The 144179-nt window shown below is 40.7% G+C and overlaps 7 protein-coding genes and 1 long non-coding RNA gene across 9 annotated transcripts in view; 4 read left to right on the top strand and 4 right to left on the bottom strand.

Moving 5' to 3' along the window:
* The window catches only part of gc2 (guanylyl cyclase 2), a 19583-nt gene extending 3530 nt beyond the window's left edge, over positions 1 to 16053 (top strand). Inside the window, exons 3-25 of one of the 2 annotated variants that reach the window (XM_040030994.1) lie at positions 681 to 809; positions 894 to 1073; positions 1237 to 1354; positions 1908 to 2209; positions 2313 to 2444; positions 2700 to 2803; positions 2945 to 3063; positions 3684 to 3768; positions 3937 to 4033; positions 4154 to 4276; positions 4480 to 4560; positions 4977 to 5153; positions 5268 to 5424; positions 5511 to 5660; positions 6663 to 6811; positions 6929 to 7092; positions 7221 to 7413; positions 7504 to 7678; positions 8213 to 8311; positions 8439 to 8533; positions 8628 to 8713; positions 10478 to 10578; positions 15063 to 15175. In XM_040030994.1, the coding sequence (XP_039886928.1) occupies positions 681 to 809; positions 894 to 1073; positions 1237 to 1354; positions 1908 to 2209; positions 2313 to 2444; positions 2700 to 2803; positions 2945 to 3063; positions 3684 to 3768; positions 3937 to 4033; positions 4154 to 4276; positions 4480 to 4560; positions 4977 to 5153; positions 5268 to 5424; positions 5511 to 5660; positions 6663 to 6811; positions 6929 to 7092; positions 7221 to 7413; positions 7504 to 7678; positions 8213 to 8311; positions 8439 to 8533; positions 8628 to 8713; positions 10478 to 10577 (3015 nt within the window). In that variant the 3' untranslated portion in view covers position 10578; positions 15063 to 15175. Of the gene's footprint in view, positions 1 to 680; positions 810 to 893; positions 1074 to 1236; positions 1355 to 1907; positions 2210 to 2312; positions 2445 to 2699; positions 2804 to 2944; positions 3064 to 3683; positions 3769 to 3936; positions 4034 to 4153; positions 4277 to 4479; positions 4561 to 4976; positions 5154 to 5267; positions 5425 to 5510; positions 5661 to 6662; positions 6812 to 6928; positions 7093 to 7220; positions 7414 to 7503; positions 7679 to 8212; positions 8312 to 8438; positions 8534 to 8627; positions 8714 to 10477; positions 10579 to 15062 lie in introns of both variants that reach the window. The other variant, XM_040030911.1, reaches the window with a different exon arrangement.
* Positions 16054 to 26337: 10284 nt separating this feature from the next.
* LOC120732832 (insulin receptor substrate 2-B) lies at positions 26338 to 54217 on the top strand. Its single transcript, XM_040030716.1, has 2 exons — positions 26338 to 31133; positions 48459 to 54217. Exons 1-2 carry the CDS (start codon positions 26915 to 26917, stop codon positions 48461 to 48463), a joined length of 4224 nt encoding a protein of 1407 aa, XP_039886650.1. The 5' UTR covers positions 26338 to 26914; the 3' UTR covers positions 48464 to 54217.
* Positions 33878 to 40296, top strand: LOC120732894. Its single transcript, XR_005695707.1, has 2 exons — positions 33878 to 35826; positions 37143 to 40296. It is a non-coding gene; the product is annotated as an uncharacterized LOC120732894 (long non-coding RNA).
* A 19850-nt stretch (positions 54218 to 74067) lies between the features above and the next one.
* Positions 74068 to 78716, bottom strand: LOC120732691 (tripartite motif-containing protein 16-like). The gene is made up of 2 exons (XM_040030493.1): positions 78584 to 78716; positions 74068 to 76880 (listed from the first exon to the last, which is right to left on the bottom strand). Exon 2 carries the CDS (start codon positions 76845 to 76847, stop codon positions 75171 to 75173), a length of 1677 nt encoding a protein of 558 aa, XP_039886427.1. The 5' UTR covers positions 76848 to 76880; positions 78584 to 78716; the 3' UTR covers positions 74068 to 75170.
* A 9186-nt stretch (positions 78717 to 87902) lies between these two features.
* On the bottom strand, positions 87903 to 92020 carry LOC120732760 (tripartite motif-containing protein 16-like). Its single transcript, XM_040030602.1, has 2 exons — positions 91955 to 92020; positions 87903 to 89984 (listed from the first exon to the last, which is right to left on the bottom strand). Exon 2 carries the CDS (start codon positions 89850 to 89852, stop codon positions 88509 to 88511), a length of 1344 nt encoding a protein of 447 aa, XP_039886536.1. The 5' UTR covers positions 89853 to 89984; positions 91955 to 92020; the 3' UTR covers positions 87903 to 88508.
* A 2216-nt stretch (positions 92021 to 94236) lies between these two features.
* Positions 94237 to 96711, bottom strand: LOC120732614 (tripartite motif-containing protein 16-like). Its single transcript, XM_040030386.1, has one exon. The coding sequence runs from the start codon at positions 96529 to 96531 to the stop codon at positions 94870 to 94872; it is 1662 nt and encodes a 553-aa protein (XP_039886320.1). The 5' UTR covers positions 96532 to 96711; the 3' UTR covers positions 94237 to 94869.
* Positions 96712 to 102669: 5958 nt separating this feature from the next.
* On the top strand, positions 102670 to 134052 carry phka1a (phosphorylase kinase, alpha 1a (muscle)). Its single transcript, XM_040030269.1, is given in 36 exon segments — positions 102670 to 102990; positions 108301 to 108459; positions 108603 to 108650; positions 109131 to 109299; positions 110665 to 110747; positions 110834 to 110914; positions 113464 to 113562; positions 113643 to 113726; positions 113728 to 113790; positions 114308 to 114361; positions 115997 to 116119; positions 116218 to 116313; positions 117262 to 117369; positions 117524 to 117602; positions 117805 to 117939; positions 118684 to 118793; positions 119729 to 119873; positions 120055 to 120133; positions 120390 to 120553; positions 122858 to 123019; positions 123107 to 123201; positions 123291 to 123436; positions 124306 to 124459; positions 124936 to 125094; positions 125175 to 125304; positions 125985 to 126086; positions 126711 to 126826; positions 127051 to 127086; positions 127307 to 127342; positions 128659 to 128694; positions 129200 to 129229; positions 129857 to 129895; positions 130121 to 130282; positions 130535 to 130588; positions 131819 to 132019; positions 132101 to 134052. Coding segments are annotated over 36 exon segments (3789 nt in total). The 5' UTR covers positions 102670 to 102912; the 3' UTR covers positions 132275 to 134052.
* A 4110-nt stretch (positions 134053 to 138162) lies between these two features.
* leap2 (liver-expressed antimicrobial peptide 2) lies at positions 138163 to 141306 on the bottom strand. Its single transcript, XM_040030157.1, has 3 exons — positions 140940 to 141306; positions 140045 to 140232; positions 138163 to 139730 (listed from the first exon to the last, which is right to left on the bottom strand). Exons 1-3 carry the CDS (start codon positions 141015 to 141017, stop codon positions 139676 to 139678), a joined length of 321 nt encoding a protein of 106 aa, XP_039886091.1. The 5' UTR covers positions 141018 to 141306; the 3' UTR covers positions 138163 to 139675.
* Positions 141307 to 144179: the final 2873 nt, after the last annotated feature.

The raw sequence follows: 144179 nt of genomic DNA, 5'->3' as shown, positions 1-144179 counted from the left end.
TTTTCTATACAAGATCGCTGCAAAAAGTGCAGCCTAATGTCCACCCAACTGTTACTCATTTATATTAATATTTAAAAATGTAGTTGGTATTGGTATGGTGAGTAACCTTCAGTAATCGTAATAAATCACACAGCAATAGTACATTCATGTAGTTGTAAAAAAGCATGATAATATATTAAGTAATCCAAAGTATTCAGAATACATTACTGTCATTGAGTAACGTAACGGAATATGTTACAAAATACATTTTGGGGCATTTACTCTGTAATCTGTGGTGGAATATATTTTAAAAGTAACCTTCCCAACACTGTTTGTTAGACAACCAAAGTTAGCTTATTTAGCTAGCAACATTAATCTATAAATTAAGCCAAATAAACAAAAAAAACAAAACAGGAACAAGCATTCAGAAAGTATGCAGAGGCAAAGAACACCTTATATTAAAGAAATTGCTCATCATTTAAACAGTATGCCACTATAATTTAACTTTGCATGTGCTATGCTGTTGAGTAGCTTTAACACTGGAAATCTTGAACAAACCTATGTCCTTGCAAATATAATTTAGCTGCACTACACTGCATGAAAGAAAATTGATGCATGGCTGTTTCAAGTTAATTTACCTAGTTTTTTTCTGGCTGGTTTGTTTCAGTATTAATTTTTGGATTATTGGACATTTTTTTCAGGAGCCATGTGAGACATCCAGGGCACTGGAGGCATTTGTGGGTTTCCACACCAAAGCTTCAGGCTACATTGGCCCAGCCAACCCAGGCTACTGTGATGCTGCTTCAATGCTGAGCAAAGGCTGGAATAAAGTAAGCTGGAATGTGTCTACTACGCATCTTTAACACATCAGGAAGAAAAACTAATCATATTTTGCTGTGACTTTAATCTTCCAGGCACTGTTTCCTTGGGGATGTGTTGGCTATGAGTTGGATGATGTTCGCAGCCATCCGACTTTTGCTCGCTCGATGGCAAGACCTACCTGGGTCCTACTTAGTGTCATGAGCTACTTCAGGTGGGCTCACATTGGCATCATCTCTTCCTCTGAGGACATCTGGATGGAAACAGCAACCAAGGTTTGAAAACCTTTGTTTTCACATTTGGACTCCAAAAACAGCCACAGGTTTCTGAATGCTGCCTAGATACCTAGAAGAGTTACAACATCAAATACCTGATCATAAAGCCAAGACTATCAGTCTTTGAAGTTTTGTCTAGGCCATGTTTCTCTATCATGTCCAGGTGGCTGACGCCTTGAGGAGCCACGGCATGCCAGTCAGACTGGTCACTTTTATGGAGAACACACCTCATGGCATCAGACGAGCTCTCACCAAGGTCCGCAAGATGAGTGAAATACGAGGTCAGTATTCATTTATATTCATTTAAGTCTCAACTCACTTGCGCTCAACTGGATATTCGATGGTCAAGTAGTCATTTCTGTTATCATCTTCATTGACCCTGACCATCTGATGATGAAATTTATGTCACTTGCACCTGAGTAAACATTTGCAAACTAGTGGATTAGCAAAATCTAAATGAGGGTTTACGCAGTCGAGTTAGTAGGAAGTACCTTAAACCTAAATTTCTTATGCAACCCTTGTGGTTGCATAAAAACTTCCAGTTTTTTATGGTCTACAGGAAAACAGTTTTCAACTTGCTTGTGCTACAACCTTAGTAAACATTTTCCTGATTATTTAAGGACTCAGTTGCTAGTGTCATATCAGACTGAGTACAATATGAAATTTTGATAATTGAGCTCATTTTGATTATAAAGATGGACTATGAAGGAAATGCATATTGGCTAACAATTTGTCAATCAGTAGAAAAACATTTACTTTTTTTCACATAAAGACAATGTCAGTCAATGATGAAACATGTCAGATCTTGATGTTCAGTCTCATTTCTCGTCCCAGTTGTGATCCTCTGCATGCACTCGGTTCTGATTGGTGGCACAGCCCAGAAGCTTCTACTGGAGACGGCCTACGATATGCAGATGATTGATGGCTCTCTAGTGTTTCTTCCTTATGACACACTGCTCTACAGTCTGCCCTACCATAATGTGACCTACCCAGCTCTGAAGAGAAACAACAAACTGCTGCGGGCCTATGATGCCGTGCTGACCGTCACCATCGACTCACCCCGGGTGTCGTTCTACGAGGCTTATAGAGAGGCCATGGAAAGAGGAGAGGTGGCGAGTACGTTGAAACCCCAGCAGGTGATGCACGGAAAGAGATTTTAATACATTAAGCATTGTCTTTCTATTGAAGACATTGCCATAAGCAAAGCAGCTGAAGTTGACATCTCTGTGTGTGCTGTAGGTATCGCCTCTGTTTGGTACCATCTACAACTCTGTCATCTTCATGGCTCATGCAGTGCATCGGGTTCGGGAGTCCAGGGAGTGGATGTCTGGAGGAAATTTGGCACGACAAAGCCAAAACTTGGCCTTCCAGGTAATGAGACACAGCACTGGGTCTACTTTTTTTTATGCCTAATTCCTTGCTGCTGTTGTAGGCTTTCCATCTATTTCGGTTTCTGAAGCTGGTTTAGTGTACAATATAACTCTAAAAAGTTACTTTTCTCACTAGGTAATATAGTGCATTTCTGTATTAAATTATTTAATAAAATAGAATAGCCTATATGATAAGATGAGAAAGATCTATACAAAGGATAAACGGATGTACCCTTTTTTTTTTTTTTTTTTGCAGGGCTTCAGTCACCCAATTATAACTAATGGGTCTGGAGCAGCTCTGCTGGAATACCTCATACTGGACACAGATGGAATATCTTGGGAGCTGAAGCCAACACACAGGTATTTAAGAGCTGAGATTACATGTTTAGTGTTTTATTGTGTCTGACTAGGAAATGAAGGAATGAAGGCAAGTCAAGAGAAATGCTGTACAAGTGCAGATACCATTCAAAATTAACAACTGATCTAACTGACTAATGACAGGATCGACATGGAGATCGGTATGGTCCGCTTCTTAGGTAAAGACATCCATTTCCCTCGAGGTTATGGACCCAAGAAAGACGCCTCATGCTGGTTTACTCCAGGAGTCATCTGCTCAGGAGGTGAGGATGTAGCAACTTTGACTTCGTCCATTGGGTTACTGCTGTGAAGCTAGAAAAGGCACCAACAACACAAATACAATACATTCAAGAGTGTGTTTCAATGACTTAAATGACTAGCCTATTAAAACACAACACTTTCCTGTAAAGGCATAATTTTAAGCCATTATAAAATAATGAAATAACAATAAAACGTTTGAGTTACACAAAAAAATCCCAACCCTTAAAATAGTTATTGAGGAAATTAGCTAAAAGAAGTAAAAAACCTGCATTTTTCTGCAGTCAGGTTGGACATTTTAACAGAGGAGTCTATGGGGCTTGACTCATGAAGGCAGCCCTTTTTGGCCATTTAAGGAACTGTAAGTTGCTGCTTGGCAAGGACCAAGCACACATCTGTACACAGTATGTCACGTTGATCTCTGTGCTCTGGATGTTTCGGTGTACATTTGATATATTTAAGAATGATACATGACACTTCAAACAAATATATAAATATATGTGCAGTTCCAAGAAAGTGTTTGTCTTTTGTTTCAAAAATTTCATTACAAGCATTTGTACCGTTGGAAGAGTCATACCAGTCATACCTACTAATTTGTTTTTCGACTTCTTCTTCTCTGTTCCAGGAGTGGATTTGTTCTCAACCATAAGCGTGCTCCTTGGGGTGATTGCTGCGTTTATTGTTGCTGTGCCACTAATTTACTGCATCAGGTACAAAGATGTCTTAAAACATGATGTTGGGCCTAAGAGGTCTGGAATATTAGTATAAATTAAAATCTTTCCAGGTAAAAACTTTAGAACTTATCATCATGTAGCTGTTTTTCTGATATCTTCATGCCTCAAGCGTTAACTTTCATCAACCTCCCTTATTTCCATCAGGCGACGGATAAATCAGATCCGGCTGGTCAGAGGTCCCAACAAGATTTTACTTACACTGGCCGATGTCACATTCATAAACCCATCACTTAGCAACAAGGTCAGCCTCCGTCTACTTAGAATTCTGAATTCTTAATTTAACATTTTCCTGTATTTATCCAAACTGATAATATTGCGTGATGTAAAGTTGAAACCGACTGACAAATTTTCTTCTCTGTAGAAGCTGAATCTGGATGACAGTAGGACTAGCGGCATGAAGAGCACGTCTGAACGCAGTCTTGCCTCAACGATTTCCACCCAATCGCCAGCCACCTACGAAAACTCCAACGTTGTAATTTTTGAGGCAAGGCCATCCATTTATGAGCTGCAGTGCAACAGTTTCGAAACTGTACAGAAATAAAACAGTTATAGATTGCTCCATGTAACTCGTGCAGCATTGGTCCAGGATGGATGTGCAAAAAATACTAAAATTAAATTGATTTACATGGCTTAAAAGCCTAAAAAGATGTCTAAGTATTTGCGCTGTTTGGTGTTTTTCTCCACTAGGGGGACTGGGCGTGGCTGAAGAGACTTCCTTATGGGACATTTAGCAGCATCAATCCCAAAACAAGTGATGTGTTTGAACTGGTACGTGATATTGTTACATGACAAAGTAGATATTTTTTTAGTTTAAGTACTTTCTTCATAAAGACAACATCTGACAACCTCCCATGTATCCTTAATTACATGTTTTGAAAAAACCTTAGTTTACATGATTAAAGTCGTGGTTTGGCGTCCATTAGAGTAGTTTCTGGGTTTCCAGCTTCAGGGATTTCTCTTAGTAGGCTTTCATGGAGTAAAGACTTAAATAATGCCATACATTTTTACCGAGAACCAGAAAAAACTGTCAGTGCACTCACTGCCACCATGAACATGAGTACGAGGTTCTCAGCTGATGACATGGTGTTTTGTTGCAGAGACAGATTCAGTTATACCTTCTTCTTGTTGTAATCCTTGGTCGTATAAGCCCAAAAACGTGAAAATCAAGATGTTTCTGTCTGCAGATGAAGGACATGCGTCATGAGAACGTCAACCCTTTCCTTGGCTTTTTTCATGACTGTGGCATATTCGCCATTGTGACTGAGTTCTGCTCCAGAGGCAGCCTCGAGGACCTGCTCCTAAACGAAGACGTCAAGCTCGACTGGATGTTCAAGTCATCTCTGTTGCTGGATCTAATTAAGGTGAAAGGCAGATAGCAGGAACACGAGTATTTTTTGGTATTTTTTTAGACAAGGAACATATCCTTGTCTGCAGTCAGGATTAATCAAAGATTTTTAAAATGTTATACTTTTAAGGGTATGAAGTATCTCCATCACCGTGGAGTGTCTCACACTCGTCTAAAGTCTCGCAACTGTGTGGTGGATGGACGGTTTGTCCTGAAGGTTACAGATTATGGCTACAATGAAGTCCTAGAGGCTCAGAGGTTCCCCTATATTGAGCCACATGCAGATGGTGAGACAAACTATGCAACAGGAACAGTTACTTGAAAAAAGCACTACCAACCTGTTTTAAAAATAATGCCCTCATCTTTGTGCAAGAGTTACTTTGGACTGCTCCAGAGATCCTGAGGAGTGGCCAGGCAGGACTACACGGGACTCTACCCGGTGATGTGTACAGCTTCGCTATCATCATGCAGGAGGTGGTGGTGAGAGGGCCTCCATTCTGCATGCTGGACCTGTCTGATAAAGGCAAGAGAATAGCTTCACAATAATAAACCTCCCAAATCTAGTAGAAACGCACAAGTCCAGACTCAGAGAGCATAATTTAGACAGCTTCAATTCTTGACAAGATTAGATTATTCTATGAAAAGATTCCTCCAATTTAAAGGTTCCAGCAGGCAGAAATCTAGAGTGAACCTGTGCCTACACATAACATGCAACTTAGCAAAGAACCAATTTTAAATTGTATCTTTGGGTGCTTGGGTACTAGCAGCTTAGTTTGTTCCCATTTCTTTGGTTGAATATACAAAAAATTCAAAAGACATGAGGTCAGGAGAGAGGAGCACATTGTGTTTACAGTCATCTATAAGACACAGTAGGGGATCTTTGTTGCTGCACTTCAGCCAGTGGATTTGGAGATCTTGTCAAAATTGATGGAATTATGAATGCAGAAAAGTACATTCAGATTTTGACCACAATGCAATACTATCTGGAAAACATTAAAATGGCAACATTTTCATTTTCCGGCATGATAATGATCCCAAACACACTGCCAGTGCAGTAAAAATGATACCTGGATAGAAAAACGCACAGTGGAGCACCCTTAGTCATGGATTTAGTCATTAGTCATTAGGGCCTGGACCTTAACATTGTTGAAGCATTTTGGGATCATCTAAAGGCAGCCAACATCCAAAAGAAGAGCTTAATATGTCCTTCAAGAGATCTGGAAAACTATTCCTGAAGACTACTTAAAGAAATGACAAGAAGGCTGCCTGAGAAAGTTGAGGCTATGTTGAAGAATAAAGGTGTTCATACCAAATACTGACCTTTAGGCTGGTTAGAACTGTACAAGCTCTGTTTCTTTCTTATATACTGTATTTCTATATATGTTTGCAGATGTTTCAATAAATCACTGCACATATGTTCTTAGCCAAATGGGGGAGGTGTAAAGTTGATCAAAGTTGTTTCCTTCTGGATCAGTTTACTTACCAGTACTGGCATCCTCATTTAACTGGTGTTTCTGTGTTTTAGAAATAATAGAGAAGCTGTGTAAGCCTCCTCCTCTGTGCCGTCCAGTGGTCAGTCCGGACTATGCTCCAATGGAGTGTATCCAGCTGATGAAACAGTGCTGGAATGAACAGCCAGACAAGCGGCCGGCCTTTGATGAAATCTTTGACCAGGTAGGGCTATTACAAAATATAGATTTTTATTTTGAGAAAATATGTTTGAAATAATATTAGAAATAATTTCTTGGAGAACTCTGGTGGGTTTTGAGGATGTCGATGTTCTCATTTCAGTTCAAAAACATCAACAAGGGGAAGAAAACCAACATCATTGACTCTATGCTGAGGATGCTGGAGCAGTACTCGTCTAACCTGGAGGAGCTAATCAGAGAGCGGACAGAGGAGCTGGAGATAGAAAAACAGAAGACAGAGAAGCTTTTGACACAGATGCTGCCTCCGTAAGTAATTATTTTCAATGGTATAAAGATGAGGATAATGCTGTTACCTTTACACATTATTTGTTACCTGGCTCTTTCCTCCTGTTTACCTGGCCACAATCACACTTATTTTCACTTTTTTTTTCCAGGTCTGTGGCAGAGGCTTTGAAGGTGGGCGGGACAGTTGAACCAGAATATTTTGACCAGGTGTCACTGTATTTCAGTGACATTGTTGGCTTCACCACCATCTCAGCTAACAGCGAACCCATTGAAGTGGTCGATCTCCTCAACGACCTCTACACCCTCTTTGACGCCATCATAGGAAACCATGATGTCTACAAGGTGATAATCTTTTATGTAGTCGTACTGTGGCTTCTGGTATTAAATCTCATCACATGACACTGATGATTATTCATTTCTGATCTCCTCCAGGTGGAGACAATAGGTGATGCTTACATGGTAGCGTCAGGTGTTCCAGTTCCTAACGGCATCCGACATGCCACAGAAATAGCCAACATGGCTCTTGACATTCTGAGTGCTGTGGGGACCTTTAAAATGAGACACATGCCTGATGTTCCAGTGAGGATACGAATAGGACTTCACACAGGTATTAAAGCATTAGTGCAATATGTGAAGGAGGGGTTTTTAGTTGTACAGTTGTCAGTGTAGAGTAATTTGAAGTAATGTACACTTCATGGTTATTTAAAATGTAAGCATATATGATGTGTCAATGATTTTTAGCATTTTTATTGGCACAAAATTCGATAAACTACCAGAAACCCAAAGCCATTGACTTTTAACCATTTAGAATATGGATACAGCTACTTTGCTGTCACACAAGTTTCCCTCTGAAGCCTCAATTTGAACCTCTTGGCTGTTGCCAACTTGTCATCAAGGTAGACATATGTAAAAGAGGACCCTCCTTTATTATTATTTTAGTCCAAACTGAGGCATAAATTATATGATTTTCAGTGAGACTTCAAATTGAAGTCATAAACTCATCACAAAAAAATTTACTAACCGACTCACTGGCAAGTTTATTAGGTTAAATATCTAATCAGCCAATCATGTGGCAGCAACTCAACACATTTAGACAAGGAGAAATTGTCAAGTTGACCTGCTGTGTACGTATGTGTTGTAGGTTCGTGCGTAGCAGGTGTTGTGGGTCTCACCATGCCTCGCTACTGTCTGTTTGGAGACACAGTGACCACTGCCTCTCGTATGGAGTCCAGCGGGATGCGTAAGTTGCTAATCTATAAACGGAAAAATCAGTAGATGGATGAAATAGCCAGACATGAATGTGGACTTGTTGTGAAGTCACCTTTCTTCACCTGGAAATGTATCTGTTAAACATTTATCTGTTACAGCTTACAGGATCCATGTTCATCAGAGTACAGTGAAGGTCCTCCATGAACTAAATCTTGGCTACAAGTTGGAGTTGAGAGGAAGGACAGAAGTCCGGGTACAGCCCTTAAACACAAAATATGGGTTTCACCATTATGATCAGATGAAGCGAAAATACAGCCTCTTATAGTTTCTTTCTATATCTTTCTCAGGGGAAAGGAATAGAGGAGACCTACTGGCTGGTAGGGAGAGATGGGTTTACCAAACCCCTGCCTGTTCCTCCAGACCTCAAGTCTGGGTAGGGATAAGTGACTTTTCTCCTTCTCCTGTGTTACTCTGCCTCTTCCTTTTTACCCTCAAGAGTACTGCACTGGTCCATCCACTAAAAACAATTCCCATGCTTGTTTTAGCGTAAAAACAGCAACACATCATGCCAAATTCTCTCACAGATAGAAATTTTAGTGACCATTAAATTATGTACAGATGGTTATTGTTGAATGTGACAAATTAAACAAACACAAATAGGGAATGTAACATTGCATTTTGGATGATGAAATAAACACAACATATAGAAAAATCCAAATAATTCAGGTTTATAATAAAACTTAAAAAAAAAAAAACCCTTGCAGTTGTTAATCGCTGTATGTGTGATGATGTTTGTGTAAAGCTTTTTTAAGATTGGTCCAATTGTTGGGGAGCAAATAGTTTACATAAAGACATATACAGACATGCGCCATGACCATAATAGTAAGAAGTGCAGGTCACACCCTACCTGACCTTTTGAGCTACTGTTATTTTAATTTTAAAGACTACAACAGGAACCAGTTAATTTGGAGAAAATTTTTCAAAATAACAGCTCCTAGTTTGTTCTGAAAAGTTTACAGAAATATATCAGATTTTCAAAATAAATGACATCAAGTAGTTATTAATGACAGCTAAAGCAAAACAAAAACAAAAAATACCCAAAACAAACAAACAAAAAAACCCTTGCCCATCTACATTATAAATAATTTCCACAGACTTATCAAAAGTATGAAGCTGAAATTTATTTTTAAAGCTGCTTTCTTTAAAAATGGACAGCAAAGAATAAAATGTGTTGGCTTCCCTATCCTGCATGTGTTTGCAGATGTCTTCAACCTTACACAAATTATGACAAAGGTTGCACCCACTCCACCAAGATTGTTTTCTCTAACCATTTCCGAGTATCATCATGGGATAATTCATAATTTCGACAGCAAAACGGCACCAATTTAATGTCTCTGATGCGGAAGAACAGAAATTACTTCTGGTACCCTGGGATGCTTTATCGGATTTCTGATAATTCACTGGAGAAAACTTCAAAACGTATATTTTAAAGGGTCCTATCATCATGTGAGATCAGTCAAAATGTGTTTAGGCTCATTGTTAGCAGCTCCTAGTTTGATTCCAGGCCCATCTTCTATTTGTGATTCCTTCCTCAACTTTCTTAAAACTCCAGTTTGAATGTGAGAACCCGAACCATCCGAACAAAGCAAAATAAGCTCTTTAAAAAGGAAAAACTGAGAACAGTGTTTAGATTCTGGCTGGAAAAGCAGGTAGGGGAACTGAGTTGCTCCAAACATACTCTTAAATGTCATTTCATCAAATCTGAAAAGTCAAACATAATTACTAATGTTTTCTGTCCATGGTGGTTAAGTTTAGATGCAAAAACTGGATGAAAGGTTGAGTTAAAAGGAGAAAACACTGACTGCAGGTATCCATCAGAATTAATATTGCAACTGTGTTACTGCCACTAACAAAACCACAACTTATAACTTACAACACATTTAGGTCATTTCAGACATTTGGAAAAAAAAAAAAAAATGTAATGGCTTGGTGTGCCTTGTTCACTTAAACTGTACACTGAGCACAAGATTTCAGCCTTACAGCATTACAGGATAAAGCTGTGGACCTAAGCAGTGGCTATTACTATAAATCCACCTGTCAGCTAATCTATTCTTTGGAGAGAAAGCCGAGCCATTGCAGGACTACACTGTGTGCGTATGTGTGTGCTGTCATCACGCTGTTCACTTCATCTCAACAGGCAAATGGCCCATGGGCTGCAGATGGCCGAGATAGCCCAGTACAAGAAACAGAAAGCCGAGAAACAACAACAAGAACAACTTGCAAAGAAGAAAAACTGAGGTAATGTTATGCATTGTAAAAAAAATGTATAACATTACTGGCTTGGTTGGCAACGTTACTCATCATTGGGCAAACATATGTTGGGGAATGAACTGTCTCAGTGTAGTTTGTTTGCATTTGATTGGGTCTTAAATGTGACACCTTCAAAGTTACACAAGAAATCTTAGCCACAGCATGAAGCAGCTTGTCATATAAATGGGAATCTGGTACAATAGCTCTTTGAGCTTTTTCAAAATAAAGGCCTGAGCCAACATGTATGTTCCCCAACCAGCTGTTGAGCGGTTGCTGGAGCTTGCTTGCTGGTCCTAAAGATGATGTTCTGCCAAAAACCTCCTTGTAATTGCTTTGGTCACTACCAGATTGCCATGGTTACCCATAGTTGGGTTGGCAACCCATAGTTACATGGAACTCATCAACTTGTAACTGCAAACACTTTTTAACAAACCACCAAACAGTAATGAAACTTTCAAAAATAAGTTATGCCTTAGCACTGAAACCAGCATGTTTCAAAAGGAGAAACTTATGGTCCCAATTTCTAATTTGTCAAGTCCTGACTGGGGCCTATTTATTATGCCAATCATTATTACTTGAGAATTATTGATCATACAAAAAGCCTGCAGACATGAAAAAGCGGTTAGGAAATCTAATGTTTGAATCAATTTCTTCTGTTCATTCATTTTACCGTTACACTGTTACTCATATCTGATGTGAAGTTTCTTGCAGCTTAAACTAAACAAAAGATTTCCTGTGGGATTTTGAAGTTGGTCAAGAGACAAGTAAATGCAAACAAAAACGGCAATATCTAAAGACAGTTCAAGGGAGAGATGTGGGGATTTTGTCCATTAAATACAGGGAGTGCAGAATTATTAGGCAAATGAGTATTTTGTCCACATCATCCTCTTCATGCATGTTGTCTTACTCCAAGCTGTATAGGCTCGAAAGCCTACTACCAATTAAGCATATTAGGTGATGTGCATCTCTGTAATGAGAAGGGGTGTGGTCTAATGACATCAACACCCTATATCAGGTGTGCATAATTATTAGGCAACGTCCTTTCCTTTGGCAAAATGGGTCAAAAGAAGGACTTGACAGGCTCAGAAAAGTCAAAAATAGTGAGATATCTTGCAGAGGGATGCAGCAGTCTCAAAATTGCAAAGCTTCTGAAGCGTGATCATCGAACAATCAAGCGTTTCATTCAAAATAGTCAACAGGGTCGCAAGAAGCGTGTGGAAAAACCAAGGCGCAAAATAACTGCCCATGAACTGAGAAAAGTCAAGCGTGCAGCTGCCAAGATGCCACTTGCCAGCAGTTTGGCCATATTTCAGAGCTGCAACATCACTGGAGTGCCCAAAAGCACAAGGTGTGCAATAATCAGAGACATGGCCAAGGTAAGAAAGGCTGAAAGACGACCACCACTGAACAAGACACACAAGCTGAAACGTCAAGACTGGGCCAAGAAATAGCTCAAGACTGATTTTTAAGGTTTTTAAGGTTTTATGGACTGATGAAATGAGAGTGAGTCTTGATGGGCCAGATGGATGGGCCCGTGGCTGGATTGGTAAAGGGCAGAGAGCTCCAGTCCGACTCAGCAAGGTGGAGGTGGAGTACTGGTTTGGGCTGGTATCATCAAAGATGAGCTTGTGGGGCCTTTTCGTGTTACGGATGGAGTCAAGATCAACTCCCAGTCCTACTGCCAGTTTCTGGAAGACACCTTCTTCAAGCAGTGGTACAGGAAGAAGTCTGCATCCTTCAAGAAAAACATGATTTTCATGCAGGACAATGCTCCATCACACGCGTCCAAGTACTCCACAGCGTGGCTGGCAAGAAAGGGTATAAAAGAAGACAAACTAATGACATGGCCTCCTTGTTCACCTGATCTGAACCCCATTGAGAACCTGTGGTCCATCATCAAATGTGAGATTTACAAGGAGGGAAAACAGTACACCTCTCTGAACAGTGTCTGGGAGGCTGTGGTTGCTGCTGCACGCAATGTTGATGGTGAACAGATCAAAACACTGACAGAATCCATGGATGGCAGGCTTTTGAGTGTCCTTGCAAAGAAAGGTGGCTATATTGGTCGCTGATTTGTTTTTGTTTTGTTTTTGAATGTCAGAAATGTATATTTGTGAATGTGGAGATGTTATATTGGTGTCACTGGTAAAAATAAATAATTGAAATGGGTATATATTTGTTTTTTGTTAAGTTGCCTAATAATTATGCACAGTAATAGTCACCTGCACACACAGATATCCCCCTAAAATAGCTAAAACTAAAACAACTAAAACTACTTCCAAAAACATTCAGCTTTGATATTAATGAGTTTTTTGGGTTCATTGAGAACATGGTTGTTGTTCAATAATAAAATTATTCCTCAAAAATACTTTTGGAAATATAGTGTATGTACTAATAATTCTGCACTCCCTGTAGAAAGTCCTCTTTTTTTTTTTTTTATCACTGACAAAACTCAGTTCTTCTACTTTACAAGTTTTTTAAATGAAAATGTCACATGTGGACCATTCACCACATCACTGTTGTCACTCGAAAAGTTTGAGCTAATCATAAACTTAATTTTTTAAAATTTCATCTGTTTAAGGTTCTTACCCCATCAGAGGGAAATATTCCCAAAGCAAGCTTTTCGTTTAATGTGGTGATGTACCGACACCAACTGACCTGGGCTGAAATGTGAAATCTGATATGTCATGGTGCTTCTTCATACATGTCTGCAGTACAGATGTTTTATTTTCATTAGTGCACCTCTAAATTGACTATGTACTGAGGAAACACCACGAATGTCTATATAATTGTTTGTATTTATGACCTTGTCTGTATAGATGTTATTTCCAATGTTTACTTCCTTTTTTTCTTTTCTTAAATGTACAGTCATGTGAAAAAGAAAGCTTTCACAGGAGTCTATGCAGTTGTGTGAAATCTATGTTTTGCTTGTGGTCACTGTCCTGTTACATTATCCATATAGGGCCAAACTTTTTTTGTCAGACAGATTTCCTGACACCTCTGAAATACTTTGGTATACAGAGGAGTTCATGGTCAACTCAATGACTGCAAGCTGTCCAGGTCCTGTGGCTGCAAAACAAGCCCAAATCATCACCCCTCCACCACCGTGCTTGACAGTTGGTATAAGCTTGTTTGTGCTGATGTGCTGAGTTTGGTTTTCTCCAAACATGGCACTGTACATTATGGCCAAATATTTCCTCATTTGGTCTCATCTGTTCAAAGGACATTGTTCCAGAAGTCTTGTGGTTTACTCGACTTGGAAACTTAAGCTATTCTTTTTAGAGAAAAGGTATCTTCTGGCAACCCTTCCAAACAAGCCATACATGTTGAGTCTTTTGCTAATTGTGCTGTCATGAATTTTAAGTTTGAACTAACCGAGCCCTGTAGAGTCTGAGATGTAGCTCTTGGATTTTTCGCAGTTTCTTTGAACATTGAACATGATCTGACCTTGAGGTGAATTAGCTGGGGTGTCGACTCCTGGGAAGACTATGACATTGTGTTAACAAGCACCTGAATACTCCAGACCACCAAACTACTGAAACTTCCGCTCTCTTATACTTCCTATTGGAAGCAGTGTACTTAGTTTTTCACAGGATTTCAGAGAGTCCTGTAAAAACTTTCTGTTTCGCATGATTGTACTTGTTGTTAATTCCTGTGTTTCAAACCTTCCAAAATGAACTAAAGCCATCAAGAGACTGTGAAGAAACAGTTACTATAACTTCATGCTCAAAGTTTCTACTGTGTTGAAGATATATAGATACAGGTTGAACTGGGGTTGGCCTATGCTTTCATGTATTACCAGTTTGTAATTCTAGAATTCAAACTAAGCCATTAGGAGCGCATTGCTTTTTAAAATGGCAGCATAACAAAGCCTCAATAAGGAAACAGATGTAGCTAGTTAAAGTAAAAAAAAAAAAAAAAAAGCAGCAGTACACACCCAAAAACATCTAAACACATAACAGTAATTAGATTTTGCAGATGGTAATTGCATAAAGTACCTTTAAAGGTATCGTTCAACATCCTGTTAAAAAGTCAGATTAATGCTACTTTAGCAATTTAGCTAACTAATATCTGGTTAGTTAAAGTGAGCTAAACAACTTGCTAGGCTATGCAGATATTAAAAGATATGAAAATTTAGCCTAACTTTTGAAAAGTCATCTATTTGGCTGTTTTAATTAATAAAACAGTTTTTGTTCTGGTTCCAGACCTAAAGCTAAGCTATGCTAATCAGTACCTGACTATAGGTCTTATATGGATACGAGTGTTAGTGATTTCGTCGTCATAGCGAGAAACTAAAGAAGCGTATTCCCCAAAATGTTTCATTTTTTCTTTTATATCTTTTTTGTAATAATTTACTCATAGCTGAAGCTAATTCCAACATTAAAAGAAGTAATCTTTTCCCATCTTGCGTTAATGTTCTGTTCATCTTTCCTTTTTCTTCCCCCTTTGATTGCTTCTCCTCTTCCTCTCAGCACCAGCATTTGCATTCCGAGGAAGCAGTCAAAGGACATGAAGCTAATGTTTCACAAGGCAGTGAAAAAAATCTCGCACGTCCGTGTCGTGACGCAGCTCTACATGCAAGAAGACGACGACAACGTCATGATGACGCATCACTGAATGACCTGTAACTCATGACTTTGCCTCAACTGGACACCGGACAGTATCTCCAGCCTCCACACTATTCCAGTGGGGAAGAGCAGTAGAGAAAATGGATACGAGTACCATCTTGAACCTCCAAGGACATAAAACATGAAACTCTTTATGTCCTCACTAAAATTTGATGGTGATTTTCCACAGAGGGCAGTTGACAGGAGGAGGATGTGGCTAGTGAAAGTATAATTTCAGATTGTGTTTAAGTCTGTGTGCATTAGCGGCTTGAGCCAGGAGATGTAGTCCAATATGGAGCTATGAATAGAGGCCAGCAAGTCTAGACTCAGCAAAGCAGGGATCTGCAGAAGCTGTCTGTCAGCAGCTGAGGGGCAGAGCTAATCCAAACATCCCATTCCTTGGTTTCTGTCTGAAGGAGGAAGAGATGAGGAGAACCCTGCATTTATATTTGAATAGCACAAAATCACCCAGAAATAAATACTTATGTTTAGGTACTTGCAGTCCCTACTTGGAATTAGAAAAGTGAAAGGAAGTGAGTCATTGTCAGCAATGGCAGATTATTAGATTTTTTTCCATTTTTTTTTTTTTTTTTTTGCCAAAATCATATAAAGGTAGTTAAAGGTTAAATCTTAAAAACACTTTGTTTTGTTTTACTGCTAATATAAAACCCAAAGATATTAAAGTTACAATAAAAAAAAAAACTAGGAAACACTTGGATTTGGATTATTTTAAATTACTAATTTAATCTTATGTTACAAAGGAAACACTCCTAAAATTAAAAGTCTGGATAAGGAGCAATGGTGATTCTATAGTGTGTTGGTGCCCCTCCAACCAATGTTTATCACTATTAGCTTATAAAAAGAATAACCTACAAAAGAGTTCAGAGGCAGCTTTTATTACTTAATAACTACAAAAAGATATTGCCCATGTTAGCTGATTTTACCCTTCAAATCACCAATTACTGGTGTCTTAAATAATGCCAGGTAAAACTTTACTAATGCTTATTGCAGTACCAATGCCCACCTCCAACATCTGGTTTACCTTCGGTTACTAGAGCACACACAGAAAAAAGATTATTGGCCTTCATAAACAGTAATTTCTAATATGGACAATATGCTTGGTAGAAACTGAATGTAAACCACTGAACCAACATCATTTGACCAGATTATTTTAAATTGAATGTTTTACATTATACATTTCTAATAAAAAATTACATATACTCAAATTGCTTAAAGTCAACATTTTGGGCATAAATATTGTTTTGAGTGTGGTGATTGCAATGATGCTGCATGTAGTTTTTAAAGGTAAATGTCTACGTTAGTTAAGTCGAGCACTGCCTTAGTTTTTACGATCAGTTTTAATCTATGCAGGGCTCACTATGTTGGCATGCACTACTTCTTCTTCTGAGATTTTCCATCTTGAAGCGGTTTCCCTTTGTTTACCAGAGTTTTCCTGAAATAAATGTTACATATGTTTGTTCAAGTTCAGTTTACAGTTTAATTTGTGGTCATATCTAAAACCAGTGTTAACTGGACTTTTATCTATCACATTTGTATAACCCAGTGACTCCAATAACGTTTTTATGGCTTCTAAATAGGTACATACACTATATTTCCAAAAGTATTCATTCGTCTGCCTTCACAGGAATATGAATTCGAGGGACACCTCATCCTGAATACAGGGTTTATTATGATCATAGCCTTTGTACCTGTAACAGCTTCAGCTCTTCTAGGAAGACTTTAAACAAGGTTTTGGAGTGTTTATGGGAAGTTTTCCTGGCTCACAGTCTCCACTTTAATTCATCCTAAAGGTGTTGAGGTCAGGACTCTGTGCAGGCCAGTCAAGTTCTTCCACACAAACTCGCTCATCTATGTCTTTATGGACCTTGCTTTGAGCACTGGAACACAGTCATGTCGGAACAGAAAGGGCCCACCCCAAACTATTCCCACAAAGTTGGGAGTATGAAAAATGTCTCAGTGTGCTTATGTGTTAAGAGTTTCTTTTACTGGAACTAAGGGGGCCAAGCCCAACTCCCAAAAAACAACCCCACACCATAATACCCCTTCGGCCAAACTTTGCACTTGACACAATGCAGTCAGACGAGTACATCTCCACTGCTCTAGAGTCCAGTGTATGCATGCCATACACCCCTGCATCCAACTTTGCTTTGCGCTTAGTGGTGTAAGCCTTGTATGAAGCCCCTTGGCCATGGAAACCTATTCTATGAAGCTCTCTACACACTGTTCTTGAGCTAATCCAAAGGCCACATGAAGTTTGGAGGTCTGTAGCGTTTAACTCTATAGTGAGTTGCCAACCTCTACACACTATGCACCTCAGCATCTGCTCACACTGCTCTGTGAGTTTCGGTATATCCTGCCCACACAGGAAATCGCTCTGTCAATCAGTGGCATATGTGTTTTTAAACAAGCCTACAGTGCCCTCTAGTGGCCCACTGTAGCATAAACTCAAAGGGTTTTTAAGCGATAGTACAGATGGTGTCCTGGAGGCTTTGGAGGATTATCCTTGCTCATCCTCACTGTGCATGTGTGGTCTAAAGTCCATAAATTGTTAGACAGCTTACCACTCTCACTTCTTTACACACACACACACACGCACACACACACACGTCACTATAATTACTCTACAGCAGGAGTTCCTGACATTCATGGTTTGAATACAGTCATATGATGTATGACTGTATGTTATGGTTTGGGGCTGCATCTCAGCCAGTGGTGTTGAGGATCTTGTTGAATTTGATTTAATTATAAATGGATCTGGAAAGTGCCTAGTTGGCTGTGGCTTCATTTTTCGACATGACAATGATCCCAAATACACTGGCAGAGCAGTGACAGCATACCTGGATAGAAAAACACACAGTGAAACAGTATCAGTCATGGATTGAAGCCTAGACCTCAATATTATTGAAGCAGTGTGGGATCTAAGGCATCCAACATCCAGAGAAGAGCTTTGAATGTCCTTTAAGAAACCTGGAGAACTATTCCTCAAGGCTGCTTAAAAACAATAGAAGAAATCTTCACCAAGAGAGTTCAGGCTGTGTTGAAAAATAAAGGTGGTCATACCAAATACTGACTTTCAATCTGGTTACAATTGTAAACTCTGCTTTTACCCTATATACTACACTTTCCATGTGATTTTTCCAGTAAATGAAAAGTCGGTGTATCACCACAGTTCTTACAACGGATCCAAAATGAGAAAAAAAATGCACAAAATGTAATAATTTTATCTCAATTTATCTCGAGTACTTTTACCGACCTACACTTCCAGCTGGTCTCTTGTACTCATCAGGCTTTTTGAGTATCAGTGGCTCAAAAACTTTGGACTGAGCTGCTGTCACCCCTTCATTTTATTGATTTAGATTAGAGGAGGGAACCACCAGACACCCCACAGTATATTATCACAATACTTCACTGTGATTAGATAGTGATTCTTAACATTTTGCAACATGCTGAGCATTGAAATAACATGTATTGTGATTTATCACCTTTTTTTTTAAAACTGTGAACTTTGTCTGTTTTATCCAATAAGATTACGTTATCTGACTTCATTTCACTTCAGTAACGGTGACAAATCTTCAAAAATCCCAATCTGTAGCGGTCTTCATAGCTCATACATTCTGTAGGAATAAAACCAGCTGGCAGCCAGTTGAGTCGAGTCGCTTCAAGTTGTTCTCATCAAAATAAGGCTCTTTCAGGCTGATGAAATCATGTTGGAATCTGTGACTGCAGTCAGCCTGAGTCAGACTGCAACTGTTTGCAGAAAGCTTGCCTCCTGTCAGGCGACCTTTGCAATCACCTTGCAGTCAAAAGTGGTTGTGAGTGCGCAACACCCTCAAGCTCTGGGTAACCTGAATTCGAAAGTAGCTTCGTCAACCTAAGTGTGTCCAGTGCAGTTTTTTGTTTGAGTCGGTTTAATGTACGTTTTTCTTGGTGTCTGATGTTGTATTGTTCATGTATGCATGTGTGTTTTCGATTCCTCCATCAGACAGCGAAGACTACCCGGCATGCTGCTGTTATATGCCAGACTATAGAGCTGCTGATTACAGCCGTATCAGAGGATTTACACGGTTTGTGTAAATCCTCAGTTTGTTTGTGGGGGACGGAGGCGTTTTTATAGATTATGGTATAGTGATATAGAATGAGGAGGGATGTGGATTGGAAAGATTAGAGGACACTGAGGAATGGGAGATGGTCAGATTACCAGGACCAGACCAGGATTAGTCATGTAATGGGATGGGATCTGCCCCATCAAATGAAAAGCGGTATTTTCTATCATGCAGTAGATGGTTGCTGAAAGCTATGATTGTTGAAAACTATGATTTGGTAGAAGCCACGTCATGTTAAGTTTAAATATATATATAGAATACAATGAAATGCTTGAATCCAGAGGGATATTTTCAGAAACCTTAAATATAAATAAAAACTAGAGTTCAAATAATATGTCAGAAAATAATTAGTGTAATAATAATTCAGGGATCCACATAATCTCCTGTTTGTGTTCACAGTACTGAGGATTGAATTTAATCCGTTAGCTGCGCTCAAAGGTGCCACAACTCTTTTGCGGAAACGGTGTGATCTCACTTTGATAGTAACACGCATTAATCATCTGCAGCTCAACGTGGCAAAGACCAAGGAACTGATCGTGGACTTCAGGAAGACCAGGAAACACTTGACCCCTGTTTCAATCCAGGGGGTCAGTGTTGACATTGTGGAGGACTATAAATACCTTGGAGTACACATTGACAATAAACTGGACTGGGCTAAAAACACCACAGCACTTTACAGGAAGGGCCAGAGTCGTCTCTATTTTTTGAGGCGACTGAGGTCCTTCAACATATGCCAGAAAATGCTGAGGATTTTCTATGAGTCTGTTGTGGCCAGTGCGATCCTCTATGCTGTTGCATGCTGGGGGAGCAGGCTGAGGGTAGCAGATGCCAACAGACTCAATAAACTAATCCGTAAGGCCAGTAATGTTGTGGGGATGGAGCTGGAGTCCCTCAAGGTGGTGTCGGAGAGGCGGATGCTGTCCAAGATAAAGACAATGTTGGATAACACCTCCCACCCACTCCATGACATGCTGGTCAGTCACAGGAGCACGTTCAGTGAGAGACTGAGATTACCGAAAAGCACCACTGAACGACAAAGGAAATCTTTCCTGCCTGTGGCCATCTCCCTGTACAACGCATCCACTTAACACACTGGTTACTGCTACAACTACACGTTTCTTTTCCAGCTATTTATTTATGAGTGACTTATGTATGTATATATATGTATATATTGTACTATTCTTAGTTAGCGTATTGTCTGTCTTGTTAATGTTGGTTTATGTTGGTTTATAATGGAGCACTGTAACAAAAAATAATTTCCCCCAGGGATCAATAAAGTATTCTGATTCTGATTCTGATTCTGATTAACACCAAGAAGCTTCACTTCCCCCAGGGAAATTTATCTCACAGGGTAACTGACATCAGGTCAGTGAAAATCCTGCAAAACATTGAGCAAAAGCATGGAAATGTGGAACAGAGGGATGTTTGGGGAAAAAGACAACAGTTTGGACAACAGTGTGATTCCAAAGAAGCAACAATTTGTCTGTTGAGAATGGTCAAAGTCATAGACACACACTGGTTTGTAAAGTGTCTGTTAGCACTAGATTGCAGGAGCCTTTTGTGAATAATATGTGATGTAGCACAGGAAAGGCTGCTGAAGATCAAGTGCAACCAGACTCAGTAATATTTCCAGTGTCTGTTATCTGAAGTTCCCCATCTGCAAAAATCTCTTAGAATGTCTGAAAAATGTTTTTTTGTTTTTTTTTTGAGCAGTTTTTGATGTACGAACTCCAAATAAATGGCGTGCTAGTTTAGCCCAGGTCCTTTTTTTTAAATCAGATATTGAATCTTTTCTTATTCCAGCATTCAAATGGACAAATAATATTAAAAAAAACACTTAGTGTAGAGCACAAACCAGGCTGTAAATGTAATGTTCCTTTCCGCTGTAAAGTTGGGCATTTTAGAATGAGAGTCGGTGGAGATGATGCACTTTTGGAACCAGCCTCTAGTGGATAGTAGAGGAACCGCAGTTTTGTTACGCATTGTCTTTATTTTCCGACACTTTACTGACAATTTGCTGTGATGTACGGTTTGGAGACCAAATTAAGGAGACAAGGCTGAGATGTTTTGCACATGTGCAGAGGAGGGGTTGTGGACAAAGGATGTTGAAAGTGTAGCTGTCAAACAGGAGGAAAAGAGGAACAAAGGAGGTTTGTGGATGTGGTGAAGGATGACGTGCAGGAAGTTGGAGTGATAAAGAAGAAAGAAGGAAAAGTGTTGAAATGCCAGTACAATAAAAATAAAAGCACATTTAATCAGCAAACTTGGCTGATGTTTTTTTTTCTTATTCGATTGTTTAAAAGGCACCAGAGCAAGAACGTTTATGTCTCCATTGAACAGGACCCCACAGAGATGAAAGGTCCAATGTGTTATACTTTCAGCATTATCTTCACACTAAGTTGCCACCACTTTGACACAACTGTTTATATCACAAAACAGCATTAAAGCAAGCAGAACTGAATATCAGCAATTTGCTCCCAGTTCAGTTAATACACCGACTCTGTGTCTGTTTAAATTGCAGCAGCAGCAGCAGCAATGTCGCAACCGTGCTTGTTCTGAAATAACAGGCTGAGATGATAACAAAGGGAAGCATGCTTTCCTTTGTGTTTCCTCTGTGTGTGTTTCAGCTTTGTTGGCTCTGCTCCTTTGTTACAACCACAATAGCAGCAGAGGATTTACTGCAGGGTGCAGTCCTGTCCAGCAGAGGGAGCTCCGTCACGGTAACTGTCAATCAAGACAAAGCACTTCAGCCTGTCATCAAGAGGGTAGAAACAGGAGAAACAAAGCAGGCACCGATATTTCAGCTACAGATTTATGATGAAGGACATTTTCAACACAGTTCTGTTATTCTGAATGCTTCGATGTTTTCTACATTTAATAACAAGCCAAATAGTTGTTTGTGCTCGTCCTATTCTTTCCTTTGTTTGTTCACCTGTCAGCGGGAACACATGGAGTTCAGCGTCTTGCCACACAGCACTTTGTACTTGGCAGGGATGAATAAACTGCTCTACCAGATGTGCATGACACATTTATTGATCATTTCAGCCCCAAAAAGACCCAAGAAAGGATCGTTTGAACAGGAAGCAACTGTCGCGTTTGTTATTACACTTAATAAACCTAATCAATCATTTAAAAAACAATCAAAAACAAAAAAATACCCTTAAATACAAAAAGAAAGCTACTTTCTGCTCCTCCTTTAATCACAAGGAGTCACCACAGCAGGCAGCTCTGGATGTTCGATTTGGCAGATTTTTTATGCTTGATGCCCTCTATGGGTTTTGTGTCTCTTCATGTAAAAATTGAGTGCAAATAACCTTTCGGTTTCGAGTATAACTATTTAGTATAGATAGAGATTAAATTTTAAAAAACAAAACAAAACAAAACCCACAAATCGCGGCTAATTTTGGCCCTCGTGCCCCAGTTTCGGCATGCTTTTTAAGATCTTTTAGCCTACTTCACTTTATCAGAGACTGATAACTATTTTTTCCATGCAGGGCCAGGTAGGTTTTAATAGCATTTTTCCACTAATGAATGAAATCCACATCTAAAAACTATTTTGTATATACTTGGGTTATCTCTGTGTAATGCTAAAACTTATGTCATGATCTGAAACACAAGCTGTGCAACGATTCAAAGGAGTATAAATAAAGCTTTAGTCACAGCACATCTGACATCTGGTCCACATAAGGTGGACCTGTGGCTGAGTCTACACAGCCAGACTCACCTCGCATATTTTTATGTAGCCCATAAAAAACAACAGATGATAGCCACATTTGAGCCAAATATTTATTACTATTACTATTATTTATTTCTATTAAAACACTTAGATTGGTGCCTCTTATCCCTATTAAACTTGTTCAGGGGAAGGTTGCTTGTGTGTGAAATAATCAACTCCTGCCGCAGTTTCTAATCTCCTTTTTTGCGTGTATTTGCAAACCCAGACAACTGACGTCAGCGCAGGAACTAAATAAACGCCCTGATGCAAGCACATGGGCAATATTTGCATCTTTAACGTGACACAATGGCTTCTGGTTTGACTGACACTTGTGCGCATGCAAAAGCATACCTGTAAAAGTCTCTTTGTTGTCCCACACAACATCTGCCTTCTGCAGATAGATGCATGCAAATTGACTTTTAAAAAAATCGCGAAACAGCTTGTTTTACTTAAAACTCATGGGCCACACCTTTCATCTGGAACATTACTCAGCCACAGTGCATGAATGTTCATGTTCTTACCCTTAACTGAAAGAGAACTTTGTGTGTTTGAGAGGCAAATAAACAACGCTTGAGATTCTGGAGAATTTCAGAGGTAGCAGGATCTACATTTTTCCTCCCTCTGTGTTGTATATGAGTCAGAAAAAGGACAAAAAGTGTAAAGCTACATAAGTTCATGTGTTCTCACAGCTGCAGAGTTAACAGGTTGATAGGGTTCAGAGGCTTTCACATGTTTGACTGGTCTCATGCCAGACAGAGGTTAGCAGAACCGGCCTTCCTTTGAAAAGCAGCTGATATTTCCCCAGGGAAGAGTTAGGTTGCCTGTAGGCTCGAGTGGTAGCCAGCCCCCATTGTGCGAGAGACTGCAGGTTGATATTTTGGCTGTCATAATGCCGTCCAGCTTCTTTCCTGTAACAAAAGGTTAAAGAGGTGAAAGAATGAAAGACCAAAGCCTCCACATATAGATTGTATAAGAGGGTGAAAGCACAGTGCTTTAGCAACACAGCTTAAAGAATAATTTATTGCTCAGGTACCCAAGCTGTACTCAAGTTTTCTTTCATTTGGGAGAATTAAGATTTGGCAGGTTTAATTCCAGCTCGGTGACCGCTAACCATGTAATGTTACCTTGTCTGAAATTGCAGACATGCAGGAATCACACCGGATAGCAGAAAAACATTTTAATTTGATGATCCTGATTAAAAATGAAACATAAAAATTACATTAAACAAGAAGAAGAGTTCTCTTTGTTTACATGCTCCAGCTGAGCAGTAATTGATAACATTTAATCAGGATTGCAAGCTTTAAATTACAACTTATGAGTAATTGTGATCATTTTAAAGTTTAGAATACTTTTAAAAAGAAGCTTAATAGTTACATTGTCAAGGATTACTTCATTACATCAAACTTTTTTAATGACAGAAGGTACTTCCAGTTGTTCCCTTGTGTCTCAAGGTCTACAGCAGATGGATCTGCATGTTCAATTTATTTACAATTTATATACATCAATGGGAGAATATACAATTTTCATTGTGTGTTCTCCCATAAACTCTGATCGGCTCTTGCTGTTTTTCCATTTATTAAATGACCACGTTCAGCCGTGTTACTAAACTGTATGCCTTTGTCTTGAAAAGTAAACTGGAAATGCGTGTCGATGCCTTCATCTCCTCTCGCTTGGATTAATCACCTCCAATCTATCCAACATGCTGCTTTAAGGCTTTCATGGAACTCTCACAAGTTTTCACTTATAACCCAACTTTTAAAGCTTTTGCACTGTCTCCCTGTCAGGTTTAGAGCATGTTATCTTCTGTTCAAGCCGGCTCTTTAGAGCTTCTTGTGACTGCTATGAAGACTTTTCTTAGCCCCGAAAAGTGCTATAAAAACAGACTTTACTTAATTAATACTATGGCACCTGGCATACAGTGGGGATAGATTACACCAGTGCGTTTGTAAGGGTTTGATTTGACCAAATGCAACAGGTGAATATTCAAAATGTGTTTGCATTGTTTTGAGATGTTTAAAGAGATATGTGTGACAGTAAACATGTTGTAGATATACACAGGTCCAATATTTTCTCTGTTTTTTTTTTATTGTAAAATCAAAAGCAGAGTTGCAGCATGAGTTTTCTTTAGGTCTTTGCCATTTAAAGGGATGCATTCAGAGGCCGACAGGTGGTCCCCGCATAGAGTTAAGGGTATGATTCCCACCAGGGCCAGCTGCACTAAACATGATCCCGCTCATGACACTGAAAGGTGTTTGGGATAAAAGGTTCCAGCAAATTGTCACATGCAAAGTGTAGTAGAGGCTAAGAAAGCCGAGCGTGGCATTCTCCGCAGTGTGTAAGAACACAGATACCGCCCCTGGGACGTAGGGGGAAAGTCCTCCTTGATTACTCTATCTAAGTTTGTTGCAGGAGCTTAAAGTTCTGCTGTCACACATGCATGCTCTCTTAATAAGCGTTTAGTGACAAGTTGCTGCCTTTAGGCAAAAATCTTAGGATCAATCTCGGGTCAGAGGGAATTTCAAGTGTGGTGCCAGCAGGTGTAGTATGTTCAGTGAATTTTGTTCTTTGCATTCACTTTACTCACACTAAATGTCTAATTTCTTGTTTCTCACATTGCTTTGAAATGTCTCCTCCACTTTTCTAGCATCTGTCTTTTTAAAACAACTGTAAAGCAAAAATAATTTGCACGTCTGCGTGAAATTTGCTATATGATAACATTTCCTAAGATTATAAACAGGCGAACACAGTGACATTAGAAATGCATTTTCACTATTAAGAATGCATTATTGTAAAAGTAGCTGGCCAGTGTTGCCACCAATTAAGGTGGAGATCATTCCACATGCTGTATTCTCTTTAAAAACATACGTTTTTTCTGTCAAATACATATGAACCAGATATGCTATTCACTATAAATAAATACAGTTGTGTGCAAAATATAGTATTTCCAGTTACAATACAGTGAATCACAACCACAGATTTGCACAAGTGTTTTCGAATTATACTTTAATACCACTGATAAAAACCTCGGTTTCTTAGTTTATTTTATTTCAAGATTACTTTATTTAAGATTATTGCAAGAATTACTCAGCTCGTTTGTTTTTTGAGTTTGTATAATATTTGATAATAAGATCTAACATAAATAGCCAAAAAAATGGAACTTGACCCAAGATTTTGTCTGATCACAGCGCGCGGGGGGGGGGGGGACTCCGAGTCTGCTGGTCTGGGAACAGTTTCCTACACCTAAACAGTTGCTGGAAAGCTCAACAGCAGGTTCTAGATAAGCCCGAGAAAGTCACCGCCTATTTTGAAAACTTCAGTAAACTCCACGCTACGCGATTTGCCAAAGTTATTGACGCAAAGCTCCAATATCACGCACTGATTGGTTTCGACTTCTGTCAACGGCTGACAGTCAAAGTGACAGACCAATCAGAGCCCGTCTCTGCCCCTTTGTTCCTCCCGTTCGCTCGGTGACGCAGGGGGTCATGTGTTGTTTGTGCTGTGGCCCGTAGAGATGTGTACAAGAGGAGAAGGGAAAGCAGTGCTAACCGAGCTAGCTGGATCCTCCCGATTATAGAAACACGGCTGAACGTGGTCATGTTGCACGCGGTGGGCTTTATTTCGTGAAAAAAAAAATAAAAAGCAAAGCTCACGCTGGAGTACCTGCCTCGCTGCTGAGAGGGCAAAAGGGACTATTTTCTTCAGACGGAACAGCAAAGCCGGTTTGTGAGTGCTGCAAATCTGAGCCGTGTGTGTGTGTGTGTTTGTGAGTCAGTTAGCTGGCCTAGCCGGACTCAGGAGCTCGTCTCCCAAAACAAGAATGGGGTCTAGGTCCGCTCGGATTAGCTTGCTAGTAAAGTGACCTTTGATTGTGTTCTCTGATGGCAAATTTCACGAACTATCAGGAAGGCAAGGCAGCGATGTTGATGGTGGAGACACAGCAGAGGGACGTGGGGACGAAACCTGCGGCCGCCACCGCTGCAGCCGCAAACGGAGACGGCTCGGTCGGGGAACCCCCTTCCCCGTTAATTAATGTCGGCGGAGGAGCCGGAGGTGGTGGTGGTGGTGGAGGAGGAGGCTCTCGTTTCCACCATTTACCTCCGTCAAACCACTTCAACCTTAGCCACCACCAGCCGCCAAAGGATCAACAGCAGCACCATCACTGTCAGCAGCAGCAGCAGCATCTTTCTGGGGAAAACATCGCAGAGTCTCCGGGCAGGAAAGCCACCGCCGCCTCCTCCTCCTCGCCTTTCAGCCAGGTACACACCGCCGAGGACCCCGCCGCTGGCAACAGCCATGTATACGCAGCTGTGAACGTCGTAAACACCTCAGACGTGGTGGATGATATACGAAAGTGTGGCTATTTAAGAAAGCAAAAGCATGGACACAAGAGGTTTTTCGTGCTGAGGGCTGCCAGCCACCTCGGCCCCAGCCGCCTGGAGTACTACGACAGCGAGAAGAAATTCAGGAACAGCCTGCGCTCTGCTGCTGCCGCCGCGGCAGCGTCCTCCGCCTCCGCCTCCAGCAGTGGTGGAGCCGTCCTCCCTTCTCCTCCCAAAAGAGTGATTTACCTCTACCAGTGCTTCACCGTGAACAAAAGGGCGGATTCCAAAAACAAACACCTCATTGCCCTTTACACCAAGGATGAGTACTTTGCCATTGTGGCTGAGAATGAGCAGGAGCAGGAGGACTGGTATGTGGCTATCAGTGAGCTGATGAGCGAGGGCAAAAAAGGACACTTAGACTCTGATGATTTAGATGATGGATATGGTACGGTCACCCCTGGTACTGTGTTTAAAGAGGTGTGGCAGGTGAATGTAAAACCCAAAGGACTGGGTCAAACCAAAAACCTCACAGGTGTTTACCGGCTATGCCTCTCTACCAAAACCATTCACCTCGTTAAGTTGAACTCTGAGACGCCCTGTGTCAACTTGCAGCTGATGAACATCAGGCGCTGCGGACATTCGGAAAGCTTCTTTTTCATCGAGGTGGGCCGCTCCTCCTCCATCGGGCCTGGGGAGATATGGATGCAGGTGGACGACTCTGTTGTGGCCCAGAACATGCATGAGACCATCCTGGAAACGATGAAAGCGCTGAAAGCGTTTGCGGAGTTTCGGCCGAGGAGTAAGAGTCAGTCGTCGGGCTCCAATCACATGCCTTTTATCACGACGCGGCGCCACCTGGGCAACCTTCCGCCGAGTCAGACTGGGCTGCAGCGACGGTCGAGGACAGAGTCCGTGGTTGGGACGCCGCCGTCGACTAAAAGCAACATGGCTAGTGGCTATCGCTTTCGGACATCCAGTGAGGGCGAGGGCACAATGAACCGGCCGTTCCGCTCTGCCACTGGAAGTTTGGTTCACCTAAACACTGCGAGGGCCCATCACGGTCGTCAGGATATGGGCAGCGGTGGCGGCGGCAGCAGTGGGAGCGGCGTCGCCACAGGAAACGCTGGTACAAGCACTGGCAGCGGACGCTATGTCAGAGCTATCCCAGGGGCAACATCCACCTATCATGCCCGCTCTGCCTCGTTGCCAGTCTCCCATTTTCCCTCCACCACTAGCCCCGTGAGCGTCTCCTCCAGCAGCGGCCACGGCTCCGTCTCCGACACGCTCACCCGCCCATCGAGCGCCTCAATATGCGGCTCCCCGTCAGACGGTGGCTTCAACTCGTCAGATGAGTACGGCTCCAGCCCAGGTGACTTCCGTTACTTCCGGGTGCGGAGCAACACACCAGACTCTCTTGGCAACACCCCACCAATCAGAGAAGAGAACTGTTTAAATGATTACATGGCCATGGGCTGGAACCGGGAGGTCTTTGGCACCAATGCGGGCTCCGGAAACAACAGCGGAGCTGACACGCCGCGGGATGAGAGCACGTCAACGACAGAGGATGAGCGCTTTTCTTCATCATCACTGAGGAGGAGGACGCACTCTTTTACCAGACCGACTGGTGGCGCGACCGGAGTGGCAGTCTATCAGAAAATGACACAGACTAACTTCTCACTGGATGAGGGATCGGATGTGGTGTTGCCATTTGGCAGCGGCCTGCTCCGTGGGGGGCCGTCGTCCTCCTCTTCCTCACTGCGCTCTGACTACAGCTCCTGCTCCGAACACAGCCAGCAGAGCCGTCCCTCCACACTCTCCCGAACAGAGGCCGGTTCCGAGCGCCCTCCCCTCTCCTCCTCCGCCAAGGAAGACAGCGGCTATATGCCTATGATGTGTGGCGTGGCGGTGTCGCCGAGGGACACTCCCCCTGACTACATGCCTATGCAACCCAGCTCTTACTCCCACCACATCTCCCATTCTCCTCAGTTTCACAGTCCAGCTTTAGCTACACGCTCAGCCCACCATCATCACCCCCAGCTCCAATCCCAATCCTCCACCGATTCCCACGGCTACATGATGATGCTCCCGGGGGGCAGTTGCAGCTCCCCTTCCCCAGTGCAGGCCTCTCCCAGCCCTCACAGCAGCTCCAGCCTCATTGGGGCGTGTGCAAGCGACAGCATTGCAGAAAGACCCGAGAATGGGGAATATATGGACATGTCGTACAGTAGTGGTGGGGGGCGCAAGGTCACAAATGAAGGGAGCAGCAGATATTATACAACTGGCACACCTGAGAACACCCCAAAGCCTTACAGCCCTTATTTCTCTCTCCCTCGCTCCTATAAGGCCCCCAGCAGAGAAAGGGAAGAGAAAGATAAAGAGTATGGGGAGTACGTTCCTATGAGCTCTCCTGCTAAACCAGTCTACTCATCAGTCGCCACATCTTCAGTGTCAACACCAGAAAAGAGGGGTGGGGGAGGTAGTAGCACCTCCACTCCCTCTCACCCACCTCCGCCTTATGGCGCTCACCATACGACTGCAGCAATGGCTGACAGGCGTATTGTGAGGCCCAACCGCCTCCCTTTAGGCCGAAGAAGTTTCCACGGACCGCTGCGAATTAGTGAGCCTTCAACAGCATCTGCAGGCACCTTGACTTCAGTCCCTGCCACTGGCAGCTCCTCTGAAGGGCCTTCCAGTCCTGGAGAGTATATTAATATAGAGTTCGGTGATCACTACCCTCTCCAGCAAGAGCCACCCGCCTACCCTCACTCTGCCCAAGACGAAGCGCCTTCCCTGGGATCCGGTGACCACTGTCGCTCCCCTCCTCAGGATTACATGAGTGTGGAGGTAGGGGCGGACCAGCAGGATAGTTCTGGTTGCCTGGGCAAAAACCAGTCACCCAGACCGAGCCTAGTTGCCCCATGGAACCCACCCAGCTATATCCGACCACTGGCTAGCAATCCCGGGGCGGTGGCCTCCCCTGGAGTGCAGGTCGGAGGTCACTGGAGGCCAGTTGGGGACGACTACACAGACATGACGTTTAACCTCAGCAGAGGTGACGGGACGCAAACGAGCCCTACAGCCATGCTGCAGCATCTCTGTGTGATAGAGGGGCGTTACGGCCACCCTCCCCACACCACCTCCTCATCCATTTCTCCCCCCCTGCCCCCGACGAGCCCAGATAGGACGCCAACGCAGCCGATGGAGCCCAAGGTGGTTCGAGCTGATCCCCAGGGCAGAAGAAGACACAGCTCAGAGACATTCTCCTCCACCTCTTCCTCTAATTCAACGCCTCCTAGTGGAGGTCTTGGCTCCTTGGCCACACACCCCACCCTTGCTAACCCCTTGGCCCCCAACGGATCTTATGTAACGGAGGGACAGGCGTCTAGATGGGCCAGCTCGGCGTCTTTTGACAGTGTGTGGATGTCTGTGGAGGGTCTGGGTGACTCTCCAGCTCACCACGCCCCGGCAAGAACCACAGAAACGGGCACGGCCTCCAGGACTTCAGCAGCATCCTCCTCCTCTTCCACGGGGCCCGGAGCCGGCAGAATGTGCAGGAACATGTCAGTTGGCTATCAAAACGGCCTCAACTACATCGCCTTGGAGCTGAGGGAGGATGGGAGTAATACGGGAGCTGTGACGTCGGGAGCAGGTAGCAGCAGTGGGAGCACGGCATCGGTGGTGGCGGCTGCAGGGGGGACGGTGCCTCTGCCAGAGAACGGAGCCTACGCCAGTATAGACTTCACCAAATCAGACGGCGTCACTGCAACAACCAAGGGTGAGTCAGCATAAGTGATGATTTTGTGTTAGTGTTATAGATACTAATTTTTGTTCTGCACATGCTCACTTTCTTTCCTGGAGTTTATGTAGCAGCCAGCCCTGTGTGTGTGGAAAAACACAGTGTCTGGCTTTGTGTGTGTGTCTGTGAGTGATCTTTCATGTGTGAGTAAAAGTGTATTTTTTTTCATCTTCTTTTTTCCCCCCTCTCACTGAAATCCAAAATAACCGTTGAGTGCTGGATGCTATTATTAGCTGCATTGTATCAATTTGCAGCTCCTCCAGTGAATCTATTTTGAATCAAGTCTCTGTGATCTTGACAAGGCAGCGTTCACACGCTCTGAGTCTTTTGAAGGCATCTGCCCAGGGAGCTGAAGCCTAGGCTATAACAGTGCTCGTACAGGAAGTGGCACCAATAGGCAGTTCATCTTGAGGTCTGCGCACGCTGTGTGCAAACACACTGGTAGACGATTAGCTTGCTGAATGAACGGAGGGTTTATCTGAGGTCAAGTGTGGTTTGAATCACCCCAAAAATGCCTCAGACTTCCTGTCTTTGTAGCTTGGTGGTGGTGGGTGTGTGTGTGTGTGTGTGTGTGTGTGTGTGTCTCTGCCTGTCTGTGCACGTGCCGCTGTTTTCTTTGTGTCAGCATGTATGCAGAGTGTACTAATGTGTGGGTGTATAAACTCTTTTGTCTGCTGGAAGGCTGTCACATGAGAAGCTTTTCAACATCTATGAAAAATTATTTTTATTTATACTAAACACGAAGGAATCCAGTGCCAACAGGAACACTCAGTGTGGCAGCACAATGCACTTAATACCTTTTTTTTATAGTCTAGTAAGCTGGCAGTCACTCGGTGAAACATGTTTTTACTAGGGATGTTCCTGGCAAATGATTGTTTAAAATTACAGGAAAAATAATCACTAGATTACTTGATGTGAGAAAGCACTAAAAATTGAGTAGAATTTAATAGTTGAGGTTAAACATTGTCTGTAAAAACATTCTGTTTATATTCTATTTAAACAGGCTGTTCCTGCACGGTCGTCTTAAAGCCAGCTGCACAGAGACCTGTGGTGTTGGCTCAGGTCAAAGCTTGTTTAAGTGAAAATCAGCTTGCAGTTTGTCTGCCTCAGTGATGGGTTTGTTATAAGAACACCCACAGCACCTTTTAGCATTTCATTTAAGTGATTGACCCTAGGAGTAACTGACTTTCTTTCCAAAGTAACTTAAAGTGTCTGCAAAATCACACAATGGGTTTTTTTTTTTTTTTTTTTTTTTTTTTTTTTTTTTTTTTTTGGTAGTAGCTTTGATTTATTTATTATTTTATTAACCTTGGATAAAGTTTTGTCTCATAAAATTGCCCTTTTTTGGTATAAGGTTTCCAGTGTTATCCTCTAAAATTTGCCTATTTTTGGTAATAAATGTCAAGGTTTTATTCTTGTCAGTTTAACTGTAAGTTTATCTTCTTTTTTTCCTCATATTTCTTTTTAGAAATGTCTTTTTCTTGTTCATTTTCAAGTTTTGTTTTTTTTTCCTCATCAAATCAATCAGTTGTTTCCTCATCAATTTTTTTTCTTACCTTTTGCAAGTTTTTTTTTCCCAGATATTCAGATATTTTTTTTTATGTATTTTCTAATTTTATTTATTTATTTATTTATTTTTAGTAAATTTGGCTTCTTTTTCCTTATAGTTACAAGTTGTTGTTGTTGTTGTTGTTTTTTTTTTTTTTTTTGTTGGTTTTTTTTTGTCTTTAATTTCCCATTCTTTTTGTAAATATATTTGCCTCTGTTTGTAATCAGTTTGCATCTTATTATGTACATTTTGGAAATTGTGCAAGTTTCATTACATAAAATTTCATTTTTTTTAAACATAAATTTGACAGTTTTATTCTTGTCAATTTAAAAAAATTACCTCCTGTAAATATTAATAATAAATAGTAATAATAATGGTATAATATTAAAGTTAATTTCTTTTTTTCTTCATTTTTTGCTCAATTAGTCGTTTTTGAGTATTTTTTTCCTTTTTTTTCCTTTTTTTTTTTTTTTTTTTTGGCTCATTTCATCTAATAATATTGCCTTTTTTGACATAAATTTCCCAGTTTTTATTCTCTTACATTTGCCTGTTTTGGTTAAAACAAATCTGACAGTTTTATTCCTGTCAGTTTGACAATAAATATTAGAGCAGGGTGATATGACCAAAAATATTTATCACGATGTAATTTGAAAATTTGCAATAACGATATAACTGACGATATAATTGACACTAGACAAAATACTTTTCAACTCCTCAACTTTATTAGTGAAAAAAACCCCATCAATGTATTTTCACTTAAACAAGCAGCTTTTTTTATGTGCGTTAAAGTTATATAAAAACGTAACAGTGCAAATTCCTTGCTGACAGTTTAACCAAAAGGCATTTCCAGTGGAAACTGGCCGACATATCCTCAGCATAACCATGTATAATATCCACAAAACTTAAAGAGGTTATACACACACACAATACGGTAATATTATGTTGAAGCACAGTACGTATCACTCCGCGAGGCTCCTGCCTACGATAGCCGTAATGCTCCGACAATCCATCAAGCGGTGCGGCTTCGTAGCTTAGCAAAGTCGTACTAAAACATTTGACAGATTTTTGAGCGCCGTGTACATAAAATCGTTTCGAGGTCAGTAAACACAACCAGAATTCATACATAAGGCACACGGGATTTTAAGGGGCTCTGTCGATTTTCAGAAAAATCAAAGGATTGATTTAAGTGTGCCGTATTTTCCAAACAACACGGTAATAACGACGGCCCGCTAGCATGCGCTACCAAAAATAGTGCTTTGTTGTGTATTTATGTTTCATAAAGTCTGTAACTAACCATAAGTGAAAGTAGTAAACAGAAAAGGGAGAAGCCAAAGCTTGGTCACTGATTTACAGGTTTAAAAAGCTGCTTGGGGTATATTACTGCTGACCCTCTGCTGTTACCTACTTTAGCTCTGCTGCTGTTGACTGGTGTGCTGTGTGGTGAAGTAAACGTGGAACATCAAACTGCATTATCATTGATACCTGATCCAGCTTTTCAGCCAAGATCAGATCAGTTGTGAATATCTTTGTTTCCTGCTGTGGTTCCTGTTAAAAGTCTGTGAAGGTTCTCAGTTATCCAGGTCATCGTAGACCAAGGAAGTCCTCAGACATCCTGTTTAAAAGTTGATTAGCAGTAATATTAAGTAATGATTCAGCTCATATTCGTTAAGTCTTTATGTTTTCCATATTTACAGCTCTTTGTGAAGTAGCTCCAGTAGGTGTAGGTGAACATCCGCAGAAGAAAGGTTTTAGATGAGAATGCTTAGCAGGGGATTTCAGGATGATGGGTTGAGTTTGTGTGAGAAAACATTTGACACTTAGAGCACAAAGTTAGGCTATGTCTGTAAATGAGGATCTCCCTTTTCTCCCTTTTTCTTTCCTCTTCTCTTTTAATTCAGTTTTTTGCACCCACTTCCTCCCACAATCACCTCCTTTTTTTTCTTCTTTTTTTTTTTTTTTTTTTTCCTAAGAGCGTGAGTCAGGACTCTATGAGAGCGCCGCCTGATTCATTTGTTTATCGTCGTTGTGTGTGTGTGGTTATTCACTGCTGAATCTGTGTTCGCCGACACGGGAGATCAACTGACACTCAAACCCGTCCTATTTGAGTTTGTCCGTCTGTCTGTGTGTGCCGTGTTTTCAGCTGCTGCCAGCAGGTTCATTAATCAATAGTGTGTGTGTGTGTGTGTGTGTGTGTGTTAGTTCATGCAGTTCAAGGTAACAATCGGAAATGTTAATCCCTGACACACAGTCTTGTGTATTGGCTTGTTTACAGTCTGTGCTGGGCATCTAGGTAGGTGCGCGTGTGCTTGTAAGCGCTGAGTCATTGCAGGCAGCTTTTGATGTGGTGGTGTAATTGCAGCAGCGGCATGTCAAGACACACAGCAGGGCTGAGGGGAAGCGCATCATCATCACTCAGGAATGCGCTTCCCCTCAGTTGTGGTGTTGCGCGGATAGAGGCACACCTGGATCCTTGACCCAGAGGAGGAGCAGGAGGTGGAGAATCAGGCTGGGTTCTTATCCAGCTGGTGAGGAAGTCTTGCATGCGTCTGTGAAATGTTGCTATAAATATTTCAAATTAGGCGTGTTTAGATCAGCTGGGGTAAAGGAAAATCTGCAGGAAATAACGCTTAAGTTGGGAAATCTGTTAATAATTTTCTCTAATTGTTTTGTCCACAAATTCACATTTAGCAGCACCAAAGTCATCGCATTTTCGATGCTGGAACTCAAATATGCTGCTTTTTTTCTTTTTTTTTTTTTTGTTTAAATCAAAAGTGGTTCACCAGAGGCTCTGCAGCATCTCAACTTCATATAGGTTTCATTGTCTGTCACAGGCCTGTGGTGAGGCAAGATCTGAAGCACAGAGCCTTCTCGGTAATGAAGGTAGTTAACCTTATACTCACGTCAGCATAGCAACAAATGATGCACACCTAATCTGCTCATCACCTACAGTCACCAATCAATCAGATCTTTGAAAAAAAAATTATTCCATTGATAGGAAAAGGTAGTGGGATGGTCTTTAGAGACCAGTAGGAAGTTTCTCTTTCCTTGGTGAGCATCAATAAAGAAAAGTAGTGATTTAATCTTTAGTTGCTCTCACTAAAACTGTCTAATGCACATCTGAATGTTAACCACTTTTTTTTTGTCCCCGGTACTGGGGGTAAAAAGGAGGAGATCACATTTAATCGGTTATAACACGGGGTGAGAAATATAAGTCCAGACATGTGTGGTATCCACAGAAACCTCTGAATCTCAGCTAAAATGTCATATAAACCATTTCTACAACCACCAAAAGCATTGAAAACAAGCCATGACTAAACGAGCAGTTATGTAAATGCGCAGAAGAACGCTAAACAAACGAAACCGAACCAGACTCCAGACTTCATGTAACCGGCTAAAGATGGGCTGGTTAGCTTCCAGGGCTATCACTGACTCCAAACACCAAGTTTCACCACGATCAGACCAAAATTCACTGAATGAGCCGCAAAAGAAGACCACAAAAACACACAGCGGCACAAATGCGCCAAGACAGAAATTGGCTTACCGTCCCGATTTCCTCCGTTATTTTCGCTGATAGCCACGTGATTATCAGTAGTTACCACGCCTCCCTAGCCGCATCAGAGCCGTTTTCAGTCAACAACCTCCATTTTAGACCCACCTACAGACACGTGAGTGGACAGACTCCACATGCAGCAAATTTGGGCCCACGTGGGTTTTGGCATTGCAACGTCTGATTGGTTGAAGTGACGTGAACGTGGCATCGTTACTTTGATTCTGTTGGCTAAAATGATTAAAAAGAGGTGTCGATCATGCAAATTGACCAAAAGAAACCAAAGTTACAGCCCCTCAGAGTTTAAAGGGCCAGAGGCCAATTAAACGCTCCATGCGCACTGCAGAAAAGGGCCATTACCATGTAAATGTGTGGTTAATTCTTCAAAAATATATTTAAAAAAAAAAAAAAAAAAAGCATTTTTAGGCCTGTTAATAAAATTAATTTCTGCTCTTTAATACCTAAAAAATTCAACTGGCATGGTGTCCAGTTGTGTGCCAAAATTGGACATTTTTGTACAACACAGATGCACAGATGATGTTTATGTTGGTTACTGAATTTCTGGAATCAAATGTGAACTAAGGCATATTTTTAAAAGGGTTATATGCTAAAAATTAGAAAAAAAATTAGGCAAGGATAAAATCTACTTACTTTTTCTGTGTTCCAGTCTCAGTAACTTTGACACAGTAATATCTGCTTCAATATTTACACCTCTGATGAAACCTCACAAGTGTTAGCTTTATTTTGATACCAAGATTGTAAGGACAGAGTTTGTAATTGCAGAGAAATAATCAATTAAATTTGGGCATTACATTTTTGAGCAGAAAGCTCAGAAACCCCGTTGGGGACACAAAAAAAAAAAGAAAAAAGAAACCCCGTTGGGGCTTAAGAGGTTAATGTAATCAAATAACAGCTGTAATCCATCAGATTCTCCTATGTCTTATTGATAGAGGTGCATTTTGACTGGCTTTCCTTCCTTCCTTCAAATTGGCAACACTTTATTATAACTTCCAGCCTAAAGCCCACTCACATAGGCCAACTGATTGGTCAACGACCTCATCAATTCAAGCCCCAAACCCTTGCAACCTCAAACAACTGCTGAACATCTAAAACTCAAATGTTCATTTACTTGGTGTTGGTGTTAGGGAGTCCACATCTGTACCTAGCAACTGGTGGTCGCCTGGGGATTGCTGACTGGTTCTAGGCCTTGGTGATTGGGGCTTTACTGACCAAAGCTATTGGAGTGCATACACTATAAGAGTCCTCTTACTTTAGCCACTATTCACATTTTTCGAACATAGTTTTCTTTTCTTGCTTTGTAAAATCAGCTGCCCAATGCTCAATGTTTCCGATCGGTCATATATCACCAGCACCTCCCCGCTTCATGTAGACGAACTGCTAGCCTAGATTGAAGCCTTGATTGATTTATTGACGCTGACTGCTGATGTTGGGGTAAAGCTGCGTGTCGCTTTCTTCCAGGCTCCAGTTGCTTGGGCAACCCTCTAATGTATTTACTATGAAGTCATATGTCAGTCAACAGTGTTCTTCACCCTCATCAGTACTCTCATTCTTCAATTGCTCACCTGGGCTCGCCTGTCTACTTCCTGTCACCAGCAGTTGTTTCTCCTGTACTTGCTCGAAGTCGCATTCACTTTTCTGAATTTGAATGCAGCTTTATTTTAGCCCGATCAGGAAAAAGATGGTATGAAAAAGGATATGTTCAGTTTTCTTCGTAGTACAGCCCCAGGTCCTCCCTATGGTGGGAAACAGTAGCTGGTTGGTGGCTTCATTGCTCTGTTTTCAAAGGGAAAAGGTAAAAAAACAACAACAGGCACCTGCGTTCAGTAACAGCAAGGCTTTTGTTACTGAAAAAAGGGTTAAATAATCAAGATTTTGTGGTTATGATTTTTCCGCCAAAACTGAGCAGCAGTATTACTGGGGATTTATGCGTCTGTGTTAACTCTAAGCTGTAGGTATGTCATAACCGCTGACCCCTCTAAAACCTTACGCGTAAACTCACGTACACCTGCCTGCACTTTAGTTCCACCTCGGGCAGTTTAGACATGCCAGCCTACATTAAAAGCCAACATCGATTTATTATTGTGCAACGAGAACCTCAGACAGACCATAGAAACTAAACCAAGCTGTCTCTAACCCTGAGGAAGTTTTAGTTGTTTGATTGATTGATAATACTTTATTCATCCCCGAGGGAAATTGGGTTTTAATCGGTCTTAAATTTCTTTAAATTTTTATATATATCATTTTTTTTCTGATATGCATCATATTCAAATCTTTAAATGCTGTGAAAGTTGGGTCAGGAGAGAGAGATGTGCCCTTAAACCTGTCAGAAGTGACTTTTAGATGTCTGTGACAGCAGTGGGAAGCTGCCCTTTTCTCCTTCTCCTTGCTCTCGCCTCCCAGCCAAGTGCCGATGAGGTGGTAAAGGGCTGGACAGAGTGCGAGGCAGAGTTATCGGACGGAAAGGGAGAGTAAGATGCCCTTTTCCTCTCTCGTTCCCACCTCCACGACTGTGCCCTTCTATATTTACAGGTCTATTTCCAGACTGACATGAATTTATGGGCCGGTATGAGGCTCTGCTCGTAACAGGACCCCCCCAACTTCTCTTTTACTGTGTGTTGCAGGCAGAGGTCTCTCTGCATCCTAAATGGCCAGACATGTATTCCCACAGATGTTAGAATTATTAGCCATCAGGCGTGCACACAAGGCAATTTTGATTTTAAGCTGCCATTGTGACTGTCATAGGAAAGTATTTGTGGCTCTCTGAGAGCCCCCTGAGGCTGGACTCTTTGCTCTTTATGCCTGTTTTAGTATACATTCGGCAAATAAATAACCTTAAAATAACGTGTGCCGTTTGATGAGCTCCGTAATTCACAGGACTGACATGATAGATGTGCTTTGAGCATGGGTGGCCTGCATTAAGAGGCTTGGGAACATAAAGCTGGCAGTGTTGTTGAGAAACAGGGAAGTGGACCTCAAACTTTGGGCAAATGACTGCTTGGAGAGCTCCCATTGATCAATAAAGTCTTTAAATATGGGGTTTTAGCAAATGTTATGAGAGTTTAGGTAAAAATGAAATTCAATAGTAAATCACCTGAAAGTTAACAAGAAAGAGAGAGATATGTGAACTGAGCTAGAGAACCTGGTGTGTGATGAATTTAGGCTCTTAATGGAGGTGGGGATGAAAGACAGAACAAGGTCATCATTTTTGCAAACCAAAATCTTATCTCAGCTGGCCTGTTTTAATAGTTGTTGAAAGCCAAGTTGTAATTTAAATAAAATTTCAAGTAATCACACAGGCCCTACTTATAATTTTCTATCAGTACAAGTTCAGCTATGAGTCAAAATCTTGGCTCTTTATGATGTCAGTGAGAGCAAGGGTGTCATCTCAGGACTGAGCAATACAGGTGAAGAGACTGGTCTCTGAATAGTTGGGGAGTGGTTGCTGGGTGAAACTGACCTGCACCAGAAAGCTCCCTGCAGATGTCTGGATGCATCCTCAATCATCCAGGTCAGAAAATCCCAGAAAGTTTGTTCTGTTCCAAGTATTGACGAAATGATTTTTCCCCAAAGAAAAGACTTTGAGATTTTCTTGTGAACACTTTGGTCACTAGCAGGTTACCATGGAAGATGCTAACTTGTCTGCAAACACTTACCAGCTCGAGCTTGTCGAGCGGCAGTGAAGCATGACAACGTGTCATGCAGAACGGGGAACGTTCATCTCCACAGTAAAAGTTGTGCGCTACTGCTGAAGCCAACAACTTTCAAAAGCCGCAGCTTTTACTTTGAAGGCAAAAGGCCTCAGTTTCTGGTTTGTGTCACATTCTTCAGATTACCTACCACTTAGCAAGTAGTTGCAGAGTGTTTGCAGACAAGTTGGCTTTTTCCATGCAACTACAGGTGACTGTGGCATCTAGAGACAAAGACACATTATGAGAGCACCTGTCTGCTGGTCAGACCTCTGAACACCAATCAGGGGAAAGCGAGCTAAAATTACTCATTTCAAACAGTGGATAAACCCAAAGCCTGCAATAAAAGAGAAAAAAGGATTATTTTGAACTTGTAAACACAAAAAGCTACTCCAGTAGAGTTCAGGAATAAATATAGGGAGTGGAAATTAATAAATTAACTTCACAACATTGAAGATTTGAAAGACGTGGTTCTCGGAGCTTTAAATATCAGTTTAGAACAGCTCTTTGTTTGGTCCCTACAGAGAAAAATGGTTACTAGCCATTTTCTAAGCAAAACACAATCCAAATGTGCTCTTGAATTAGCATCTGAAATATGCTTCTATCTTATGTGACATGAAGGAGAATATCTTTTCGACATTTGGCTTCAAGAAAATATTTTTGCACATCTGAGAAACAGTTAATTGAGAACATTTTCAAATCTGTCTTTAATGAAAGCTGCAGCACAGCTTGACAGAAGCCTAATCAAATGTTATTTCCATCTTGTCTACTTCGGTTTTGTTCCTATGTTTTGCATGCTGCAAGCAGCTGTTGCAACTCGTCAAAGCTGGAAACTGGGTTTTTTTGGGGGGTTTTTTTGTTTTTTTTTTGGTGGGGGGGGGGTAGGTTAAAATTATTTATAAAGTGGCGATTATTAATGAAGTTGTGAATCATGCAGTATAAATAAAGTCGCAGGCAGTAATTAAGCTTCACAAGACCAACGAGCTGCAGTGCTTACTCAAGTGGAAATGTGTCTCGTCAGTAATAAATGGACCTAAACATCGTGAGTCTTTAACTGGGCCTGCACATAGATTTCGTAGGTGGTCTCAGACTTTAATCATCGGGGTTCCTGAGGCTCTCGCACTTAGAGAAAAGCTGCAGTTTTCTCTTCTGTCTTTGCAGTGTTTTTGTCTACTTCACCGCCTCCTGCAGACACACGGTAGTGATAAAGCATGATTTTACTGGAATACCCTTGGACTGGCTGGAATGTGAGGTTAGATAGCTTTATTAGTCAAAGTCTGAATGTGTGCGCAAACGTGCATTTAAGAGGAACCCCGAGTGCGTCAAAGTTTGTTTTACATTCATTCTGTTTAGTTCAAAGTTTACTGAAAGCTTAAAAGCGACTTTAAGAGTTTTAGATAATGCGAAGGACATTTTAGTTTTATTATTGAGTTAGACGGACAACAATTTTCGGTCTAGTTTGTCTTTGAATGGGTTTGTCTGTCTGATGTGATCATCCATCTGTTTAGTAATGTCCTGTTATGAAGCCTCTAGTTTTCAACATTGCCATCTTGGTGTTTGGAAACTGGATGTGTTGAATGAGGGGCGGGGTCTGACTGCAAAACCACACACTCATTCGGTAATGACTTGTGATTGGCATGTGCTGATGAGCATGTCCCGGTTTGTTCTTCTTTCTGATTCTTTTTGAATTTTGACGGTAATTTAAAAAAATGAGCTTCAGGTTTTGTTAAATATGACCTTAAACTAGCAAATAAGCCCATAAACTCATCACTGAAATATTTACTGAGGTCGCAGAGTGAGGGCCATTGAGAGCTATTATCCCATAGGCTTACAGATCTCAATAGTGAGAGGTGAACCACTGAGGCGGGCAGGCAAAGTACTGCAAACCCCAAATACCACAGCTAACGACTTCCAGCCATCTTCGCATTTATATGGTTAATGATAGCGCTGTATAATAATAAATTTGTATACATTTTGTAGTGTAGAAATGCTACAGTGCTTTTTTTCTGACTGCAGATGCCACTCTTGTGGTTTCTGAAGTTTTGCATTCACGAAATGACCTGATAAGCACAGGTTTAAACATTTCCACAGAAACGGCGACCTTAACCAGAGGCGTTACGCTCTCAAGTTAGGATTGTGGGTAGAGTCTTTCTTCTTTCAGATGCTCCCTTTAGGGGTCATCACAGTGTCACGTCCTCCTTCACTACCTCATCTGAGCTCTTCCTCTTTCTTCAACATCCTTTGGCCAATATGTCTACCATCCGTCCTCTGTACAAGCCCAAACTGTCTCAACCTCACCTCTCCAGCTGTCCCACTCATGTACTCATTTCTAATCCCGTCCATCCTGGTGACTCCCAAGGAAAATCTGAGCACCTTCAGCTCTGCATCCTTTCTCCAAACTAAAACATCGGAGCAGGTCTCACTAGTAGTTCTAGTAGGAACAAGTTAAGTTCATAAAGTCTGTCGTAGCTCACAGCCAGTCTGCTTTAGATGGTTTCAGCATTATGGCTTATAATCCACATCTCTATGGAAAATATGAAGGTGGTTTCTACTCCTGGAATCTAGCTGTTGACCTCTATAGTCTTTTTAGTCTAGTGGCCAAAATAAAATACAGTTTTAAGTCGCTTTTGCGTTGGCTTGACTTTTCAAACTAAGAAGATATATCCTTTCATACTTCCTATTGTTGGCCCTGTGTCACAGTTGCACTTTTATGTGAAAATGTCCTTTATCGCAGTTGGACCAAGTTGCGGACATCGAGGGTTAGTAAAGTCTGATCGATGGGCACACTGTAGAACAGGATGACCCCTTACAGTTTGACCGTTTGCATTGTTGATGCTGATATTTGCCTCAAGTACAGCTCTTCTTTGTCTTCCGTGCAGCTGCTGTGGTAAGGGTGGGGGTAGAGACGGGGGAAAAGAACAGAACAAGAACCAAACTGGACACACAAAAGTGAAGTGAAGTGCGTCTTTTCGTTCCTCGATCTGCACTTGAAAGGCCGCCGGTCCAGCTGTCGCGCAAGCCCATGTCAGGTCAACACGTTACGCTGGCTGTTCACTCCCATGATGCCTTTCATCTCTTGTCCCAGCTGGGTGAATGGGGTTTGGGGACAGAGAGAGACACGAGCTGAGGGTCAGCGAGGGCAGAGGGAACGAGACAGAGGGCGGCGGATCTGAGCACCTGCGTGTGTTGCAACAACACAACAATCTGTTAGCTAATGCAGGTGTTTTTATGACCTGATTTTGCCCCGAAAGTGTGGGTACGTGTGTGTATGTGTGTGTTTAAGCAAGGTCAGCTCGGGTCAGTTGGGCTCGTGTCCTAAGAGTGTTGTTTTGATCAAAGTCCACGCCTGGACTGCAGAGAAACCCAGAGACCTCAGACTTTCTCTCTCTGTCTGTCTCTTGCTCTCACACACACCCACATTCAGATTCAGCCTTGCGTTGACCATAATTAAGTACAGTATTGCCAAAGCTTGTTGTATGTAGTGTTAAGTATAATGATTCAGAAAGTTAAAAGAAAAGATACAAATCCACATAACTGTGCTGTTCACCAATGGTGGCTGAAGCTTGTTTTCCTCATCTCTCCATGCATGCTATTTTTTTTTCTTTGTTTAAAAAAAAAAAAAAAAAAAAAAAAATCATCTCTGATTATACTCCTCTAATTCCTGGACAATTTGAACGCACATTTGCTACAAACACAAATGAGAAGCAGTCAGAACTCACAGGTTTCAAAATGTTAAGAATTTCAGGAAGGAATGAAACAATCAGCAGTTCAATAAAGGAAATATTTGTGAGTATTAGTCATTCAATGGAGAGAATAGAATAGAATTCAACTTTATTGTCATTGCACATGCACAGGTACAGGGCAACGAAATGCAGTTTGCATCCATCCAGAAGTGCTTTAGCCATGATATAGATATATTACAATATACATTAGCAATAATATAGATATGTGAGTATATTACAGAAATGGGTCTATTATGGTATGTTATAATGTACACGGTATGAAGTATGTTGTGAATATTCTATAACTATAAGTATATACAGGCTGTAGTGAGTACAAGCTATGTACAGGCTATAAATATGAAAAACTATACAGAATATGAAATAAATAACTTTACAGAATCTGAGATATACAGCTATACAGAAATGGGAACTATGCAAGTTGTAAACAGTTGTAGGGTTAAAGATTATCGAATGTACAGAATGATTATTTACACAGAGCTATACAGTAGTGCAGTTAAGATAAGTGAGGGTGTAGATAGTTTCTACAGAGGCTATATAAAGTGCTAGTGGTTGTGAGTGGTGTTCAGTCCATGTTATTATTGTGTGTTTGAGGGTACGGTTGTCCATTGTGGGTGTGTGTATGTTCAGTCCATGAGTTTAACGTGGGTCAGATGTCAGGAGGCAGAGTTCAGGAGTCTGACAGCTGTGGGGAAGAAGCTGTTCCGGTGAGTGCTGGCAGGATACTATTAATTACCGTAGGACTCTTGAACACGGTTTGTACCTATGCAAACACTGGAAACGGCATCTCACCTGTACAACTTCTAACACCAAATAACCAAACTTATTTTAAATATTCAGTTTTATCTTTATTCTAAACTATCCACTACGTGTTGTTCGTTGCCTTGGTGTTAGCTATTCATTCGGACAAAGGATTTTGAAAGACCCACAGTGCTTATATGATTACTAAAAATGTGACACATATTTTTGGAGGCTGCTGTCACTAGGCGAAATCAGTCACACAGACGGGTGCTATACAAAAAAACTCTTTCTGACTGCTTTGATCGCTAGCAGATTGCCACAGTCGCCTGTGGTTTACACTAAAGACACTAGCTTGTCTACAAAAATATTAACTCTCTGAGCTGTAGTTTATCACTGCTTGGAGAGTAGTTTGCAAATGTTGCACAAAAGTCTTCCATATAAACTACAGGCAGGTTTTCAGGCAGCACCTCTTTGTGACGAGTTTAATGTTGGCAACCTCCAGCAACCACACACCAACTGGTTGCATAATATACACACAACCAGTGGCTGCCAGGCAGCTGTCAGCTGTTCTTTAGGCTTTTGTGACTAAGGTGTTATTTGGCAAAGATGTTTAAAACCCTCCGATATTGGAGCGATAACCCCAACAATCAGGTGACACCCTTATGAGCAAATACATGACAACCCCATGCACAACCAGGCTCAGAGAGGGGCAGCTATACGCTTAATCAAAAGGCAAGTTTTTAATTTAGTCTTAAAAATAGACGGTCTCCCAGTCTAATGTAGGAGCTGGTTCCATAGGAGAGAGGCAGGAATCACCAGACACCTCACCATACGATGTTATTACAATGCTTGACTCACGATACAATTTTTTTGCGGCCTTGAATGTTTTGCAACATGTTGAGTATTGTAATAACATATTGTATATTTTGATTTATCACCTTTTTTCAAAGTTAGAGTCGCAAAGTGAGATTGTGGAGGATACCTACACCATCACTAAAACCTGCCATAAATGTCACCATCAGACAGTTTCAACAACTTCAGTCTCAACAGGGTCGAGCTGGCAGTTGCATGCAGTCTGTTTGAATTAGTGTGATTTTTGATGATTTGTCACAGTTGTTGCAGTAAATTCACATTTGACTATTACATGTGTTCTCAGCAAACCTTCCTGTTCTCCAGGAATACAGCCAGTTAAGTGGAGTCCTCTCGACTTGTGCATGAGATAAGCCCTCTTGTTCGTAGTATTCCCAGAATATTTACATTTTTTTTTTAATAGAATATGAAAATTTAGTGTCCCTGTATTGCTACAATAGAGCAAAATATCACAATACTATGCTGTATCGAACCTGCCCACCTCTCAACCCGACCCACTCCTGTTGAAAGCTGGCTCTGCCTGCCATTGTATGTTTAGAAATGTGAGAGTAAGTAAGCCTGCAGTCTGAGAGCAAAGTGCTCTGTTAGGGTAATTTGATACTAAAATATATATCAGATATGAAGGGGCCTGATCATTGAGGACTTGGTGTGTAAGGAGGAGGATTTTAAATTTGATTCTGGATCTAACAGGCGCCAGTTAAGAAAAAGTCCTGTCAGTTCTCTCACTGCAGTGTTTTAGATCAGCCGAAGGCTTTTCAGGGAGCTTAAAGACGGCCTTGTTCATAGCAGAATTCCAGGGTGTGCTACACCTTTTGTTTTTTTGGTTGTAATTTGGTTGCATCAGGTTGTTGTTTCTTCTCTTCTTATCCGTGTATCCCTGCCTTTCCATCAGTCCATCCCTCCCTCCCTCCCCATGGCTAGCAAACAGAGGGGCAGCATTCCAGCAGTGCCCCCTGTCAAAGCATCTGTATTGTGGCATGCTGCTCACATTGTTGTGTCAGACAAAGGCTCGCTCTCAGTGGAATAACCCAGCTGGACGGCGGCCATCGCCACGGGTCATTCGGGGCCGCTGGGCCGCACCACAACAACCGACCTGACAGCCCGACCCAGCAATGATAGCAGGGCAGGAAACAAACATTTTTATTTGTGAGCGAGTGTGTGTGTGTGAGCGTGTGTGTGTGTGTGTTTGCTGGCAGCGAGCAGAATCCAAAGTTCACCGGCCACGCACACTTATTACCAGACAAACAGATTTTATTATACAACGAGGAGTTCAAGCCAAGCCCCCCCCCCTCCTCCGACAGAGATGTCTCACATCTGTGCTGCTTCTCTCAGGCGGTGATCTGTGACTGTGCAACTGCTGTAGTTCTACTTTCTTCTTCTGTGATTGTAAACCTGCGGCTTGTGTCATTAATCGTGCCCTTTTTAAGATTACCAAACTGTTGGGCAACCTCTAAGCATGGTGATAACCATTCCTGAGCTGGCAGAAGAGGGTCGAGTGTTTTTGCAACCCCTGCAGTGTCTTCCAGCGCACGACCCCTCAGAAGCCACCAGAACCCCCACCTTTTCAGGATTTGGAGAAATGTTTGGGGGGGCTGAGCCCAAAGCCAGACAGGGTCTGGTTCCAGTCAAAATTGGCACCACAAGCCTTCAAAATGTCCAAAAAGATCATATCGACAGCCCCCCCTTCCAATCAGTGAACCACACACATTCCTGTTTCTGTGTGTGTGCTGTGATAATGTGTAATAGTTTTTCTATTAGCCAGTGGTCTCATTATAATTGTTCTCATTTTCCAGCTTGCTTTTTTTGTTTGTACAAACAGCAGTGAAAATGCTTGTGACGCGTTAAAGTTTTTTTTTTTTTTTTTTTTTTAAGTGCTTCCTGTCTTTTGCTTAACCGTCTGGAGTCAAGTGTGCAACTGGCTGATTTTACCACAAACATTTTTAACGAATCACTTTTATCATTTAAAATGCAAATACAAGATGTACATTTCTAAACTTTGTGTACACACAGGACACATCACAGGGCTTACAGCTGGCATTTTAAAATTGTTTATCATAACTCTGGTTTTACTTGTCTTTACTCAGCCTGTCAACACAATTTAAAAAACGGAATTTATTCGCGAGCCAGCGGTCATGTGATTTGGTCGCGGCAGCACGTGTGTCAACACTACAAGGTTAAACAAAAGTTCCACATCCAGAGATACTCACTTCAATATATGACAGCATTTCCTCACACAATAAACTTTTACTCGGGAAGTATAGCCAGGGAATTTAACAGTTGCCAAAGTATGGCAGGGAAAACCACCCTGGCTCTTGTTTTGAAAGTCTAGTGTTTTCTTATGGGCTGATTTGCCGGGCAGGCTGCTGTTGTGGCGGTCCACGGGACGTACCTCTTCTGCACAGCAGCTTCTCATTCTGCTCTGGATCCTCTGCGAGCTGCAGGTCTAGAACTTGTTTATGTGGAGCTATCCCAAACTCGCTGAGGGCTCCAACCTGCAATTCAGTCCTCCATGGAGAGGCAGCTGAAAAGTCACAAAGTATTTTGCATATTAGATACTTAGAGAGGAGAAAGTTACAATTAATAATTACAGCAAACGTCCTTTTGCCTCTTCTAGGTGGAGCTTACTTTCAGTTGTGTAGAGACAGAAAGGAAAGTCGTTCCTCTTGTTGTTCAGCTGCTCCCGCACACAAGAAAACCTTTACTATAAGAAGAAGGAACAAGTCAGTCAAATAATAAGTAAAAAATATATGAATTAATACCAATTACAAGTATCTGGCACTGATACTGTCATGTTTTCCTGACCTAACTAGTTACCCCGGTGCCCATTCTTAAGTAAACCTGTGTTGTTGTGTCTTACTGACACTCCACACCTCACAGGTTTATGCCTTTAACGACGCGTAATCTCAACCTATTTGTTCACTTGGAGGCTGATGATAGCTTCATGTAAATTCTTGAAGCTGTTGGTTTTTGTCTTGATTTTTTGAAAAGGAAAAAAAAATACATTCTTCCCAAACTCCCAAACAGATTGTTCTTTTTTGTATTTGGCTGCCTGTGGTCAGTGTCATGTTGTCGCTAGTTTGTTGTTTTTGTGTTTGTCTTCATGTTTTCACTAACGCGCTTTTTTTTTCCCCCCCTCTCTCTGTGTCTCAGACTGAGCGACGGAGGTTCATCGCACGCCGCAGCCCCGCCCTCCTCTTCATCCTCATCTCTCTGCTCGCGGCACTTGACTCAGCCTGTGACCTTTGGCCTCCAACGCCAGTGCCCTCTGACCTTCACTGAGACTGAGAAGCTGCTCCCTTCTGATCGCAGACAAAATGTCAAAAACAAACACAAAAAACCGCTTGCAGTTTTTAAAAAAAGTGTTTTTCATTTTTTGTTTTTCCTCTGTTTTATATGCATATCGTCCCTTTTCTTTTTCTTCGTCTTCTTTTTTATTTTTTTTTAAATTAACAAATAATCCTCCCTCTCTTGACCGACGCTGCCAGCGTGCGCTGCTTCCCCGCCCCCTCTCAGAGACAGTTGGGCTCGTACTTATTCAACAAACAGAGGGTGAACTTTGGCTGAGGGGCGTCCTTGCATCTGCACAGAGCCTTTTTATCAGATGGTTCTGCTTCTCCATATAGTATTAAAAAAGAAAAAAGGGAAAATGAAATTCAAAGGCATTACGGCACAGACTTGGATTTTTTTTTATGTTGATTTGAATTTAAATAGTCATCATTTATTATTATTATTACTATTATTATTCTAATTTCTTTAACCCCTTGTGTAATCCATCCTGAATGCCGTATAGTTATTACATATTGGATAAAGTGTTTATTTTTTTAATTCCTTAACCCCCTTTAATGGTACAAGCTCGCGGCTGGGCCCGTTTCAGTTTCAGAGTGGCATTGTACGAGTATCGCGTTTGATCCCAGGTACGACGCAGTACCGGCACCCTTTGGATCATCATGTAGCAGGGCGCTTGCGCCTCAGCGACACGTTAGCACCCATTGCCTGAGCGGGCCTGCTCTAAAGGGCTAAAATCAGCTGCAGTACTGCGCCAGTGTGGGTTTGTCAGAGTACCAATGCAACCTTAAAGCATTACTCCTCATGTTATATAGTGCTGATTATTTATATGTTAATGCAGGTACAAATGTTTCGGTACATTTCACTTTGTTTGTTCTTCTGACTGATGGTACTCAGCAGGGCGGGGAATTGTTATGGCCACTGGTCGAACACTGCAAAGTTTTCGGTGTCATTTACAATCCACTCATTAGAAGTTTGATAATCTTAAAAGTGAAGCTACAGCTAGCAGTCGGTTAGCAAAGAGTAGCATAGAAAGTCAGAACAGGAGCCAAAAGGTGTTCAAAAGTAATTTTACACAAAGTCCAGTTAAAAGAAATTGTGTTCTGCTCAAACTTTAAATTTTAAACCCAATTTCTATCCATTTAATGCTGGCTAGGTGTTTAAATATTGCACTACAGAGCATAGAAAGTCACTAAAATAGCAGTTCTTTTGTTCTACTTGCACAAAAATGGAAATGTATATCACTAAAAGGCAAAAAAAAATACACCTAAAAATATAAAAGTATTGTTAATATGAGCAAGGCCATAAATAAAGATACAGAGATACAACAGTACATGCTATCTTGTTAAAGTGGGCCTGTTATGCTAATTTCTGTTTCAGTGTTTTGGTTAATTGGATTCTACTAGAGCCACTTAGCAATAATCCTTATTACATCATCCTGTTTGAAACAACCCATTTTAGCTCCCTTTAAACCAACTTTCTCCTGATTGATGCCCTTCAGCAGATAGACGGGACTCCTGTGCCTGAAATGACTGTATAAAAGATGTCTTCTCTTTGTGACATCAAAGAGAGCTAAAAGTAGAAAAAAGCCATTTTAGTTTGATTTAAGTAACTTCTGATTGGGTGCCCCTCTAATAAGTTTAAGAAGCAATTAAGTGGGGCTTTTGTCTGGTTTCCATGGCATCATGGAGAGCCAAAAGTAGGAAAAAAGTGTCTGAAACCAGGCGTTTGGAGCAGTCTGAAGCCTGAGCTTTTGACTTTCAAAGAGCTGCATACACACAGGATAGAAACCTTGTTCCATTTAAAATAAGCATTCGTCCTCATAACTGTGTGCATATGTGACAGAGAATAAGAGAAAGCATAACAGATCAACTTTGACACATTAAACCAAATTGTTAAAGCAGCTTTAGGCCATTATGTCATGACTGTTCCTTAAAGAATATATAATCGGTTTAAACACAGGCTTTATCTATGTGGATAGGTCTGCTACTTTTTTCGGGTCTTTATGCTAAGCTAAGCTAACCAGCTGCCTTCACAGATATCTGGGTGTTGTTAATGAACTCTCAGCAAGAAAATCTGATTATGTGGTTCAATCAGATTTTCGGCTGAAAATCTGATTGAACCACATAATGCCCGGCTGAAAAAAACAAAACGACAACAAAAAAACGGGTTTGTTGTTTTTGTTTGTTTGTTTTTTTTCTTCCCCGCCCTGCTGTTTCACTTGGTTCATCTTCCTCAGTTTTCTGCACAAATAACTGTTGAGTAGATCCAAGTAGTTGGTGTTTGTTTGTTTCATTCAGTTTTACCTCATGCGGTCCGTAGCACAGTTCAGATTAGCGAGGGAGAGTGGCGCCAAAGCAAACGCAGACAAACGCTGTGAAAGGTAAAAAGCACAAAGTACAGTATTGACACACTGAGATGCAAACACAGGAATAATGCGCACACACACACACACGAAATGCAAGTGAACCATTTACTGTACTTTGAGCAGTGGCATGTACATACACACGCAAACCCGTACGTCAATAAGACGCATATCTCGGTCATGTGCCCCCCTCCACACACATTCCCTCATATTGCATACAGGCACAGAGGAGTCATGCAGCCCTTTTTAGTCGAGGGTACCTCCTGCGCGTCTCCGTTTCGGCCCTTTGTGAGCGGCTCTTGATGACGTGCGGGATTTTTCTCGCACATATGAATGCCGGGGTGTTCGTCAGCGGCTCCGCGTGACGTAAAGAGGTTTCCAGTAACCGGAGCTCCAGCCCCAGGTGCAGCGCACTGGACATACTTGCCCTGTGACACCCCAACCCACACACACTTATAGTGGCGCACAAATTGCCTCCTCTTTTTGTTTTGGCACCTTCACACACTAATACGCGCGTATTTAGCATTTATAGTCGCGCTGCTCTCCCACGATGTGCTTAAACTCAAAGACTGACAGCTAGACTGGTCCACAGAATTTCAATGATTTCTTTCAGTATTTAATGCAATCATCCTGATTTTGTTTTGTTTTTTCTTCTTATGATTTTTTTCTTTTCTTTTTTGTTATCCCACCTTTCCTGATGTTTTGGAATTTGCTTGTTTAACGATGCGTCATCACTGTTATCCAAGCAGAGCCAGGAGCGAGGGAAGGCGTGTTTGACTTTGGTTTTGAAAGCAGCCTCGACAAGTTTAACTGAATAATCTTTGCTCCAATTTGCTCTCATTGTCCTGATACCTGATGCTGACTTGTAGCCGTTTGACCATGCAGACTGTGGAAGCTTCTTCTCAAAGATAAAAACCTGTGCAGGTCTGCTCCCATAAAAAAGCTGCTTGCTTTGTTCACTGAAGTTCTGAAGGGTTTTGTTTCTTAAGCCTTGTTGTAGTCGTCACTAATATCATTTTTTTTTTTTAATGCATTCTAGTTGATCTTCACTGAAGGAGTTGTGGTTAAACTTACTTTTCCTCTCATCTATTTAAATGCAGTGAAATTCTGAATGGATATCAGTGTTTAAAATAATTTAAGGTAATAGGGGTGTGCGAAAATATCAACGAATTTTAAATGATTTCTTTGCAAACAGGGATCAACACAGAAAAACGTGTTTCATTAAATGTAAACTTATTAGGCGATAGGTCTGGATCAGTTGGTACAGCTGGTGTAAAGCAGCATTACATCTCTCCTACTTCAAGCCTGTTTCTGCTACTTTCTGGCTGCATATCTTTTAGTCTATTAGAGTAGCTTAGCATGATTCACAGATCAAAATAACAAGCCTTGGTGGAGCCCCTAATTTTATCCACTGTCTGACACAACTAGCTTTTCTGTGATTGGCTGCCCATCGTGAGCAACTGGATAGGGCTTCTGGTCTGAGATGGCTGTATTGGGTTTCTCTACTCAGTGACATCACACAGACCCAAGACTAGAGACGCTGGTTTGCAACGGAGCGTTCCGAGCCGTGTGAAGCTTGCACTGATCTCAATATTTGGAAGTTTGTCGGTGTTCAGTACAAACGAGACAGAGGTCCACTTTAACACGCTCTTTCTGCTATGCTACGTTTCCATTTACACGCAGATAGAAGTGGCCAAAGATGAAGCGAGTCTTCCACAGTCTGCAAGGATCCTTCATAGCATAGAATCAGGAGGATTCAACTTCCCAACATCCTGCAATTAGCAAACGTGTCTCGATTAGCACAAACATTTAAAAAACCGTGGCCACGGTTTTCCCACCACCCCCGGCTCTGTTTTCAGACTCGTGCAATGATGATGACAGACCCCTGAAAATGAGCACGGTCGCTCCACAGCAGATCACATACGAAAATCCACAAAATGCTCTTCAGATATTATTTTTTTTTCTTTTTTAAACGTGACGTGTCTTATGTGAATTTAAGCGATTTTCTTCGCACCCCGACCTCCCCACCCCATCTTCTCTTTTTGAGTGAACAAAGAGTTAAATCAGTGGCCCGTTGAGACAAATGAGAATTTTTTTTTTTCCTTTTTGGTTGTTTATTTTTCTTTTTTGTGTACTTTGCTACAGCAATGTGTTGCTTTTGGGGTTTTCATGCTAAATGGTAGCGCTAGTTTTTTTTTCTTTCCCCCACATAATTTATTTGAAAATTGTAAACGTCAGATTTGATCCTGTTTATTTCTTTGTTATAACTGAATTCATTCACACAGAATCTGTGTTTATTTTGGCAACAATTCAACCTCAAAACTGTCCTGTTTTCATGTTTAGGGTGGAGAATTAAGAAAGAAATAAGACCTACATTATACATATATATCTATATATATAATCCTGACAGAGAAGACTTAGGGTACGGCATCATTATGCAAACTTCTGTTTTTCCTCTAATCCTTTGATTGATTTTATATTCTAGTTTACAGAGGGAAGAATTCATCTTATTCCTGGTTGTTTTGTCTCGTTGGAGAGGCTTCTCTGAATACAAAGCGACACAAGGATAGAGGTTTTTTGTTTTTTGTTAAGAGTACATAGGCATTTTTTGCAGTTATTTGTATAAAGAAATTGGTTACAACCTGCCTAATGTTTATTTTTTTGTAACTATATCACAGTTCTTTTGGGGGTTTTTTTGCTGCTGTGTAGTACAGTTATAACAATTGAAAATGCTGTCAGTGGCGAACTAAGAAGACGAAGGCGTGGGTCAGGAAAAATCCCACTCTCACCCCCGCTACCTGTGTTCTTATTTTATTTTTTCCAAGTTGAATGCTGTTGTTCATTAGCTTTACAGGAAAGAGTTCAAAAACAATACTGTGGAGGTGTGTATCCTTCGTACGTGCATTATTTTTCAGCGTCCTGTATGCGAAAGAGACGGGGGTGTGTGTGTGTGTGTGAAGAGAGCTTAAAATTTAGAGAGAAAGAGAGAACTGGTGGGAATCCTCCTTGTGTAAATAAGGAAAACTTGAGTTGTTGCTTTTTTTTTCATGTTATGATTGGTGCCTGGCAGGTGCCCCGCCCCCTCGCCCATTATTTTTTTTTAACTTCCTTTTCTCCTTGTCTCTTTTATTTCCTCGCAGAGAGAAAAGGGGGGTCGGAGGGGGTACACGGAGGCGATTTGAGCATCGGCATAGTGTTTATATTTATCAAAACTTTTTTGCTTTCGATAGAGCTATTGCAATAAAAATGTGTTCATGTAGCTGCCCTGGTCTCGGCCGTCTTCCTTCCTCTCTTTATTTCGTTTAAAAAATTTTTCCTCTGAGTGTTTCTTTGCAGATCTGTGTTTGTCTTACGTTACACAACAGTTCAGTTTCTAAACACAAACAGGACTTTGACGTCACTAAAGACCCAAATAAATGTATCTGTTTTTGTCTGGGTTTGCTCAGCACACTGATGCACGTGATTCTCAAATATGCTGCGACACACCCACCCGGAGGAGCCAATGAAGTGTGAGCTAAATCATTTCAACCATCTGATGAAGGAAATATTTTTTCTTTCTTCCTCTGGGCACTCTGAAAGGCCACGAGGTTGAGAAATTCCCTGATAACTCTGGAGTCTGATAAAAACCTCTTTGAGAACCTCTGTGATTATGTCTAAAAGAATGCACCGGTGACGTCAGCAAGCGGGATTACGATAAGTCCTCTTGTCTTTAATAACCTCCTGACCCCCACAGGGAGGCCAAATTTCCAAACTCATTTAGAGGAAATGTAAGCAGCACACACTGGGACCACCTATGCTCACGCTGACTCTTTTTAAATCATTGTTTTCAAACAAGAAATTAATTCAACTGTCATATTTTAAAAGGTATTTAATCCTTTGTGTGTCAGGGTTAGGCTTCTTTTATTACTGGGAGATTCCAGGATAAGTCGCATCATTCAGTTCAATGTAATTTTATTAACACGGCGCATAAATCATAACAACAGCCGCCTCAGAGCACTGCAAGATCCTACAATAATACAAAGAAAACAGAGAAAACCCTTAACAATCATATGACTCCCTATGAGCAAAGTTCTTTGGGGAAGTGGGAAACAAAAACTCCCTTTTAGCAGGAAGAAACCTCCAGAAGAACAAGGCTCAGGGAGGGCGGCCATCTGCCATGACTGATTTGGGGTTAGGAGAGTCATACGGGACAAAAGACATGCTGTGGAAGAGATTGATAATAACAATTAAAACATTGTGAGTGAAAAAAAAGGTAACTGACGGGAAAACTCATTCATCATGGGCATAATGGCCTAGATAGTAAACTACTGCTGTATGTGTAGCATGTCTGGGTTGACACTTGGGCTGCCACAATGTCTGCGTTGTGCTGTGCAGTGTCAATGAAGAAATGAGCAGGTCCTCTAACATACTGATAAGCCGTCTGCTGTTACAACAAATTTCATCAAGTTTTAGAAATGCAGAGAAATACTTAAAAAACAAACTTAATTCGATTCAGTTTTATTTATATAGCGCCAAATCACAACAACAGTTGCCTCAAGGAGCTTTGTATTGTAAGACAAAGACCCTATAATAATATAAGGAAAACAAAGAAAACCCCAATAATCATATTAACCCACTCCCACCCCATGAGCAAGTGCCCTCATAACTAAGGGAGGATTCAGGGTCACCTGATCCAACTATTTGCTTTAGCATAAAGGTAAGTTTTAATCCTAATTTTAAAAGTAGAGATAGTGTCTGTCTCCTGAATCCAAACTGGAAGCTGGTTCCACAGAAGAGGGGCCTGAAAACTGAAAAAATACTCTAGGAACAACAAGTAGGCCTGCAGTGGGAGGTATAATGCCTCCCACAAGCTGACCCCCCCACCAGACAGTAACTTCAGTGTGTTAAATGAAAGCATGCTTAAATGTGATGAGAGACAAGTGTCAGTAACTGACTGTTCCCTTTTTTTGTAAAGTAAATTATAGGGACATGCCATCTCCTGCCAAAATAAAACCGAACAGGCTACGAAACTGCAATCAGTCCCAAGACCTGGTAAATGGGCTGGTTCTTATGAAGGGTGGGTCTACTCTACTGGAGCAGTCAAACCGCTTTATACAGATTGCCTCATTCACACAAGCACTTTTTCCCTTGTCTTGCCTAGGAATACTTTGGCATGCAGACTGGAGCAGCTAGGGATTGAATCACCAACCTTCCAATTAGTAGATTACCTGCTTTACTTCCTGAGCTGTGTAATCCAGACCCTGGAAGGGAGTAGGAAAATTTCTTCATGAACCAAACTTATTTGATCAGTGTGCTACATCTAAACTAACATGTGGACACGGACACCAATGTTATTTGTTCACTTCATTTCTTTTTTTGCTGATCCGAAAATTGATCCGATCAGTGACTTAAAACCGTGATCCGATCCGAACCGTGAGAATTTTGATCCGTGGCACCACTACCAGACAGTAAAGCTAGTTCTCAGCTACGAGCCCGACACGGAACACGACATATTAGCCAGAGGCTACTACGGCTCGGAGCCGCAGAGCTGGCCGAGGTAACAAGAGAATACAAATAAAAAGAAAACAATTTTCGCTAGCAGTCAAAAACTAATGTGTACTCTCATGTCTGCATTTTTATTTCCTAAATACAAATGAAATTATAGCAAAAGTGGTGCTACGTGTCTGGCCAGAAAGAGCGGACCAATGTGTTTATATGGTAGTTCAATGCAAGGCTTCAGTTAGTTAAGAGTGAGAAAAAATTGCATTCACGTTTGCAGTTTTGTGTTGTTATACAATATTTGAAATTTTAAAAAATAAACAAACAAAACACAACATTTTAGGAAATATTAGTGGGTGTTTTCTGGTTTGTTTTTTGTACTACTTGAACACTAAAGTGGCCCTCCAATGAGATGACGGTGTCAGCAGTGGCCTGCGGCTCATTTGAGTTTGAGACCTCTGGTGTCAATCCCAGTGAATACAGCTTGCAACGTTAATAAAAGTTAATATTTCAAGCAGGAATATATATTTGAGTCAACAATAAGAAAGTTGTACGCAGTATTTTTCTGTAGGTATTAAGCGAAATAATTCAAACCATCATAGAGCAGATATGTACATTTCTACTGTGAGCGTAACTTCCACGGTACCCCTGTTAGGCAGTGTGGAAAAAAACTGGCCTGTGGCTGAACCTGGTTACTGACCCCTGCAATGTGTGCTCTGCAGTTCCTTTATCTTCCCTAACCAACTTTTCACGTTTACTCAAAGCACTTCCCAAACTTTACAGGATGGTTAATTTGTCACAAACATACCAAAAACCCTGCAAGCAGCTGGCAACCTTTTAAACAGTTCAAGACTTACAATCATTTGTACCTTTTTTGTGTGTAGAATGAGCTTTGGTTAATCTCAGTCATCGCCCACATGGTCTCTTGGTAATATGGTGATATAATTGTTTTAGTGTCCTGCCATAAACTCAAATCTCTCTGTCTTTATTGTTGGGGAATACAGATTAAACCTTGTCATAAAATAGTTGCTGATTGTGTTTTGAATGAATGAATGCATACACACATTCATGCTGTTATTGAGCCATGTGACTGCAGAGGTGTTGTTTTTCTCACCCCAGCATACAGCTCCATAATCATTGACCCTTCACCCCATTAAACTCTGTTTTAAAAAGATAGGTGTCAACAAGAAAACAAGCGTCTGTTTCCTCATTCCTGAAGCTTTTGTTGCAGATGAGAGGTTTTCAAAGGATGACAAGTGCTTTTTTCAAACTGAGGTGTCTGCCCCAACAACACAAAGTCCAACTGTCAAAACAAACCAAAGTCCACTTTGGTCATAAGGTTTGGTCAGCTGAGTTTTGATCCACTGGTTTACGTTTTGTAAGTCAATTAACTAACGAAGATGAATTCTTTTGAATGGCACTGACTCATTATGAATCAAATTAGGGAAAAAGAATATTGTTTATATGTCTGACAAAGCCTTTTAGGATACCAAGATGACAACAATTACTTTTGTAATAAAAGATCACTTTTGTAGCAGAAGTGTAGCTAGAAGGGTATCTGGGGTGCTACTGCCCTTCCTGAAATTAGTTTTCATTCGTTAATTCTCAAAATTGTCATATCAGTGCAACCAAGGATGGAGCCAATATTTTCTGTGAAACTATATAACAATATGCACTCAAATCTTTTGCGATTATTGTGCAAAATATACTTTTTAAATGTTTTTAAAAGTGGACATAGTGTGCCTCACAGTGGTTTGGTCCAATACCTTCTACTTTATTTTGCAAAAGTGAAACGTAATGGATGTGTAAAACATTTTTTTTAAACTAGAAGTAAGTAATTAAGTAAGCAAAGAGCTTTACAAATCTGTTAGACCACCACCAGGTGTAAGGATTATGCCACAGCTGCCCTAAATTAACTGTATTGGTAATTTTCCAAAAGTTAAACAATGCTAAAATATGATTTCTAAATGTAAGGTTTTATTTTAAAAATACCAAAGAAACAACATCCCCCCACGTACCAGTCTCTTAACCCTCTAGGACCTGGTATCCACATATGTGGACATCACATTTTAGTTTGTCTAGACCACAATACAAAGTTTTGCCCAATTAGCCCAAATAGCAAAGAGAAATTAAAAATACATGCCATAAAAAAGTTTGGGTCTTAGGAGGTAAAAGTAAATTCAGTTTGTCTTAAAGTTTGTCTTCAGTGAGTCTTAAATTTAAATTTTATTTTGTGTTTTTATGACAGGTGGTCTAATTAATTTGTTAGGCAGTGTAAGTAAAATGTTTAGTTCTATAGCACCTTTTAGGATAAATAACACAAAGTGCTTCAGAACAAAAATACTAGAACATGAAGACGAAATGTTCTACAGAAGCCATTTTTAAATGTTTTTAGCTACTTTTTCAAATTGACCACCAAGTCCATTGATATAAGGCTGTTGCAATACTGTCTCCTTTAGTTATTTTATTCATTTATTTATTTTTACCTTGTATGATACACAGCCAGAAGGCCCTGAATAAAGTGTATTTGATCATAAAACTGCATTATTTTTCTCAGCTTCGTTACCTTGAGGCTGAATCTATTCTTGTTGCCACTGTATTGTTAAAGGGCAGCTGCGCCTCCTGATTTATATGTAAGAAGACAGGTTTGCCCAGTGTTGAACTCATTATGAATTGTTATATTTATTATCTTACAGTCATTTTTTTATGAAAAAAAAAAATGTTAAAGGTGCAATATGTAGAGTACTTCATTCTAGAAGAGGTTTACCTTTTCTCCCAATTCTAGGTGGTGATGCTCATGCTTTTTTATATGTTCTTATATTTCTGCAATAATTGGACATTGGATCAACCAGCCTTTGCATCTACCACTGCCTGATAAACATGTAGCAGAGGTCCTACAAGATCTTGCTTTGCTGCATGGGCCTGGCTTTAAATCCTCTGGGAAATCCTAAGTGGTTTGCCGGGAATGCAGCAAATGTGGCAGTGCTAGGCTAAAAACAAACAATATCCTGCTCACTCTTCTGTTAATCTTCTTCTCCACTGATGCCTTACAAAAGCCGAAGCTATTGTTGCCTATCTGTACTTCAACATCATTAGTGAAAGGTCAAAATCACTGACCATGAGAGAGGTGAGACCGTCTCTGGAAGGCTCTGATTCTTCTATTGAAGTTGGACTTGAAGTGGATTGGACTTGAGAGTTTTATTTCTTGAACATCTGTAAATTGTATTCAACAGATATTAACTGAAATGGAACTAGGGCTAGAACGTAGTCTCATGTAACACAAACTTGTGTTACATTTGTACCACAAGGTAACCAAGTAAGTTATTACAAAGATATTCCTATTTACAACGATGGGCTAGGGAAAGGTAGAAATGAGAGTATTTAAAAAGAAGTATCAAAAGTTAACCCTGTATTCCTGAGAATTCTTTTAGAATGTTTCGAATTCACAAGAGCTATTTTAGGATTTTTGAGAGTTCTATTAGAATGTTCCAGATTCCTGAGCGTTCTTAGACTGTTCCAGATTCCTGAGAATCCTTTTAGGATGTTCCAAATTCCTCCAAATAATTCTCAATGACACATTGCAACACCAAGTTTTATTATAGTCACACATTGCAATAGAGTTTTCTGGGTAATTGACCAAGTCTGGTGGCATTACCTCCAAAGCTTATAGAAGTTTCTGCTAACAGCAGCTACATTGTCAGGAACAGCACCTACCAACAGATATCCTCAACAGCTCACCTCACTATCATAACCGAGCAATATTATTGTCAAATGTTGATGTTATTCACCTACAAAAACTCCTGGCTGTCCGTTGCTGTCATGGGGTGCGGAGGGTTAAATAGCAGCGGACATCTGAAAATAGCTTAACATACTCATGGTCCCTTTGTGGTTAAAGGCTAATTACATAAAGCACTTTTATACTGTTAATAAAATCCTGATCTCACATTAAGTACCTTTGAAGGGTTTTTAATAACTTTCAAAAGTGTCATTAGTTTGTTGTTGACTTGACAGTGACGGTTGCAGTAAAAGACGCGCAAAATGTGTTCGTATTTCTCATCCCTGTCTTTAAAACACAGTAAACAAGTAACATTGCATTATCTTGAACAGTGATCTCAGTTTTATCTCTTAAAAAATAAATCAATAGTTAGAAAATTTCTGTCTTGAACTGAGTCTGAGAAATTTGTCGATGAATCATATCACAAAGATTAGATTATTGTAATGCTCAGTTTGCTGGATTATCAAAGTCATCACAACACCAGCTCTGAAATTTGACTGTATCACCTCACTTCACTGGATCTCAGGTCAACACCTTTAAAATCCTTCTATTAGTTTATAGAACCTATCAGGTCATCGGCGGCAGGTCTTTCAGTTACTGTGGTCCCCTTCTTTGGAACAATTACATCTGTACATACACTCACTATAGTGTATGGTGTGTGTACTTTGTTTTTGACGTGTAATTTTGCTGTTTTTACTGCCTTAAGGCATCGTAAACCTACAGTTTTTTATGGTTTTATTTTCTGTGTTAAGGACATCGAATTTGCCGTCTAAGTTTAATTGTCATTACCATTCAGTAGCATCGAAAGCACACTGTGTCAAGTTCAAACAGTTCATTGGGTGCAGTTGATAGCGATTTCCAACAATAAACTCCAACTGACTGACATCATGTAATAAGAAGAGAAAAGAAGTCAATAGTCTGTCTGCTGTTATTTCATAACTTGATGGGTGCATCCAGTTTGGCGGGTTATAAATAGGCATCTAATGTTAATATTCAGCAGTTAAAGTGCTTAAATGCAATGCCCCAAGCCTCTTGGATGAAATTAAAACTGTCATAGAGTCACCTACGAGTCAAACTGTTACTGACCCTTGCTTTCCTCTCAAAGATTTCAGCTAGATGGTGATAGCCTCTGGGTCTGTTTATGTTATTTAAAGACATGCTGCCAAAACGGTCTGAATTGCACTTTGGCAAAATAATGACTTAAGTGTCAAATTGTGCTGGGAATTTCCCCCTAAACTTGTTTTCTGCACCCTGTTGAAGTGCCGAGGTTCAGCCTAAGGGTGCACAATACTGATCAGCGGCAATCAGTTAATCTAATATGATTATGTCTGACTAACAACCCTCAAGAAACTGCAGGCTTTTGTGGCCACGAAGGTCAGGAGGCAGTCAAACTCAAAGGACTTCTATGAAGTTATTAGTTTAAAATGCTACATTTGATTCCTGCACATATAATCAGAGATCAGTTACATTAGTTTAAAAAAAAATAAAACTGTATGGCTCAGACTTCAATATGTTTTGTACAGCTCCCCTCTGATTGCACTAAGATTGTTAAATTAGTACGTTTTTGTGGCGACATTTAACTACGTCAGCTGAGTGTTTTGGGATATCGGGCCTTTCTCATAAATGTGGTCATTTTAGGCATTTTAGACACTGTGAACAACTTACAGTAAACTCTGCTTTTTTAATACTCCAAATATGTAATACGTAAAATTAAAAATGCCCGAACAGCTGTGCTGGAGCTCAGGATATACACTTATGGCCACTTTATTAGGGAGAAGCAATTCAATGCATTTAGGCATGTAAATATGGTTGAGATGACCTGCCAGAGGTCAAACTGAGCATCGGAATTGGGATGAAAGGTGATTTAAGTCAATGTGGCATGGTTGTTGGAGCCAGACAGGCTGGTCTGAGTATTTCAAAAAATGCTGATCTGCTTGGATTTTCCCTCACAATCAACTCCGAGGTTTACCAAGGAGAAACTATCCAGTGAGCACCACTTCTCTGGGTGAAAATACCTTGCTGATACCAGCGTTGTTTTGAAAACTAGTTAATACATTTACTATTTTTATTGTTATTTATTTATGACTACTGTAATACACAGACACTCTCTGTGGGCTTGTAATGATGCAGTGAGTTTTCTTCTTCACTCACTATGTGTTTATATATCTGCATTTAATCATTAGCTATTATTAATCTGTCTTTCTCCCCTCATGCCCAATCAGCCGCAGCAGATGACTGCTTCTCTGTGAGTCTGGTTTTGCTGGAGGGTTTTTCATGTTAAAGGGGACATATGATTCTCGATGTTTTCTCTGCTTTCTTTGTATTATTGTAACTGAGTTGCTGAAGTTTATTCATATTTTAATGTACATTTCTATGCAGGCATCTGTGTATATGTGAATGTATTGTATTGTTTTTTGTTTTTTTATATGTATGAAGTAAAGTGTTATTATCATCAGGCATGTGGAGGAGTGCGGGGTGCGGAAGGGGTTTGGGCATCTTGGGCATTTTTTGCTGCCTTGGATGAGTGACAAAACGTTTCTCCCACTGAAAACGCTACGACCAGATGAACCTTTTGGGGTATATAGGCACATAGGACAGTCTGTTAAAAACAGCTTATCTTTTTTGAACCCATGAGGTCGTTGTGGCATTTATGGATCAGTGTTGGTGCGGAAATGGGGAGAAGGTTTGATGTTCAGACTTTGTTTTTGTGGGGAAATTTTTACAAGGAATTACCTTAAGGGGGACTCATCACCCTGAAACATGCAGATGTATGCAGCAGGTTTGGGTTTAGACTGTCTTACAGCCTGCTTTTCGTGGCCTTATATCTCAAGATGCAGGAAGGTTCCATTAGCTTGTATTACGGGTGCTCTTCCTACAGGAGAATAGCAAAGAAAGTGAACTGCAATTAGCTATCCATACATACATACATACATCGATACATACATTTTCTTATACCTGTTCAAAGCTGGATTGTGGTGGCAGCCATTCTTTCCAGTTCCTCCTGTGGGATCCCAAGGCCCTCCTAAGCCAGATGAGATGAAAGTTGGTTCTGGATCTACCTCGGTGTTCCCTGAAAACCTCAAAAGGAAGACACCAGTTTGCAATATCAAGGGTCAAAATGCCCAGGCCCCTCTTTTTGCCTTACATCCAGCCCACCCCAGTGCCTGCTCCTATGGGTGATGGGCCCACAAAGTGGCAGATGTTATTTTTCTGGCTTATTTCAAGCTGCATGTGTCAAGGCACAGCCACCAGACTGTTGCTGATGAGCTCCCTTCTTAGGACTGATTTACCTTAGTCCCCTTGCCCCCTAGCAGGGACTATTGTTTGGTAGGGTTCTGTACTACAGTACATCCAAAAAGTGTTGAACCTGCCACTGAAATACAATTTACGACTTTATTAACTCACTTATAATGCAAACTCACGTGCAACCATAGCTGTTCTCCTCTTGTAGCGGTCTACTAAAAGCACCACTGCAGGAGTACGTGACTGTTAAAAATCCACTTTTGTTCATCATTAAATTGCAGAAGATAAGCTGCAAGATAAGTAGGTAAAACTCCTTTAACACATGCTGACTATATTGAGCAGCTGCATCAAAGCTGCTCAATATGGCTATGACAGTTAAGTTGCCTAATTCACAAGGGGCATAAAGTCCTTCACGTCATTTGCCGAGAATGTGAGAAAAGGTTCAGGAGTTGATGGAGCGGGTTTAGCTGTTACACCATGAAACTGTGACATTTAGGTGATGGGACGCTTTCTACTGCAGCCTGTAATTCTACACAAGCCCTGGATGTTTGGGGAGGAACGGCCACTGATTCCCCGCTGACTGACAACGCCTCCACAGTGAGGTCTGGAGGAGCAGAGAGGTATGATGTGTGTATGTGGATGATGAGAGTCAGGCCAGTGGACCAAGCAGGGGGTATTTCAACACCAGCATGTGACCCGCTAAGGTTTCATCACAGATGGACGACGCTTTGGGCTCACTGGGGATGTAGACGGGTGCTAAAGTTTCAAAACAACCCAGTGTGTGTGTGCGTTTCAGTGCATATGAGAATGATATAGAGCAAAGTTTTGGAGTTCACTTGAGCCCGACTGGATCCTATGTCTCATGTACACGGCTTTAAAGCTATTAGAGAAGCTATTAGCATCAGTCAGTTTACCAAAAGCCCTTGGAATCCCAACTGCTAACCCCTCACCCAAGTGACGCAAGTACACTCAAACACACACACAGATACTTTCTCTAATGAGAAACGATGCGTCAGAGCTTCATTTAAATGCACCTCATTTCTGTGTCACTTGGCGGGACCTCGGTGGGATGCCTGACCTCGTTGACGCTCAACAACAGCATTCATCTTTAAAGGTGGCTCCATCGACAGCCTCGGCTTTCCCTCCTCTTCATGTCCTCAAATGTTTCCTATTTAGGCAGCAGTAAGAAGGCTTTCCAGGTATCCATGTAATTACAAAGGATATTATCTTACCACGTGCAGTTCTCAGGAATTTCACTAATGGCTCCACTTGCAAACATCAGCGTTGCCATCTTTTATGAATGAACTTAGTCGCTGCCTGAGAAACTGACATTTTGGTTTTCAGTCTTGAAGCTAATCTGATATTTTGCTTCTGCACATGAGCTCAGTGTTAGAAGAGTCTGGCCTTTCTCACATGATGCATTCATACTACTGGATATACTCGATACTTGGTGGTTTAGGCGAGAGAGCTGCATGGGTAGAACATGACGTCCACTCACTAGCTGTGAATTCAGCAAATTGTTCGCTGGTACTTTTCTTACATGATCTCAGTCACAAGGACTTTGGACCATGGAGCTGACGGGTTAAAGAGCTGAGTCAGACTATTCTCAATCTATGAAACAAATGTTTTCTGATTTTTTTTTTAAGAAGAAGAAGATGATATCAAGACTTTTATCTCTATTTCTATAACAAAACAACAATAAACAGGCTATAAAACAAAACCTATACACAACATAAGATAGAGAAAAGCAGAGGAATATGGAAACTCAGCCTACAGGGATCACCTGAATACAGGATTTCAATAATTTCAGCAAAATTCAAACAGGCTTGCATGCAAAGTAATAATAAATAGCAACGACGCTGACAGCCTCATACACCAAAGAGACGAATAACAAAACCTAAACATAAAACATTCTCACGATACAAAAGAAACAGCAGCCAGTGAAACCTCAGAAAACACAGGGCCCATGACAGGAAGAGCTGGGACCAACAATATTGAATGCACACGCACGCACACACACGCACACGTATTTAGCGAATGTATCTTTTAAGCTAGTCTTCTTTTCTCAGCAGTAGCTGAAAGACTTCCTTTGTGTAGCATGTCTAGAGGAAATCTGTAAATTGTAGCTGGAAAAAAAACACAACCTCACTCACACTTTCTCAAAACGGGCACTTCTCTGTTACAATTCGATCGTATTAACAGCTTGTTTTGTTCTTTGTTTTGTCAGCTGTTACCATTCACACTAATCACAAAACATCAGACGTGCTGCACTTTTACCCACAGTGTGGATTTAGTTCACTGAAGTAATTAATACAGGACATTAAACCTGAATTAGTGGTTGTTAAGATTGTTGTTAAGATCGTCACATTCTGTGAATATAAACTGTGAGCTTACATTGATGTAATGTGTAAATCCTGTAGGTGAGCACGTTTAGCTGCTGCACTTGTCCTGAGAGAAGCGCTCTCTGAGCAGAGCTTCAGCCTCCTGCTTTAAGGCCATTTTGGCAGGACACCTCAGCCTTTGAGAGCAGGGAACTTTTAATCGGTTTTTTGGTAATGGGATGGCCTCTCAAAGCACCAGGGAGTCTCCCAGCTACCACAGCAGTGCTTTGTCTTTGATTGTGCGTCCCAAACCTACCTTTGTAAAAAGATAAAAAGATCAGTGTGCGTTTCCGAGAAGCAGCAGTGGCTCTAAAAGGCTTAGGGAGCTGAGACACACAGACCACCTCAACTCACCTCCGATCCTCTCTTGTTCTATAGCTCAGCCAGAGAGAATCAGGAAGTAGATTAGTCATGACAGCTTAAAGCCTAAAATGGCTTATGAAAACAAAACAATAGCTGGAGTTACCGCTTGGAAAAAAAAGAAGAGAAGAAGAAACCCTCTGAGTTATTTATCAGCTTAATTTACATATAGTAATATTCTGTTTGCACAGATATAAGTCTAATAGACTCCAATTTGTTCATGTAAATGGAGAGTCTTGTTCACATACTAATACAAGGTCTTAAATAATCAGGCCCCATCTTATCTTAATGACCTTGTAGTACCATATCACCCTATTAAAGCACTTCGCTCTCGCTCTGCAGGCCTACTTGTTGTTCCTGAGTATTTAAAAGTAGAATGGGAGGGAGAGCCTTCAGTTTTCAGGCCCCTCTTCTGTGGAACCAGCTTCCAGTTTGGATTCGGGAGACAGACACTATCTCTACTTTTAAGCTTAAAACTTTTCTTTTTGCTAAAGCATATAGTTAGGGTTGGACCAGGTGACCCTGAATCCTCCCTTAGTTATGCTGCAATAGGTGTAGGCTGCCGGGGGATTCCCATGATACCTTGGGTGTCGCCTTTCTCACTCACTATGTCCTAATACACCTCTCTGCTTTTATTATTATTATTAATCTCTGGCTCTCTTTCACAGCATGTCTTTTATCCTTCCTCCCCCAACCCCCAACCGGTGTTGGTAGATGGCTGCCCCTCCCTGAGCCTGGTTCTGCTGGAGGTTTCTTTTCTTCCTGTTAAAAGAGAGTTTTTCTTACCCACGTTAGTTTTTTAATGTTTTTTATGTATGTCTCTGCATTTCTGAAACTTGACGAGATTTGTTTTAACAGCAGACACCTTGTGTGTAGGTTAGAGGACCTGCTCATTTCTTCATTGACATTACACAGCATAACGCAGACATTGTGGCAGCCGAGGTGCACATACAGCAGTAGTTTACACAAGTCTGTCTGTAAGTTAATGCTGCCATCTGCTGCTCATATATGGAAACTCTTACGTTTCAGCTGCCACATACCTTGACTTAACACTATTAACATTAATTCATTTTTGAAACGGCCACTCACCAAACACTATAACAGTGATTTTGACAGTCCAGTGGAATTTGAATAGGAAATAACTGTAGGCAGAGGCCACACTTAGCAATGTTTATTTTCTGAGTTAGGGCAAACTGTAATATGACAAATGGATTATTTTACATAGTGCCTAGTCTAGTGGCAGCTGAAGTCATGTTATTATGGAGGTATTCCACCCAAGACAACTGGGAACTCTAGAAAGAGGGGTTAGTTAGAGCAGCTTCAAGCTCCTGGTTAAACCTGTTTGATCATTAGATTACGGATGGAAGCCTGAGTCAAGGTTTACTTCAGCTCCTAAAGTTGGGCAGAGCGCATCAGAAAAAGTCCTTTGACATAGACTATATTATTTTGAAGACCATGGAGACAAAACACCTGTACTACCGCTGCTTCTTCTACTGCTTCAGAGGCATTGGAAATTTTTTTCCTTGGTTAATTATGTGGCCTGACCTACAGAACCCATCTATGATGGTGTGAACGACTTTTTACGTTGGAATGGACAGTAACAAGAGTTATATGTGAGAAGAGTTCATTAGGAACCAACAAGGGCTGGAGGAGTTCTGCGGGGGGTCGGAGCTGCTGTTGCTTCTGGCACAGAATAAACAGACTGCGATATATTCCTTTGCATCTTTGCCTGAGAAGACAAACAACCTAAAGCTGGCCCAGCTACCAAGTATATATTGCAAATTTGCGATAACCGTCACTCTATAGCCAGCTTTGCTTTGTATTCAGGGATTTTCAAAGTGACCTACACAAACTACAGCAACTAGCTGTAAAGGAAATATAATTTCTCTGTGTTGTCCACTATTTAAGAATAGATTAACAGCACATTCTTATTTTGTGGCTTCTGTAAAACTCTTTAATGGATTCTGGCAGAATCATTCATTGTATGCATCAATATATTGTAGTATGAGGAGAAGAATTTCCAGGTCTGTCTGTGCAGTAATGCTTCCATCTGCAGGTCACATCCAGAAGCTCTTAGGATCAGCTGGGAGTTAAGATCAGCTCTCAGCTCTCAAATCCACACATAGATTAAGCGTATTCCCACATCTAAAAGAAACTACTGTGTCAAAACACTTTTTAGTCTAAGGCTAGGCCAAACAGAGTCCTAAACTTCAAAGTGAAATTAGGCGAGATCTTGTATTTCTCTAAATGTCAGAGTAACTTTTTCCTTTACTTTAAAATTACCATGATATGAGTAGATTTTGGGTGGCATGGTAGTTAGCACTGCTGCCTCACAGCAAGAAGGTCTTGAGCTCAATTCCACTATCAGGCCCGGGTCTTTCTGTATGGAGTTTGCATGTTCTCCCGGAGTTTGTGGAGTCTCTTGGGGTACTCTGGCTTCCTCCTGCAGTCCAAAGACATGAAGTTGGTGGGGATTGGTTAACCTGGCAACCTGTACAGGGTGTACCCTGCCACTCACCCTAAGACATCTGTGACAGACGTCAGATATATATATATATAGATATATATATATATATATATATATAGATATAGATATATATATAGCCAACAGTAATGTTTTAATGTTCTTCATTATTAAACATTCGCACATAAATAAGCGACGTCATATTCAGTACTTACTTTTGACAGGTCACTCTTCGGCCACTCCCTTCTGCCGTATTTTGCAGCAAAATTATCCACACCCACCGCGCTATGAATTGTGGGATATATGGGACCACGAAGCGTGCACCGGACCATGCTTGATATTTGGGGAAATCGACGGCGCATTTGGAGTATGCATTTGAAGTACACTTCGAATTGGGACAGCCGTCGTCGCGTGGTGGTGACGTAATCGCACTCAAAATGCGTACTTCAAACGTGCGGTCTCTTAATTGGGACACAGCCATAATGTCAGAGATGCTATAGAACAGTGGTTGGCAACTCCAGGCCTCAAGGGCCAGTGTCCTGCAGGTTTTATATATCACCCTGGGTCAGCACACCTGAATCAAATGATTAGTTCATTACCAGGCCTCTGGAGAACTTCAAGACATGTGAGGAGGTAATATGGCCATTTGAATCAGCTGTGTTGGATGAAGGACACATCTAAGGCTACGTTCACACTGCAGGTGAAAGCGCATGAAATACGATTTTTTTGACCCTATTCGACCCATATCCGATCATGGTATGGCAGTGCCCTCGAGGCCTGGAGTTGCGCACCCCTGCTATCCGGTCATTAAGTCTGACATCACTAGCCGTGTCTGGACCTAAACTCCACTGCAGGTCCATATATCAAACGATCACTATGGCATTACTGAGGGTTGAAAAACTGTCTAAAGTCTTTCATCTTTAATAAAATGATCAGCGTTCTGCTCTACCAGGTGTAACAATTGAGTTTAACATCCAGGCATCCATGAAAACGGAATTTATGACATTTAACAGAGTTAGAAGTTAGCAGGAAGTTAGCTCGCTAGCTTCTATCTAAATACAATATAGCATGTCCTGACTGCGGGGTTTTGGAAACAAATTAAACGTACAGCTCTGTTATCACTTCCAGCATAAATGAAGACAGAAAACTAAACAGCAGTGACGTTTGTAGGGTTACTGAAGTTGGGCTAGCTGCTATATAATGATGTGCTACATGACCGCTAGCGACACAGCTATGTTAGCATAATATAAACAAGCTAACTTTTTTCCACTTGATAAAAGTTAACGTGAGTGTTCTCGGTGGTCAGGAACAAATGTAATCGCATGGCAGGATGCTGTAAAAGGACCAAACTTCAGCCAGGAGAACAACTGAGATAATCCATCCACAATACGAGGTTAGTCATTCATATACTGCTGCATGGGCTGGGCTGTAGTTACAGCCTAAGGTTTTAAAAACTGAGCTTAAATAAATGATTAGCGGTAATAAAAGCCGAGGGAGGTCAACAGTGATCACGACTGTTTTAGGAGCTTTTTGAGATCAAATAGAAGAAAACACAAAACATTAAACATGTTAACAACACAAAAGCCATATTAAACGCAGACTACTTTAGGCCCGGAAGTAGGATTCGTCGCGTCATCACTGAACAACCGGATAGAAGGACAGGACACCTGCCCTGGGATCCACATATACTCCTATGCAGCAGATTTAACAGACACACTGCTGATCAGTAGGGGAGAGTGAGGTAAGATGAGCCAGTGGGTAAGTTGAACCACCCCTTGTATCTAGGTAACTGTGTACATGTTTTGTCATGTGACCATAAATCCAGGAAGCACTCATCATTTCCATCCTGCTATATTAAAGAGGAGCACATTGGAGAAGGGGTAAGTCTGTATTACACAAAAAAATGTTTTTTGCTTGTCAAAGTAAAATTTCTGCATATCAGGTAAATTGACTGTAATATTAAAACAAATGTATCTGTGTCTAAAATGATATATTATACATGTTGGTGGGTTTCTAAAATATAATATCATCTGAAGAAGTTTTCTAAAGATTAGCCTAAATTGCTAAGCTAGCCCGTTTTTTTCAAAATGGTGGCTATGGGGCAAAGTGAGCCAAAGGCTATGGGGTAAATTGATCCAATGGTTCAACCTACCCCACCATAAGGCACTGAAATTTATTTAAGGCTCTGCCTTATTAAATAGTATTTTAGTTCAGTATACTGAACCCTTTTGTTGTATTTGTCATATGTTAACTATTATAGAAAAGATATCATGCCAAGGACCTACAGACGGAAGACCAGCTGGGGCTCAACACCCCTGGAGGAGATTGAAAGGGCAGCGAGTGAAGTCAAGGGAGGAAAGTCCATAAGATCAGTGGCTAAAGAAAGACAAATTGACAGGTCAACACTCAGGAGATATATTAAAAAGAGGGACACACAGGAGGTCAAATCGGTTGGCTATAGTGGAACAGCTTCAGCAAAGAGAGTCTTCTCTGAGGAGGTGGAGAAGGAGCTAGCAGAGCATATCAAGAAGCTTGCAGAGCAGTTCCATGGCATTTCCCCAAAGAAATGCCGTAAACTGGCATTAGAATTGGCAGGCAGAAACAACATTCCTACTCCCAGCAACTGGACAGAGAAAGGTTTAGCCGGTAGGAAGTGCAAGAAACAACATTTCAGTAGGTTGGCACAGACTAATGTATTTTGTGTAGTTTACTACTTTACCATTACATTTTTTAGGTAAAGAATGGTTCAAGAATTTGATCACCAACAGTGATGAGACGGCTTACAGGGAGGAGGTCAGCGCCCTGACCCACTGGTGTCAAGACAACCATCTCACCCTCAACGTCGCAAAGACAAAGGAGTTGATAGTGGACTTCCGGAGGTGCAGAGAAGTACACACCCCCATCACCATCAACGGCGCTGCTGTGAAGAGAGTGAGCAGCTTCCGGTTCCTTGGGGTACATCTGGCTGAGGATCTTACGTGGTCAGTACACATAAACAAAACAGTGAAGAAGGCGCAACAGCGCCTCTTCTTTCTCAGGAGATTGAAAAGATTCGGCATGAGCCCCCGCATCCTCAGGACCTTCTATCGCTGTGCCATTGAGAGCATCCTCACTGGATGCATCACCACCTGGTATGGCAACAGCACCGCTTACAACCGCAAAGCTCTCCAGAGAGTAGTGCGGTGCTCTGAACGGATAATTGGAGGTGAGCTTCCCTCCCTCCAAGACATCTACAGGAAGTGGTGCCTGAGGAAAGCGGGGAGGATCATCAAGGACTCCAGTCACCCCAGCCATAAACTGTTCAGACTACTTCCCTCAGGAAGGAGGTTCTGCAGCATCTGGTCCCGAACCAGCAGACTGAGAGACAGCGTCTTCCACCAGGCCATCAGACTGCTGAACACGTCATAGACACCTCAGCTTCACTACTGGAACTTCAACATTATGCACTCCATACTGTACAGTAATGCTACTGTTTTGCACATGTCTCAACTCTGTATATATATATATATATATTTTATTGTTTACTCTATTTAATTTGTAAAATATGTATACACACACACACACACGCAGAAAAACATATTTAGTATACACATCCAGAAATGCATATACTGTATGCATATATATATATTGTACATATATTTATTAGTTTCAGATGTAGCCATTCTTGTATTTTGCTTGTTTACATTATTGTATTTTGCACAACTCTGTTGCTTGTGAAGCTCGCACACAAGAATTTCACTCACATGTACTGTACCAATGTACCTGCACATGTGATGTGACAATAAAAGTGATTTGATTTCATTTGATTTGATTTAGTACTGTGTGTAAAATGCCATCAAAAAGTCAATTAAGTTTTATTCTTTCTCAACTGTCTTTCTGTCTCCTTTCACTTTTTAAAGGTTGCCATGTTAGAAAAAATATCTTGCCCTGCCATGCTGTTTATTGATGTGGCAAATGAATGGTTTATGAAAATATATCTAAATCTGTCATCAGTAATCAGTAATGATCATGTCTCACCTCTAGTCTTCTCTGTCTTAATTTCAGGTTTTCACCATGTGTTGTAGATGGTTCAGGAGGTTAACTCAACCAAGCAGTCTACTTTTGGGTACTGTTTAGAATACCAGAATAGGGAGGATGGTGTAGGTTTAAGTTTATTAGACTGATACTGTGAAATGCACTTCACACACGTACACACACGCACAGTTCTTTGTCGCCAGAGCGCAGACATAACGGGTAGTGATGTGCAATACCACTGATTTCCTTTCCGATCCGATACCAAGTAATATTCAGGGTGGTATCAACAATACTGATCCGATACCGATACTTTGTACAAATCTTGTTTTATTTACTGTATCTCAAATTATAGCGTCATAATGATTACAGGACATCAGATTACTTGTTCTTATCACTTAATAATGCAGAGTTCATCATATAGAAATAAAAAAAAAACTGAAGTTGTGCGCCATTTGAACACCTTGCCTGCCTGCAGCACTAAAGGACTCCGTGAGAGACGTCTGTCTCGTCCTAGCAGCACCTGTCCCTCTCCTCCTCTTCAGTTCGCCTCAACATACGCTCGTCATATTCTGTGATATGATTTACTCTGAGGTGTTTGACAAGATTAGTGATGTTGCCACAACCATACATGCCAACCCTCCTGATTTTTCCAGGAGAATCCCGAATTTCAGTGCCCCTCCCAAAAATCTCCCGGAGTCACCATTCTCCCAAATTTCTCCCAATTTTCCACCTGTGACGTACTACCCGGCTTTCTTTAGACCGCGAAGGCCGGGTCCTCAGGTGGAAGCAGCCTCTGAATTTGGACACCCCCGCTGTTTCCAGGCCGGCCAATAATAACGGGGACATTTAACGTATTTCATCCGATAAATAAACATTGTAAAATGTATTTATCCCCCCCACACACCCCCACCCCAACAGCCCTTTTGAATATCTCCCTAATTCTGAGGTCTCAAGGTGGGCAAGTATGGCCACAACACCTCACTCTTGGAGCACTTTTTTGCCACATGTATCGCAAACCACGTCTCAGCTGTTTGTGGAGGTAAAATACGTCCGCACATGACTCCAATTACGCTCAGCCATTGTTGTGAGTGCGCACGCCAACAGGCTGCGAGACATTCATACAGCCGTATTTTGCACATAATTATGAAAGACGGAAGAGGAAGTAGTTCCTTTGAATGTAGACAATCTGAATGTTATAGTTTCTTTCCACTGTGTTCCTGTTAATGATAAACTACAAATTTACTCTAAATTACTAAAATATCGATATTTTAATGTGAGAATCGATTCTAGAACATCAATGATTGGTATCGGAGGAATCGATATTTCAGGATCGATCCGCACATCACTAATAACGGGCTGGGGAAACGTGGAATAAAACACGAGGGGAAACAAGGCACAGGAACTCAGAACTATATGACTACAGATACACAGAGGGAGACACAGGAGCAAAGACACAGGAAATCTAACAATCAAAAAATAAACATAAAAACCTAGTGGTTCAGACTAAACTTTAAAGTAACAAGGTGGACTCAAACCATAATACAAAATGACAAAACATAAGAAACTGAAACCGCTGGGTCATAAGACCCAGGATCATGACACATGTCATATCTGTGGTCATCACAAGTGTTACAAACACAATAACGAATCAATAAAATGTGGCATGTCCTGATTTAATACATGGATGGCCTGACTGAGGGTAGAAGCTCCTCTTCAGCCTCTCTGTTCTTGCCCAGATGGTGGGGAACCTTCTGCAGATGGTGTAGAAACTGGACCGGTTTATTGCTGGGGTGGAAAGGGTCCTTTAGTATCTGAGCTGCTCTGGTCCTGCATCTTTTGGTGTAAATGTCCGGTAGGGAGGGGAGAGCAGCCCTACAGCAGCGTTCTGCTGTACAGATCACTCTCTGAAGATCTTTTTTGTCCTAGACACAGCTGTTCCCAAACCAGGATGCGACGTTCTGTGTGAGGATGCTCTCTACAGTGCCTGTATAGAAAGTCCTGAGGATCACTGGAGAGACCCTGAACTTCCTCAGTTGTCGTAGGTGGTATAGGCACTGCCACAAATTCCTTTTTAACATTCAATAATTATTGTTAAACATGATTTTTTCTAAGAATGTACAACTGATTTTATATTATTATGGTTGTACTGAACGCATCATTACAGTTTTCTTAAAATGCTTAAAAAGTGAAAGGAAGAAGTAAAAAATGATTGAGAAAAGAAATGATTGAGAAAGTTCATGAATGATTCATACAGTGCGACAGAAAACCTCACAGTATAAACCGTACAAAACTAATCTCACATTTTGATTAATAATACATGTGCAAACACTGGCATTCATTATGACTGATGCTACTGAGTTCATGTTCCTGCACAAAGAAATCTATCAGATTTTAATCAATATTTCATGTTTCCCCGTGACACCTGGCTTAAGATGATGGCATTTGATCAGTGAGTAAAGGAAAGAACAAGATGGGTTCACAAACCAATGAAGACGGTCTACTTTATCTCATTAAATGTAGCAGTCGTATCAGTCCAATAATTCTTCCAAATCCACAGTCCAGCATAGAGCGGCTTAGTGAATGTGGTCTGGACTCTGTGGAGGAGGGCCATGGTGTCAGAGACGCTGTAGAAAGAAAGAACACCTGCTCTGGGATCCACGCACACTCCTACTTTGGAGGACAGAGGGCCTGAGAGGGGAGTTGTGATTTTATTGTGTCTGAATTTGTAGCAGTCACTGTAACACTCTAATGCCCAGGATTTATTGTTACTTCCAAAATCACTTTGATCCAGTTTATTTTTATTCTTGTATGTCACGGCTACTGAAAGACCTTTCCCTTTCATCTCCACTTCCCAGTAACAAGGTCCAATCAGACTCTCCTTACTCAGGACCTGCTGGTGGTTGGAAAACCTGTCCCTTTTTTTATATGCAGGATAGATATTTGGATTTGGAGCACTGTCTGATACGGTTCTGTTCTGATTAGACAGGAAGAGATTTTTGTGGACTGTATCTGGGTCCATCGTCAGTTGACATGAATGTTTTAAAAAGTCATCTCTGGTCTTAGGTTCAATTTGTGGCAATAAAACATCCACTGACCTCACTGTCAGAGTGATCTTCCTCCATTCCTCACTTAGAAATGCTTTGAGATTTTCTCTGGCTTCTAACATTGCTGTTTGCAGATCCTCAAAGTACTTAACTTGACACATTTTAAAGCTTGGTGAATCTGTATATTCACTGAGTTTTGACATCATGGAGTAACTTAGTAGAAATTCGGTGTGGTCCTCTGTGCCTGAAAGCTGCTTCAGCTCCTCTTCTTTCCTCCTCAGCTCAGTGATCTCTTGCTCCAGATTATTCTGAAGCTCCATGACTCGACTCTCTTCAGTTTCCTGCTGGGATTTGATCTGCTGCTTTAGATTTGAGCCTTTTTCTTTAATGTAACTCAACAGCTCATCGATGATGGCATCACTGTCTTCAATTGTTTTATCAGCAGACAGTTTGATCCCCTCCATCTCTTTCTCAAGCACTTCACCTTCCTCCATTCTGGTCTGAATTTTCTTCTGGACTTCCTGCAGATTCATCTTAAGGTCTTTCTCTTTGTCTGCCCTTTCAACTTCAACTGGAACTGTTACATGGCTTTTATGTTTGTCCAGGCAGCAGACATAACAGATACACTTTTGATCAGTACGGCAGAACATCTTCATCACCTCATTGTGAGTTGAACAGATGTTCCCTTTCAGCCTGTTCGATGGTTTGACCAGCTTGTGTTTGTCAAAGGCAGAGGAGTCATAGTGAGGCTGGAGGTGTTGCTCACAGTAAGAAACCAAACATACCAGACAGGACTTCACTGCTTTCAGCTTCTCTTCAGTGCAGACATCACAGGAAACATCTTCAGGTCCAGCATAGCAGAGATCAGCTGAAGCAGCTTGGTGTCCAGATATCTTCAAGTCCTCTACTAACTCTGCTAACATGCTGTTTTTCTCCAGCTCAGGCCTCGATATGAAACTCTTTGTGCACTGAGGACAGCTGTAGGCTCCTTTTGGATCCTCTTTATTCCATTGTCCTTTAATACAGCTCATACAGTAGTTGTGTCCACAGGGAATAGTCACCGGCTCCTTCAGTAGATCCCGACAGACTGAACAGTGGAATTTTACTGACTTGCTTCCTTGTTGTGCCATTCTGTGTGATGAGGTGAATGCCAAATAGTTTCACTGTGAAAAGAAGACGCATGTATCAGGTCATTCCAGAAAGGCATACGTCACACTCTTAATTATCCACCCACTATCTTCTGGTTATTCAAAGTTGGTCCACAGTGACATCAGGCTATTCCAGGTTTTCGGGTCCAACTGAGGGATCCCAAAGTATTCTCAGACCACACAAGACATATAATCTCTGCAGCAGGTTCTGGTTCTACTCCAGAAAGCCCTCAAAACCATACAGCATACTTTGCAAGTTTGAACAAACTGCCTTCCCATAGGTCTGCTTCATATTCTGGGATATGCAGAATAAGCTACACAAACTACAGCAACTAGCTGTAAAATGAATATAAACTCTCATTGTTATTCACACATTAAAAACAGAACAGCTCATTTTTTGTTGCTCCTGCTAAACTCATGAACTGATTCCAGAGTGTGAAAACACTGACAGTCATTGAGAAAACCCAGAAAAACTGTTTACCTGATTCACTTTATATTTTGCAGGTGTTTTGTTGGGCACCTCAGTAAAAGCGCAGCACCAATTTTAGAATGAACAATTCTCATATTATTCTTATATTTTTTTCCTTAGTGTGAATACTACCCGCTCCATTCTCTATGGGGGCTGAGGTCACATGAATATTAAAAAAACAGGAAATACCATTATGGGTTTGGTACATCACCCTGAGCTACGCCTAGTGAGACCCCCAACTCTCTGTGAATGGTACTCATGGCCATTGATCAGTGGTTGTTGATCAATGGTCATGAGAATTTGCATAATTATGATTAAGGAACTGACCTCCCAGCCCATTGTTCCTATAGTGGGCTGGTTTCAGTCATTATGCAAATGTACTGTTTATAAGATTTGGGGGAAACCTGCAGTCAGCTGAGACTGAAGAAGTCACTTGGATGAGTGACGAAACGTTTCTCCCACAAAACGTTACGTCCAGATGAACAGAATCAACTTTTGGAGATTTACTTTCCTGGATGATTGAGCATGCATCAAGATATTTGATTTCATGCAGAAATTAAAGCAGAGTGAAGTGATGAGTGATGGACTGCTTGTTGTAATTTAAAAAAAAAACAAAAAAACAACCCACACATTTTAAAGTAAAAAAGTAGTAGCTCTTCATGAGTCTCTGATGCCAATATTTATCAAGTAAAACATAATTAAAACATTAAAAGCTTTGCATTGTCACATGATGCTCTATGGTTGAATAAAATCAATCATTTTCAGTCCACATGAAAAGAAGAGACCATATTTTTCAGTTTGTATAATAAATAAATGTGTCAAACTTAGTGTTTCTTCTAAGTGGTGTTTTACACATTTGCCAGATAAGCAGGAAGTCAGGAGGTCACCAGTGTAAAAATCAGTTAAATGAAAAATGTGGACTGACCTGTTGTGGCCACTCCTGTGACAAAGGGAGCACGCAGAAGAAGCTATCATAGATCATCTACTTGTTGCATTGACACAAGAATCATTGAGTGTCCAAAACATTGATTTATTTATGACCGGTTACATCTTTTAATATTATCATTATGTAATAATATCATATATTATTACAAATATTTAAAGAAAAACAAAAAATGTGCTTAATAAGTGCTGTTAATGAAGTATTGCTGGCTGTTTGTCTCTGAAACAAAGGTTAGATTTGTGCATTGGACCTGTGGATTAAACATGTTTGAAATAAATAAACAACTACATAGAAGTATTTACTTACCAGAAATCATGCGTCCTGCTTTCTTCACAGGTCTGATGGGACTGACTGTGTCTGACAAATACATTCCTCGAGACTCCTCCTTTGAGACGCAGGAGTTGCCAGATTGGGCCCAGTGAAGGAAAACAACTTTAAACGCTGTTGTGTATGAGCAACAAGTATTGTACTGCATATGCAGCATTTAAACAGATTCAATACCAAAATTACACAAATAAACATTACAAACCTGAATTTACACTAAACTGATTTCTTTTGTTTCTCATATTCAGGGCAGTTGGATATTTATGTCTTAATTCAGCAACCTGTCAAACTTAGTGGTTGATTTTTATTTTGTATGGCCAGGCTGAGAGGGCGGGAAACTGTCTTATTGGTGAGCCCATCAGAGGTGTCTAGAACATGTAACATTAAACTATTAACCAGCGTTAGTCTCCTGTTGTTATCGGTATAGGGTCAGAATAAATGGCCAAATATGGTGAAACCTGCTAATGTGCCATTTTAGAGATCAATCGTATTCTTACAACTGTTGTCATGGTACCTGTGCCTGCCCGGCCAGCCCAGTGTGGCTACAAATGTTCTTGTTTTTGCTTTGTCTTTTCTCTCTCCTCTTGCTCTCCTTGCTCTCTCTCTTTCTCTCTCTCTCTCTGCCTGGGTGGAGCTGAGCTCCCGTCCTTGGGCCATGCACCTGCAGCTGATCACCTGTGATTCTGAATTTGTTTGCTGGCTCTTCTTAAGGCAGGGGGGCTGAGCTACTGGAATATTGAGTAACTTTAGTTAGTATATCCCGGCTCTGCAGAATTCAGTCGTTTCTCCTGCTCGCTTCGGAGTAACCCTCGTTTCTGTGAATTGGTTTCCTGCTTCTACTCCGTACCATGACCATGGAATACTGAGTGTGATTATGTGGAGGAGGAGTGGAGCGAGTGTGAAGGCTTTGTGTTTTCCAGACCCTGTGGACCCTCAAAACCCTGGTGTCCCCCCCCTCCCCCCGTGCATATAGTGCACCCGGTGTGGATAAATAAAGAACCGTTTAAATCCCATCTCTCAGTCTGTGCCTCAGTCCGCTCCATCCCCATGACAGCTGTCCTCTTTTTCAAAACAGTAACGTAATCAGTTTGGTTGTCTCACATTTAAATGGCCATCTTTTACTTAAATCCTCCACAAAGGATATCACCTAGCTGGTTATCTACGACTTCATCTCCCAGGGCTGCTTTTGTCTAAAGCTGAGCAGGAGGCTTTACAGACGTGTGCAGGAGCACTCTGTCAGAGAGTTTCTCTTTCTTTTACTGGGAATACCATGAGACCAAATGTATGTTCTACTCTTAAATCTGCTTCAGAGGCTGTGAGACGCTTTTCTACGGCAATGAGGTGGCGTGACTAACAGAATGACTGCTTTTGGAGTGAGCCAGGCCAGTAAGAACAGTCATATGCAACCAGGACCTACTAGGAAGTGGTAAAGCCTGGAGAAAACCCACAGTCTGTTTTGAGCTGCTCTTGCTTCTGAAACAGATTAAACAAGCTCCAACATGCTAATTTGCATCTTTACCTGAGGAAGGACACGAGACGTTGTAGTTTACAAAGCAAATACTCTGACTTACCATGAGGTGGCAGTGCGGGCCCAATGGATCACCCACAAGCACACAATAAAGGACACAAAACATCTCATGAGGCTAAGTGGACTATATCTTTGGTTTTCCACATCAGACTTCTGAAAGTTCAGATGTGTAGCAAGATGGTTTTGGTTCATCCTCAGGGGAGAACTGCTGAGAAACCCCATTTGGTTTAGTGCTGTGAGAACCAAAGCGATAGATTATGGAGAAAACAAAGACCTTTGGGGGGGCTGAACACAGAAGACTCCTGGGTCTATTGCTTAAGACTGAAAAAAGGAAAACATGATACTTTCTAGGAAGAACTCTATACATGCATCACATTGGGGTGATGAACTGTCTTTATTATTTTCTACTGCTTGACACTTCTGTTTGAATTCAAATCATCTGAATGTTAATCACTGTTTCAATGTGAATATCCCAACAATGGGAATTATAAAGCCTGTCTTGTCGTATATATTTCAACAGTTTCAAAACCTAAGCTGGTATTTTGATGAAAAAAATGACATATAATCAGCTGTTTAAAAGGATACTTTAAAAGTACATTAAAAAAAAAAAACTAACTCAACATTTGTATTCAGTTTTTGTGTGGATAGAGAAATATACGAAATCTACTGAATTATATAAATATTAAAGGTGTGAAAAGTTGTTGGAATAAAACTAAACTCATCTTTATTAGACAACTATGTCATATCTGTGGTCATCACAAATGTTACAAACATGATAACGGGTCAATAACAGTGAACAAATTCGAAACTAATGACATCATGTAACAGCTGGACTGATACAATAAATACTGCAGACACTATTAAAAATAGTCAGCCTGTTTAACCTACTGCCCTCATTAGTTCATTTTTAACAATCAATAATTATTGTTAAACATTATTTTTTAAGAATGTACAACTGATTTTATATTATTATGGGTGTACTGAACGCATCATTACAGTTATTTTCTTAAAATGCAAAAGATGTAAAAGGAAGAAAAATGATTGAGAAAGTTCATGAATGATTCATACAGTGAGACAGAAAACCTCACAGCAACGGTATAAACCGTACAAAATAAATCTCACATTTTGATTAATGATACATGTGCAGACACTGGCACTCATCATACCTAGCTGCTACTGAGTTCATGTTCCTGTGCACAAAGAAATCTATCAGATTTTAATCAATATTTCATGTTTCCCCGTGACACCTGCTTAAGATGTTTGATTGGCATTTGATCAGTGAGTAAAGGAAAGAACAAGATGGGTTCACAAACCAATGAAGATGGTCTATTTTATCTCATTAAATGTAGCAGTGTTTTCAGCCCAAAAACTCTTCCAAATCCACAGTCCAGCATAGAGCGGCTTAGTGAATGTGGTCTGGACTCTGTGGAGGAGGGCCATGGTGTCAGAGACGCTGTAGAAAGAAAGAACACCTGCTCTGGGATCCACGTACACTCCTACTTTGGAGGACAGAGGGCCTGAGAGGGGAGTTGTGATTTTATTGTGTCTGAATTTGTAGCAGTCACCGTAACACTCTAATGCCCAGGAATTATTATTGCTTCCAAATTCACTTTGATCCAGGTTATTTTTATTCTTGTATGTCACAGCAACTGAAAGGCCTTTCCCTTTCATCTCCACCTCCCAGTAACAAGGTCCAATCAGACTCTCCTTACTCAGGACCTGCTGGTGGTTGGAAAACCTGTCCTTTCTTTGAAAAGAAAAGTCATTAGTTGGATGTTGAACAGTGTTTGACACAGATTTGTTCTGATTAGACAGAAATATTTTAGGGTGCACTGTATCTGAATCCATTGTCAGTTGGTACGAATATTTTAAAAACTCATCTCTGGTCTTAGGCTTGCTTTGTGGCAATAAAACATCCACTGATCTCACTGTCAGAGTGATCTTCCTCCATTCTTCAGCGAGAAAAGCTTTGATTTTATCTCTGACTTCTAACACTGCTGTTTGCAGATCCTCAAAGTATTTAACTGGACACATTTTGAAGCTTGGTGAGTCTGTATAATCGTTGAGTTTGAAAGGCAGGGAGTAGCTGAGTAGAAACTCTGTGTTGTCCTCTGTGTGTAAAAGCTGCTTCAGCTCCTCGTCCATCTTCTTCAGCTCAGTGATCTCCTGCTCCAGCTTCTTCTGAAGCATTACAACTCGACTCTCTTCCTCTTTCTGCTGCAGTTGTATCTGCTGCTTTAGACTTTTTCCCTTTTCTTTAATGTAACTCACCAGCTCATTGATGATGGTCTCACTGTCCTTCATTGCTTCATCAGATGACACTTTAATCCCCTCTACCTCTTTATCAAGCACTTTCACTTCCTCCTGTCTTCTCTGAATCCTCTGCTGGATTTTTTGCAGAATCAGCTTGAGATCTTTCTGCCTGTGTTTCCTTTCTTCTTCAACTTGAACCGTGTTATGGTGATTATGTTCATTCACACAGCAGACATAACAGATACACTTTTGATCAGTACGGCAGAACGTCTTCATCACCTCATTATGAGTTGAACAGATGTTCCCTTTCAGCCTGTTCGATGGTTTGACCAGCTTGTGTTTGTCAAAGGCAGAGGAGTCATAGTGAGGCTGGAGGTGTTGCTCACAGTAAGAAACCAAACATACCAGACAGGACTTCACTGCTTTCAGCTTCTTTTCAGTGCAGACATCACAGGAAACATCTTCAGGTCCAGCATAGCAGAGATCAGCTGAAGCAGGTCGGATTGCAGGTGTCTTCAAGTCCTCTACTAACTCTGCTAACATGGTGTTTTTCACCAGCTCAGGCCTCGGTGCAAAGACTTTTCTGCACTGAGGACAGCTGTAGGCTCCTTTTGGTTCCTCTTTATCCCAGTGTCTTTTAATGCAGCTCATACAGTAGTTGTGTCCACAGGGAATAGTCACCGGCTTCTTCAGTAGATCCAGACAGACTGAACAGCAGAGTTTTTCCTGATCCATTGTCTGTCCTGTGTGAATGTCCCGTGTGAATCTTTGTATGTGAAGGTTAATGTCAACCAGTTTTACTGTGGAGGGAAAAGTGGTGTGTATCGGATTACACTCTGTTTCAGGAAATCATGAGGGAAGTCACACTTGACAGTAGGGTGTTTCAGTAGACAAATGTCATTCAGTGGAATTATTTCACAGTTCCCTTTTTCCCCCTTACTTGATTATGTTTTTCTGTGTTTTTTTTATTGTCCATGCTTTTATTTTGCATTTCTTTCAGTAAGCTTTACTTCTCTCAATTACCCACTCCTGGTTGAATCCACTATACTGGTGTTATGTATAACCAGTGTTGGGTAAGTTACTTTAAAATAGTAACTTAGTTACATTACTAGTTACTTCTCTCAAAAGTAACTCAGTTACTTCAAGTTACTCGTTACTTTCAAAGTAACTAGTTACTAGGGAAAGTAACTTTGGTTTTACTCAGAATTCTCTTGTTAATGTGTTGCTTCCATAACTTTGCCAGTCTTCTAGCTTGCTTACTTGCCACAAGTGCACTGTGCCACCTACCAATAGAAAGGAAAAGATAATGTGCATATTTCCACAAAAGAAGTCCCACGCCTGGACCGTCATTGACTGCTGCCATGATTCTAGCCTACGTCACAGCGTCATGTGCGCCTTTTACATCCAACACAAAAACTGCAGTCGTGGTGCTTTCGATTGTACTCAGAACTCGGAAATTCTGCCTTCTGAATAGGAAGATGTAGGTAACACCAGACTGCAGATGAGCTGCATACAGAGCTGGGCTGGGACAAAAAAATCGTCCCGGGCATTTTGACTAGAGACCGGCCCACCATTATAGGAAAAATCATAAAGCCTTTGAATGAAAACAAACGCTGTTGTGACAGTGATGTACACTGTTCTGATGGTATATATGCATCAATCTATCAATCGTTTGTTGTAAGATTCAGATAATTATTTTTTAAAAGCGAGACATTTTAAATGAGAATAAGAAAGAAAAGTATTTCTTTGTGCCCCCCTTTCCCTGTTAATGCCCTACCTGCCCCCCTGGCAACACTTTGCTAGACCCGCCCCTGCACAGTTACCAGCTGTCAGCTACATAAAAAAGGATCCTGGTGTTATTTGTCTCTCAGAAACAGTTCATAACTTCCCTTCAACTCATTCATGTCACCTAAAAGGTAAACCTGTTTCTCCATCACCTGTTCAGCTCTGATGATTCAGTAAGGACGTCTCCTGGTTTCATCTTCATGTTTCCCTCTCACCAGATAACCAAACCATATCATGACCAGCAGCTTTTTTGCAGCTGTGGCTCCAGCAAACATCAGCTGATACTAGAAATTAATATTAAATAAATTCTAACAACAGCTGATCAAGCTTAAACGTGCTGCTGTTGTTTAGCGCGACATCCGCTGGTTTCCTCTTTCGGCGCAAAGTGTGCGATAAACAAACAAGAGAGAAAAGACGATCAGCTGATCATTGATCAGTTTTCATGATTGAAGTAGAAACGGGAGAGAGAGGGGGGAGAATGAGAGAAGAAGAGGCAGCTGTGCAGCGTAAACACACAGAGTAACTCCAGCTTTGTGTCTTTTTCATTGTAGCTGAATTACGGGACAAACTGTTCCTTTTCAGCTTAATAAGAAACGCGTAATATTTTCTCTGAATACCAGACGGGACGGTTGGCAACTCTAATAACTTATGAACAAAATAAAGTTCAACATCATTAACTTCATAGCACCCACCCAGCTGTATAGAAACTCCGTCATGCTAGCTAGCACGCAGTACGGAAAAAGTCAGAATAACGAAAATAAACTCCACCTAAACTTGGTTTATATCTGACCCAGAGAGACTGCAGGTCATAACTTCTTACCTGAAGTTCAGTTCACACTTGGACCGGCGGCCGCCTCGGGTCTCTTTTCCTTCTGCGTCCCCTTTCCTTCATCCACCTGCTGGCCTCCACCACTTGCTAATGTTACTGAATCTGTGGAAACTCCGCGATAGCCACCACACGAAGTAACGAGTAACGACCCTATCTAAATCCCAGTAACGAGTAACGCGTTCCTGATTTTGGCATAATAACTAGTTACCGTGCTCGTTACCACAATAATAACGTAGTTACTGTAACGCGTTACTTAATAACGCGTTAGTCCCAACACTGTGTATAACCAATTAGGACTAAGCATTGCTCAGGTGGGACCAATGGCATGTGTGGGGGTGGGACAGATGGTCTGTTGACAGAGAGAAGAGCAGGTAAAACAAGATAGGGCAACAAAGAGCCAATCAAGTTCAAAATTCAGAAGTAATGTGATTTCTTTTTACAGTTTTCCAACTTTCTAATTTTGGTATTGTTTGATACCAAGTGAATACAGGGCCAGTAACACTGTTACCAAGTACTGATACTGACACTTTTAAGAAGTGAGTCACATGACAACAACAAAACACAGTAGAGCACAGGAGGAGCAAGCTGTGCATGTAAGTTGGGAGAAGAGTAATGTTTGCAGAGACATGCGAAGACATGTCTGCTTACTGATGAAATGGGAGCAATGTACAGAGCATAGGAGAGAGAATCTAAAACTGAAGTATCAGTCCCCACACTAGTATGGTATCAATATGACTGATATTTCGATTGGTCCACCTATTACTAAATTCTGGTAATCAAGAAGTTATTGAGTGATTTGTATTACAACTTTATTTTTACTTCATCTGCATCTGTATCATCTGCAAATGTAATTATAATATTGGTAACATAAGCAAGAGTGCAGTACATCCTAATTGTTGTTCTTAAAGCAACAATAGCTAATTTCATGGTAGGAGGACAGGACCATTCAGCAGAGGGCAGAACCGTACACATTGCATCTGTAAGGCAAGTATAGCAAATTTCCAGATCAGTAGCATTAGCTCGCAAAAATAATACGCAGTTTTTAATCCTACTTTGCACAACATTTCTATGAGCATTCAAACTGCATATAGTTAACAGAGATGTCACCTAACTAGTACACCAACTAATTCCTCTGATGACGCTGATAGGAGAGTGGGCTAGTGAGCAAATCTAATAACTAAGGTGATGTTTATGGTTTTACCTTTATAGTTACCTGCACACAGTAGTTAGCGTTCAGTACACATGCTTTTTTGGATGTGCACAGATCTATCTTTTCAAGTGTCCCCTGCACTTACAAAGACTTGTTTTTCTTTTTGTCAGCAAATTCATTAAATGACTTCTTGGCTTCAAGGGGTACTGTGAAAAGGTGTTGTGCGTTGTTCCCCGGCTATGTCCCCCTCATTCACTTGCAGTGTTGGGTAAGTTACTTCAATATTCTTTGTAGCTGATGCTGGAATGTTTCGGTGGGTTGCCATAACAACGGCAGAAGCGCGTCTGAGATTATATTGTTTTGTATTTGTTTTCCTTTACTCATATTTGTGAACACTTGTAGTGGAAATAGATAATCTATGAGTCCAGGTATACATTTTTCTTACAAAGAATGCCTCTGTTAAAATGATTGTGAAGTAGTCGCTTCCTCCGTGAGTCGCGGGAACCGGAAGTTGTGCGCGGCAGAGACAAGACAGAACGATAACACAGCGGACTTTTCGGAATCTACAACTTTTCTACTGCTGGTTTTACAAGGCGTACACGGTAAAAACATTATGCTGGTTAATTTGTTAAGCACTTGTACACTTTGTGAAAAGAAATAAGTGTCTGAGATGGATGTCATATGTACTATTGTTATTATTTTACTAGTTTCTAGTTTTCACTGTGCTCCATGATTGTGAGAGGAATAAAAAAGAAATGTAGATATCAGTAGGAAGCGTGGATTCTTTTGACCAACGTAGATACACTCATGTTACATTAGTAGTCTGTAAAACAATTTTTCCATCTCTGCATTCGTTTTTTCATATTCAGTTATGGCTGTTAAACAATTTTAAAAGAAGAATATACACTTGAGTTTTTATTGATTATCACAGTATTGACCTTATGTTAGCAACAAATCTCTCAGCATCTTGAAAGAGTGACGGACTCCATCGATGATTCGTGCAGTAGAACAGAAATACCATACAGAAACAACATAGATATAAACTATGAATACATATTCATTTCACATTTTTATATGGATATAATTCAGATGTCAGTCACTAATTAAAGCCCGAGGAGTCAGCTTCTTAAAATCCTAATAAATTAAATCAACAGGAAATAAAAGAACACACAGCCCAGCCCATGGAAACTGGTCAGATAACATTTTATTGAGTAATAAGCAACAAAATAGTTGACACACATTTTTCTCATCAGGTCTTTGATAAAACCAGTTAAACTTATGTCATTGAGTGGTGCTAGCCCAACTCTTCCAAATCCACAGTTCAGCATAGAGCAGCTCAGTGAACATCCTGGACTCTGTGGAGGACGATCACAGTGTCAGAGACGCTATAGAAGGATCCTTTAAAAGTACAAAACATTTGTATTCAGATTTTGTGTGGTGACAGAAAAATCCTGCATTATACTCCAATACTGAATTATATAAAAAGTGGATAATAATAATAAAATAAATCTGTGTTCATCACAAATGTTACAAACACAATAACGTGTCAATAAAAGTTACAAATTCAGAAGTAATTTAATGACATCATGTCTGGACTGATACAATAAATACTCCAGACATTATTAAAATTAGTCAACCTGTTTAACCCACTGTCTTCACTAATTCATTTTTAACATTCAATAATTACTGTTAAACATGATTTCTTTGAGAATGTAAAATAGATTTTATATTATTATTATTATTATTATTATTATTATGGGTGTAATGAACACATTACAGTTATTTCCTTAAATGCTTAAAAGTGAAAGGAAGACATAGAAAATGATTGAGAAAGTTCATGAATGATTCATACAGTAAAAGAGAGAACCTCACAGCAACAGTATAAACCGTACAAAACAAATCTCACATTTTGATTAATGATACATGTGCAGACACTGGCACTCGTCATACCTAGCTGCGACTGAGTTCATGTTCCTGTGCACAAAGAAATCTATGCAGGTGTCACAGAGAAATATGAAATATTTCTCATATTTCTCCGATGTCACGGAGGGTTTAAGATGTGTGATTGGCATTTGATCAGTGAGTAAAGGAAAGAATAAGATGGATTCACAAACCAATGAAGACGGTCTATTTTATCTCATTAAATGTAGCAGTGTTGTCAGCCCAAAAACTCTTCCAAATCCACAGTCCAGCATAGAGCGGCTTAGTGAATGTGGTCTGGACTCTGTGGAGGAGGGCCATGGTGTCAGAGACGCTGTAGAAAGAAAGAACACCTGCTCTGGGATCCAGGTACACTCCTACTTTGGAGGACAGAGGGCCTGAGAGGGGAGTTGTGATTTTATTGTGTCTGAATTTGTAGCAGTCACCGTAACACTCTAATGCCCAGGAATTTATTGTTACTTCCAAATTCACTTTGATCCAGGTTATTTTTATTCTTGTACGTCACGGCTACTGAAAGACCTTTCCCCTTCCACTCCACTTCCCAGTAACAAGGTCCAATCAGACTCTCCTTACTCAGGACCTGCTGCTGGTTGGAAAACCTGTCCCTTTTTTTATATGCAGGATAGATATTTGGATTTGGAGCACTGTCTGATACGGTTCTGTTCTGATTAGACAGGAAGAGATTTTTGTGGACTGTATCTGGGTCCATCGTCAGTTGACATGAATGTTTTAAAAAGTCATCTCTGGTCTTAGGTTCAATTTGTGGCAATAAAACATCCACTGATCTCACTGTCAGAGTGATCTTCCTCCATTCCTCACTTAGAAATGCTTTGAGATTTTCTCTGGCTTCTAACATTGCTGTTTGCAGATCCTCAAAGTACTTAACTTGACACATTTTAAAGCTTGGTGAATCTGTATATTCACTGAGTTTTGACATCATGTAGTAACTTAGTAGAAATTCGGTGTGGTCCTCTGTGTCTGAAAGCTGCTTCAGCTCCTCTTCTTTCCTCCTCAGCTCAGTGATCTCCTGCTCCAGATTATTCTGAAGCTCTATGACTCGACTCTCTTCAGTTTCCTGCTGGGATTTGATCTGCTGCTTTAGATTTGAGCCTTTTTCTTTAATGTAACTCAACAGCTCATCGATGATGGCATCACTGTCTTCAATTGTTTTATCAGCAGACAGTTTGATCCCCTCCATCTCTTTCTCAAGCACTTCACCTTCCTCCATTCTGGTCTGAATTTTCTTCTGGACTTCCTGCAGATTCATCTTAAGGTCTTTCTCTTTTTTTGCCCTTTCAACTTCAACTGGAACTGTTACATGGTGTTTATGTTTGTCCAGGCAGCAGACATAACAGATACACTGCTGATCAGTACGGCAGAACGTCTTCATCACCTCATTATGAGTTGAACAGATGTTCCCTTTCAGCCTGTTCGATGGTTTGACCAGCTTGTGTTTGTCAAAGGCAGAGGAGTCATAGTGAGGCTGGAGGTGTTGCTCACAATAAGAAACCAAACATACCAGACAGGACTTCACTGCTTTCAGCTTCTTTTCAGTGCAGACATCACAGGAAACATCTTCAGGTCCAGCATAGCAGAGATCAGCTGAAGCAGCTTGGTGTCCAGATATCTTCAAGTCCTCTACTAACTCTGCTAACATGCTGTTTTTCTCCAGATCAGGCCTCGATATGAAACTCTTTGTGCACTGAGGACAGCTGTAGGCTCCTTTTGGATCCTCTTTATTCCATTGTCCTTTAATACAACTCATACAGTAGTTGTGTCCACAGGGAATAGTGACTGGATCCTTCAGTAGATCCAGACAGACTGAACAGTGGAATTTTACTGACTTGTTTCACTGTTGTACCATTCTGTGTGATAAGGTGAATGCCAAATAGTTTCACTGTGAAAACAAGACGTATGTATCAGGTTATGCGTCATTCCAGAAAGGCATACGTCACACTCTTAATTATTGTCATTGAACAGCAAGAATGTTAAGAAATATACTCTAAAACACTTCTTCAGTAAAGACTCAGAGAAGAGAAACACACAAAACTTCTTGCTAGCAAGGGCAGCCTCCAGCACTGAGGCTCGCACTGAGAAACTGCCCCGGTCTTTATTTATACTTCAGTGGGTGCGCGTGTGTGTGTGTGTGTGTGTGTGTGTGTGTGTGTGTGTGTGGTGCCCTGCTGATCAAAGGGTCATATAACAGCACAAAAGGAATATCCTTGGTCATAAAGAGGGTAGTCTCCCCCTCACCCTAGATGGTTCACCCTAGATAACACAGTGAAGAAGTCCAGCAGTTCATCTAAACAAAAGGCACTTAGACTAAAACAGACATAGCTACGATAAAACAATAAAACAAGGTACGACCTCTCCCCATGCTCCCAGGATGTGGGGGTGGACGCTAAAACACCTTGAAGTGTTACAGGCCCCCTAGGATGAGACATTCTTTCACTATGCCACCAACTAAACACTAATGATTACATGCAGTATTCTATCATATGCAAACTTATATCATTAAAAGATTATACTGACTACTAAGTACAATTTTCCTATTAACAAAGAATATGCAGCAAATTAAGCTGTGGGAACCAATAAGTATTTGATACACCGATAGTATCATAGGTATAAACTAAAACTGTACAAGTTGAAAAATAAGGGAAACACCAAATAGCAAAGAAAAGTATACAATAAAAAGTAATTAAAAAAATCAGAGAGAAAACGCAAATGGACTATCATACAAATAATCAAAGGAGCTTGCAAAGAAAAGCGAAATGAAGAAATGAATATAAACTCTCATTGTTATTCACAAATTAAGTACAGAACAGCTCCATTTTTGTGTCTCCTGCTAAACTCATTAACTGATTCAAACCAGAGTAGATGAACAATAGGTGTGAAAACACTCTGACAGTCATTCAAAAAACCCAGAAAAACTCTTTACCTGATTCACTTTTGCATATTTTGCAGGTGTTTTGTTGGGCACCTCAGTAAAAGTGCAGCACCAATTTTAGAATGAACAATTCTCAAATTTTGTTAAGTTTTCCTTAGTGTGAATACTACCCGCCCCGTTCTCTATGGGGGCTGAGGTCACATGAATATTTTTTTTAAAAAAAAAGGAAATGCCATTATGGGTTTGGTACATCACCCTGAGTCATGCCTAGTGAGATCCAGTATTTGATTTCATGCAGAAACAAAAGCAGATTGCAGTGATGACTGATGCACTGTTTGTTTTCATTTAAAAAAAAGCATACATTTTAAAGGAAAAAAAGTAGTAGCTGGTCATGAGTCTCTGATGCAAAAATTGTCAAGTAAAACATAATTAAAACATTAAAAGCTTTGCATTGTCACATGATGGCCTGTGGTGGAATAAAATCAATCATTTTCAGTCCACATGAAAAGAAGAGACCATTTTTTTCAGTTTGTATAATAAATAAATGTCTCAAACTTAGTGTTTCTTCTAAGTGGTGTTTTACACATTTGCCAGATAAGCAGGAAGTCAGGAGGTCACCAGTGTAAAAATCAGTTAAATGAAAAATGTGGACTGACCTGTTGTGGCCACTCCTGTGACAAAGGGAGCACGCAGAAGAAGCTATCATAGATCATCTACTTGTTGCATTGACACAAGAATCATTGAGTGTCCAAAACATTGATTTATTTATGACCGGTTACATCTTTTAATATTATCATTATGTAATAATATCATATATTATTACAAATGTTTAAAGAAAAACAAAAAATATGCTTAATAAGTGCTGTTAATGAAGTATTGCTGGCTGTTTGTCTCTGAAACAAAGGTTAGATTTGTGCATTGGACCTGTGGATTAAACTTGTTTGAAATAAATAAACAACTACATAGAAGTATTTACTTACCAGAAATCATGCGTCCTGCTTTCTTCACAGGTCTGATGGGACTGACTGTGTCTGACAAATACATTCCTCGAGACTCCTCCTTTGAGACGCAGGAGTTGCCAGATTGGGCCCAGTGAAGGAAAACAACTTTAAACGCTGTTGTGTATGAGCAACAAGTATTGTACTGCATATGCAGCATTTAAACAGATTCAATACCAAAATTACACAAATAAACATTACAAACCTGAATTTACACTAAACTGATTTCTTTTGTTTCTCATATTCAGGGTAGTTGGATATTTATGTCTTAATTCAGCAACCTGTCAAACTTAGTGGTTGATTTTTATTTTGTATGGCCAGGCTGAGAGGGCGGGCAACTGTCTTATTGGTGAGCCCATCAGAGGTGTCTAGAACATCTTACAGTTTTATGACAGAACATGTAACATTAAACTATTAACCAGCGTTAGTCTCCTGTTGTTATCGGTATAGGGTCAGAATAAATGGCCAAATATGGTGAAACCTGCTAATGTGCCATTTTAGAGATCAATCGTATTCTTACAACTGTTGTCATGGTACCTGTGCCTGCCCGGCCAGCCCAGTGTGGCTACAAATGTTTTTGTTTTTGCTTTGTCTTTTCTCTCTCCTCTTGCTCTCCTTGCTCTCTCTCTTTCTCTCTGTCTCTCTGCCTGGGTGGAGCTGAGCTCCCGTCCTTGGGCCATGCACCTGCAGCTGATCACCTGTGATTCTGAATTTGTTTGCTGGCTCTTCTTAAGGCAGGGGGGCTGAGCTACTCGTCGCTGGAATATTGAGTAACTTTAGTTAGTAATACCCGGCTCTGCAGAATTCAGTCGTTTCTCCTGCTCGCTTCGGAGTAACCCTCGTTTCTGTGAATTGGTTTCCTGCTTCTACTCCGTACCATGACCATGGAATACTGAGTGTGATTATGTGGAGGAGGAGCGGAGCGAGTGTGAAGGCTTTGTGTTTTCCAGACCCTGTGGACCCTCAAAACCCTGGTGTCCCCCCCCTCCCCCCGTGCATATAGTGCACCCGGTGTGGATAAATAAAGAACTGTTTAAATCCCATCTCTCAGTCTGTGCCTCAGTCCGCTCCATCCCCATGACAGCTGTCCTCTTTTTCAAAACAGTAACGTAATCAGTTTGGTTGTCTCACATTTAAATGGCCATCTTTTACTTAAATCCTCCACAAAGGATATCACCTAGCTGGTTATCTACGACTTCATCTCCCAGGGCTGCTTTTGTCTAAAGCTGAGCAGAAGGCTTTAAAGATGTGTGTTATCAACAGGAGCACTCTGTCAGAGAGTTTCTCTTTCTTTTACTGGGAATACCATGAGACCAAATGTATGTTCTACTCTTAAATCTGCTTCAGAGGCTGTGAGACGCTTTTCTACGGCAATGAGGTGGCGTGACTAACAGAATGACTGCTTTTGGAGTGAGCCAGGCCAGTAAGAACAGTCATATGCAACCAGGACCTACAGGAAGTGGTAAAGCCTGGAGAAAACCCACAGTCTGTTTTGAGCTGCTCTTGCTTCTGAAACAGATTAAACAAGCTCCAACATGCTAATTTGCATCTTTACCTGAGGAAGGTAAACAAGACGTTGTAGTTTACAAAGCAAATACTCTGACTTACCATGAGGTGGCAGTGCGGGCCCAATGGATCACCCACAAGCACACAATAAAGGACACAAAACATCTCATGAGGCTAAGTGGACTATATCTTTGGTTTTTCATATCAGACTTCTGAAAGTTCAGATGTGTAGCAAGATGGTTTTGGTTCATCATCAGGGGAGAACTGCTGAGAAACCCCATTTGGTTTAGTGCTGTGAGAACCAAAGCGATAGATTATGGAGAAAACAAAGACCTTTGGGGGGGCTGAACACAGAAGACTCCTGGGTCTATTGCTTAAGACTGAAAAAAAGGAAAACATGATACTTTCTAGGAAGAACTCTATACATGCATCACATTGGGGTGATGAACTGTCTTTATTATTTTCTACTGCTTGACACTTCTGTTTGAATTCAAATCATCTGAATGTTAATCACTGTTTCAATGTGAATATCCCAACAATGGGAATTATAAAGCCTGTCTTGTCGTATATATTTCAACAGTTTCAAAACCTAAGCTTGTATTTTGATGAAAAAAATGACATATAATCAGCTGTTTAAAAGGATACTTTAAAAGTACATTAAAAAAAAAAACTAACTCAACATTTGTATTCAGTTTTTGTGTGGATAGAGAAATCATTACGCAAATCTACTACTGAATTATATAAATATTCAAGGTGTGAAAAGTTGTTGGAATAAAACTAAACTCATCTTTATTAGACAACTATGTCATATCTGTGGTCATCACAAATGTTACAAACATGATAACGGGTCAATAACAGTGAACAAATTCGAAACTAATGACATCATGTAACAGCTGGACTGATACAATAAATACTGCAGACACTATTAAAAATAGTCAGCCTGTTTAACCTACTGCCCTCACTAGTTCATTTTTAACAATCAATAATTATTGTTAAACATTATTTTTTAAGAATGTACAACTGATTTTATATTATTATGGGTGTACTGAACGCATCATTACAGTTATTTTCTTAAAATGCAAAAGATGTAAAAGGAAGAAAAATGATTGAGAAAGTTCATGAATGATTCATACAGTGAGACAGAAAACCTCACAGCAACGGTATAAACCGTACAAAATAAATCTCACATTTTGATTAATGATACATGTGCAGACACTGGCACTCATCATACCTAGCTGCTACTGAGTTCATGTTCCTGTGCACAAAGAAATCTATCAGATTTTAATCAATATTTCATGTTTCCCCGTGACACCTGCTTAAGATGTTTGACTGGCATTTGATCAGTGAGTAAAGGAAAGAACAAGATGGGTTCATAAACCAATGAAGACGGTCTACTTTATCTCATTAAATGTAGCAGTGTTGTCAGCCCAAAAACTCTTCCAAATCCACAGTCCAGCATAGAGCGGCTTAGTGAATGTGGTCTGGACTCTGTGGAGGAGGGCCATGGTGTCAGAGACGCTGTAGAAAGAAAGAACACCTGCTCTGGGATCCACGTACACTCCTACTTTGGAGGACAGAGGGCCTGAGAGGGGAGTTGTGATTTTATTGTGTCTGAATTTGTAGCAGTCACCGTAACACTCTAATGCCCAGGAATTATTATTGCTTCCAAATTCACTTTGATCCAGGTTATTTTTATTCTTGTATGTCACAGCAACTGAAAGGCCTTTCCCTTTCATCTCCACCTCCCAGTAACAAGGTCCAATCAGACTCTCCTTACTCAGGACCTGCTGGTGGTTGGAAAACCTGTCCTTTCTTTGAAAAGAAAAGTCATTAGTTGGATGTTGAACAGTGTTTGACACAGATTTGTTCTGATTAGACAGAAATATTTTAGGGTGCACTGTATCTGAATCCATTGTCAGTTGGTACGAATATTTTAAAAACTCATCTCTGGTCTTAGGCTTGCTTTGTGGCAATAAAACATCCACTGATCTCACTGTCAGAGTGATCTTCCTCCATTCTTCAGCTAGAAAAGCTTTGATTTTATCTCTGACTTCTAACACTGCTGTTTGCAGATCCTCAAAGTATTTAACTGGACACATTTTGAAGCTTGGTGAATCTGTATAATCGTTGAGTTTGAAAGGCAGGGAGTAGCTGAGTAGAAACTCTGTGTTGTCCTCTGTGTGTAAAAGCTGCTTCAGCTCCTCGTCCATCTTCTTCAGCTCAGTGATCTCCTGCTCCAGCTTCTTCTGAAGCATTACAACTCGACTCTCTTCCTCTTTCTGCTGGAGTTGTATCTGCTGCTTTAGACTTTTTCCCTTTTCTTTAATGTAACTCACCAGCTCATTGATGATGGTCTCACTGTCCTTCATTGCTTCATCAGACGACACTTTAATCCCCTCTACCTCTTTATCAAGCACTTTCACTTCCTCCTGTCTTCTCTGAATCCTCTGCTGGATTTTTTGCAGAATCAGCTTGAGATCTTTCTGCCTGTGTTTCCTTTCTTCTTCAACTTGAACCGTGTTATGGTGATTATGTTCATTCACACAGCAGACATAACAGATACACTTTTGATCAGTACGGCAGAAAATCTTCATCACCTCATTATGAGTTGAACAGATGTTCCCTTTCAGCCAGTTGGATGGTTTGACCAGCTTGTGTTTGTCAAAGGCAGAGGAGTCATAGTGAGGCTGGAGGTGTTGCTCACAATAAGAAACCAAACATACCAGACAGGACTTCACTGCTTTCAGCTTCTTTTCAGTGCAGACATCACAGGAAACATCTTCAGGTCCAGCATAGCAGAGATCAGCTGAAGCAGGTCGGATTGCAGGTGTCTTCAAGTCCTCTACTAACTCTGCTAACATGGTGTTTTTCACCAGCTCAGGCCTCGGTGCAAAGACTTTTCTGCACTGAGGACAGCTGTAGGCTCCTTTTGGTTCCTCTTTATCCCAGTGTCTTTTAATGCAGCTCATACAGTAGTTGTGTCCACAGGGAATAGTGACCGGCTTCTTCAGTAGATCCAGACAGACTGAACAGCAGAGTTTTTCCTGATCCATTGTCTGTCCTGTGTGAATGTCCCGTGTGAATCTTTGTATGTGAAGGTGAATGTCAACCAGTTTTACTGTGGAGGGAAAAGTGGTGTGTATCGGGTTACACTCTGTTTCAGGAAATCACGAGGGAAGTCACACTTGACAGTAGGGTGTTTCAGTAGATAAATGTCATTCAGTGGAATTATTTCACAGTTCCCTTTTCCCCCCTTACTTGATTATGTTTTTCTGTGTTTTTTTTATTGTCCATGCTTTTATTTTGCATTTATTTCAGTAAGCTTTACTTCTCTCAATTACCCACTCCTGGTTGAATCCACTATACTGGTGTTATGTATAACCAATTAGGACTAAGCATTGCTCAGGTGGGACCAATGGCATGTGTGGGGGTGGGACAGATGGTCTGTTGACAGAGAGAAGAGCAGGTAAAACAAGATAGGGCAACAAAGAGCCAATCAAGTTCAAAATTCAGAAGTAATGTGATTTCTTTTTACAGTTTTCCAACTTTCTAGTTTTGGTACTGTTTGATACCAAGTGAATACAGGGCCAGCAACACTGTTACCAATTACTGATACTGACACTTTTAAGAAGTGAGTCACATGACAACAACAAAACACAGTAGAGCACAGGAGGAGCAAGCTGTGCATGTAAGTTGGGAGAACAGTAATGTTTGCAGAGACATGCAAAGACATGTCTGCTTACTGATGAAATGGGAGCAATGTACAGAGCATAGGAGAGAGAATCTAAAACTGAAGTATCAGTCCCCACACTAGTATGGTATCAATATGACTGATATTTAGATTGGTCCACCTATTACTAAATTCTGGTAATCAATAAGTTATTGAGTGATTTGTATTACAACTTTATTTTTTACTTCATCTGCATCTGTATCATCTGCAAATGTAATTATAATATTGGTAACATAAGCAAGAGTGCAGTACATCCTAATTGTTGTTCTTAAAGCAACAATAGCTAATTTCATGGTAGGAGGACAGGACCATTTACCAGAGGGCAGAACCGTACACATTGCATCTGTAAGGCAAGTATAGCAAATTTCCAGATCAGTAGCATTAGCTCGCAAAAATAATACGCAGTTTTTAATCCTACTTTGCACAACATTTCTATGAGCATTCAAACTGCATATAGTTAACAGAGATGTCACCTAACTATTACACCGACTAATTCCTCTGATGACGCTGATAGGAGAGTGGGCTAGTGAGCAAATCTAATAACTAAGGTGATGTTTATGGTTTTACCTTTATAGTTACCTGCACACAGTAGTTAGCGTTCAGTACACATGCTTTTTTGGATGTGCACAGATCTATCTTTTCAAGTGTCCCCTGCACTTACAAAGACTTGTTTTTCTTTTTGTCAGCAAACTCATTAAATGACTTCTTGGCTTCAAGGGGTACTGTGAAAAGGTGTTGTGCCTTGTTCGCCGGCTATGTCCCCCTCATTCACTTGCAGTGTTGGGTAAGTTACTTTAACTTAGTAACTTAGTTACATTACTAGTTACTTCTATCAAAAGTAACTCAGTTACTTCAAGTTACTCGTTACTTTCAGAATAACTAGTTACTAGGGAAAGTAACTTTGGTTTTACTCAGAATTGTCTTGTTAATGTGTTGCTTCCGTAACTGGATACCCAGCAAGTTTGCCAGTCTTCTAGCTTGCTTACTTGCCACCAGAGATGGGCAGTAACTCGTTACTTGTAACGCGTTACTGTAATCTGATTACTTTTTTCAAGTAATGAGTAAAGTAAGGGATTACTATTGCAAAATCGGTAATTAGATTACCATTACTTTCCCGTAGGAACGCTGCATTACTGCGTTACTAAAACCGTGATTTTTTTGCGAGAATGTCTCATGACAGTGACGTAAGCGAGTGCGCCGTTGGTGACAACAGCTGTGTGCAGATCAACAATGGATCACATATCGATTGTGGGAGAGAGTATGAGCGTGCAGCGTTTAAAGCGTGGAAGTACTGACCTTACTTTGAGTTTGATTCCATAAAAAGTGACAAAAACATTAGTGTCCGTTGTGCGTGGGAAGAAAACTTCTTTTTACAGTGAAAAAAAACCCTAAACTTCCAAGCAAGCACCGAGTGCGCTACGACATAATGGGAAATTCACAGAGAAACTCACGGATTCTTCAACTGACCGCTGCGGCACACCTGCACCAGGGTAAACCTCCGCCTACCGCAGTCCTGCTTTACAGGTGAAAATAGAGCAAAAGGACCGCTGAGTCTTTGACTTTATTTATTTTATGCTGTGTTTTAGTTGCATCTATGTCAAAGAATGAGTGTAAACACAAAAAATATTTTATTTTATGTGCTGAAATGTGTAGAAAATAGGTTTAAATGTTAAACTAATTTATTCAAGTCAGAGAATGTTGGTTATAATTAAATTTTTGCTTGATGCATAAAGTTAAAAGATTAAAACTGATAAAACAAGTTAAAAAAAAGAGACTTTTCCATTTGATTACATTTTGTATGATGGATTATGTAGAAAAAGTAGAAAGATGGGCTGAAAGATCTATCGCTTTATCACCTATTCAGGTTGTAAATCGTGTTTTTAAAAAGTAACTAAGTAACTAAGTAACTAAGTAATTAATTACTTTTTTGGGGAAGTAATCAGTAATTAGTTACTGATTACTTTTTTCAAGTAACTTGACCAACACTGCTTGCCACAAGTGCACTGTGCCACCTACCAATAGAAAGGAAGAAAATAATGTGCACATTTCCACGAGAGAAATCCCACGCCTGATTCTATCCTAGCCTGCTTTTTACATCCAACACAAAAACTGCAGTCATGGTGCTTTCGATTGTACTCAGAACTCGGAAATTCTGCCTTCTGAATAGGAAGATGTAGGTAACACCAGACTGCAGATGAGCTGCATACAGGGCTGGACTAGGACAAAAAAAAAATCGTCCCGGGAATTTGACTAGAGACCAGCCCACCATTATAGGAAAAATCATAAAGACTTTGAATGAAAACAAACACTGTTGTGACAGTGATGTACACTGTTCTGATGGTATATATGTATCAATCTATCAATTGTTTGTTGTAAGATTCAGATAATTATTTTTTAAAAGCTAGACATTTTAAATGAGAATAAGAAAGAAAAGTATTTCCTTGTGCCCCCCTTTCCCCGTTAATGCCCTACATGGACCCCTGACAAAACTTTGCTAGACCCGCCCCTGCACAGTTACCAGCTGTCAGCTACGTAAAAAAGCATCCTGGTGTTATTTGTCTCTCAGAAACAGTTCATAACTTCCCTTCAACTCATTCATGTCACCTAAAAGGTAAACCTGTTTCTCCATCACCTGTTCAGCTCTGATGATTCAGTAAGGACATCTCCTGGTTTCATCTTCATGTTTCCCTGTCACCAGATAACCAAACCGATATCATGACCACCAGTTTACAGCTGTGGCTCCAGCAAACATCAGCTGAATTTTTGCCAAGTCACTGTTTATTTTGCCACTGCCAAGTATTACCCTTATATACGTTAAGTAAACCTTGTTAAAACGTTCCTTCCACCTCCACTCTGGGTTACTGCACTTTGGTTCAGTTCGAGTTACCAGCCTCAGGGCCCCTTTGACACATATTGTCTGTTCACAGCAAAAATCTTCCAAAGCATTAAATCTAAAAACAACTCCACACCTTTTATCTGCTTAACTGATAATGACATGACGAATGAACTGCCCATGAGATAGCCTTTGAGTTAACTGTCAAATTACTTCTTGTCCTTTTAAAAAGAGGTTGGCACATGTAGGAGCTCAAACTGCTAAACTCTTCATCCAGTTTAAATGTGGATACTCTAAAATGAAAGCTGTCTGTGTCCATTATATCTATAACTGGAGTATGTTTCAATAAACAGGTAAAAGACACAACTTGTGTAGGTGTCCAAATATATGTGTACATAACTGTAAATATTTAAATGTGTCAGTGTCATCTGGTGAAAGCATTTCTTTATTCTTTTTCTCTCTCAGTCAATTATGTATTGCTGTGTTTTTCTGTTTGGCATGCCCTCATTTCCCACCATGATCCACTCCAGATTCATATACAAGGTCTTAAATGATCTTTATTATTATTATTATTATTATTATTATTGCTTTTAAGTTATGACAATCAGAACGCACAGGACCGGGGGACGAGAAAGGAAAAAAGGAAGGACAAGGAGAGAAGAATAGAGGACAAGAGAAACAGAGAGAAAAGACAGTGATATCTTTTTGATCATGTGCTTGATTAAATAAACCTAACTAATTGTAATATCTAGATATTGTGTACGTATGAGACTTAACTCTGTGAGGTCTGAGTCATGAGCCTATCCCAAAGTTCTGTAGAGAAGAAAAAAGTCAGTGACTGAAAACTCTGAAATATCCTGAGTGATATCTCAGAGTGACGCTGAAAAACTTGTTCATGCATTTATTACTTTTGTACTTCTTCTGTTTATTACTTCTAGCCTGGACTAGTGTAATTCATTATTTTCAGGATGTCCTTTAAACTTCTTGAAAAGCCTTCCGTTAATCCAAAATGCTGCAGCAAGAGTCCTGGCAGGAACTAGAAAGAAAGAGCATATTTCTTACATACTGGCATCTCTTCACTGACTCCCTGTTAAATCCAGAATCAAATTTAAAATCCTGCTCCTCATATACAAGGTCTTAAATAAGCAGACCTTATCTTATCTTAAAGACCCCATAATACCGTATCACCCCAACAGAGAACTTTGCTCTGTGGTTCTGTGGAACCAGCTTCTAGTTTTGATTCAAGAGACAGACACTGTCTCTACTTTTAAGATTAGCCTTAAAACTTTCCATTTTGATAAAGCACATACTTAGTGCTCCCTTAGTTATGCTACAATACTACAATAATTCAACAAAATACATTTGGTGAGGAAGGATCTTAAGAAAGCTTTTGTTCCTGCCCAACATTCCCTTTTCAAGGCTCCAAATCAGCAGATAACAGGGTGGTTTCACATAAATTAGCACATCTTCCTGCACACTTTTTAAAATAAAAACTGAAACTAGCTCTTATTCACTGTGCACTCCTGCCATCTGCTGGTCACAATTGGGACAAGCTTTCCCACTCGAATCCTGAAGACATTTACAAATAATGACACAGGGCTGCAGGTTATTCCAGCTGTCAGTGGATGAGGAGTAAAGTCCAGTCCACTTCAGTCTATCTCAGAGTCATGACCATTGCACAGGGCAGTATTTACCAAAAACTTCTTTACATTGCCTTTAAGTATAGTATAATGCAACATGGCAGTGCACTGTTCCCTCACAGCAAAAAGTTTTAATTCCACCATCAGCCAGATACTTAGTTTGCATGTTTTTCCTGTGTCTGCATGGATTCTCTCCGGGTACTCTGGCTTCCTCCCACAGCCCCAGAGTTGGGTCAGGTTAACTGCTAATTCTATAATGCCCATGAGTATGAATGGCTGTCTGAGTTTCTTTGTTAGCTCTGCAACATCCTGGTGATCTGTCCAGGGTGTACCATACTGGGATAGGTTCTAGCCCCCGCCCCCCATGATGGTGGACTGGGAGAAAATAGGTTAATTATATTGATGTGTAGTTCATGTGTCAGTATTCCCAGAATAAGCAGTTCAGTTAAGGCAGGTGTGTCAAACATATGGTCCAGGTGTCTGAATCGGCCGGGCCCACTTATTTCATTCTGGTCCAGTGTGGAAAATATGAAGGAATCCAAAATTGTTGGACAGCTTTTCCTACTAATAAAACGTCCTCTAAGGTCATTCATACTAAACAAAAATAGTTAAGTAAGAGAAGAAGAAGCAAGTGACCTGTTTTTTTTTATTCACTACTACAGAATTAAAACTTTAAAAAAATAAAAAAATAAAAACCTGTTTTATAATTACAGGACATTCTTTTCTATAGTTTTACACAATTATTTCTTGCATTTTAAGCCCAAAGAGTCTTGCTGACAGATTTCTTTAATTTACTACAGGAGCATTTATTTATTATGTAAAGACTGACATTGAAATTGCACTTCTTTTTTTTCTAATATTAAGATATCTCCAGGACTAAAAGTGTAGTTAAACTTTTTGTTTGACATCTTTGAGCTATAGGATAACAGTGCAGAGCCCTTTCCTCCTTTCTACGCTTTTATTTTGAAGTCTCCACCATTCCGGTGTCTTCCTGGTACTGGTACTTCCGGGAACCAGCTTATCGCAGCCAGCTTTGGGTTCAGGTTACAGCTCCAGGCTGCCGCCGAGCTGTTTTTATGACAGCCGGGCAGAAGCTCCTCCGGTCACCGTAATAGCGGGCCTCTTTTCCGGCTTGTTGGACCCCAGAGAGGGGAAGTGGAAATGACTTTTCTGGGGAGCTTTTAGAGAGTTTTCCTTCTGCCCTCCTGAAGTGAACCGTTGACTTGTCACCATGAGAAGTCGGAGCAACTCGGGCGTTAAATTGGACAACTATGCCCGGATAGTGCAGCAGACTATCCTGCGGCACCAAGTGAGTGTGAAGCGTTGTTGTTTCACAGCTGTTTAGCGACCGTTAGCTTTAAAATACACAGTTAGGCGGTGTCATGTGTGCAGGCAGTGTTAGCTGGTCCGCTGCGAGTTAAACTCAGATGTTTTCATGCATGCAGGAGGTGAGGCAGGGCGATATTTCGCAAGGCTGCAGAGCTCTTTGAATCACACACACTTTCCCTGAAGAGTGTGTGTGTGTGTGTGTGTGTGTGTGTGTAGCTGTGAGTGTAATGGAGGTCTTTGATGCACTGGGGAAGTTTTTGCCATTTTATGTCAACGTGTTCTGAAGAGGCCAAAACTATGCGGACATGTTAAATTTTACATCCTCTTGCAGGGGCGGTTTCAGAGTGTTTTAAATGGGGTGGCCCACGGGACATTACAGTGTTTGATTAGAAATAAAGACAAATGTTTAAATTTGTATCAATATTATATAAAAACTCTGGGCGTGATAGTCCAGTCTTAAATGCAAAAGAAACTTTAAGTATTTAATGTAAAAGTACCCATGTAAGTGCTTCATTAAGGCAAATGGGGGTAGAGGGGGTCGATTTCATAACTCCTCCAGTATGCATGTCCAAGTATCCTCCTACAAGGTGCCGAACCCCTAATCAGAGTGAGCGTGTGCATGAATGTTAGACAAGGCCCTTAGATACAGAGAAAAGCACTTGTATGAATGTGTGTGTGATTGAGTCAAAAGTGTTCAGATTGCTCAGTTACAGTAAAGTAGTGCTACACAAGTACCATTTTATTCATCAAAAGCTTACCAACAAGTGTTGTGGCGCAACAAATACTTAAAGTACATTCATGAAGTACTTGAGTGGTCCTAGCCATGCTTTCCATTCAATGGGGGTTGTTAGAGTAATATTTCTCATATGGTTGGTGTCCAGCCATATTTTACAGGGGGTAGTGGCACCCCAGCCATTCAACAATGAGCACCCCTGTAATATGGCTGTTTGAATAACTGCTGCTGCAGTTTCTGATGTAATATTTTGTAACTGGGCTGCAGGTGTTGCCCATAATTAATCAGAAGGTCAGAAGGTAACTAATCAGAAGGTCGGTAGTTTGATCCCAGGCTGCCTCCTGGCTGCATGCCAAATATCCTTGGGCAAGATACTAACCCCGTGTTTGCCTACTGGTGATGGTCAGAGGGCCCGGTGGCGCCAGTGTCTGGCAGCCTCGCCTCTGTCAGTGCGCCCCAGGGCAGCTGTGGCTACAGTGTGGCTTGCCATCACCAGTGTGTGAATGTGTGCGTGAATGGGTGAATGTCTGAATGTAGTGTAAAGCGCTTTGGGGTCCTTAGGGACTAAGTAAAGCGCTATACAAATGCAGGCCATTTACCATAATTAGAACGAGTCCTGATTACTGACATTAAGAGACCCCTCTATCATCCTGCATCGAGGAAACTAGTATTGTTGGTATTATTTTGTTTTATTATTTTTTTTTAAGGTTTTAGTAGTCATAACTGCTTGAGTTTATTTTCTTTTCCCCTCTCTTCAGTCATTCATTTTTATTTACTTTACTTAATTTGATCAACTTACAAGCAGTACATTAAAAATGGGGGGGGGGGGGCAGTGTGTTTTCCCTGTCTCGCATACACTGGGAGAGAGTCGACCTTCAGCAGCGGTGTCATATTCACTTTCACTAAAGGTCACCCCGGGCAAGTTCAGACTTGTTGTTTATTAACATGCTTTTAATTTAATGAATGAAGCATGTCTCATTAAGCTGTTTCATGTTCAGTTTGGTCAGTTTATTAGTTTCCTTCACTCATTCAAGCAAAACGATGTTCTCATCATATTTCTATTCAGAGGCTTTAAAACAAACAGCCACCTCAAATTAGCCTGTTTCACAAACCTGAATGTGAGAGCCGCTGGTAGTTTGGGCCATTTAAGGCAACCAAATTAATCCTGATGTTAACGGAAAGTAACAAGCCTTTGTCGCCGTGCACAGGAGTCATACAGCCCGATCTGCTTCCATGAATCTGGCTGCACATAAACATGAAATGTGCCTTTGACTTTTGGCTCAGAGAGACATTTTCCTGTGGCTGCAGCCTGCATTCAGTTCAGAGATGCTCTGAAGCCCAAATATCTCTGCTGGTGTGAGCATGAAAACATCAGCGTTCCTCTAAAACAGAAATTTGTGGGCCTCATTTTAGACTCTGTAAAATATTAGACTCTGAGGTGATCAGACATCTCCCACAGTTTGTTTCTTTGAGTTATCCAGCTTATTAATTTGCAACTACAGTGCTAGTGTACCTGTCTATGTGCTTTGTGCTATGTGCTCAGATTTGTGTATGCCATCCCTCCACTACAATGATAACTTCAAATCTATGGCCTGGCCACCTCTGATGTTGTACGATACCTCCGGCTCACAGAAAGTGTTGAATTTAGTCCTTTGCACAGCCAAAAACAGCACAAATAATCTCGATACCCTTGACTTTGTGCACTGCAGTGTTGCTACGTCAGTACAGGGAACATGAGCTGCAGCAACAAAGCTCAAATCATATTATTGCTTAAAATATCCCAGCGTGCTTCAGGATTAACATTTTCCTTCATCTGGGTAAAGAGTAAAGCAAAGAGCAGGGAGAATAACAGCAGATAACCCCACACATCTACCCTTGTATCGGCTGGTGTGTCTTCGTCCTGTCACAGTTTACATAGAAGCTACAGAGATTAGCGAGTCCTGTTTACAGAAGAGCACGTTGATAAGATCGGTGACGCTTTGGAGACAAAAACAGAGCAAAGGAATTAAAAATGGTAAAAGAGAGGCTGAGGTTAAAGTAAAGCAAACACAACAACTCCACCCAGAAAGGACAGAGGACAGTTCACCTTCTTAAAGAGGAAATCACTCTCTAAAAGAGAGGAAAACACCTGGAAAAGCTTCTGGTAATAGCACTGTTTTGGATTTTGGAGTTTATAGAGTTTATAAGTTGGAGGAAGAGCGTAAGAAGCCTGGGGAGGGGTGATCCTGGATTGTCTCACTGCCGAGTTTGTAGTCCTGTAGACAAATTCAGTGTGAGGTCACTTTTTGAACAAGTCCCAAGTGGCTGCTTAGCCAGCCCGCAGTTGTATACAGTTCACTGCTCAGATGGATCAGTGCACTAAGGACCGCAGTTACTCAGTGAGAGCTGAGGCCCTTGCTGCAGCTGCAAGCTGAGAGACTCTGATATATGCGAGTGAAAAAGATCTGCAGCAGTTTGTCCTGTTATAAAAGCAACTAAACAAGCTGTTCCACACACGAATCACTCGAACCATTCTCACTTTTAGAGCTTGACAACACCTCGCTGTGTTTCTGCAACACATTCACAAAACACTTTGAGTGTCATTTCTGTTGGTGATGAAACCTGTGTTGATGCTGAAATCTCTGACAGCCGTACTATGTCTTGTGCATGTGATAAAATGACATTTGGACATTCTTTAGGCAGCAGGTAGCAAGACAGACAGCAGCGATTCACATTTGCTGATCTGAAAAGTGCATTTTGCTGTCAAACAACCTCGCTATAACAGGAAGAAAGAGTTCTCTACTCGTAGAAAAGGACTTTGCAATTATCCGGTTTTATTAGCAAACACCAACCTTAGGGGAAATGAAGAGAAGCATGCACAGTTACAGCTGTGCTGCTCGTGCAGTAAGGGGAAATGCATGCTTAGTCTTCAAATTCCCCTCGTCCATTACATTGACAAAAATGACTCAACATTTTCTATAATGGTCTTTTTTTTCCAGAATGGAGGGAGTGTGTAATTGGTTCAGTTTGTCTGTCAGTCTGTTTGTTATCAGTTTAGCATCCACAGTTTTCAATCCATCTTTTTTTCAATTTTGTGTGACGGCAGATGTCGATAACAACTCGAGCTGCTTTAACTTTATTCAAAATCAGATCAAGGCCACACCAAATGGCCTTGATCAAAAACAAACCAAAAACTTTGTTACCCACAAGTTTTTATAGATTCTCTTCAGACTTCACAACAATATACTAGGCTCTGGGGGACATGAGTACCAAGGTTGGCTAAGCATTTGGACTTGACCTTCACTGTTAGTACTCAAGGTCAAAGTTGACCATGAGAAAGAAATGTGAAGAAACCATATCCAGTAATATGTCATATGAAAGGGCATCGTGAGAGCTGTAGCACACACTTTTTATTTTTTCAGTACGTTACACTATGACAGAGGTCTCCAACTTCAGGCCTTGAGGGCCGGTGTCCTGCAGGTATTAGATATAACCGTGGGTCAACACACCTGAGTCACATGATTAGTTCATTACCAGGCCTCTGGAGAACTTCAGGACATGTTGAGGAGGTCTCTTAGCCATTTAAATCAGCTGTGTTGGACCAAGGACACATCTGAAACCTGCAGGACACCGGCCCTCGAGGCCTGGAGTTGGAGACCCCTGCCCTACAACATCACAATGACGCTGTAATGGGCTGACGTCAGCATGTTGTCATAAAAACATTATAAAACATCAAAGTTGTAGTATAAGCTGTGCTGTCTGCTGTTGCTGTCATTGGATGCACTATTTAAAACCAACAATTTGGCTGATGGTTCACACCAGTATGAAGGGAAAACAAAGAAGCTCTTTCAGTCCTTCCCTGAGCCGTTGATGAATGAGTACCAATGTACAGATGTTAGTGTACCTGTGAGTCCTGCTAAAATGATGAGCTCTCCATCTGTTTCACTATAGCTCAGTACATCCACAAGGACAGAAGTGGCTCTTTTCAGCAGTTCTGCTTTTACCACTTGTTTCAGCTGTGGATCATCTGCCTCCATCTTGCAACTCCAGCCATCCTGTTCTGTCACACCAACACCCTGCATGTCCTCCTCCATTGCAACCATTAACCTCCTATGAGTTCTTCCTCTATTCCTCAACAAGCTCCATCGTCAACATCCTTTGTCCAATATATCCTCCATCTCTCATCATGTCCAAACCATCTCAGCCCCACCTCTCCAACCTTGTCTCCAGACTGCTCAGCCTGAGCTGTCCCTCTGATTTTAGTCATTCCCAATGAAACAGGTGGGGGGAGAAAGATTAAAAAAAAAAAAGTACAATAAATTGGTTGCACAAGTGTACACACTCGGGTAAGAGTTTATCAGCATAGCAATCTTGACTTTGCAATATTTGCCCCGTCTTTCTTGCCAAAGCGCTCCGAATCTGTCCGATTGTGTTGGCAGCCCTTTGCAGGTTACAAAGGGCTGCACAGAAAACACGTTTTATCCACTGCATGTCCAATAATCTTGACTTCTCTCGCAAAGTTTACCTCTACATTGCCTACAGTGCCTGTGACCTTTGACCTCTGCCTGTGTCCCATAGGATCCGGTCACAGGTCTTCTCCCAGCAAGCTCAGATCAGCCTGACGCCTGGGTCCGTGACAATGTTTACAGCATCGTGTCCGTGTGGGCGCTCAGTCTGGCCTACAGGAAGAACGCCGACCGGGACGAAGACAAAGCGAAGGCCTACGAGCTGGAGCAGGTAGGTGTGCGCCTGTGGGTGGAGAGCGTTGAGGTCAAGAGGTTGTGTTTTTATTCTCTGACTTGGCTGGTTGGGTTGTTTATTTAAAGATGTGCAGGCTGAGGTGTAAATGTTGACATTTAAGCATCTCTCTGCGTTTCTAGAGTGTGGTGAAGCTAATGAGAGGCGTCCTGCAGTGCATAATGAGGCAGGTAGGATATCTCCATTCTGTTTGTCTTTTAACTTCTCTGTTAGATACACGTCACTTCCCCTCTCTCTCTTTACAAAAAAAAAAAATTCTCTAACCCTGTCAGCTGTTTCCCTACCAGCTTCTCGTTGCTCTCATTGTGATGTTTATTACTTTTATTAAACTTGAACGTGCCGTCGTCAGATTGGATTATTATTATGATTTTACTTTAACTGCGCTCGCTGTGAGTCTGAGAGCGGGGGCGGCTGACTCTAAGTGTGACTGTGAATTTCCACAGTTTATATATAAATGTGAACATTATTGTTGTCATTTTAAATAACATTGATTCCATATTTATAACCTCTGCATTCATTTGTGCAGTTCTGTGATTACATTTGTTGGATATTTTAATCATTATTAACGTTTAGGAATCATTGCACATTCTTTGGACCTGCTCTTTTCACACGCTTTAAAAGAAAAATCTCTCCACCCTTCTTGTTCTCAGCTGGATAAGGTGGAGAAGTTTAAATACAGCCGTAGTACCTCAGACTCGCTCCACGCAAAGTACAACACCAAGACCTGCGCGACGGTGGTTGGGGACGATCAGTGGGGTCACCTGCAGGTCGACGCCACCTCGCTTTTCCTGCTGTTCCTCGCTCAGATGACTGCGTCTGGTAGGAGGGAACCTATAACATCCCCTGTAAAACAGATGAAACTAAACTAAAAAGCATTATAGGAAAACCAGAACCAGTGTTAATAGATGTTGTCGTTACCTTGAGTCTGCCTGCATCAGACTTTCTGTTGCTGAAGAATCATTAATATATCCACACTCGCCCGGATAGATCTGAAAATGGCGTTTTCGTCTGAAAACGCTCCGCGTCCTCACTAATGTTTTCAGTCGTTTTCACAGAGTTGTGCATCCACATTGAAACAGACGAAAACGCTTATGTTCCAGTACTGCGCATGTGTGAAACACAAGACGATTCAACCTGCCTCATTTCTGTCTGCCCTTTATTTACTTTCCAGCTGTTTGAAACGTTGCGGCGAGTTTTTAAATGGACTAACAATGAGGTGGAGTTGCTGCTGCGAGTAACACAAAAGTACAAAGTTGCAAAAGCAAGTGAGAGTTAAAGAATTTGAAGAAAAGCTATCTGGAGCATGTACAGACTGATATTAATCTTTAATAGGGCTGTCAAAATTGAGAGGAAACAAAACAACTGCTCCGCTATCTTAGTTTAATTGGTCACATGACTGGATCACATGACTGTCATTGCTTTCAAAAAGTCTCCGTTTTTGCTGTCCACACTGCGACGCGAAAGCACCGTTTTCAAATGTGTGCGTTTTTGAGAGTGTTTTCAAAACACTTGTTTTCCTTGAGCCAAAATGCTGTCTCAGTGTGGATGGGAGGCTAAAATGGAGAGAAAACGATGTGTTTTCAAATGAAAACGCATTAGTGTGGACGTAGCCTGAGACCTTCAGAAGGTGGCCGAACATCAGACCTGGAGTCTTATCACATCTAGATGTGAACTTGGGCAGATGTAAGGTTTTGAGATGCGTTCTTTCTTTTGGGTGGGGAGTTAAATTTAAAACGTCTTACATCAATCAGTGTATTCGTTTCCTTTCTTTTTGGGTTGTATTTCTTTGAAAAGATCAAAATGGGGCAAGAAAGGGAAGCACAACAGGTAACAAGTAACTAAACTCAGTGAAAATATAAACACTATACAATTTAAAGGGAAAAACAACTTTTTCATGCTCCCCTTTTCAAAAGGGAAAGCCAAAACTAGAACAAAATCAATCCAAAATTTCAACATATATGCTGTCAGTGTTATTTTCTGTGTGTGGTATCATTTTGTCTTCCAGAATCTAGAAAAATAATTTCCCACAGACCAAAGAGACCTCTTTAGCTGTGATGTTTTGTCAGAGAACCCCTGAAACTCTGAGTCTACCATTATGTGTGTGATTTGCATCCAAACAAAATGATTGTGATGATTTTTTTTAAATTAAGGTTCCTGTCTTCATTGTTTACGTCTGTGTCCCAGGTCTTCATATCATCTACACCCAGGACGAAGTGGACGTAGTTCAGAATCTCATGTTCTACATTGAGGCGGCTTACAAAGTGGCTGTAAGTCAACTTTATTCTTCTCCAGCTCCACAGAAAATGACTGCTTCTTGTTTTATTCATTCTGTCTTGTTTCTATTTCCCCTCAGGATTATGGGATGTGGGAAAGAGGAGACAAAACCAACCAGGGCATCACCGAGCTGAACGCCAGCTCTATCGGCATGGCCAAGGTTGGCACAGACACACAAACATGCAATAAACGCAGACATCTACGACACTTTAACAAGCTCGGGGGGACAAAATAAGTGAGAGCAGAGCTTCCAACGCACAGGGGGAACAGGTGCTCCAGTAAAAATGTCTGGCACTGTCAAAGGTGCACAGCGGCCTTTACGCTGACCTTTAGAAGACCCTGACTCCACAGAGCTAAGTCTGGATCACATTCTGTACTGAAAGTATCTTCTCAGCCGCAGCATGTCAGTAAATGTTCAGATAAACTGTGAAGTCAAATCTGTTCCAGAACAAGGGCGACAGTCTTGCTTTTCTTTTTTTTTTTAATTCCAACATGTTTTAATTTTATTGAATTCTCTGCAGCACATTTGACCTCAGTCGGTAAAAATCTGCAGTGAGAGTGAAACTTTCAGGTTACTGGTAAACATTACTGTGAGTTTTTTCACGCAGCAGCAGCCGGGCATGTTCTCTGTGCGTCCGGCTCTGTCCTCAGTTGGCATTAAAAGAGGGCTATCATGTTCTCTGTGGTCTTCCAAGAATGGCTTCTCACTCAGAAATAACATAATACTCAGCACACACACACACACACACGTTTAATTTAAGACTTTGAAAACAAGCACCACTACAGGACCTTCTCTGCTCTGTTAATTATGTAAAGTTAATCTTATTTATAACAGCAGACCTGAGCTGAGCAGCTTTAACATGATTTGCTCCTTAATGCATTGAACCACAAGGTTTAAAATTAGAGATGGCACGATACCACTTTTTTATGTCCGATACCGATATCATAAATTTGGATATCTGCCGATACCGATATGAATAAACAAAATAAAGTATTTCTTTGTGCCCCCTTTTCCCTGTTAATGCCCTACCTGCCCCCCCCTGGCAAAACTTTGCTAGACCCGCCCCTGCACAGTTACCAGCTGTCAGCTACATAAAAAAGCATCCTGGTGTTATTTGTCTCTCAGAAACAGTTCATAACTTCCCTTCAACTCATTCATGTCACCTAAAAGCTAAACCTGTTTCTCCATCACCTGTTCAGCTCTGATGATCCAGTAAGGACATCTCCTGGTTTCATCTTCATGTTTCCCTCTCACCAGATAACCAAACCATATCATGACCAGCAGGTTTACAGCTGTGGCTCCAGCAAACATCAGCTGATACTAGAAATTAATATTAAATAAATTCTAACAACAGCTGATCAAGCTTAAACGTGCTGGTTTCCTCTTTCTGGCTCAAAGTGGGCGATAAACAAGAGAGACGGGACTTGCGTCAGAAAAGCCGATCAGCTGATCATTGATCAGTTTCATGATTGAAGTAGCATCAGGAGAGGGAGGGGGAGAGGATGAGAGAAGAGGAGGCAGCTGTGCAGCAAAGACAGAAGAAGTCCAGCTTTGGGGGTTTTTTTGTTTGTTTTTTCATTCTAGCTGAATTACGGGACAAATCGCTTCCTTTTCACTGCAATATGGAACTCCGATGGCCAGTCCAGCTGTGGCTCCATATATCAGTTGTTAAGCTTAATGTGGAAATGCTATGCAAACATTTAGCGATGAACTTACACACTTGCTTTACTTCTCTGGGATAGTTTTCTCCGAGATTAAATTCCGCGGTTTGGAAGTTTAGCTCTACCAGACCGCCGACAGGTCTCGCAGAAAACAGTCGCTCTATCACGTGACACATACCGCTCCGATGCGCTCAGCTGGGTTACGCCAAGTAGCGCGTTTTGTGAGGTGATTTTGTGATACTTCGGATCGGATTACATTTTTTATTTCTCTCCGATATCCGATCCAGCAATTTAGGTCCGATACGTAATATCGGATCGGTCCATCTCCAGTTTAAATTGACCCATAATTTTAAAAATGTAAATAAGTGCCTCACATTTCCAGTGCAAATAAGCTGCTGTTTACCAAACCAGAGTGTATTTATCCACAAACTGTGTTTTAATCCTCTATTTTTCCTAGTGAATCTGCAGTAGCAAAGCTTCTGCAGCGCTTTATTTGCACTGTTCTCATTTCTTTGAGCTAAAACGTAATATTTGATGGCTTCACACAGCCGCACATCAGACTAACCTCGTGTTGTGGGTCCCAAATGCTCTTTTGTCCGATGTTTTTTGCAATTTAACCCTTATCCTCCATCATCTCTGTGCTAATTAGTTTGTATTACCCTAACAATAGCTGTGCAGCTACAGTCACCTGGTAGCAGATGGAGCCCGACTTCACTGAGCCTCCAGACTTTGCTGGTATTTTTAGTATTTAGTCTTTATTTACAACCAGAGTTTTAGATTTTTTAGAAATACGTCAGTCATATCACGGTATAACTTATTTACATGTTATCTGGATTGATAAACAAACTCCAGATTTGGTTTTAAAGCTTTATTGTAGCGCCTGATAAACAGCAGAAATAACTGTAAGGCTCTAAACTGTCAGCAGTGCCTTGTTGTTTGCTTTTGGGAAGTAAAAGAGTGTTTGAATGTAGTCAGACTTGAGTAGTGGACAGTTGCCATCTTTTCATTGACTGTTATTAATGAGTGTGTTTGCTTTGTGTCCTTCAGGCAGCTCTGGAGGCGCTGGATGAACTCAACCTGTTTGGAGCAAAGGGAGGACCGGGCTCTTTGGTCCACGCTCTGGCTGATGACATACAGCAGTGCCAGGTACGTGCACACAGTTAAATATCAGGATAGGAAGCTCATCGGCTTCCTTTGATTTTAATATATGTCTGTATTCCCATCAGTCCATCCTGACGTCCATGTTACCCAGAGCGTCCATCTCTAAAGAAGTGGATGCCGGAGTGCTGGCCATCATCTCGTACCCCGCCTTTTGCCGTTGAGGACATAAGTATAGTCAACGCGACCAAGGAGGAGATCATCTCCAAACTGCAGGTGCAGACAAGTTCACAGAGGCAGGGTCAACGTGGCAGAAGTTTAGGGCTCAAGTTATAATTTTCGGTATATCAAGGACAATTTATTTTCTAAACTTTGGCTGATTTGTGCAGAACATTGATTTAATGTAAGTTTCCCAAAAGAAGAAAACTGCAACAAGAAAGCAGGAAAACGTTCATATGGCTGGATGTGTTGTTTGATTTTCTGTGGACTTCATTCAAACAGTCTGTCACATATAAAGAAGACACTTTAAAAAAAAAAAAGTATCTACTGGACTCTTTTTGATGCGTGATTTCTCAGAGTCACTGAATCAGCTGGTTGTTTTAGCAGTAAATGAAAGTTTGGGTCATAAGCCAGGACACAGAGGAAGGTTAGACTGGGCAAAAAGTAGTTTTCAAATCCAACCAGCTTAAAAGAAACAACTTGTAGCTAAAATTTAGCTTGTTTTATGAGAATATGCCTCGTGTATTTATGCTGCGGCATGTTTGAGGTGCTGATTTCCTCTGTCTCTGTTCAGGGTCGATACGGTTGCTGCAGGTTTCTCAGAGATGGACACAGAACCCCCAAAGAGGTAAATAACCTGTAAAGGTCAATGCTCCCTCTAATTTGTCCTGTCGGATAATCTATTTATATCTATTTGTTTGGATTAGAAGAAGAAAAAACATTCGACTGAATCTATGTTGCATTTTTTTCTGTTTTGTCTCCTGCAGTCAGTAAATGCACAGCTGTCTGATCTGTTTGTTGCTTTATTAATGTGGTCAAACTTTGTGGCTTAAACTCTGTTCACTGTTATGAAGCTTGGTGGCTCGGTGGCACGTCTGAGGCGAACACCAGGCTTGTGCTGCTTTGTTGTTACATATGGGATTGTGAAAAGAGCATGTTTGGTTAAAGGAGTGTGTCAAATGTCTGCAGCTTTACAGTTTATCTTGTAGCACTGAATCATTTGTGAGTGTTACTCTTTAATATCTGTCAGGGTCATTTCTCCTCAGATTTGGTTTGGAATCTGAGGAGAAAAATCCAAACCAAAGATGAAGTTATGGAAAAACTCAAACATTTGTGACAGGACAAAGTGAAATTCCTTGCATGGGTATAGATTTCAGGGGGATACAGGGGAACAGACATGGATTTGTCAGGGAAGTAGAGACAGGGAAGCACTGGCATCATACATTTATTTATTTATTTTTTTTAAGGAAAGGAACAAAAGTACAAAAGACCCAAGACACTCTTACTTTATACAATTTTCCATATTAATCTTCTTAATCTTACTTAGGGCTGTTCGATATAACGATATATATCGGTTGACGATATAAAAACGTCTATCGTTTCATTTTACGCTATCGTTTGTTTCGTGGTGTCGCAAAATAAACTGTTTACGGCAACATTTTTTTTCATGGTTTTGATGGTCACTGTAGTGGCTATATTAATTTCTTAAAGTTTTCTCTTTCTCTTATGTTTAATATAACCACACTACGGACGGACAAGCGCCTGTTTTTATGCGTTGTCGTTAGCAACAAGCAAAACCACCACGTGTCTGCTTGTTTATTTTCCACATAAACCTTTCACAATAAAGTTCAAGATCCTGTTGAGACTTTTCAAAATAAACTGAATCACGTAAAAGAGTATGCAGAGTATTTACGGATGAGAAGCAAAAAAGAGCCGCCAGGTGCTAAAAAATAAACCTTAGACTCAAACGTTAGAACAGGCTTTTCCCCGCAGCACGCCGTGTAATAAATACTCACAAAGAAAACTGCGTCCGTTACAACTTATGACTAAAAATGTATCATTTCATGCATCGGTTAAAACACTCGACTCCAGGTACGCGACGCGCAGCTGGAAACACTTCACACGAGGCGAGCTGCCCGAGATTCACAGAATTTACAGAAAATGTTAAATGTTTGTGATTTATATCGATATCGGGACGATAGATGTCTTGTATGGGGATATGAGATTTTGGTCATATCGCACAGCCCTAATCTTACTTATATGTATGTTTGTTGTGCATGATCATAAAAGTTCACACACATGGTTACAGCCTGCAAACAGTTCCTGAGAGAAGTGGACATATTTAGGATCTCTGTTTAAGTATCGGGTTCATGTTGAGAGACGCTGATTTTTGAGACGGTTTGACTCTGACGGAGGAAAGAAGTCAGATCTGGATCTGATTTTGCAAGTACTGCAGCTGAAGGTTTGTACTGTCTCCATAAAGGATCCAAACAGACTCTATTACGAGTCCGCAGAGCTGAAGCTGTTTGAGAACATCGAGTGCGAGTGGCCTCTGTTCTGGACCTACCTCATACTGGATGGCATCTTTATCAACAGCCCTGAACAGGTAATTTAAATCTCAGAGACTCTGCCTGTGTGTGTGCATCAGTGTTTGACGGTATTTACCTCCTTTATTAACAAAGGAAGTGTTTTGATGTGATCCAGGTGCAGGAGTACCAGGAGGCTCTGGAGGGAATCCTGATCAAACAGAAGGATGGGGTACGACTGCTGCCGGAGCTCTACAGCGTCCCCGCAGACAAGGTCAGACATCTTGATGATTTAGAAGCTGATTTTAACTCATTTTAATGTGTGAGCTACAAGATTCTTAGTTTTGACCCTGCAGCCGTAAAAGGCCGATGGGGTATTGTCTTCACCCTGCCAGGCAGATGGGCAACATGGACTCGTGTTTGTTAATGCAATATCTCGGGAGCAGCCAGACAGGCTTTTCAGATTGATAACATAGAGATACTATTCAGTTGCCAGTTTATTATTTCTGCAGGCTTAAAACAGTTTGCATTAAATGAAGTTTTCATCACTGACAACCTGAAGGCTGTTCATCTTTAAACGCTGGTTGTTATTTAAGCTAACAATAAACTGTGTCTAACTTTGTCAGCTCTTAGTAGCTTTGGAATTATGTGGTTGCAAATGCTTTCCTGATTGGCTTGTAAGTGATGTTGTCACATAAATGTACTGGTTATACTGGCATCAAGCCCTCGGGAAGTCCTTCCAGTGTTTCCTCGTATATGTACATTTATTGTTACACACCCTTTGTGATATTGATCATATGCTGATTACATGTACACAGCTGTCAGCACCGAGGCCGTTGTGTCACACGTCAGTTTGCCACAATCTTGACTCGGGGTCTTTAACACAAATACAAAAAGTGGAAAATCCCAGTTTAAAAAGAATATCCATGTAAGTGTGGAGGGTAGCCTCAGTTTCAAGTCCACTTGTTTCAACCTGTTCTCTGTTCTCATCTTCAGGTGTTTTAGTTCCTCTGTAGAAAAAAAACAGAAACAGTAATCTGCTTCTCTTTGCTCACCGCAGAAGTGATTTAAGTGTTTTCTTAAATGCAATACGCCCGTGCCCATTAAAACGATAAATGAGGAGAAACGACCTCATGACCTCTGACTTTTAATGCCCCATATTTAAACTCGTTCAGACCTTTCAAACGTCTTTATCCTGTCTCGTTTTTGCTTATTCAAACAGGTGGAGGAGGAGTACATAAACCCTCACACCGTGGAGAGGATCCCGATGGGAAAATTACCCCTGAGGTGGGGGCAGAGTCTGTACATCCTGGGAAACCTGTTAGCTGAGGTGAGCTGCTACATAAACAAATGACCAGCTGTAGCTCTGCAGCTCAGATGAGTGTTAATAACAAAGTTACACCGTAAGAGTCGAAGAAAACAAACACACTTAAGATTTACTGCTAAACTTCAAATCATTTAGTTTGTCTTGGTGGTTTTTTCAGGGTTTTCTGGCGCCTGGAGAAATTGACCCTCTTAACCGGCGTTTCTCCACCATCCCCAAGCCTGACGTGGTCGTACAGGGTGAGTTAACCGCCCAGGTCCCAGTACGACGTTTTGAGCTCCAGATTAGTGTTAATTATTTTAAATGGACTACTTAAGTTCTTTTAACCACCTCATCACACACTCACATTTTGCCCAAGGATAATTCAATATGCAGGCTGGGCAGTAGATGTGAGTGATGTCAGTGATCTGTATAGTTTCATGTGCGTCTCTCCCCCTTCAGTGTCGATTCTGGCCGAGACGGAGGAGATCAAAGAGCTGCTGTTTAAGCAAGGGATAGAGGTGGAGACTGTGGCGGACATCCACCCCATCCATGTGCAGCCCTCCAGAGTCCTCAGCCATATCTACGCCAGACTTGGTACAAACGCCCTGCTGTAGCCTGATCTGTCCCATCAAGATTTTATGCATCAGGCACAAATGTTATGGACTAGAGCCTGCTACAGATTCATGACCTCAGTAAACACTTATGATAATGATAATATTATAGTCTTGGTCACATGTTTTTTTCTTTTTCTTTTACAACATGATGTTAGTTTTATACATAATGGTCCGTTTTACAGTCAAATAAACCATTAAAAAAAGAGAGAGAGATAAGAGAGAGGACAAGCATACCTTATGATTGAGCCGTCGTTACCGTGTGAATGTGAGGCATTGCCTGCTTATCGCTTATGATTTAAAAACCACCAACAAAAAAAACCGATGTTGGCGGCCAAAACGCTGAGCTCAAGGCTTCAAAGTTAATCACAAACCAGCGGGTGATGTCACGATGACGACATTTATCGTTCATAGACTGTCTGTGATCTGAACCCGGGATTTTTCTTGACTATTTGAATCTTTTAAATCAAATTAATTCAAATTCAACATTATTTTGTCTGGGATGGAAGTGTTTGCTGCTCAGGGTTGATGCTTTTTAGTCCAGCAGCGTCTGCAGTAAAGTTATGACAGTACTTCCTAAATTAGATGAGACTGACTAACTTCACAAAACATCATATCTGAAGGACACAAAAAAGCCAAAGAGTAGAGCGTAGATTTTTATCAGGGGGGATTCATGAAATCAAAAGTTTAACTGCTTATTTTTTATTTTATTTTTTTTTTGTTTCAGGTCGTAACCCGAGGCTGGGGCTGACAGGACGCCCCTACAGGAGGATAGGAGTGCTGGGAACCTCCAAGTTCTACATCATCAGGAACACCATGTTCACATTCACACCTCAGGTTAGAAAAAACTACAGAAAACATCAGAATAACACGCAGCTCACTTTTTATTTTAATGGTGGCACGCATGAAGGTCCTGGGTTTGAATCCACCATCTGGTTGGAGCCTGTCCCCCGTTCTCTCTCCAGGTATTCCGACTTCCTCCCACAGTCCACAGACATGCAGTTAGTGGGGTTAGATTAATTAACGATGTCCATAGGTGTGAATGTCCTGAGACAGTCTGGCAGCCTGTCCTGGGTGCACCCGGCCACCGTAGGACACCATATTGGATCAGACTGTTTTACTGTCTCATGAAAAATATTGGCTTGTTCGCAGTGCAAAAAAAGCTGATAGGAGCGACACAAGGCTGGAAAAGTGAAAAGAAACAGCTGGAGGGACATTTTGCAACTAAGGAGGTTCATTGGCCACAAGTTAGTAACATGAGTGGGTTTAAAAAGAGCGTCTTAGAGAGGCAAAGATGTGCAGAAGTTCATCACTGTCTACTGAAGCTGTTCCACATTTGTAATGTTTCCCGCCATTAAATTATGAAGGCTTTGAATGTCTTATCATCTTCAGTACTGAATATCCTAAAAGAATTCAGGTAATCTGGAGAAATCTGTGTGCAGCAGACAAAGGCCAACAGTCAATACTGGAGGTCCTTCGTCTTCTGTTCACTGTTTCATCCACACGTGCAGGTTAAAGCTCCATCAGGGAAGGCGAAACCATCTGTGCCAAAACATGGGGACAGTATTCCTCTCCCAAAAGTCCAGCAGCTCCCAGACATTTACACACCATTGTTGTTCTTTTTGATCATATACTGTGAATAAAATCTGGGTCAAAATGAGAAATGAGATTGATGATAAAATGAGATTTGCAGACCACCCAAATTCCCTTCTGGTGAAGGGAAATCTGGTGACTTAAATAAACTTAAGTAAACATATTTTCCTCTGTTTCAGTTCATTGACCATCAGCAGTTCTATTTGGCTCTGGATAATAAAATGATCGTGGAGATGCTGAGGACAGAAATCGCCTACCTCTCATGCAGATGGAGGATGACGGGGAGACCGACTGTCACTTTTCCCATTTCACAGACGATGCTGAGTGAGTGAGAAGACCTTTTCTGCTAAATGTCCAAATACATCTTATTTATTAAATGAAGCACCTGCATTATTAATGGTAGAGAGAGTTTGAAAGGAAATCTTTAAATATTGGAAAAAAAAAAGTATTTTTTGTTTTTACATTTTCTGTGCTTGCACGTTTTCATCCTGTGTTTGTGCTTCAGCTGAAGATCACTCAGACCTGGACCCTGCAGTTCTGGCAACACTCAAGAAATTACAGGACGGGTATTACGGAGGAGCAAGGTCAATTTCTTTTTTGCATTAAATTTGAATTCTTACATCTGACAACTTGTAATAAGTTCTGTTTTGTTTTATTTATTTTGTCTTTCTTTGCGTGTCCAATTAAAGACTTTATTAGTTTTTCCTGCACTGTAGAGACAATTTAAAATCCTCTTTTATTGATTAATTCCCAAGATTTGTCATTAAAATGCATCAAACTGCTTATTAATGTTTCCCAGTTCTCATAATCATCCCCTCCTCTTCTGTTCTTCGTCTTTAGAATCCAGACGGGGAAGCTGTCGGAGTTCCTGACCACTTCCTGTTGTGCTCACCTCAGCTTCCTGGACGGTAAGGCTTCTGGCAGCATGGGCCGCCACGACGAAGAGTATGATGATGATGAGCGTTACGGCGATGGATACGTGCATGAGTTGCATTATGATGCTGGTAAGAAAACACAGCGTGGATGGAGGGTGGAGAAGGAATGGTGACACCAGGATTCACGTTTTTAAAGCCGGAGCTCACACTGACAGCTCATTTTTCTTTTCCTGGGTTGGTTTGATCATTCCTGAAAATACTCACACAGTCACAGACCCCAGCAGCTGTTAGCAGACTTACAGTTTCTTTAAGTTGACAGTTTTTCTTTTAACATTGGCTGATTTTTGAGTTGCATCTGTGCATCTACATTTTATTTATTTTTTTCCCTCATGCCATCTCATTGTGAAATCTAAAATCAAATACCCATGACTTCATTAATCAACACTTCCTGTTTGATCCTATAATCATCACCCATCATCCCTGTGTATCAGAGTTCTTCCACTCGGGGCTTTGGGTGCCTTGTTGGGCAACTTGGAATATTTTTCTTCTTTTGCTCTAAATTATTACATAAAATAACTCAAAACTTGAATTGTAATGGACCTTAAAGTGGACCTCTTATGCTTTTCCTTATTTTCTGTCATATACTTGATGTACAGTCAGTTTGTTGATGCTCATATTTAACACAGGAAAGGTTGGTAATGAGGTCTGCAAATATACAAGTAATTAAAATGTTTTGTTTTTCTTTTACTGCACTTTTTAAACATTGCTGCCAAGTTCTTTAATGATCGTCTGACTAATCACAGACATGGATAAATGCAATGTTACAAAGGAAGGGCAAATATGAAAGTAGTGCTGAACAGTAGTCGAGTAAAAGCACTGAATAAATGAATGTATGCATGCGGGGTAAAAGCTACTATATCAGTAAAGTTTAGCCTTTTTGAAGGCTGGAAAGAAAGCCTATCCTCCTGTGTCTATCATTCGGGACAGAGGAGGATCTAATGGCTCAGTGCGAGTTGATAACTGGTGTTTATTGGTTTGAAAGAGGGAAAATAAAAACCAGATTTAACTGTACTCTATATTCAGATTTAGTATAAATCCTCAAGTAAAATCATTAGCTCTGTTTTAGAACCGGATATTAATGCTTGTAAAACAATGAAATTGTAAAATCATTTGCAGTCAACAAGAAAAAAAGACGCTCAGATTTAATGATCCCTTCAAGCCAGAGTTCAATCTGAACACTCAATTTAAAACTTTAAAAATATTTAAAACAAAGCATTTTCAGGCAGTTTTTTATTTTTATTTTTCTGCTCTGCTTGGCTATGCATTAAGTGAGAAAATAAAAAAAATATACCTATATGGGAATTACAGCACAGAAGCTCCGCCCACTGGCAGATGGGATCTTCCTGGGTCCTGCAGGTTTTAGATGTGTCCTTGATCCAAAACAGCTGATTTAAATGGCTAAATGACCTCCTCAACATGTCTTGAAGTTCTCCATAGGCCTGGTAATGAACTAATCATTTGATTCAGGTGTGTTGACCCAGGGTGAGATCTAAAACCTGCAGGACACCGGCCCTTGAGGCCTGGAGTTCCCCACCCTTGGTTTAAGCGTTGCAGCCAATCAGACGAAAGTTAGGAAGGAGCTAAAATGACTTGCTTCAGAACTGCTGCTGTAGAGAGTCCATGATTGAAAAATGACAATATGGAAATAAAGATAATGGGTCCTCTTTAAAAAATAAAAAGTGTATTTTTGACTGTGGTGCATTTAAAACACCTCAAAATCTTAACACGAGTGGAAGAATGAAAACATTCTCAGTTTCTGGTTGTGTTGTTTGTGTTCACGCACAGCTGGTTAGATTTGCCTTAAACGCCTGTTTACAGACAGCCCGTTGGTCCCTAAATGCATCACAATTTGCTAGCATGGCTGTGACCAATAAAGTCTTCAGTTTAAAGGGTCAGTTCACCCCAAAGCCTCACCCACAAAAGCCATTATAATTATTACGCACAATTGTCACGTTTAATGGTATTTATGAATATTTGCAATTTGTTCCTCGGAAAAACAGAAATTTCTGTAAAACAATATTAATTTTGTTGTAAACCACCTGAAATGAACGAAGATCTTTTTTTCTCAGATACTCAATAATAAGTTTTGTTTTTGTGAGATTTGAGTGAGCAAACCCTTTAAAAGCTGCAAGTTCAAAGTTTATAAATTAGCATAAAATGAAAAATGGTTTTCAGATCTTATTTCTTTTTAGTACTTTATGAAGTTTAGAAGGAAACTCAGTTTTAACACTTGTCTGTACAAAAAAGAGCGGTGAGTAAATGATCTCTTTCTGCGTATTCATTTTTCCTCCTTTCCCTCTCCACATTTCTGTTCTTCTCCTCATCCCACCTTCCTTCATCGCTTTGTTTTGTTCTCTTGGTCCCTCCCTACAGAGGATGACGACCTCGCGCAGTACCTTGACCACCTGTTGGCCCACTCTGCCCCCAAGAAGCCCAAGCGTCCGGTGGGAGGTCTCAGCAGATTCAAGGCTGCGGCCACCAAAACCAAAGAGATGGTGACTCTGATGAACAAAGCTCAGGACCTCAACATACAAAGTGAGTCGGCGCTTCGTCTCCGACTGACGAACTCGACTAAATCACAAATTTAATAATAAAACGTTGTTTTCTATTTTTCCCCCTCAGATGTCAACATGTACCTGCCGAGCAAATTGTTTCGTTCTCCTCAGCCGACGCTCAACCTGAATCTTACAGACTCTCCTGCATCACCAGACGTTCAGGTTCTTCTTCCTTTCTTTCTTTTCTCTCCTCTGATGTCAGCTCTTTGCTCACTTGCAGACTCCTCGGTCTCTCTGTGTTTTCACTCCAGGGTCCTGAGGCAGGGGTCACAACACAGAGTGGCATTCCCAGAGATGCCAGCGGAGCCATCGACTACAACGCTTTGGTCCAGCTGCTGAAAGACACACAGTCTCTGCAGGACCAGGCTGATATACTTTACATCCTCTACAAAGACAAGTGAGAAACATGAGGCTGGGTGTGTTTGACATCACCATGATTTTTATTAAAACAGATATGAAACACAACAAAGGTGATGCCAAAAAGCAGGAACTGCAGCAAACTTAATTTTGGTATTAAAATATTAAAGCCTCAGTCACAAAAGCCTAGAGACTGGTCAGCTACCCTCGGCAACCACTGGTTGCTAGGGAAGCGTGTATTCCCAGACACCGGCAGCCCAGCAGTTGATGGATGTTTACAAAATAGGATTAAAACAAAACTGTCTATTTCAATATCTCCTCGTAAATGTGAAAAACCAGGTTAAAGCCCAACATTTACATTTTTTCCTTTTGAATGATTGTGATTTAATAATGGTGACACGCTCACTTACAGCTCATTGGAAGTTCATTGTTTACAAGAAACAACGAACTAAAGTCTAAAGGTCATCGGCTGACTGGCCAACTTGTAGCGCTGTGTATTTTTAGCTGTGCTGAGCGGAGCGGAGGTCGCCGCCTTGAAGTGGAAGCAAAATAGTGCAGTTTGTTTACTTTTTTGTTTTCTTTGTGTTTTACACATAAAAAAAACTGTTTAATAAATAATTTTTAGTCATAGTTTTGACAGATATTTACAGACAGTGAAGTCTTGTTGTTGCTTGGTTGGCTTGTTTCTGTGTACGGCTGCGTCTTTGGCTGGCTTATTTTGTGCTGCATCATGCAAACAGTCAACCACTCAAGCTAGCTCATCAGTGTGAGTCTCAGGATCTGAAAGAAGTATCTGAACTTGACTCCACAGTTGAGTCATTAAGCGCTCCTGATTCAGACTGTGCTGCTGTGACATGTCAAAACGGCGTTGAAAAGAATGAAAAGCCCTTGCTGTCTTTCCTTTGTCAGGGGTATGGACTGGGACACGGGTGTGCATGGTAAAGGCTCCACTGTGAGGTCTCTGCTGACTGATCTTTATGAGAAGGCAGGTGAACTGAAACACTGGGGTCTCATCAGGATGATCTCTGGCATGCTGAGGAAGAAGGTGGAGGAGCTCGACTCGGTACGGTGCAGCTATAGATAACAGGGCAGCGTACAGAAGCTGTGTGGTCAGGTGTGATGTTACTAGTGAATCTTCTGTTTTAGCCATGATTATGAAAAAAGTCCTGAAGCTACAGTTTTAAGTAAAGTAAAAAATAATGTAAAACTAAAATCTATATGAACAACTGGTGGGTTCATTGTTCATTATTGGCACAGATTTGAACTCTACGAGTGCCTTTAAATCTTCAGTCATTCATCTCTTACCTTCACATGTAACGAGTCACAGAGTCCGAAAAGCTTGAAATGAGTTGACCACAGTTTGTGGTTAAATTAAAAACTTCTAAGAAGGTTTGAAGAAAAGCTCCTGAAGTTGGAGTAAAATACCTCTGAAATGCAAACCCTCTGCTATCAGTTGACTCCATGCTGCATTAGATCTCCCACCAGCAAGCCCTTAACTTTTCCTGCTCTTTCCTAATTGGTTGTGGTCTCTCTCGATAGGCCTGCTCTGATTTGCTGGCCCACCAGAAGCACCTGACGATCGGACTCCCTCCTGAGCCGAGAGAGAAAACCATCACGGCTCCGATACCGCCGGACCAGCTGGCGAATCTTATCGACGAGGCCAGTGAAAACAACATCAGTGTTGCCATTCTCACACAGGTGAGTTACCTCCTCCACAATCATGTGTTTAAAACCTTCTCCTCTATCTGTCCTTCATCCTTTAAATGTCTTTCCACCAGGAGATCATGGTGTACCTGGCTATGAGCATCAGGACTCAGCCCAGGCTGTTCAGCGAGATGTTCAGGCTGAGAATCGGTCTCATCATCCAGGTGATGGCCACCGAGCTGGCTCAGTCACTCGGCTGCTCAGGTAAGACGGGAAGGTGGTTTAAAGCTGGGCTTTAAGAAGTAAATTACTCAAGTTTGTTACTAAAAATCCATGTCTCTCATTGTGACTTTATGCCTATAGTGGAGTAACAAACCAAAGATCACATTCAGCCTAAATGTTACAAACCATGTATTTGTAAATTGAACAAGGATGAACTACATGTTGGCTTTTAACAGAACTGCTAATTTACAACTGTAGCCCCTGGACATAAAAGCACACATATATATACAACAAAACACCCCAAACGTATCCAGGCAGTGCATCATCAACATTCTGTAAACACAATCACAGATCTTATTAAACTGCTTAATTTGTTGATGTGAGTTAAATGTGAAATATTGCCTCCAATCGTAAAATGTTTTCCTTGGTTTTCCCTCCAAATAGTTTCTTTGGCCTCTTTGGCTTGATGTAAGGTTAAGAAAAGAAATGTGTGGAAAATGAAATCTTAATGAAGTCTTCTTTCACTCTTGTAAACTTTATCTTCAAGGTTTTTGTTGTAATGTATTAACCAAGTTATGTGTTCAGTATAAGTTACCATGGTGATTTAGCCAGATAAGAGTCTGTTTCATGAGAAGGGAAACTCTGACTTAAAGCTCCACAGTAATCTTTCTTCATAGTACGGGCTTCAGGTGTCATGTTTGTCTTTGCGTTTGTGAAAACAGGAGAGGAGGCCACAGAGACCCTGATGAGTCTGAGTCCGTCTGAACTGAAGAACTTGCTCCATCACATCCTCAGCGGGAAGGAGTTTGGAGTGGAGCGCAGTGGTGAGACCTCTTACCTCATGTAACACGAGAACCAGTCATATGCTGCAACTCTGACGCAGTCACTGCTGCTTCATCTGCAATGACGGTGAAGCTTTCTGATTGGGTGGGGCAGTCGTCACATGAAAAGAGAAATCTTTTGACAAGAGTGTAGCCAAAGTAATCTGTTTCAATATGCTGTGGAAGAAGGGTGGGCAACAGTTTTTAATAAGTAAGCCACTGACAGGCCTCATATTTCCACAGATAAACTGTAACATTGCACGCATGATGTTCCACTAACTGCTAGAGAAGACCTCTCTAGATTGTTTATTCTTGTTATTGAGATATATATATATATATATATATATATATATATATATATATATATATATATATATATATATATATATATATATATATATATATATATATATATATATATATATATAAAAATAAATAAAAAATTTATTTATTTATTTTAGTAGCTTGGTCAGCATGGGAGTATTTGCCCCTGTGTGCTGTCCTAATCTGTTTTCCCAGACTTGATTTTAAACAAAAATCCACACGTTCACCGTTTGACCTTTACTCCCATTTATTTTCTCTCTGTCCCTGTCCTGTTTGTTTCTTCTTCCTCAACCCTCCACACAGTTCGGGAGATGGATGCCGGCGTCAGTCCTGCCATCTCGATCCATCATCTCGGGAATGTGGGAGCCACTAAAAGCGAGAGAGCCGGCATCAGCAAACTGAAGAGCGACATGAAAATGGTAGGATGCCATGACTGTGAGGTTACAGTTACCTTGCTCCACAGAGGAAGCTCATCTTAAAGTGCTTCTTCAGACACACACACAGTGTCAACTTTAACATTTGACTGTCGTGAAACGAGTAAACTCAGCAGCCCATTAAACAGAGATGGAGATGGAGGCAGGAGAGGCTCTTATTTTGAAATTGTTGAGCTTTTTTGGCAAACTCGACTTTTGTGTTTTTGCAGCTGGAGCAAAGGTTGTCTTTGACGGATCTGAACAAGGTGATGTTAATGATTTAAATGAGGTGCTAATTCACCTGGAAGAGGGTGCTGGTGGGACATGAAGTAATTCATAGAGAGCTGAAAGCATGTGCTGAAGGAGAGCGGTGGCTCGTTGATGGGAAATTGTCGGCTTTAAGATCGAGACTATCGATCGATTTGAATCATTATGTCTGTTAGAACAGCTCAGTCGTTCATTCACGACCTGGTCCTTGTGTTGCAGGTGGATCGCAGGTTATCCATGATGGACACACTTAAGGTGATGATCACATGAAAGAATATTACCTATTACAGTGATGACATCTGTTCATTTGTTGTTGTTGTTTTATTTTTGTTTTTTTACCTGTAGCTGTTAATTCACCTTCTGTGTAAACCTCACCGATCGATCAGATCAACAGATCGATCATTAGGGAGGCTGTTCATTTGTAAAACTCAAGGCCTGCTTATTTGCTCCAGAGCTTTCAGCTGCGTTCCTCAGACTTCATCATGATGAAGGTTTTAGATGAGTTTTGTCAACATTTTGGAGAGTAGCTAACAAAACATCCTTAAGTCAAAAGAAACTTATGGCTATTTTGTTTTGTTTTTTTGGGTTAGACAAAAATTATATTATTTTTTTACCATGATTCTTAAATTGTAGTGTACACATAATGACACCAGTCTTGATGAATGTCATTTTATTTTTTGAACATGCATTATTTTCCTTAAGATAACCTAAAATACATCAGTCATTTAACTGTAAACTTTATAGGCTATCAGATAAGTACTGTGTGTGTGTGTGTGTATCGAGAGAGAGAGATTTTTTTTTTATTTTTTTATTTCCCACTATAGCGCATCTCATAAAACAAAAAAATGAATCATGGGGACCCCATAGTAGAAATAAACTTTAAATAGACTTTGAAATGAAATAGTTTCAGTGGTTGGGCTGTGCATGAGTTCAGATGGGGCTGCAGTTAACCCATGAGGGGAGATGAGTTTGATATCACTATTCTTTAATATAGATGCTTTAAAACTGAGGGTGTGTACTGCAAACTTGTTACACCAGAACTTTTTGGTAATAAAATGATTCAAACTATTGATCTGTGGATGGGGTCCCCTGAGTCACCTGCTATAATTGTGTCCATTTTGGGTGACTTCTTCCTGCCGTTATTTGTGTATGTGTTAAACCACCAGCAGGTGTTAACCTCACAGAATGACCCTTATCACAAACTTCTATTAATTCTCATCCTTAATCTGTAGATGAGATTTGCAACGTCGCTGTATTATGTTAGCCTGAATTATATCACTCAACTACCCTAAATTCACTGACCCTCCATGTATTTGTATTTAAAGTTGATTTAAACACTGTGTAAACGCTCCCGGAGGATAAAGACTGTGAGAGACAGTTGAAAGCTCTGGAACAACAAGCTGTGATGGTTCAAGCAGCCGCTGTAATTCTGCTCGTGATGATGATGATGATGATTTCATGGGTATTGAGGAGGAAGATTTGAATGTGCTTTTGGCTTTGCTGTGGAAGAGCAAGCTGGGGTTGCAGATTTAAAAACTGGCCTTTGTTTAATGTGTTTTTGTCTATTACAGACAGACCGCAGCGTGTCTTTGACCGACTCAGTTGAGGTGACGATGATAAAGAAAGTGTGAGGAAGATTTAGAAATTGTAATTTTCAGTTCACACTTCATTCAAATGAAGTGGAGCTGTAGGTCGTTTCTGATCAAACTGAATCAAACCTTGGCTGGTTATTATCATTGTCGTCATGTTGACTACAAACCTGAACTTCCGTGGCTGTATCGCTCACAGCTGTGTGAGTCTGTTATATTGAATCCTTTACTCTGATCAGGCCACGCCCATCTTAAAACTCAACCTTTACTTTGAGCTCAACTACACCTGGAATTATACTATGATACAAAGTTAGCAACCTCTGTCCCCGTGTGATCAAGTCAATTCCTACCGTAATGCTTAAAAACCAAATCGGACTCACAGGGTGAAAACGATACCAGCCACACTCTTATGAGGGGTAATGATGGTGGTGTGGGTGATTCGACCCGTCTCTCATGGAATCTGAATGGAAAAACGTTTCGGCAGAAGTTAAAGCCTCCATCTGTGATCTTCTCTTCCTTTCAGCTCGACCAATCTGTGATGTCCACCCTGAAGGTGACGGTGATAACGACATTAAAGTCTGATAACTGAGCATTCAGGGTGGTTTGAGTGATTAACAAGTGGCTGTTCAACAAGTGAACTGCATTGCAATCGTAATCATCTAAGCAGCTAACCACAGCTTCAGATACTGATTTGCCAATAATTGTTAATCAGTAATAATTATTGTTGATTAATCAATAATTGTGATTATTATTATTAACCAATGCTTCTCTGACCAATCAGAGTTGACTGTAAATTAAATTTTACTCCATTTAAAACAAGAAAAAGAAAAGTTATGTTAATTAAGCTGAATTATTTATAGTAAGCTTTGTAGGAAAATGTCACAGTTGTCGATTCTGTAAAACCTCAAATATTTGGAGCCCACAGGTCCGACTCGTGAGTAAGATCTCGCCGATCTTTATCCAGCTGTTACAGTATGATGCAGATTGGGCGGAGCTGTGCTGTGATTCGTGGTTTTCTAACAGAATTTCTCCCACTTGACGCCCTGGTTTTATTCATGCTTGCTGGCTTTTACCGATCCTTAATTCTTCAGTTATTTTCAAGTCAGTTTTTTTTTGTTTGTTTGTTTGTTTGCTTTCTTTTTCCTTTCTCCTCTTTTATGTTTTATTCTCTGCCTCTCAGGGCATGCAGTCACCGGACGTAGAAAGCATCGAGTTTGGGGTAAAGTTTTGCCTTATTCTCCTGCTTTTTGTTTTTACTTAGTGTTTTTGTTTGTTTGTTTTCTTCTGTTTTCCTGTAGTGGCCCTCTAACATGAGCCACTGCATCAGATGTGGATTAGCAGTCAGCTGGTGTCACTGTGCCTCAAAACAAGAAGAGGGCGCTGTTCTTCCAGAATAAACGCAGTTACAGCGAGTGACTCCGCTTTTCTCTTCCCATCTGTTCAGAGGTTCCGGCTGCCGTCCATGGAATCCTTCGACATCCCGGACAAGATTCCGGTTGCTAAGGATACCAGACACGGCCAGTGGCTGCGTAGGAGGCGTCTGGACGGGGCGCTGAACCGAGTGCCCGTCGGCTTTTACCAGAAAGTCTGGAAGATCCTGCAGAAGGTGAGTTATGACTCAGATGCATATTTACTCATGAGTGTGTTTTTTAATGTTATTCACTTTTTGGATTAATTAGTAAACATTTGCATTCTACATTTTAAACCTGTCGTATAATTATCGTTTCCTGTTGTGAGCCTTCATGTGGTTAAATTTAAAACATCTTTAATGTAAAGCGACAAGACGAGATGAACCAAAAGTTTCTGTCACACTTGGACTTGTGTGGTAGTTGTGGTGATACTGATGTGCTTCTTGCAGTGCCACGGTCTGTCCATAGAGGGCTTTGTTCTTCCATCTTCAACCACCAGAGAGGTGATGTCTGATTACACACTTCACATGAAACTGAGAGAGAAATTTTACTGCTTTAGTATTTTCTATTTTTTTTTTTTTTTTTTTTTAAACCTGTCTTCTTATCATTTAAATGCTACGTTGGGTATTTGGGAAAAATCTGGGATATTTGCCAAATTACATCAAATTCCTAAAAATCCTTCATTTTTTTTACTGCTACTACACTTTGCATGAAAAACCTTGACTCTATTTAATCCTGATTTTTAACCGATACTGAGTAATATATTGTGTCGTTTTGTTAAGACACTAATGCTTTGATCGGCAAACATTTGAATGATGTTGCACAATGAATCCTCTTGAAATCTGGAAACGACAGTTAAAAAAGGTGATTTTTTTTTTTCTTTTGCATTTACACTTTAGTTTAAAACCTTCATAAAGCTGTGAATAGAACAAAACAAACAAACTATAACTTTGAATGATAAACTTAAAACAACATAAAAAAAATAGTATTAATAATAAAAATAAGTGAGGAGAAGCTGCATTTAGTGCTTTGTATATTTGCATCAGGGTTATCGCCCCTGTATATTGTGACCACTTACGAAAGCCAAAAATATATGTTGCAATATTTTTTCACTTGTTTAAGTTTGAATATATTTAGTTTTAGCTTATTTTTGGTTCATTTTACTTGTACATGTGAGTCTCATTGTAGTTAGCCTACTTACCTCTTCTTCTGCTTACTTCCCCCTCAAAATGTAAGTAAAACTTTCATCAGTCTGCAGTGTTGTCGGTCAGGTCAGCCACAGTCAAACAGCCAAAAGCAAAAACCCCTGTTCTGTTATTTGCTAGTAATTAAGATTGTTTCTACAATTTTATCATTTAAAGTTGTAATTTTTTGTTCCATTGATAGCTTTTTAGAGGTTTTAAACTATGCATAAATGCAAGAAAATCACCTTTTTTATCTGTAAAGTTTAAAGAAACTCTCTTTACAGACATATCTATTGTTCATCTACTCACCAAGATCATTAAAATTAAATTCAAAACTAAAACTAGGTGTGAAAAAACATCCTGGTTAACCAGGAATAAAAACGAAACATTTGATCCAATATTTTACAGTAATAAAAACTAAAATAAAAAACAAAAAGAACTGAAATTATCCAACTAACTGAAACCAAACTTAAAAACTAAACAGAAAAACCTTAAAACTAAATAATTTTACAAACTACGCATAAAATAAAAACTATAACTTTCCACCAGATGACCCCAGGGGAGATAAAGTTCTCTGTCCATGTGGAGACTGTCCTGAACAGAGTCCCTCAGCCTGAGTACCGACAGCTGCTGGTGGAGGCCATCTTGGTCCTCACCATGTTGGCTGACGTGGACATCCAGAGCATCGGCTCTATAATCCATGTAGAGAAGATCGTCCACCTGGCCAACGACATGTTCGACAAGGACCAGGTCAGCAGTCGCTCTAAACTTCCAGCGTCCGTATCCCTGTCATCAGCTAAAGCAGGTTGTTCTTCTTCCATTGTTCTGCAGAGGGACCTTGGTGCAGAGGAGCACATCCTGGAGAGGGATCCGTCCACAGGAATATGCAGGCTGCTGTATGACAGCGCCCCCAGCGGACGCTTCGGGAGCATGACCTACCTCACAAAGGCTGTGGCGGTGTATGTGCAGGACTTCCTGCCCAGCGGCTCGTGTGCCGTACAGTGAGAAGACGAGATGGTGCAACAGTTAGTTGTTTTTTTTTGTTTGTTTGTTTGTTTTTTGTTTGTTTTTTTACTACATAAACTAACGTAACAGCCTCGCTTCGTGTTGTCACCACATGTGTGTTAATGCAGATGATAGATCAAGTTTTACGTGAATATTCGTCGTCTTCAACCATTGCTCGTACCGAAGCAACAGAATGCTGCACAAACTGTAGCAGCCACGTTAGCTAGCCTCGTCTGTTCCTCTTTTCAGGGTGGTGACTTCCTGTGTTTCTTTTATTCTCAGTAATCACCAGCAGTTCCCTACTTTAAGTCTGGCAGTGCGTTCAAATGCCTCGTGTTAATCACCTGAAAAAAGCTGTGATGGAAATCCACAGATATTCACTTCTAATGGCACACGTTAGGAGGAGGAAGAGTAAATGTGAAATTTGAAATCAGCAATTTTGATTAACCCCTTGCCAGAGCTGAAGTATTTTAATTAGTATAAATTCACATCATCCACTAGTTCAAAATTTCTTGTTTCATAAGCTTTAAATTTGTGCACCGTACTTAAACTTTCAGTGTTAATGCAAAATAAATATTGGCCAGATATTTAAATACATTTCCTAAAATATCATAGTTATAGTTATTAGCAAATGTTACTAAAACTGTGGTAAATAATGCATCTTTTTGTTGGGAACTATTTTCAGCTGCGGATTAATGCACATTTGGTTTTCCAGAGGTAGCTCTAGTAAGCTACCCATACCTTCTGATGCACACCCAGTCATTTTGTTCTGAAGGAAATATGATAGAAACTAAGTTTAGACAAGAGAAACGAGGGTTATCCGTAGTAGTTCTCAAAGGGGGGATGAGTTAAAGCAGTTAATTTCCATCCCCTGCTCATTTTTTCATCTATTTATGGGGAAAATGAGCCAAATATGCTAATTCACTCTGTGGAAATGAATGTAAATGTATCCCAGCTATAATCAACATGGCCAGAAAATACAGTTTTCCCTTCTTTTTTTTTTCTTGCGCTCATCACTACCTTAAACATTTTCACCTCCAACCACTGTTACCTGCGTAACTTAAACATGAAGTTCGTAAATTTCAAATTAATCTTCTAACGTTTCCTAATTTATTACCTCACCTGGTCGCTCAACCTCTAAGACTCACCCGTCTTCGTATACCTCCAGTCCTGTGTGCTTGTACGGTGTATTACAAATGGAAAGCAAACAAAAAAGTACTATTTATTTTTTTAGGTCTAAACCGTTAATTGAAGTCGGCTCCTGTAGGTAAGTGTCTTAAAGAGGCCATGATGCCTTAACATGGTTGTATTTTGAGTCTAGAAGTTTGTGTGACTGAAACTTCAGGAGTGCTGTTTTATTTAAAGCTATAAATGAACTGAATTAATTTCTCAGAACGTTTTTCTTCAGCGTGTAGTGTATTAATGCGTTTCTTTGCCTTAATCTTCTCATCTGATTGCTGAAACTGTAATTTTGTTTCTGTTTTTAGATTAATTGCAGTTAAACTTGAACACATTTTGTCTGTTGGCTCTTCGATGGTTCATTGTTTACGATATTGACGGCAAATTTGGAATAAATTATTAAGGTTATTGAAGAACATGCCTGATCGTGCCTCCTGTTTAAATGTCCAGTAATCAGCTGACGTCAGTCATTTTGTGGCGTTCCAGCACACTCCACGTGAACTACAGCCGATCGTATCAGAACGAGTATCGATGAGCAAGCCGGTGGTTGACTGTTTTTTGTTTTTGAAACTAATTCTGTAATAAAATAATCAAAATCAGTTATGAGTGTTTTTAATCAGTCATGTTACTGAGTAGGTCTTTTTAAACTTTTCAAAGTGCTCTCTCCATCTTACAGTTGCCTGAACTTTCAGGCCTGTTACATGTGCTTTGTTGGTTTAACTTCATATATATATGAATATGCTGCTCAAACCAAAAAATAAAGGAACAGGGAAGCAGTAAGGAAGTGTTGAAATTGAAAGGATGCCAAGAAGTTTAATGGCAATTAAATAACCAAACTGTGAGGGCTGAATTCAAAGACACCTCAAAAAATCAAAGTGTATAAATAATGAGGCAGGCTTAGTCCATTCTTATTAAATGTAATTAGGGGTACTCAGTAGCTTGTATGGTCAACATGCCTATTTGCACGCCTGACATTGTCAGGGAATGCTCCTGAGATGACAGCTGGTGTCATGGAGGATTCTCCCAGATCTGGACCAGGACATCACCGAGTTCCTGGACAGTCTTAGGTGCAACCTGGCACCGTCGGATGGACTAAAACGTAATGTACTGAGTGGCAGATCGAACTCCACGTTGACCGGCAGTGAGGTCAGGGCCCGCAAGAGGACACCGAGCCCTCAGGCCACCCTCATGAACTCGTGTTTCTGACCAAACAATCAAAATCATTCACACGCGTGTCCTGCTGGAGGTCATTTTGTAGCTCTGGCAGTACTTACCCTGTTCCTCCTTGCACAATGGAGCAGATACCGGTCCTGCTGATGGGTTAAGTACTTTCTTTGACATTGTCCAGCTCTCCTAGAGTACCTGTCTGTCTCCTGGAATCTCCTCCATGCTCCTCAGAGTTTGCTTGGAGACACTGGCAAAGGCATGTGTTGATGTGCCATCGTCAAGGAGTTGGACTATCTGTGCACCCACTGTAGGGTCCATATATCGCCTCATGCTACCAGTAGTGACGCTGACCCTAGCCAAATGCAGAACTGCTTGTGGTGGTGTGGAATATTTATGGCTCCTTAACATCTTTTCAACACCATAGCCCAAGTATTGTTGCTGACCATGTCCATGACCACCTCCTGATAGATGCTTCCAGCAGGATAACACAGTGTCACAAAACTCAGATAATCTCAAACTAGTTTCAAGTTCTGTACTCAAATGGCCTCCACAGTCACCGGGCACATTTGGGATGTGGTGAGACCAAAGATTCACATCGTGGATGTCCAGCCAGTATCTGTGCGATACTGTCCTTTCAATATGGACCAAAATCTCTGAGGAGTTTCAGTACCTTAATGAATCGGTGTCACCAAGAATTAAATGGTAAATGGCCTGTATTTATATAGTGCTTTACTAGTCCCTAAGGACCCCAAAGCGCTTTACATATCCAGTCATCCACCCATTCACACACACATTTACACACTGGTGATGGCAAGCTACATTGTAGCCACAGCCACCTTGGGGCGCACTGACAGAAGCGAGGCTGCCGGACACTGGCGCCACTGGGCCCTCTGACCACCACCAGTAGGCAACGGGTGAAGTGTCTTGCCCAAGGACACAACGACTGAGACTGTCCAAGCCGGGGCTCGAACCAGCAACCTTCCGATTACAAGGCGAACGCCCAACTCTTGAGCCACGATCGCCCCAATTAAAGCAAAAAGGGGCATCCAACCAAAAACGAATAAGGTATACCAAAAAAGGTATCACGTGAGTGAATGTAGTGAATTAGAAACCACAGACATAACCATAACATCACTGATGTAATTTCTTCAAATTCTGCTGAAAGGTTTAGTTGATTTGAGAAGAGTTCTAAATGGTTTAAGCACAGGATCTTGTTTTGGGTTTGTTTTTTTTTTTTACCTGAAATAAAATGGCCTCAAAAGAGAAAATATTCAATCAGATAAATTAAGTATGTTAAGTGCTGCTGAACTTAAAAAAAAAAAAAAAACATGGTGTTTACAGTTCAAAGTGTGGCTGGTTACATGTATGTGGAAAGCAAACGGACAAGGATAAACAGGGACTGCACTCGGCAGGCCTGAACATGCAGCCCGATCACTTGTCCGATGCCAGGCATGAATCTGTCTCTGTGGTTAAGCAAATTATGGTCAGTGAAAGTTTCTATTTCACGTAAACCACTTTTTTTTTTCTTTTCTCCATCTTAGTCATCTGTTCAGCTTGCTCGCTGAATTATGTGATTAATTAAACACAGCGAAACCAGATGTGATTTGAAAAAACTTGATGCCAATACTTGGTGATAAATTCTCTTGTTCTTCATTGTTTGCCAAAAACATGAATACATTTCAGCTGTAAGTGTTACACTCATGTGCCAGCAATCTGTTTGATGGAGTCTGTTTCTAAAACAACTCAGATGTCGTATTCTGGCAGTATTGCTTCCTATCAACAAACATACCCAATTATAGGATTTAATCACACAAATTTACCCCAGTGAGCACAATTTTATGGCTCATACTGCACTCTATATGGCCAACACTCCAACACTGCACCAATGAACATCAGTCATGGACAAAGATGGACAAAGTCAACGCTGGGTTTCCACTCTCCACACTTTTTTTGAAATGTAAGCGTCTTGGTTGCTGACCCTGAGTAGACCTCTGCCTGGTTGATTTATTCACTTATTTCACGACGTTCTCAAAGCATGAAGTCCATTTTGTAAATTTTGGTTGATTTTAGAGTCTAATAGGAGGATTATCCAGGGTAAAAACTTGTGATTGACAAATTGCTTTTCTTCAGTTTCAGACTTCCCAACCCAGTGGATGATGTCACGGTACCTACATCCATCTTTTATATAGTCCTGTGACAAAAGCTGAATATGCCGCTTTATTCAGTAGCTTGTAGAACCACTTTTTAGCATTGCCATCGTTTTCTGCATGACTTCTTCAGTCTCTCACCTTTGGAGAAGTTTTGTCTCACTCTTCTTTACAGCATTGTTTCTGCACATTGAGGTGTGTGGACATTTGTTAATGCACAGGTTGGTGTCTGGACTTTGCACTGGACATTGCACCACTGTCTTTTCTTTTTCAGCCATCCTGTTGTAGATTTGCTTGGGACGTTGTCAGACAGATGGCCTCACATTTGACTCTAGAATACTTTGGTATCATGGTTCTTATATGGTGCTTTTCTACTCTGAGCAGTCAAGTCGGTTTACACAGATTTCACCCATTTATATTCCAATGGATGAATCGGAGAGTAACTTGGGGTTAGTATCTTGCCCAAAGATATTTGGCTTGCAGACGGGAGCAGACAAGGATCAAACCACCAACCTTCCGATTAGTAGGCGACCTGTTCCACCACCTGGGCTACAGCCATCATCATTCAAATGACATTGTTTCAGAAGTCTTCTGATTTGTTCAGATGTGGTTTTGTAAACTTGAACCTTGCTGCCTTGTTTAGAGAGAAGAGGCTTTCTCCTCACAACCCTTCTACACAAATCATACTTGTTCAATCTTTTTCTAACAATACTGTCATGAACTTTAACTTTTAACTAACTGAAGCCTGTAGAGTCCGAGATGTTGCACAGTTTGTGAAATTGCATCATGGTGTTAAAACACACTTGAATGTTCCAGGCGAGGAAACTTCCAGAAGTTCTGATTTTTATAGACGTGCTCAGACTTTCTGACAAATGCTTAATCAAGTGTATTATCACCACTTAGTTGCTCCTTCCCTTCTTAACTCCTATCGAAACAGTAAAGGTCAAACAAAATGTCCAAAAAGGTAAGGCAATCCTTGTTAAAGGACTTGGATCCAGTACCTGTACTTGCACTTTTTACAAAGACAAATAAGAGTTTGGATTACCATCTATTCTGTTTTCTTGTCAGTGAATTCAGCAGGAATGTGCAGACAAACATGCAAACAGACATTTCTGATGACTCTGCAGATTTTCTTAAGATGTGGAAAACTCCTTCAGGAGGCGTCATTCCTCTTAAATGAACACGACTTATCTCCTACACGCTTGGCTGGCTTCTCTCGTTGTGAAAGACTGAATATCTGTGCACCAGCAGCTGTTTGACTTTTGAACGCTGGCAGCAGATTCATTTGTTTACCTTGGATTCAAATGTCAGCTTTGTCCACATTATGTCCCAGGTGAAAGGTATATGAGAAGACACGAAGCAACGGCGTACAAAAGTACACGTTTGAGTCACTGATTCTTTTGTCCGATGCTTTTATTTCACTTCATCTCCGGCCCTTCAGATGCAAGTAAAACAGTACAGTAAGCAATACACAGTACAAAGATAATTTGGGTTTAAAAGTGCAACCTGAGTGTACAAAATATCAGCAAGCACCTGCTGTGTGCATGAAGTAAACTGCAGGTGAGTTGAAGCTAAAGCTGCAACCTCCTCTTAAATTTCAGGATTTCATAGATGTGCAAATAAAAAACAAGGCTGTGCAGCTCATAGTGAGGAATCTGTTCCCAGTATTTGTACACTCAGCCCATCAGGTAGCTCGACTTTGAGACTTTGCAGATTTAAGATTGTTTGAGCATGTAGATGTCATAACGTTCCTGCTTTAAATCTTTTTTTTTTTAAAAACAGCAAAACAAAACAAAAAAACCCAAACAGTTATGGGACAAAACAAAAAAGTGAAATATCCTAAACTGAGTTTAAAATAGTAAATGAAAATGGGCACATTTTGACATTTTAAAAAAAGATAAAATAAATAAAATACCAGAATCAGCATTACAGATACTGTTAGTTAATCCAACTGTGTTTGAACCTTTTGTCAAGAACCTGAGTGTACTTTAAATAACTTTTATCTTAAATCCATAACGACATTGCTCCACCTCTTCTCAGTTTTTATACCATCACCTTTTATGTCATTTCCGCAACTTCATTCATATTCATATTCATTCATATTTTTAAGATTTCTAAAACTTTGCTTTATGTAAAATGCCCAACAGTAAGAAGTGATCAAAGGCCAAAGGTCAGCTCCATGTCATTTGCTCTCTATTGGTTTATCCTTCATTTACATTTTACCTTTTAATTTAACCTTGGACTAAACTAGGCTGGTCCAATTATTAAGGGGACAGAAATTATGACTGCGAGTATTAAAAGAAAGTAAGGGTGAGTAGTTTGTAGAAGGCATTGCTGCACAGCTAGTTGTTACATTTACTTCTGATAAAGTCGTATCATTAAAAATCTGAGTTTATCACACCCTAGAAAACACGACCAATTACATCTCAGTCATAAAAATGTGGAGACTACGCATCTGCTCAGTTACAGAATTACAAATGTCCTTTAAAAATGTTTCACTGTTTTATGATATTTCTGAAGGAACGGGTTTTAAATGAAACGCTGTTATCGAGCGCCGTTATATCAGCTGTGGGATAAGTTCAAAGCCAGGGTAACTAGTAGGACACAGAGATAATAACAAAAAAAAAGCTCAATAGTTGCAGAAATACAACTTTCTGTGTGGTTAAACTGTCATCAAATGCTTAAGGTTTGAAAGGCCTGACAATTCCCAATTTGAAATGCATCAGGTGGGGCAGTAGCTGCCTGACAGGTGCATTTAAAAAATTGTTTAGATATAATTTTACTGGAAAATAAATACAAATTCTGATTTAAAATGAAGAAGTAAAAGAAGAAGAAGAAGCCTGGGTAAGCTGATCTCCCAGTTATCAGAACCCGTCAGGATGAACATGCTGGTTGTGTCCTCGGACGTCTAATAGTTCACCGGCTGCGATGCCGAACGGTTCATCGTGGAGCAGTGTCCTGCCCTAAAACAAAACACAAGCAGATGTTAACGAAGTATGAAAGCTTATTTCTGCCAAAATTTTCAATCAGGTGTATTTAAGTGTTCATGTTATTAAAAATAACATTTTGAAATTTTGAGGAAAAAAATACAAATATATTGAGTGGCAGATACAAGCTGCCATAGAAAAGATCTGTTTCATTTTGCAGGATTTACCAGCCCAGTGGATTTTCTGAACTTAACAAAAATCTCCACATTTCCTTTTTTCTTTCTACATTAACATTTGAGTTTCTTCTGTTACACAGCCTGGTTATTTTGCACTTTTGCCAGCACAGTTACCTGCAGAGGCCCGTGGAGCATTCATAGTTGTTTTGGCAGTATGCTCCGAAGGGTTTACTGTTCATGATCCGCCACAGTGGGGTCATCCGGGCTATCCTCCTCGGAGCGTGGACGACATCTGACCCCCTTAGATCTGCACTTTGGAGGAAGCTGGACTGATCCTGTGAAACCAAAGGACCTGCACACACCTGGAATACAGATGGGACAGAAAGGTATACACATCTTCATTAAAAGGAACCACACTGATGACTGATGCTGATGTAGTCCAGTGTATTCTGACTCAAAGCACTGGGAAGACATAAGCTTCATCAACTATTTAGTGACTCAGTGACTTCATATGAACACTGAAGACATTGGTGTTGGTGACCGTGGGGAGGAAAAACTCTTTTTTTTTCTGACAGGAAGTCAAATAAGGCAGAAGCAAGAGAAAGAGAGGATCAAACACAACCAGCAGGAGAGAAAACCCTTTCAGTTACACTTTAGTTCTTAACTATGGACACTCCACAGAGGAAAATATGAGTTTATGCCTGATGTGAAAAGTGGGAAAATTCAAAGCAGGCTTTCACAAAAAGGGTTTAGATCCAAAACTAATGGAAGTGAAAGATGCTGCTGGTAGATTTATAAGAGATGAATACATTAGAGGGTTATTAATGTAACCATAGTCTAACAAACTTATCACTCTATCCTTTAAAGAAAGGCAAATTGGACTTTAAGCTGATTTGTTTTTCCTCACTTGGAAAAACAATTGAATAGAAACAAAAGTTACATGTTCTAATTGCCCAGGATTACAATTATAGTCATAATCAGGTTATGGGTGTTTCCTGATGACAGGGTAGAATGAACAGGGTAAATTTAACACCACATCTGTGGTTATTACTAAATTTACTCCACTCACCTGTTGAGCCACCATTAACAGGACAATGCACAGTGCTGCTGCTGCTTTCTTTTGGGTGAAGAAGCCTGTCTTCTGCATCTTTCCAGTGGACCGGGGTGTTTGCTGGTAAGTCTACGGAGATTCTTTGCTTTTATCGTCCTTTCTTTCTCTTTGGCTACGTTGCTCAGCCTCAACCTGGAGGCTTCCCTGATTTCCAAGACTTTGTGGAGGTCTCAAGCACCCCTGCCAACTTCCAGAAGTGAGAAGAAGTGAATATGGAACCTATAAGTCTTTTCAAGTGAGCCTGACTTAGGGGATTTCAGGAGGGCTCGTCTCTCTGTTATATAGTCAGGGCCTGATCCCTGGAGAGGGAGAGCAGTGAGGGCGGGAGAGGGAGTCACAGTCCATGCAGCGTCCACCCCATTTGCTTCATCTCACCCTCTTTGCCTCTCTTATCCAGTCTAAATGTCACATGATGTGTCCAGTATGTTCAGAGAAAGTCCTTTCTTATTACAAAGACAAACACATTTTTTTTTCCTTCTGTGTCTAATGTGAGCACAGAGGCGCCATACACGGCCCACGTGACGGTAACACAAGGACAGCTGGGTCAAACTCGTTTGAAATAGGTTGCTAAATTTATGTGTGTTTCTATTTCAATGCATGTGAATGAACTTTGAGGATGATAAGGTTTTTATCAATCTGTGTTCTGCAATACATATTTGAATACCAGGGACACTGACATCATGCACTTGTACAGAGGGCCTTATATAATGTAGCTGGTGCAAATTTATGAGGGTAGGGTTTACATAAGCAAACATAATCAGGGACGCAGTGCATGTGGTATGTGTGACAGATGTGTGCAGATGTTCTCAGTCACTCCAAACCGACTAAGATTAAAATAACACCAAAATTAAAATTTCATTTTCTTAAAACTACAAAAAGAGAACGTTTTATTCATCATTATATGACAAAAGATCAGACTTAAAGAGACAATGTAAACGGTCTCGCTGTTTATCTTTTATAGGTTTAAGCTCAGAATAAAGAACAGCTATCTAAAAAAAAAAAACATCACCTGGTTTATCCATCTTTCTGGCTGTAAAAATGATAGAAGCTTTCAAAAGATTCATTTATTCAGTTCAGTTCAATTCAATTTTATTTATATAGCGCCAAATCATAACAACAGTCGCCTCAAGGCGCTTTATATTGTAAGGTAACAATAAAACATACAGAGAAAAAAAACCCCAACAATCATATGACCCCCTATGAACAAGCAATTTGGCGACAGTGGGAAGGAAAAACTCCCTTTTAACAGGAAGAAACCTCCGGCAGAACCAGGCTCAGGGAGGGGCGGGGCCATCTGCTGCGACCGGTTGGGGTGAGAGAAGGAAGACAGGATTAAGGACTACTCAAGTGGATGTGCATGATTCTCACACAGTTCTTCTGTCTAAAACAAGATGTTTTAGCGCCTCTCCTCTCTCTAAACAAACCTTCCCCTGATTGGCTGAAGACAGAAGGTTTATCCACCAGGTGGGTGGGGCTTCTGTGCTATACACCTAAGCTAACTGTATTAGGAACGTATGCGCTCACTGACATAATAAAATCCAATTTAAAAAAAATAAAAAGACTAAAACTGAGCATTTAGAGGAGTCTAAATTCTGAGCTTCTGGCTCACAGAGATAAAAAGTAAATAAATGCCTGATAAGTAAATGTGGGAAAGTTCAGCAGTGCCAAAGCTTATCACTTATCAGTCTCATAAAAAAAAATCAGAAGAAGGTTTAAATAGAGTTAAAATAAATTTTATCAGAAGTGTTTTAAACTTAATTGTTTAATGATAAATATCTGAAATTTAAATTGAAAGTATAAATGGGACGTTCTGTTCCTCTTAGTATTTTTTTTTTTTTTACATGTTTTACTTTCATTTTTGTCTCTTTGCTTACCATGTAGACAGCTTTACAGCATGTGCTTATGCTTTTATAACCATGTGTGACATGGCATGTGGAGGCGCTGCAGATGAACTCCATCGTACTGAACTACATGTTGAAAATGACACTACAGTTTGATCTAGTGTGTTACAATGTGGAGTCCAAACCAAGTGTCAGTATATGATCAGTGGATGTAAAAAAAAAATAATTTTTTTTAAAATAAATAAATAAAAAAGTAAGTTTTGGTGTTTTCCACCTTCTAAAGTGCAGCCAGTGAAGCTAATCTTAGTCTGTAGTTTGTATTTTCACTGAATTAGTGTTAACACAGGTACAAAGTAACAGGAGCGTCTCTACCTGTGTGTCGAAAGCAACCCTTGGACTACTTATCTTATGGGATATACTGCACCAACACAGAAGTAAGAGACGTACGTCTGCCAAGGCTGAAAATCCCTGCATAAACAATGAGAAAATATCACACAATTGTAAAGAGTCCATCTAACATCTAATTCCTTGATCTACATCTGGATGTGGATTCAAATAATCACTGGTAAACTGCACTAAGCCTGACCTTTGGAAACATTTTCATGTAAATCAATCCTGAGTATGTTTCACAGCAGAAACAGGGTTAAAATACTTGGAAATGAAACAAAGTGGAGGTGGATTTCATAAAGAGGATCTGAGGTTGGATGTAGTGGAAAGTTACTGTGCAGATTCCTGTAATGTTGTTCACCATTAAGCCCACAAGACTGACAGGAATCAGCACGACATAAACTCAGAACATCTGCGTCGTGATTTATCGCCAAGCGTGACTTATCGTGTTGACAGCAGAGAAACTTCAGGGACAGATGACGCTGTTGGGGGCTTTGGAGGAGAACAGCAAAGACTGTTATTCCACGCCGGCTCTGTGTCGGCTGTGCTGCGCTGATGCAGGACCAGTGCCAAGAGTTGGTTATCTGCAACTGGTTTAAATATTTAAAGGAACAAGTTAAAGAGACATGCATATTTCTCCTCCTAAGCATGGCAGATAAAAACTGTATTCAAAGTCGTGTCCTTTGTCTTCTGATTATATTACAGCTATTAATAATACATCACTAAACTGTTTCCAGCTGCATTACACTTTGCAAATATGTATACATGCTACCAGGGGGATTTTTACATTTTTACTTGACAAGAATTTCCTCTACATGTATATACGGTAGTGCAAAGCAGTACTTTTCAGACTTTTTGTGCCAAAGACACAAAATAGCAAGCCAAAATGTCAACTTACAGCCTGGGCTGTATGTTGAGTAATCAATTACTCAACATATTAGGATAAATGCATCTTATGTGGAGATTGCAG

This window comes from Simochromis diagramma, unplaced genomic scaffold, assembly GCF_900408965.1.
Source record: "Simochromis diagramma unplaced genomic scaffold, fSimDia1.1 OVJJ01000382.1, whole genome shotgun sequence".
NCBI classification, from domain to species: Eukaryota; Metazoa; Chordata; class Actinopteri; order Cichliformes; family Cichlidae; genus Simochromis; species Simochromis diagramma.
The sequence above is the reverse complement of the archived record's forward strand: the minus strand, read 5'-3'. Positions and strand labels throughout refer to the sequence as shown.

What these genes read in the sequence shown, in the direction of transcription:
- LOC120732832 (XM_040030716.1), top strand. Translation starts at nt 26,915, where the DNA reads ATGGCAAATTTCACGAACTATCAGGAAGGCAAGGCAGCGATGTTGATG.
- LOC120732760 (XM_040030602.1), bottom strand. Translation starts at nt 89,852, where the DNA reads ATGAGTTGTATTAAAGGACAATGGAATAAAGAGGATCCAAAAGGAGCC.
- LOC120732691 (XM_040030493.1), bottom strand. Translation starts at nt 76,847, where the DNA reads ATGGCACAACAAGGAAGCAAGTCAGTAAAATTCCACTGTTCAGTCTGT.
- leap2 (XM_040030157.1), bottom strand. Translation starts at nt 141,017, where the DNA reads ATGCAGAAGACAGGCTTCTTCACCCAAAAGAAAGCAGCAGCAGCACTG. An exon ending in TGTTAATGGTGGCTCAACAG is followed by an intron (nt 140,233 to 140,939) that starts GTGAGTGGAGTA and finishes TCTGTATTCCAG; the next exon opens with GTGTGTGCAGGTCCTTTGGT. An exon ending in TGCTCCACGGGCCTCTGCAG is followed by an intron (nt 139,731 to 140,044) that starts GTAACTGTGCTG and finishes GTTTTGTTTTAG; the next exon opens with GGCAGGACACTGCTCCACGA.
- LOC120732614 (XM_040030386.1), bottom strand. Translation starts at nt 96,531, where the DNA reads ATGGATCAGGAAAAACTCTGCTGTTCAGTCTGTCTGGATCTACTGAAG.